The sequence below is a fragment of the Haliotis rufescens genome, unplaced genomic scaffold (assembly GCF_023055435.1).
Source record: "Haliotis rufescens isolate VD_foot unplaced genomic scaffold, xgHalRufe1.0.p SCAF_10, whole genome shotgun sequence".
Taxonomy (NCBI): domain Eukaryota; kingdom Metazoa; phylum Mollusca; class Gastropoda; order Lepetellida; family Haliotidae; genus Haliotis; species Haliotis rufescens.
In genome coordinates, this window is record NW_025963780.1 from 33622799 (window position 1) to 33738142 (window position 115344).

Here is a 115344-nt window from a genome sequence, read left to right on the forward strand (position 1 = left end):
GTCACGCCGAAGATCCAGGTTCGATTCCCGACATGGGTACAATGTGTGAAGCCCATTTCTGGTGTCCCCCGCCGTGATATTGCTGGAAAATTGCTAAAAGCGGCCGAAAACCACACTCACTCACTCACTCACTCACTCAATCACTCGTCATCAGGGAAAGCGATAGGGCGAGAAAGCGATATTTCCCATAATGCCGTACATTAAAACGGGTTTTGCTGATATTTAGTGATCCATTCCTGTAATTCTCATCGCTATTTTGCCTCTTATAATTAGATGTTTTTAACATCTTGTAGTAGATAAATATGTTACAACTACAATTCTCGTTTAGCTTGTATATACACACGTGTTTATTTTCCTGTAGTGTAGTAGTTAAGCAAGATTCACAGCCTACAACAGAAGAGACACTGTTCATATTTGCATTTTGTTCATAATACCCCTTGGACAATAGAAATGAAATGCGTTGTAAATATTATTTAAAAACAACTCGTTTCTTATAATTACTTTCGATCAAACTGTCTTCGGGAATTAGATTTAATGCTAAAGTGCTTGTAAAATAAAGTTTAACTTTCCCGCCAGGGGAGACTAGATATCCGATTATAGTATAGGCTCAGACAGGAATATACATATTTATGTAGCAATTCTCTATCCATTTAAACTGTATGGTTAACAATTGTGCGTTCTTATGTGAGTTATGTAGGTATGTACTACATTTTTACGCAGACAATGAGTCACACACACACACACACACACACACACACACACACACACACACACACACACACACACACACACACACACACACACAAACACACACACACACAAACACACACACACACATACATACATAATATTGACAAAACTGTACTTAAGATTTACATAAAACCTTACAATGATAGCTGATTTAACATATGTTATAGGGCGATCGGGTAGCCTAGTGGTTAAAGCGTTCGCTCGTACCGCCGAAAACATGGGTACAATGTGTGAAACCCATTTCTGGTGTCCCCCGCCGTGCTATTGCTGGAATATTGCTAAAAGCGGCGTAAAATCAAACTCACTCACTCACATATGTTATAGATAATCATAGTAATGCATTTCATATTGTTATCCCTTTAACTATGTGGCCACAAGAATTATTATGTATCTCCATATGTGTAACTTACACAAGTACACATATCAACTGTGGTAACGCCACAGCGATTAGGCGAGTCGGGTAGCCTAGTGGTTAAAGCGTTCGCTCGTCAAGCCGAAGACCCAGTACGATTCCCCACATGGGTACAATGTATGAAGCCCATTTCTAGTGTTCCCCGTGATAGTACTGGATTATTGTTAAAAGCGACGTGAAACCATTCTCACACACTCACAGTGGTGTTTATCAAATTATTATATGCAAGTACATATTGTAGATTTGCACAAGACAAGAGACACAAAGTTAAACATACATCAAATGCCAAAAAGAATATTTACGGACAACAGTATGACACACTGTAACATCATATACTACCGAAAACAAGTTATAGAACACCAACAATTATAAGATTGTATTTTTGCAAAACAATCAGCCATGACTAATTAACCATAGTCTTCTTAACTTCTTTTGAAAAGTATATATTTAGATTTTAACCTGATTTATTTAGAGCGTATTGCCATGGTCTGCCACGCGCTTTCGGCGTGATGGTCACATACAACTGAATAGGGCTGTAAATCAATCAATTACATTTTACGCAAAACTCTGTGGATTGTTATAAAATCACCTACGTCTGTACAGTTAAATTATGTTTTAAGTAAATAGAGAGGAAAGTTCAACATTCCCTCCCAATGCAGCAGATGTCACATGCGGCCCCTATAGTGGTCAAGAGGGGATATATTGCTTAACCGCGAGAAAGCGAAAAAGCGAGAAAGCGATAGAGAGAGAAAGCGAGAAAGCGGTAGAGCGATGTCCCCTCTCGGCCACCACAGGGTCCGCCTCACGTGGAATCACAACCAAGTGTCTTTTTCACAGCTATGGTGTAAGGGAGATTACTCCTTCATAACAGTGTCACCGCCTTTATGTTTGTTATATAACATTTCCGAATTAAATATCAACCATCATCGAATCTCAATCTTGTCCAAGACATGTGTCAATCAATATTTGGGTTTTTTTTATCGAATGAAAAAACTGTTGTTTTTGTCATTGAAGGGTTGTACTTGTACTGAAAAGGAAATATCGAAAGAAGCGCTGTAAAATCAAATTAGAAAGCCACTTAATATTTAAGATGTGGATGTGACCAAAGACGTCAACACGTCTTTCGTGTGACTATTTTCAAAAATAAAGCTTTTGTAGTCTGTAATAATTTCACATATTGGTGGTCAGTATATAAGATGACGATAATGCGATGAATTAAATTCAGCTTGTAGCAACCCACGGGGGGTCTGTGCGTGCGTGCGTGCGTGCGTGCGTTGTGGAGTGGGGTGGAGCGGGGGTGTCCTAGCTCATATATGACGCCTCGGGGTGTAAGAGAGATGGATGTGTCATTCTTTCTACACGTGTATTTTGTTAATCACTTGTCAACAAACGCGTGTTAAAATCAAACTGAATCGAACTGGATAGAAAAGGTTTAGAGTTATTTCACTTCCGTTGCTGACAAATGGGGAAAGAGGGTTGTTTGACGTATATTTCAACAGGTTGAAGTCATCTAAGGCCAGACCTCATGTTAGGTTTACGGATGTGTGGTCCCAAAATCAGATCAGTAGGTTGAAAATATAAATAAACAATATAAAATTTCAAAAAGTAAAATAACAGGGATTCAATGGCTTTTGAATGAAGTCTTTGATAGGAATTTAGAAGTTGGAAGAACATGTATACATGAAACTTTTCATGTAAAAAAAAGGTCATGTATTCATTGGGTTTTGAAGGGTTCAATATAAATTTTCAATAGGTTTTAATTATAGTATTTTGAATAATTTATTTATATTGATAGCGCCAGTAAATGAGTTTGTGTTCTTTAATACTTTTTTTTTACTTACTCGGCGGAATAAAAAAGCCGTTTTTCACTTTTTAAATTTGATTCACTTTCAATTCTTTTGCAAACGGCGGATTTGTAAGGACGTTTTAAAAATATATGGCGGCAGATTATTTTGGGAGAATTTTTTACAGCCATCCACACCAAAAACCTGTTCGCCATGGGATCGTTGGTGGGATGGTATCGCCAGACAACCCAAGGGCACATCTGTAATGTAGGATAGTATCAATACACGAGTGTCCTAAAACAAGATGACACCATGTGGTCCATATATAATCATTCGTCCGTAACGTTTGTTGGCATCAATAGAAAATTATTATTCATATTTTTACATTTCATAACTATCGATTTTGTCGCCCTCACCAGAAGTTTCTAATTCTTTTTACGGCACTTCCCTAAACTGGAAATAGGTTACGCTTCAAAATCACTTTTATATATATATATATTTATTTTTATCCTTCGGCGAATGAATTAATATCCTTTGTAAACAATGGATAAACCATTGCTTCTATTCTTGTAGAAGATTGTTTCGTTGTTTGAGACACAGTCTTATATTCACAACGATGTATCATAATGGTTTAGAGACTGGTAAAGTCTAGACAGCCTCCGCTGACGTGACCTTTTTTGGTGACCTGGTAAGGCGCCCGAACCCAACGACCCATTCTTTGAAGCCCTCGTAAAATCTCATCTTTTTCTTATTAAAACTTTAAGATTCGAAGAAACATTTGTCAAGGCAAAAATTCAGATGAACAGACTTATCAACTTCACTCATTTCTGTTGATATATTTACGAAAGATGCCACGCAACCCAGAATAACAACACTGGTGCCCCAAACAGTTTGACATGCGTCATATGACCGGCTAAAGTGTACTGCAAGGTCACATGATCACCGTACATGTTGAGGAAGTGTAGATGGCGGCGTAAGGTCCCTGCTCGTCTGCCTCAAGTTCGAGCTCAGGTAAATCCACTCTTTATCACCTGTTTGTTTGCTTTCTACAACCGCTAATCACCATGGTCACACATGCAAATATAGTAAAATCAGTTACTTGCGCTGTGAAGTGGCAGTGTTGCAGACCTTCGCATTTGTTAGAATCTCCATAATCAGCTCTTCTGCTAACCCAGCAGTGAATGAGATGGGTGTAGCGATGCATATCTTTCATCAAAACAAGTTGCGCTGTACTCTATACCGAGTGTGTATAAATAGACAGCCCGCAGCATCTCGCTCTTCTGGGCCGTGTTTGTTAGTTACCTTGAGAAATTGGGTGAAAACTACCTGGCCGACCGACCAGGTTATCCTGGTGGAAAATGTGCGGTATTTTTCACGTCAGGAGTTCTAGCAGTAGCAAGTGTTGCAATGCACCGGCTATAATTGATTCATGCATGTATATCTGGTCAGACCTAGTCTAGTGTTACCTGCCCCCGTCAATACAGATATAACACTCCAGCACCAAACAGTGGGCACATATACAAGAATGCTGTGAGGCCTTCCCCAGAGGCAAGCAGTCAGATACTGAGGTAGAATATATTCTTCTTTGATAGCCTTTTTTAGAAGTTGATGACGTACTAAGTAGACTCAATTTATTGACAGTAGACATGTAGACACAATTTATTGACAGTAGATATGTAACTTGTTTGATAGGCATTACTTAGAAGTTTGCGGATGACAAGATAGACACAATTTTATGGATAACAACTTCTTTAATACTGTAAAAAGCGACGTTTCGGTATAGATCCTTATACCGTTGTCAAGCAAGACTGAATGAGGGACATAGTGCAGAATATATATAGCAAGTGGAGGATTAACAGTAGGGGATTAACAGTAACACCAAGGGCATACATGAGTGGGATAACATAGGTAGGTGTGACAACAAGGATGATGCTATCACAACACGATGGACAGCTTCTAGCTATGTGGTTTCTGTCCATCGTGTTGTGATAGCATCATCCTTGTTGTCACACCTACCTATGTTATCCCACTCATGTATGCCCTTGGTGTTACTGTTAATCCCCTACTGTTAATCCTCTACTGTTAATCCTCCACTTGCTATATATATTCTGCACTATGTCCCTCATTCAGTCTTGCTTGACAACGGTATAAGGATCTATACCGAAACGTCGCTTTTTACAGTATTAAAGAAGTTGTTATCCATAAAATTGTGTCTATCTAGTAGATATGTAGACACAATTTATTGACAGTAGACATGTAGACTCAATTTATTGACAGTAGACATGTAGACTCAATTTATTGACAGTAGGCATGTCGACACAATTTATGGATAGCATCTTGAATAGTAACTTAAGACTTTTTACCTTATTTTACCTGCATTTTGAACATAACATGCCTCTCCACTCCTCTGTAACCACACCCCCATCCATTCAGCTGTGTAAACCCATCCATTCTCTGTACTTCACTTGCTGACCTGTGAAGATACGGGGTAGAATAGGTCTTCAGCAACCCATGCTTGCCGTAAAAGGCGACTAACAGGATCGGTGGTCAGGCTCGCTGACTTGCATATCATCGATCCCAATTGCGTGGATTGATGTTCATGATGTAAATCACTGGATTGTTTGGTCCAGATTCGATTATTTACAGACCGCCGTCATATAGACATGATAGATGATACTAAGTTTAATTATTTTATTTTTCTTTCCAGGTGAAAAACCAAGAGAGAGGCTATAACCCAGTAGGACAAGGAACATACAAAGATGGGTATGTAGTCATGGTAACGCAGTCTTCAAGTTGACCACTAGTAGTACATCACATGGTTCATAATTTCTTAATGTCACGTTCAGTGTTCACGGCACATGTGCACAGCGTCTATCCTATCTGATACTTGTGTGAAATACTGCATGCTCTGAACTAGCTGTAGGAATCCTGGGCCCACTTGCACAAAACGATCTTATCGCTAAGACTATTGTAAGTCTATGTTAAAGTATGGGAGTTAAGATCATCTTAGCGCTAAGATTGCTTTGAGCAAGTTGGCCCTGGATGCGAGTCCTTTCTGACGAATGTCTACAATGGGCACGCTGCGTCCTTGTAACAGATCGCGTCCAATGACTTCTTGATAACCTTGATCATTACTTGTGATCTGTGAGCTTTAGTATTGGGTAAAGTTAGGACAACTGCTTTGGGCATATCTATTTATTACCTACGGGTTTAAGAAACAGGTGGGGAGACGAGTGTCGTACAATGTTGACCTCATTTTATTTGTTTTGATTGGATAACTGTGACCTTGCTTAGGTCACACATGAAACATCACACTGGCACTATTTTCATTCTTAAAAACTAATGACGCCTTCAACATTAACAGGGGCGGTCTGAAAGCCTAGTTGTTAAAGCGTTCGCTCATCATCCCGAAAAACCGGGTTCGATTCCAGACATGGGTATAATGTGTGAAGCCCATTTCTGGTGTCCCCCGCCGTGATTTTGTTGGAATATTGCTAAAAGCAGCGTAAAACGATACTCACTCACTCATTCACTCAACATTAACAGGTTAGATGCTGCAACATTAAAGTGACTTCTTTGAGTGGCATTTAGAAGTTGGAATGGTAACTTAGACAAAATTGTTATGGATGAGCAACTTCTTTATTACAATTGGGCAACGTTTCGGTGTAGATCAAGCAAATGATGTACAAACTAGGTATGAGCATGATATATATACATAACAATAGATTGTTATTTCATTAACATTATTTCATTATTTCATATTTCATTATTTCATATTTCATTCAATAAACAGTGTTTTCTATTGTTATGTATATATATCATGCTCATACCTAGTTTGTACATCATTTGCTTGATAACGGTGTTAGAATCTACACCGAAACTTCGCCCAATTGTAATAAAGAAGTTACTCATCCATAACAATTTTGTCTTAGTTAACATTAAAGTGTGCTTGACATTTGAGTAGGACTAGTTTACATATACACATGCACAGAAGTGTCAACAATGCCCATGTTTTGGCACATATAAGTATTCATACTGAACCTGGTTTGCAACAGGTTTAGGTTTGGTCCGTTGAGTGGACATAGATTGTTATTTATTTACACATATTTAACATTGGTAATCAGAGCTTCTGATAACTTTTTGAGCAATTGAGTTTTTACTCTAGGGTTCTAATTTAATTGGGTTATTACATTTTTCATTGGGTAACCAATATTTTTTCACTCATCTATTCATAACTCTTTTGGGTTTTTCCCCAAAAGAGTGGACATTTTAAGACTTCAGAAAATGAAATAATGTTTTAGATGTATATAACCATGATAACTGTTCTAAATATATAGGCTTGACTCGGAAAGTAAATAAGCTGATAATTGTGCTTCAGAAATTAGCTCCTTTGTACGCATTCTGAAAAATCTACATTGGGTATTTACGCGTTCTGCTTTTATACATTTGAGTTTTCCATTTAATGCATGCAATTCTGTACGCAAATTAATTGAAAGTATTTGGGTTTTGAATATTTTGGGGGGTATTTTATGCAAATACGCTGCTTGTCCATAGCTCTGGGTAACGAATAAAATACCATGCAATTCTTGTCAGATACCACTTCTATGAAACTTGTGAACTTTCTAGGTATTTAATCCAGGTTTCACTTGGTCAGATACCAGGGATGTCAACTCATTTCATAAAAATGGTATCTAATGAGAATGAGTGTCATATTTTACATGTATATGATACTGTAAATCTGGAAAATAATGCGTCTCCAAATTAATACGACTGCTTACCCCTAGCCAAAAATGCGACATTTCCTTAATATTTCATATTACATGTGAAGATTCTGGGGTAGAATAGGTCTTCAGCAACCAATGCTTGCCGTAAAAGGCAAGTATGCTTGTCCTAAAAGGCGACTAACGGGATCGGGTGGTCAGGCTTGCTGACTTGGATGATGCATGTCATCAATCCCAATTGCGTGGATCGATGCTCATGACATAAATCACTGGATTGTCTGGTCCAGACTCGATGATTTACAGACTGCCGTCATATAGCTGGAATATTGCTGAGTGCGGCGTAAAACAACAAACCAACCAACCAACCAATCATATTACATACCTATCTCAGTGATGTATTATACATACATATGTGATATAATAAATAAATATGTGAAAATGCATGTAAGGATTTGACTTCAGCAACCCATGCTTGCCGTAAGAGCCGACTCTGCTTGTCGAAAGAGGTGACTAACAAGATCAGGTGGTCAGGCTCGCTGACTTGGTTCATGCATGTCATCGTATCCCAATTGTGCAGATACATCAATATGTAATTGTTTCTTTTTGATGTACTCTCTACACATCTGTGTGCAATATGGAGGTAGTCAACATATCCAGCCAAAATCAGTCATCCATGTCAACCCATGGTCGCTATACCTTAGCCAATATTCCCATCGATCACATCATTCCATCTGTCCGTAAATGTTCAGTAGTTGGTTCCATGAACTCATTCTTGCATGTTAAGTTGGAAGTCCCATTAATCACTCAATGGACTACTGGTAATTAATACCATCACTCCCTGGTCAACTGTTGGTACCATCCATCCACAGTCATTCATCCCATCCATCCATCACTCAGTGGTCAACTGCTAATCCCTTCCATCACTCTGAGGTCAACTGCTAATCCCTTCCATCACTCAGTGGTCAACAGCTAATTCCATCCATCACTCTGAGGTCAACTGCTAATCCCTTCCATCAACCAGTGGTCAATTGCTAGTCCCTTCCATCAATCAGTGGACAACTGCTAATTCCATCCATCACTCTGAGGTCAACTGCTAATCCCTTCCATCACTCTGAGGTCAACTGCTAATCCCTTCCATCACTCTGAGGTCAATTGCTAATCCCTTCCATCACTCTGAGGTCAATTGCTAAACCCTTCCATCACTCAGTGGTCAACTGCTAATCCCTTCCATCACTCTGAGGACAACTGCTAATCCCTTCCATTACTCAGTGGTCAACTGCTAATTCCATCTATTACTCAGTGGTCAACTGCTAATTCCATCCATCACTCAGTGGTCAACTGCTTATCCCTTCCATCACTCTGAGGTCAATTGCTAATTCCATCCATCACTCTGAGGTCAACTGCTAATCCCTTCCATCACTCTGAGGTCAACTGCTAATTCCATCCATTACTCAGTGGTCAACTGCTAATCCCTTCCATCACTCTGAGGTCAACTGCTAATCCCTTCCATCAACTGGAGGTCAACTGCTAATCCCTTCCATCAACTGGAGGTCAACTGCTAATCCCTTCCATCAACTGGAGGTCAACTGCTCATCCCTTCCATCACTCAAAGGTCAACTGCTAATACCATCCATCACTCCATTCTCCAGTATGCATCTTTCATTGCTAAGCTACCAGCATGTCCATAACCCATCCTCAGGTACATCTCTGATTCATATTTCCCCATCCATTGTGCCCATGGAGTTTCACAGGCCTTCATCACAACAGTCTTCCTTCCCTCAGACCCAAAGCCTTGGGAGTCAGATTTCAAATCACGATCAAGAACCGCTAGGCCGACATCCTCTGAGCAATCTTCCACCACACCAAAGTGGGGTGCTGGGTCAACAAGGTCAACAGGATCATCCTACCAGGACCCTGCTGCCACCCGCAGATGGGGTGCCCCGCCCACATCCACAAAGTCTGATGAACCCCCTAAGCGTCGATGGGGCCCAGGTTCTATGCCCACACAATCAGACGACTCTGGCTCAACTCCAAGATGGGGATCTGGCACATCATCAACATCCTCAGCCCCATCTGAGGAGACCCCAAGACGTAGGTGGGGATCAGGATCAACAAGGACATCTGACACAACATCAGCAACATCAACAACACCTACGGAGGAGACCCCACGGCGCCGTTGGGGGCCAGCATCAACACCTGCAGATGAACCTTCAACACCTGGTACAGAATCTAAAAGAGCATCTGACTTTAAACCAAGGAGATACAAATCCTGGCGGGACCCTTCTCCAGAACCATCTCCAGAACTGGAAGCCACTGAGGTGTCCTTGACCTTGCCGAGTGGAGAGTCAGAACCCATTGTGGAAGCATCAGAAGAGCCAGTAGAGGCTACCTTCACCTTGGAACCGGCTGTATCAACCCTGGAGGCAGCGTTCATTACTCCCAAACCAGAAGAGGAGGCACCCAAACTTGCTAGTTAGTGTTGAGCGTTCAGCAAGTGTTATGTCGTCTATGACCTGTGTACATGGTGTGTTTGTGCAGTGGCATGCTGAATACTGCTTGCTCCAAGAGAATCCTTATGTTTTTTGTATCACGAATCCCAGAAGATATATTCCTGTCCGAATGCATATGATGATGGTGTGAAGGGTTAATTTTTTTTATAACATTTATTATTTTCAGAGATATATCATTTTGCATGTTGTTTCCAGTAATCTTTGCCCAGCCAAGCTGATACATAGACTTCAGGAGTTATGTTTTTTGCATTTATATATATTACTGATATCCCAACATAACAGTGCTCTCTTAATCCCAAAGTGACAGTGCTTTGGTGCAGTAATTCCTTCCAATCCGAAAAAAAACCCAGAACTGTATCAATCAGTAAAGTCTGTTTTCTGGGGCAATATTAAAAAATCCATTTTGCCGTCATTACAATAATCCAAGCCATGTCATTATGTACTTCAAGCCATACCATCTTCATCACTATGATACATCATCGTTGGCACCAGTGCACTTGCACTTAGGATGTATACCATTCTCATCATTAACATGCTCGGACCAACCACTCTCTACTTGTATTGGCAGTAGAGTTTGATGAACTTCTAGTCTCTGAAGTGAACATAGTTGAACATTTGTTATGTTAAATTGTCTTTTAATATATATAATAGAAAGGAGGCCAGAGAGTCACTTCAGTTTCAGAAACTGAAGATTCCAGACTTTTCAGATATTTAGTTTCTCTGTCTGTGTGAGAGTAGTGGGTGGGTTTATGTGGGTGGTTTGGTGCTTGGGGGTCAGGTGGATTGTTTCATCGGTGGATTTAGGTGGATAGTTTTGTGCTTGGGGGTCAGGTGGATTGTTTCATGGGTGGATTTAGGTGGATAGTTTTGTGCTTGGGGGTCAGGTGGATAGTCTCATGGGTGGATTTAGGTGGGTAGTTTTGTGCCTTGGGGGTCAGGTGAATAGTTTCATGGGTGGATTTAGGTAGGTAGTTTGGTGCTTGGGGGTCAGGTGGATAGTCTCATGGGTGGATTTAGGTGGGTAGTTTTGTGTTTGGGGGTCAGGTGAATAGTCTCATGGGTGGATTTAGGTGGGTAGTTTTGTGCTTGGGGGTCAGGTGAATAGTTTCATGGGTGGATTTAGGTAGGTAGTTTTGTGCTTGGGGGTCAGGTGGATTGTTTCATGGGTGGATTTAGGTGGAGAGTTTTGTGCTTGAGGGTAAGGTGGATAGTTTCATGGGTGGATTTAGGTGGGTAGTTTTGTGCTTGGGGGTCAGGTGAATAGTTTCATGGGTGGATTTAGGTGGGTAGTTTTGTGCTTGGGGGTCTGGATGGCCTGGATGGTGAGGGGCAGGTGGGCCTGGATGGTGAGGGTCAGGTGGACCTGGATGGTGGGGGTCAGGTGGGCCTGGATGGTGAGGGACAAGTGGGCCAGGATGGTGAGGGTCAGTTGGGCCTGGATGGTGGGGCAGGTGGGCCTGGATGGTGAGGGTCAGGTGGGCCTGGATGGTGAGGGTCAAGTAGGCCTGGATGGTGGGGCAGGTGGGCCTGGATGGTGAGGGTCAGTTGGTCCTGGATGGTGGGGCAGGTGGGCCTGGATGGTGAGGGTCAGGTGGGCCTGGATGGTGAGGGTCAGGTGGGCCTGGATGGTGGGGCAGGTGGGCCTGGATGGTGGGGCAGGTGGGCCTGGATGGTGAGGGTCAAGTAGGCCTGGATGGTGGGGCAGGTGGGCCTGGATGGTGAGGGTCAAGTGGGCCTGGATGGTGAGGGTCAAGTGGGCCTGGATGGTGGGGGTCAGGTGGGCCTGGATGGTGGGTCAAGTGGGCCTGGATGGTGAGGGTCAGGTGGGCCTGGATGGTGAGGGTCAAGTGGGCCTGGATGGTGGGGGTCAGGTGGGCCTGGATGGTGGGTCAAGTGGGCCTGGATGGTGAGGGTCAGGTGGGCCTGGATGGTGGGGTTCAAGTGGGCTTGGATGGTCGGGGTCAGGTGGGCCTGGATGGTGAGGGTCAGGTGGGCCTGGATGGTGAGGGTCAAGTGGGCCTGGATGGTGAGGGTCAGGTGGGCCTGGATGGTGAGGGTCAGGTGGGCCTGGATGGTGAGGGTCAGGTGGGCCTGGATGGTGGGGCAGGTAGGCCTGGATGGTGAGGGTCAGGTGGGCCTGGATGGTGGGGTTCAAGTGGGCTTGGATGGTCGGGGTCAGGTGGGCCTGGATGGTGAGGGTCAAGTGGGCCTGGATGGTGAGGGTCAAGTGGGCCTGGATGGTGAGGGTCAGGTGGGCCTGGATGGTGAGGGTCAGGTGGGCCTGGATGGTGAGGGTCAGGTGGGCCTGGATGGTGGGGCAGGTAGGCCTGGATGGTGAGGGTCAGGTGGGCCTGGATGGTGGGGTTCAAGTTTTGGCTTGGATGGTGGGGGTCAGGTGGGCCTGGATGGTGGGGCAGGTGGGCCTGGATGGTGAGGGTCAAGTAGGCCTGGATGGTGGGGCAGGTGGGCCTGGATGGTGAGGGTCAAGTAGGCCTGGATGGTGAGGGTCAGGTGGGCCTGGATGGTGAGGGTTTAGTGGGCCTGGATGGTGGGTCAAGTGGGCCTGGATGGTGAGGGTCAGGTTGGCCTGGATGGTGGGGGTCAGGTGGGCCTGGATGGTGAGGGTCAGTTGGTCGTGGATGGTGGGGCAGGTGGGCCTGGATGGTGAGGGTCAAGTGGGCCTGGATGGTGGGGCAGGTGGGCCTGGATGGTGAGGGTCAAGTGGGCCAGGATGGTGAGGGTCAAGTGGGCCAGGATGGTGGGGCAGGTGGGCCTGGATGGTGGGGGTCAGGTGGGTCTGGATGGTGAGGGTCAAGTGGGCCTGGATGGTGAGGGTCAAGTGGGCCAGGATGGTGAGGGTTAAGTGGGCCTTGATGGTGGGGGTCAATTGGGCCTGGATGGTGGGGGTCAGGTGGGCCTGAATGGCTGGGGATGTCACTACCTAGTCACACAGGTCTATATAAATCCAACACTCTTAGTCTGTGACTTTAGCCACCTCTCAAATCCCAAGTCAATTTCACAATTTCTTTTACTTGGTGATTTATCTAGATTTCCAAACTCAATGACTTTGCAGGCAAATTGAAAAATATTATAATATTGTTTAAAATTGAATGTTTTTATTCTTCTTATATTTGTAAATTTGGAGGAATTTGGGGAATTTTTAATTCAAATTGGGATTATTTTCTTTTACATTTGCTGCAGACTTCAGTCCGAAAATCGGCCTCTGAGCAGGTTGAGATAAACTCCCGTTACTCTCATATGATAAGCTCACCAAAGGTTGAGATAGTAGAATCAAATGTTTGATTAAATATTAGTACATGGACAATGATCAATTAGTCAGTTAAGTGGATGGCTTTGTCTTGACCAGAGCTGAACAAAACATGGTTGGTCCTAGGTGAACTTTGACAATTTTTTAATTTGTTTAGTTTACATTTTATAATCCTATCATTACCCCACTGATTCATTCATGCTTTATATGGAAGCCCAGGTGTGTTTTGTATTAGGGGTAATAGGCATACAATGGTATTTACTCAGAAATGTTCCTCTTCAACCTTCAACCAATTAAATTCTAATGCTTCACTGTGGGGCATAGGTGGCCGAGTCATCGAGGACACCACAGCTCACTGTGCAGAGTGGTGTCCCTTGGGCATGCCAAACACCTATGATCAGGGGTTCAAATCCCGGTCCACCATGATTATGTTTCTAGGTTTGTCAGCACCATACCCATGCTCATGGGTTTCACCAAAGTGGTAAACATCTGAGACCTGCACAAGTTTGGCGTTCCTTACACATGAAACTGACACACCGTGATATAACTGAAATACTGTTCAAAGCAGAGTTGAACCCAAGTTACTCACTCACTCATGTTTAGCTGCTGAAAACATCACAGCCAATAACAGCATGCTGCACTCACAGTTCAAAATTGTGTGGTATTTTTAACAACTTGTATGTTTGAACTCCCCTGGTGCTTAGCTGTCAAAGTTGTTACAGTAAATATTTTGATGGAATGGAATAGCTCAGTGGCTATTACCAGTTATGTCCCTTCTAAGCCTCTCCTATGGACCAATCAGATTCCACCTCTCGTATCACTTGCGTTTGCTTTACACAAAATGGTGGCGCCCGGTCAATTCGATTTGATAGACAATCAAGATCTATATTGGGATAAAACGCGTCTTACATCGCGAAATGCATCAAATCACGTGAGCACCTTGATTAAAAACATGCAAAAAACATTTGGAAAATATCTGCTGACAACGAGTTGGCAGTGAACATGCTTTGCAAATCCTGCAATCGACCGAAATATGCATGACAGTCTACGAACCGGATTTCGATTTTGGTGTGCGATTTTGATTGGACTATGCATAGACTCGTTAGTCCAGCCAAAATGTAACTCCATAATACTAGCCTAGTTTGGCAAGGGTGGTAACTGGACTTTTATAGTCAGTTAACTCTCTTGCCTCAGGAAGATGAAGACAACTGACAATATGGAGGTCTACTGACCATCTGTTGTTTCACAGACCCATGAAGATCTAGGGTAGAATAGGCCTTCTGCAACCCATGCTTGACGTAAAAGGCAACTTTGCTTGTCTTAAGAGGCAACTAACAGGATCAGGTGGTCAGGCTCGCTGCCTAGGTGGATGCATGTCATTGCATCCCATTTGCGTAGATGGATGCTCATGATCACTGGATTGTCTGGTCCACACTTGATTATTTACTACTGCCGTCATATGGCTGAAATATTGATGAGTGCAGCGTTAAACAACAAACAAACAGTTGCTTCAGAGGCTCCTTACCTGTGATCAATCATCAAAGTCTACTTATATATTTGGGGTGGTCAGGTAGCCTAGTGGTTAAAGCATTCGCTCTTCACGCCGAAGACCCGGGTTCGATTCCCGACATGGGTACAATGTGTGAAGCCAAATTTTCAGGTGTCCCCTGTCGTGATATTGGTGGAATATTGCCAAAAGCAGCGTAAAACCATACTCACTCACTCACTCACTCACTACTTATATATTTAATATAAGATGATACTATTTTGGTAATTGGCACATCTGCCAATTAATATAATGCAAAGTGAAAAATAAATAATCTCAGAAAATAATATTCTCCCCAACAAAATGTGTTGACCTGCTTGACCCCTAGTAATACAATATCTGCAAGACAAAAATGTCCAGCATAAAAAACACAGCACACGCGGCATCATAGAAAACCTTTCCAAATCTTCATTGTCTACTTTCGTTTCATTTTCTTCCCATCTATCCACCAGGATCATTCGCAGGGTAATCTGTGAACAAAGAAATAACAGAAGTCTGGCCTTCATTGCATCAACATTCTGTAATCAAAATACTTGGTTTGACAAAAAACATTATGAAATGAATAATTATCACAATATAAGCCCAAATAATTTTAATCCTGATAAAGCCAGTGACATTATGCTGTGAATCTTGCATAACGATGTTCCCAAATGTCATTAACCCATTATTTATTAATTCTGCATTCTACTTGGTTGTAGTCCAGTTATTTATTTTGTTGGAAAAGATATATAATTATATGTGCAAATGATTTTAGTTCCAACTTACTGTAATATTTGGAGCATGGTACATTATCTGAGTCGGGGAATTTTATCAGCAGATGTTGAAGAACCTGATCTCAACTCTCTCTCTACTGATCATTAAGCAGACTTTTTATCATACCAAACTCACACATTCTGATTGGACGTAAGTTAAAGACGAAGTATAAAATCTATAGGGTTAATTGAAGGTTAAAATATTTTTTTACAATGTAACTCTTTAGTTTCAGTTAATTCCTCTTTACTGCCAAGCAGAATAAAACAGCTTAAGCATAAAATGATTATTTGTTTGTGTAGAATTACTTGACAGTGCTTATTACGGAGGTGTGAGTCATGCCATCATCTGACTCTGATTAACATTACAGAGTCAACTGATGAAGCATCAAAGTTGGCTGAATCAAAACCAGAGCAGGTACTGGTACCAGAACCCGCACCCACACCAGAGCCAACACCAGCACCGGTGCAAGCACCGAAACCAGAACCTGTGGTGGCGCCTGTGGTAGCGCCTGTGTCAGCACCTGTGCCCAAGCCTGTACCAGAACCTAAGCCGAAACCTGAACAAGAGCCGAAGCCAAAGCCGAAACCTGTGCCAGAATCTAAGCCGAAGTCAGTGCCAGAGCCGAAACCCAAATCTGTGCCAGAACTTAAGCCAAAGTCTGTGCCGGAACCAAAGTTTAAGCCTGTATCAGAACCGAAGCCGAAGTCGGTGCCGGAGCCCAAGCCAAAGCCTGCCGTGAAGACTGTGGCAGATCCTGTGCCACAGGCTGTGCACAAACCTGTGCCACAAGCAGAGAAGGAGGAGCCCCCAGTCAGTGAGTCTGTGTTCCTGTATATATCCAAGCTCGTTGTAAATATGTAGCGGCCATAAAATTTCAGAGTCCCGTGATGGGATTCGAACCACGGACCTTCTGAGCACAGGTCGGACGCCTTGTCCACATTACCAAAGAGGTTAACCCTGTCAGCAAGCTGAAAAGGTAAGGATGTCATCTGTGGGATGACTCCACGTCCTGCTACAAATAAACCATGCTTATCAGGCCAGTCTTCTGTCCTTGAGGACATGTGCAGGTGGGCGCTGTGGACATTATAGATCTGAAGTACTTGTCCTTGTGTACACGTCAGATATCTTTTACATAGCTGTGATATATGATTGTGATATTGCTGTGATATTGCTGTGATACATCTGTGATACATCTGTGACATAGCTGTGGACCCATGAAGATCCGGGGTAGAATAGGTCTTCAGCAACCCATGCTTGCCGTGAAAGGCGACTATGGCTGTCATACATCTGTGAGTGTGATATGTACCTGTGATATGGCTGTGTGATACATCTATGACACATAGTTGTGAGATATGGCCAGTGTCCGAAATAACTGCCTGTAAAGCTTGTAACTTTTCTGTCAGGCAGCATGAAATTTTCCTCCACCTGCCCGACTGTTTTAAGAAAACTTATGTATTCATCGTAGATTCTCAAGTAATTGTTTGCAATATTTCAATTGAATTAAGACATGATTTGTCTCTTAGTTCTTGTGCTTTTTCAATATTTATAATGCCTGAATGCAGGCAGGTAACTTTGAAGATGGGCAGGCAACACTTTTGGGTCACCTGCCCGACTGTCTTGTTGAGTTTTTAAATTATTTCGGACTCTGGATATGGCTGTGGTACCACTGATAGTCAGTGATGGCTGGGGTACATCACACAATATGTCCTGCCTCCTCACATGATGTCCCTACTCCGCAGATCCGGAGGTGATTCGGTCTTGGGAGTCTGACGCTAACAAGGGCTCCGAGGAGCATCAGCTGAAGCTGGGAAAACACTTCCTGTCTCTGGCCGACTCGGATATAGAGAGGGACCGCAATGCAGGCCTGGCTCTTGATTGGCTGCTTCGAGCCTCCAAACAGGGTAGTGAGGAGGCAACAGAACTGCTGCAGAGTTGTGTCAACAGGAGTCTGCCTGGTAAGATTTAATACTCTTATGTGGGTGTGCTACAATGAACATGATGAAATAATGTAAAGTACAAGAACTGATTTTCAATTTCTGTTTGAATTTGAATTTTGGGGGAGTGGTGATACCCAAATATGACATGTCAACATTTACTTCCCACTGTGGAAAACAATCTTGGATTAAGCAAAAGCGCACTGAACATTGGTATTAGCTATTAAAATAGATCAGATTATTCTTAGAATAAATGATCCTGTGGTATAAGTGTTCATCTTTTGTAAACTTGTTTGGGTGTTGTAAACACTGTTAGATATTTAAAATCGTTTGCTTGATGTGTAGGCACAAAATGTGTTGTCAGAATAAGAAAGAGATATAAGCCATGGAAAGAAAATAATTTGCAGTTTCAAGTGTAAAATGTGTACAATGTTGAGGCATAGTGTATTTCCACCTTTTCACATCCTGTCTCCCAGACCCTAGAGAATAAATTAAAAAGGAGCCAAATCAAGTCTAGAATGATTTGGCAAGTCTAGATTGCCACAGCTCTAAGCATCGCTCTGGGCTCCTTTTGGATGTTATTTTGTAGACATATATTTTTTGATAACATAATTTTATTTCTGGGACTAAATGTTAGTCTAACATACTGTTAACCTGTGTGGTATGGGTCCGAATAGGCCCTTAGTACCCCATGCAGAGTATACAAACCTTTCTTCAAATAAAGCCACTTACCTAAGGACACATAACATATAATATTTGTAACAGTGTGGACAGGACAGTAATTCTGGAAACCCGCATAAGATTCTGGTAGGTTTGACTGACAGCTACTTCTTTTAGCCCTTACAATTGTTAGACCTGGGAAGATCCGGGGTAAAAATAGGTCTTCAGCAACCCATGCTTGCTGTAAAAGGCGCTATGCTTGTCGTAAAAGGCGACTAACGGGATCAGGTGGTCAGGCTCGCTGACTTAGTTGATGCATGTCATCAATTCCAATTGCGTGGATCGATGCTCATGATATTAATCACTGGATTGTCTGGTCCAGACTCAATTATTTACAGACCGCCGTCATATAGCTGGAGTATTGCTGAGTGCGGCGTTAAACAACAAACCAACCAACCAACTTACAATTGTTCTAAGTTTGCTGATGACGTTGTGATTCTGCAGGCATCAATGAGAAGGATGCCAATGACATCACATGGTGCCTGAAGACGTCGTCCTATGAGAAGAAGATCCGCTACGCGGCTCGCAGCTTGTTCCAGAGAATCAACACGACACACAAGGAGGCTCTCTCGAAGGATGAGTACATGGACGCCATTAAAGGCGTCACTGGGAAGGTGAAGGAGCAGAGGCTGCTGATGGCTGCAGGTAGGGGGGACAGCAGGGCCAGATAACCTTTTGAGCAATTGAGTTTTTACTCTGGGGTTTCTATTTAAATTAATTGGCCTTTGTCAGCTGAAACTCAAATGTTTATATTCTTGGCCTACATCAGCTGAAACTCCAGTATTTATATTCTTGGCCTACATCAGCTAAAACTCCAGTGTTTATATTCTTGGCCTACATCAGCTAAAACTCCAGTGTTTATATTCTTGGCCTACATCAGCTGAAACTCCAGTATTTATATTCTTGGCCTACATCAGCTGAAACTCCAGTATTTATATTCTTGACCTACATCAGCTGAAACTCCAGTATTTATATTCTTGGCCTATATCAGCTGAAACTCCAGTATTTATATTCTTGGCCTATATCAGCTGAAACTCCAGTATTTATATTCTTGGCCTATATCAGCTGAAACTCAAGTATTTATATTCTTGGCCTATATCAGCTGAAACTCAAGTATTTGTATTCTTGGCCTACATCAGCGGAAACTCCAGTATTTATATTCTTGGCCTATATCAGCTGAAACTCCAGTATTTATATTCTTGGCCTACATCAGCGGAAACTCCAGTATTTATATTCTTGGCCTATATCAGCTGAAACTTGAGTATTTATATTCTTGGCCTATATCAGCTGAAACTCCAGTATTTATATTCTTGACCTACATCAGCTGAAACTCCAGTGTTTATATTTTTGGCCTACATCAGCTGAAACCCCAGTGTTTATATTCTTGGCCTACATCAGCTGAAACTCCAGTATTTATATTCTTGGCCTACATCAGCTGAATCCCCAGTATTTTATATTCTTGGCCTACATCAGCTGAAACTCCAGTATTTTATATTCTTGGCCTACATCAGCCGAAACCCCAGTATTTTATATTCTTGGCCTTCATCAGCCGAAACCCCAGTATTTTATATTCTTGGCCTACATCAGCTGAAACTCAAGTATTTATATTCTTGGCCTATATCAGCTGAAACTCAAGTATTTATATTCTTGGCCTACATCAGCTGAAACTCCAGTACATTAATTATCCCCTTGACCACAGTCATCAGAATCTCATTCTCTTTCTCATCCTGTGCCATTTTCACACCTCAGATGTTCACTTTATTCACTACACAGGTAGGAAAATCGGCAAAGAAATATCTGAGAATGAATTTGTGAAGATGCTTTCGAAGAAAATTCAAGGGACCGTGACCTTGACTACAGAGGAGCTAGCCGACACCAACGTGTCATACGAATCGGCCGGATATGTGACAAAGGTAAGACAATATGACAATAACTACCGGTACTATAAGTTGGACTTATGGTAGAAAAAGCCAAGGATGCACACAAAATGAAGGTTGTAGCGACCATTTATGGCACTAAGATGAGGTTAAAAATGGCCATATGTGACAGATAGATCTTAAACACAACAATACAGTCAAGTCCCGTTAATCCGACATTGTTGGTTGCATATAATTATGTCGGATTGATGAGTATGTCGGATAACGAAATTAGGTAGTCAAAAGATAAAAAATTGGACAACTACACGATAGATAACGATACGAACACGTAGGAAAATGAAAATTTTGAAACTGGTGCCGCAATGCTTAAGAAAGCTGCTTTCTTAGTGGCTAATGTCAACTTCCTGTTAATAATTTCATTAGTCGGTCCAAGTTCGCAAAAGGTCGTTTTGACGTGACCTGTAATGGGATGTCCTCAGCAGAAGCGAGATCTTGTATCCGAGTTTAGGTAATCTAGGCATGTGATTAATCCTGTTTTGTATATTTAAAGCAGTAACTGTTTATTGTTAAGCAAGTTTATCTCTGCAGCTGTTGAAATATGCAGCTACTCACCGACTCGTCTCGCATCAAAACACAGGGCTGTGTACTCGCGGGCAGATGACCACGGAGTACGCTGATCACTGTGTCGGATTAATGAGACTGATTAATGAGTGATTTCAGCATTTCGTTGCAAATTAGGTGTGTCGGAGTCAGAGTGCAAGACTATCAGATTAACGGGTCTAAATATCACTTATTTAATCGGTTCCCATCATTAGTGTCGGATAAAGCCGATTGTCAGATTAACGATTGTCGGATTAATGAGACTTAACTGTATAAGATAATTCGATGTGAAAAACAATCATATCTGACAATGCGAGGTTAACGACCATGCATGCTACGAAGTCATGTATATTAACACATGATTAAATGTCATTTAAGAATGAAGAGGGAAATACATGAATGACTTGGTGAACACATTTGTACTTGAAGGTCAAACATCAATTATTAAAAAGTAGTTTTGCCCAATATGATGGTGCCACCATCTCGGCCACTCAAGACATCTGGCATACCACTTACTTTGAGTTATTTCAGTGTACACAACTGGTACAAGTACATTAGACTGGGATCTTCACATCGAGTCTTACTTACTTACTTACCTAAATTAGGAATTTAACGTGCGCTTTCCGACATATGCGTATTTCGCGCACAGGCCCGCCAGGCCATTTGGTGTTTGGTCGAAAAAGGTATGTCCGAAAAGGTGAGGCAACCTAGGTGGGGCTGTTTAGGGTTGCTTACTTAATTTGGAGAACAATTTTGGAATTTTGGAATATGCCAAAAGGTGGAGAGGGGGGGAGACTAAAAGGAGTTTGTGTGTTTTTATAGGTTTAAAATTTTAGGGTTTATTGGCAGCTTGTCTGTTGTCCTTTTATTTTTAAATGCGGCCGAGTAGGCCTGTTTTGATTAGATATATGTCTAGTGTTTTAAAGGTTTTTAAGTCATTTAGGGGGTTCAGTACATTTGCTAGTGTCATTTGATTGTTGCAATTTAGTGTGGGTTGTAGTGTTGTTCTGTGTTGCACATCGAGTCTATGGCCATGCATGCTTATAAGCCTAGATATGAAAATATCTCGAGATGAGAGAAATATGATATTTTAGTGGAGGTAACTCTTGTATGACAATAGTTGCGTCAAAGTGTTATGTTCACTGCAGTGAAATATCAAGTGTTATGTTTACTGCAGTGAAATATCCCTTGGGCACGCCAGAAACCTATGATTGTGGGTTCGAATCCCGGTTCGCCCCGATCATGTTTCTAGGTTTGTCAGCACCATACCCGTGCTCATGGGTTTCACCGAAGTGGTAAACGTCTGAGACCTGCATCACTTCGGGCTTTCCTCCCACATTAAGCTGACACGCCGTGATATAACTGGAACACTGTTATAAGCGGCGTTAAACCCAACTCACTCACTCACTCATTCTTGCTAAGTTCCAGCTCTAAGGCCTTGCCATCTCAGAGGACATGTTGAAAATGCAAAATGCAATGACTATGGTAAATTGAACAGATTGACGACAGACAACATGCCATTGCATGTGCTCACAGTTTATTTGTACAACTAGTTGCGCAAGAGTATCGTCCAATGTGTATAATCCAAGTATTTTTATTGTTAAATTATGTTAAAGTTTTATATATACAGTCAAACCTCATTGTGCCAAACTCATGGGGACCAGAAAAACAGTTCCAGTTATCCGGGACTCAAGACATCGGGAACACTTTTTGTTAATTTGGATACTTGGGACTCCCAAATGAGTTCGAGACAACCAGGGGTTCGACATATCAAGTTCGACACAATGAGGTTTGACTGTACAGAAAAGCCGATCTCATAGGAAGGCCGAGGTATTAACTTGGTCCTTGAAATCTGTATCAGACTGTTATAAGTGGTAGATAAGCCCTACCCCAACCTTAAACTACGTCTCGTCATGGTCTGACATCGGAAATAGAATATCAACCGTCCGTATTGAATTACGCATGTTAATCCTGTCGTTGCACCATCTGTAATAAAAAGTGTTTAATTGTATATCTGGACTCATGTTTGTAATCTACGTAATCTACTTTCATCATGTTCATTCAATAATATTTACATTAATTTCGGTGTCCATCCGGTACTTACAACTTCAATTTGCCCCGTTCCATAAGGTCTGCTTTACCAACTCGCCGTTATTTACAGCAACCACGCTCATATAACCGCTATTGACAACTTGAAATGCTCCTTAGTTGACAGAAAATGGATACATATATCATAACTGCCATACTTTGACTTGTTAAAAGTAATATTTGTTGTAATTTGACAATTAAATGTCAACATATTGTTTCTGCAATGGAAATAACAGGTGTATATATTGTGTGTATCAGGCTATAGAAGTATGTTCAGGGGTAGAAACTAATATTTTTAGTCCAGAGATAACATATAGCAAAACCCTTATAAATGGCCTTTTTGTACTGGTCCTTATGATGCCTTAACTATTGGGCAGTTTGGCAAGGTCTGTAGGACAAGCGCCAATTTCTAATACTGAATTTTTTATACATGTACCTATCTTCAGGGATGAGTCAGAGTGTCATGGTGACACTGTTGCACACGAGGAGCAACGCTGAGTCAGCACACCTGTCAGTACTTCACTACATGTGTGCTAAGGAAATGACACAAAAATCAACTTGATAATACCGAGTTTCATATTTATGACAGTTTGATTGAATGTTTGTGGAGCGATCCTATTCAGGTGGCACCAGGTGGAATTCATGAACAGTTGACTAATATAATACTGCATCATCTCATTGACATTTATGGTGTCATGTATGGTCATATATGGTTGTTTTGACATCTTGGTGTAATACATGGTCATTTTAACCTCATCTTAGTGTCATATATGGTCGTTTTAACCTCATCTTAGTGTCATATATGGTTGTTTGAACCTCAGCTTAGTGTTGTCACAATGTTGTTTACATGTTAGTATTCATGTTTTACCCTCTTCATGGCCAATTATTTATCTATGAGTCGGGGGGCACTGGGTGGCCCAGTCGTCTAAGGCGCCACGATTCACTGTGCAGAGTTGCGTCCCTTGGGCACGTCAGAAACCTATGATTGTGGGTTTGAATCCCGGTTCGCCCCAATTATGTTTCTAGGTTTGTCAGCACCATACCCTTGCTCGTGGATTTCACCGAAGTGGTAAACGTCCGAGACCTGCATCACTTCGGGCTTTCCTCCCACATTAAGCTGACAAGCTGCAATATAACTGTAATACTGTTAAAAGCGGCGTTAAACCCAACTCACTAACTCACACTCATCTATGAGTGTGTAGTGTAAAGTCATTAAATCATGTGTTAATAGGTATCAATGACTGTTGCAAAGAAACTTTGTTTCTTTTTACATATTCTTTACTGTTGTTTCTTATAACCTTATTTATATGGTATTATGTTGAAAATAGTCCAGAAAATATTCAGGTGAGCTACAGAGCATATTTTGATGAGAGCAAAAACAAATCAAGGAATTCCGAAAACAGGGTTGAATCAGAAAATGCCAAAGTGTATATTATTTCAGGTGGAAAATTAAAAGGTTAATTTATGACATAGAAAAGGAGCATCTGATGAGATGATCATTGTTTATGTTGCAGATTTACCGCTACCCCCGACAGACCTTTTCTTCCGTGATGGACCAGGCATTGGAATACTCCTCCCAGGAGGGGCTGAACTGGGTTGTGTCCCTCATCCCCACCAATCAGCTGTACGTCCTCGGCCTGCTCTTTGTCTACAGCTTCATCACTCCTGACTTCATGTTTTTCTTCATCCCGCTCTTCATCTTCTACCTCTCCTTCGCTGCCATCATCGTCTGCACCTTGCAGATGTTCTACAAGAAGAAGAAGCAGAACGATGCTGCAACTCTGGCTGGTGTTCTCAAAGAACTCGACGTGACCATCGATCTCGACAAAACGGAGTCTCAGTTCACCTGGAACTCACTCACTCCTTACATCGTCTTCTTTTGCAACCTGCCGCTCGTTATCGCGAGTTTCTCGCTTTGCAACAAATCCTACGTTCCTTGTGCCGAGATTACAGTCATTTCCTTCGTCATGACCGGATTATGTTTCTTCAGCCTCAGCGACCACCATGACAAGCTGACCTTCTTCGCGCTGTTCGCCAACCTGCTGTCCTCACTCCCCGTGTTTCTACACAACTTCCCATCAGTGCCGTTACTTAAACAGATTATCGGGTTCCTCACAGATCCATTCATCGCTTTGGACACTGGTGTGGGTATTACCTTTAATGTCAGTATTCCTTCAGTAGCATATGCAATAATCCCCTTGTTCTTTGTTCGAATGGCCACTCGGAAGTCGTGGGAAGGAACATACCGAGTCCTAATCCCCCATCTTGTCTGTTATTTCTGGTTTAACATCCTGACCTCGACCTTCCCTTTCACCTCCTGGGTGGGGCTAGCTCGGGCCACCATTGGCTACATGCTTCTCCCTGTGCTAGTCCCACTCAGCCTCGTCGGAGTTGCTGTGATGTTCATCTTCGCCGTCTACAAAGCCTTCCAGACAGAGATGCTTGGGAAGATGGTTGTGACTGTTGTCCTTCTTGCTATACCGATTCTCATGACCCAGACCAAGAAAATCTTCGGAAAAAAATTTGATGCTAAGTTTGGAATTGCCAAAAAGGTCGTCATGGTTGTTTTCGCCATTCTAGCTTTGGTGCCACTGATTTTTGTCAGAATTCCTGCATGGAAGAAAGAGGTTCCTGTTGAACTGTCGTACGAAAATTACACTTCTTTATGTTTCCGAGAAAAAGTGGTAAATGATGTCCCGCAGCAAATTACTTGCAGCCATCTCATTGGTACAAAAATTACATGGACTGGAACGGTTGAAGGTGTGACCGTTGTAAAAATTGAGAATACAGCCGAAAGCGTCATTGGCACTCTTCCCTCTTTCGTAGCGAAGCCTTTATATTGCATGTATGGGCAGCCATTCCCGCAGTGTGACCGGAAACTGCTCAGTAAGAAGGGTTACAGTTTTTGCGTTATCATGCGTGGACTCGGACATTCATGCCATGTTAAGAACCACAATGTGTACACTTTCGAAATTCTCATGCTTACTGGGGATCAGAACATCAAAATAGAAGCTGGCGATAATTTCAAGGAAACGGTTCTTGCTCTGGAGATCGGGGACGTGGTGCAGTATAGAGGGGCACTGACAGATAACCTCGGAGGAACTGTCCCCAAATTAAAACTGTCTTCTTTGAAAGCAACCAATCGCACGCTGCCAATCATGATGCATGTTGACGAGGATGACGACAAGTACATGTCCGCTGTTCAGGAAGCAATTGCCGTTACTTTCAACTTCCTCTGGTTTCCGCTGCTGGAGTTTTCTACCAAGTAACCATGGCAATAAAATTTTATCAGTAATAAATGGATTGGATATGAACATTTAGTTTATGAGCTTGTAAATGATGTTTTCAATTCGATGCATAATTCTACAAGAATGGTTAGGGTTGTGAATAGAATTTGTTAGAATTATTCTAAAAATGTATTGCATGCATAAATCTTTATGATGTTTATGTGCATGTTTGCATATTTACTATGTTTGCTATATTGGTCGATTTGACAATTGTTTTGTCGTGGATGATATCAAAGTAAAAATTAAGAATATTTAAAAAATATTAACATATATAGGGAAAAGTCTTTTTATGATCATTTTCACAAGCTTTGAGATTTTTAAAAAAGTATGAATTTTGTTAAAATAAATAGTTATTACTTTGATGTTCAATCCCTATATTATAGCTCCAGGTAAGTTGTGTATTCGTATAAATACCGTAGTCGACATGATAAGCGCCCAGGGTGCTCTCAAAATTAGAAATAGAAGGCTCGTATTAGAATAAAATTTTGGTGAAAAAAAAACAGAGTTGAAAGATCGTAAATTTAGTGGTTTATGCTGACAGCCTGAAATGATACAATAGAAAAGTGCATATTAAGGGTGTATATAACACACAAGTGCGTATTATACACAAATAAATAAGTCTTGTGTATATTGATCAATCGGAAGGGTGTTAATTGGGGTTGTTCACTAGCCAATATATTTGCAAATATCGCTGTGCAAAATATATCACCACAACCCAATTAATTTTGAGTTGCCTGCATACAAATACTCATGAAAAATGTATAAAATTAGTATGGTATTATATTAGCAACACTGTGCGTATTATCCAGTGAGGCCTTTTCAGCTTGCCTACATGTGTTTCCAAAGGATTCTCATCTGTTGATCAATGCAAGCATCACATATACGTGAACTGACTGAAGTGATTGATGTACAATAGAGTGTTTTCTCGCTTACTATAGCTTAGACCTGCGTATCGCTGTTTATGAGAGGCTTGGGCCAGCTTTTCTACATATAACACTCAACTAGAACAGCTTTTTGAGCAGGATTTTTTTTAATAGTTCACTCATTGGTCTAGGATGCCCTACAGACTGGACCCAAGGCCGTAAATATATTATCCCCAACAAAAACTAAAAATAACCCAAATAAAGCCAATACTTAGTCACCTGTCTCCTCACAGCTGAGAGTGGGCTAGACAATCCTACTTGGCGGATTACTCAATTAGATATACTACATGAGATTACGTGGCAACATATCATGGATTGAACCCTATAACAATAGACAATTAGAATTTTCTGTGCTAGAAATTTGTATTTGTATGACCTTTTTTATTAAAAATAACAAAAATTAAGACTTTCTCTCCAATCAAGGATGTATTCTATGAAAAAATGGAAAAAAGAAATTGAGACATCCTCTCCAAGCAGTGATTTATTTAGGGGCAGTGGTGTAGCCTAGTGGTTAATGCGTTTGCTTGTCACACCAAAGACCCGGGTTCAATTCCCACATGGGTACAATGTGTGAAGACCATTTCTGGTGTCCCTAGCTGTGATATTGCTGGAATATTGGTAAAAGCGACGTAAAACCATACTGACTCACTCCCAGTGATGTATTCCATGCTAATGCCTCAAGAGTCTGCCAGTATGTGACTGGAATCCAGGGCCCACATGCACAAAACGATCTTAGCACAAAACGATCTTAGCACTACAGCTATCATAAACCTATGTAAAAGTGTGGGAGTTGCGATCATCTTTGTGCTAAGATCGTTTGTGCAAGTGGGCCTGACCAAATTGACTCCTAATTTGATAGTTCTAAATCAAAACAAGAGGCAAACAGCTTGTTTGATTTTATTTTCATATCCCCCTCAAAATATGACATATTTGCACATTTTCATAAAAACACTACATTATCACTTTTTTCTTCTTGTTCTGTATATGCAAATTGAATTCTAAATTTTGAAAACCCAAGAAATTGCTCTGTCGTAAAGAAAAGATGAAAAATATTGAAGACTCTCTATGCTGTAGTGTTCTACATGTTCAATAAAACACCCTACTGTAGTGTTAGAAGCGAGGAAATCAGTTAATATATTTTGTGTTGTGTGACTATTCCAAACATTCGGCGATCGATGTGAAAGCTCAAATCTTTTCTCACCGGACACAATGGTGTTTAATAGTAATCAAAACTTGGTGATTATGTTGTAAAGTCTTTTACTATTGTTCTGGTTCTGTGTTAAGAAGTTTTGATATTTTGTTACAGGTGGATGTGGAAAATACTTTCAGTTACTGGAATGCCATTAGAATGTTATGAATTGTTCATTGTTATGGAATTTTAACACTATTTACTAGCAAGTCTTTGAATGGCATTTAGAAGTGATACACATAAGAGAGAGAGAATTTATGGATGTCAACTTCTTTATTATGAGGAACACAACATTTCGGAGTACATACTTACTCCTTCATCAGGTGAATGAAGGAGTAAGCATACACTGATTTACCTGATGGAGGAGTATGCATACACTGATTAACCTGATGAAGGAGTAGGCATACACTGATTTACCTGATGAAGGAGTAAGCATACACTGTTTTACCTGATGAAGGAGTAGGCATACACTGATTTACCTGATGAAGGAGTAGGCATACACTGATTTACCTGATGAAGGAGTAGGCATACACTGATTTACCTGATGAAGGAGTAGCATACACTGATTTACCTGATGAAGGAGTAGGCATACACTGATTTACCTGATGAAGGAGTAGGCATACACTGATTTACTTGATGAAGGAGTAGGCATATACTGATTTACCTGATGGAAGGAGTAGGCATACACTGATTTACCTGATGGAAGGAGTAGGCATACACTGTTTTACCTGATGAAGGAGTAGGCATACACTGATTTACCTGATGAAGGAGTAGGCATACACTGATTTACTTGATGAAGGAGTAGATATATATACTGTTTTACCTGATGAAGGAGTAGGCATACACTGATTAACCTGATGAAGGAGTAGGCATACACTGATTTACTTGATGAAGGAGTAGATATATATACTGTTTTACCTGATGAAGGAGTAGTTATACACTGTTTTACCTGATGAAGCAGTAGGCATACACTGATTTACTTGATGAAGAAGTAGACATACACTGTTTTACCTAATGAAGGAGTAGGCATACACTGATTTACCTGATGAAGGAGTGAGCATAAATTGATTTACCTGATGAAGGAGTAGGCATACATTGATTTACCTGATGAAGGAGTAGGTAACACTGTTTTACCTGATGAAGGAGTAGGCATACACTGATTTACCTGATGAAGGAGTAAGTATATACTCTGAAACATTGTGTTCCTCATAATACAGATTTTGACATCCATAGATCCTCCTCTCTCCTACTATTTACTAGCATGCTGTTAATATGCTGTGATGCATTAGTGTATATTATGTTCTGATCTGTAATTGATTTGTAAACAAATATTAATATATTGTCAAAGACACATAGCAATATTTTCCTGTACAGTTGGTAAATTTGTGCTTTTGTTTATTTATTGTAATTTAAATATGATGAGAAGATATTTCTTAATATCAAAGATTTAGAATACAAATCAAATATGCATTTACCTTGCGCAGGTATATCTGATCTCTTTTGATGTCTGACATTAGTTAATTGTCACTAAATTCTGTGTGCCCCTCTGTGATATTTTTGTTCTATTACATGTCTGTGTATTTAATATATCATTTTTATAGTTATTATTTAATATTTCAGATTATCAGTTATTTGTCTTTTGGGATTGTGTCCTTTTATACATCTATTGCTCAGGTTGAACCACCTGCAGACAGCAGGGTTGTGTTAATTTCCATATTATCTGATGAGAACAATTCCTTGTTGCTATTGGATCTTGGTCAGAACAAGACGGTACATGAAAAAAAGTAGAAAAAGTTGAATGAAAGCTTTTAAAATAACAGATCAAACAAGAACTTTGTCATAATATTTTCAGTATATTACCGTAGACAAGAAAACATCTATTAAGTACAACCATTGTACAAAAATTGTACTACGAGCCTATGACAATAAATCATAGCAGTTCTATGGAGAAAGTTTTTTGTGTGAGTGAAATCTAAATAAAATTTCTGTCCACCCCTACAAGAAGCAGGTTCAGGCTGATAATCAGAGTAATATGGGTATAAATACACCCTGTGTGTCGAGGATGGTAGTTATGCTGCTTGTCATGATATTATATATTGATTTGATTTGACTGTTTAAAGTGTGCCAGTACATTTTACCTTGTTTCTTGAATGCCTTGGAGAAGAACTTCTTGAGCTCCTTGTTATGAGATTATGAAATAGCATTACTTTATGAAAACAGTGTATATGAGTGTTGATGTTCTACTTAACTTTTCAACATTATTTTTTATTGTCACATTAACAAATGATCAAATGACTGACAATGTGAAAAGAGTTACCAAAGTACAAAAGAAATATCGAATGGCACATTTCAAACAAGACTCCGAAGATGTATCAGTATCTATTTTGATAATTACAGATAACCTGTATCTCTAAACAATTTGATTAAATACAAACATTGTCAATCAATAGGCAATTCTTTCCAAAACGATGTAAATAATTTGATTTTTTATGTATATATACTACTCAAAAACAGTTAGGGATAACCCGATTCTTTCCTATTACTATAGTTTATTGTTTATGTAACTAGTTATAGGAATTGGGTGATCCACTGTTTGATTAGTGTAGAAAAATATGAAATCAAAATGTATTCTTGTTTCTAATTGAATTTTGAATGTAAGTTCCGTGTAAGTTTTGTCACTCGCTGTGCAGAGTTGCGTCCCTTGGGCATGTCAGAATTCTATGATTGTGGGTTTGAATCCCGGTTCGCCCTGATTATGTTTCTAGGTTTCTCAGCACCATACCCGTGCTCGTGGGTTTCACCGAAGTGGTAAATGTCTGAGACCTGTATCACTTTGGGCTTTCTTCCAACGCTAAGCTGACACGCCGCAATATAACTGGAATACTGTTAAATGCGGCGTTAAACTCAACTCACTCACTCACTCACTCACTCACTCACTCACTCACTCACTCTGTCACATAATTTCACTATGGCTTGAAGCATAGCTGTATTGCTTATTGGCAGCAGTACTTCTGTAATAAATACTTACATGTGAATGGAGGGTGCTACTGGCAGGACATGCTTACCCTTTTTGCAAACACCTGGTGTCATCACTGATTTTCAGTGGTCCATTCTTATATTTTTACAGCTATTTTGGCCTTTATGCCAAATGGAATCTGTTTTAGAAGAAAATCAAAACTTGTTATTCTCTTGTATTCATGTTTTATATTATGTTACATGTATGACAGTATCAACTATACAATGTGCTGATGGTTGTATACAGCCACAGTGCTACAAGTCTAAGTCTGTACGTGTACTTGAGGCCATGACAAATTGATTATTTGTTCACAGGGTTTTCTGGTTAAAGTACAAGAGCTTGGAGTCGGTTTTATTATTTGGTTGAAATGACAAACTGTTCCTGAAAATAGAGACAGAATGTCAATATCCCTCTGAGCTGTGAGGGGGGCTCGGGTGGCCCAGTCGTCTAAGGCGCTGTGATTCGCTGTGCAGAGTTTCCTCCCTTGGACACACCAGAAACCTATGATTGTGGGTTCGAATCCCGGTTCGCTCCAGTTATGTTTTTAGGTGTGTCAGCACCATACCTGTGCGCGTTGGTTTCACTGAAGTGGTAAATGTCTAAAACCTGCATCAATTTTCCTCCCACATTAAGCTGACATGCCATGATTTAACTGGAATACTGTTAAAAGCGTTGAACTCACTCACTCGCTCACTCACTGAGCTGTGGTACATACTTCGTATGCTTTCACTTAGGTAGTCGTAATGTGTATGTAGAGTTGCCATCTCTGATCAGAAGGTTGTGGGTGAGCTGAAATGGGGTTTAACATTGTTTTCAAGAATATTGCACTTACATAACGTGTAAGCTGTGTGTGTGTGTGTGTGTCTGCTTGTACTTGTCCGGACTAATGTCAGTTTTATAGTGCTATCCCACTGAGATACCATGCTGCATTTTAACATGGCTACCCCACTCAGACACAGTATACAGACTCCGAGCCGACCATTCCTTGTTTTAGCCCCATAAAGCTGAGCACCAGGTAGGGTAATAACAGGTACCACCTGAGGATTGAACCACAAACCTTCCCAGTGTAGGGGAAACCCTTTTTTCATATAATCCCTGGGAAATGATTAGAAGTATGACGGCTACTACTGCAACTGTCATTTTATTAGCACTTTTTAACTTGACCATTGATTGTTGCTTGGGATTTAATTAAGTTTTCATGACACTAGCTGTGATTGTGTTTTGTAATACACTAAAACCTTATGACCCACATCCCAAATTAACAGACACATTGTATTTTATTTAATTGATTCTGATGAACAAGTTATCAGTTAGTCATGGCCTGAGTCACATTTCTTTCACTAAATTTGATATAAAGTCTTTTATAGGCATTCACCTGATGAAGGAGCAACAAGTAGCTCTGAAACATAATGGCAGACAAAGAATAAAAGAAGTTGCTATCCATAAAAAGTATCATGTGTTCAAATATGTTATTGATCAACTGTCTTGTAGCTAATAGAGTTTTTGTATTCAAGTAATCATGGTAATGTTCCAGAGTGGAAAGAATTGTAAAAAGACTATTTGTTGAGAGTTGGTAGTTTTTTGTGATGAATCTATCGAGAGTGATGATTGTCAAAGCTTTTGGTAATTAGGCTGTCTACTGACAAGTATTCTACTCAAACGTGTACATGTGTATCTACTTAGGTATCGGCTTACAATGTTATACACTATGCAGCAGTAGCAGACATAGATGCAGTAGTTTTGTACAACTGGCTTCAAATAAAGGTAGAACCAAACTGACACTGGTTCCTGGATTTGTTTTGTTGGGAGATGCAATAGATGCCTGTAGTGGAACACTGTCCTGGGTGGAGGTTCTACAGATGCCTGTAGTGGAACACTGTCTTAGGTGGTGGTTCTACAGATGCCTGTAGTGGAACACTCTCCTGGGTGGTGATTCTACAGATGGCTGTAGTGGAACACTGTCCTGGGTGGTGGTTCTACAGATGCCTGTAGTGGAACACTGTCCTGGGTGGTGGTTCTACAGTTGCCTGTAGTGGAACACTGTCTTAGGTGGTGGTTCTACAGATGCCTGTAGTGGAACACTGTCCTGGGTGGTGGTTCTACAGTTGCCTGTAGTGGAACACTGTCCTAGGTGGTGGTTCTACAGATGCCTGTAGTGGAACACTCTCCTGGGTGGTGATTCTACAGATGCCTGTAGTGGAACACTCTCCTGGGTGGTGATTCTACAGATGCCTGTAGTGGAACACTGTTCTGGGTGGTGGTTCTACAGATGCCTGTAGTGGAACACTGTTCTGGGTGGTGGTTCTACAGATGCCTGTAGTGGAACACTCTCCTGGGTGGTGATTCTACAGATGCCTGTAGTGGAACACTGTCTTAGGTGGTGGTTCTACAGATGCCTGTAGTGGAACACTGTCTTAGGTGGTGGTTCTACAGATACCTGGAGTGGAACACTGTCCTGGGTGGTGGTTCTACAGATACCTGGAGTGGAACACTCTCCTGGGTGGTGATTCTACAGATGCCTGTAGTGGAACACTGTCTTAGGTGGTGGTTCTACAGATGCCTGTAGTGGAACACTGTCTTAGGTGGTGGTTCTACAGATGCCTGTAGTGGAACACTGTCCTGGGTGGTGGTTCTACAGATGCCTGTAGTGGAACACTCTCCTGGGTGGTGGTTCTACAGATGCCTGTAGTGGAACACTGTCCTGGGTGGTGGTTCCACAGATGCCTGTAGTGGAACACTGTCTTAGGTGGTGGTTCTACAGTTGCCTGTAGTGGAACACTGTCCTGGGTGGTGGTTCTACAGATGCCTGTAGTGGAACACTGTCCTGGGTGGTGGTTCTACAGATGCCTGTAGTGGAACACTGTCTTAGGTGGTGGTTCTACAGTTGCCTGTAGTGGAACACTGTCCTGGGTGGTGGTTCTACAGATGCCTGTAGTGGAACACTGTCTTAGGTGGTGGTTCTACAGTTGCCTGTAGTGGAACACTGTCTTAGGTGGTGGTTCTACAGTTGCCTGTAGTGGAACACTGTCCTGGGTGGTGGTTCTACAGATGCCTGTAGTGGAACACTGTCTTAGGTGGTGGTTCTACAGTTGCCTGTAGTGGAACACTGTCCTGGGTGGTGGTTCTACAGATGCCTGTAGTGGAACACTGTCTAAGGTGGTGGTTCTACAGATGCCTGCAGTGGAACACTGTCCTAGGTGGTGGTGATTCTACAGATGCCTGTAGTGGAACACTCTCCTGGGTGGTGGTTCTACAGATGCCTGTAGTGGAACACTGTCCTGGGTGGTGGTTCTACAGATGCCTGTAGTGGAACACTGTCCTAGGTGGTGGTTCTACAGATGCCTGTAGTGGAACACTCTCCTGGGTGGTGGTTCTACAGATGCCTGTAGTGGAACACTGTCCTGGGTGGAGGTTCTACAGATGCCTGTAGTGGAACACTGTCCTGGGTGGTGGTTCTACAGATGCCTGTAGTGGAACACTCTCCTGGGTGGTGGTTCTACAGATGCCTGTAGTGGAACACTGTCCTGGGTGGTGGTTCTACAGATACCTTTAGTGGAACACTCTCCTGGGTGGTGGTTCTACAGATGCCTGTAGTGGAACACTCTCCTGGGTGGTGGTTCTACAGATGCCTGTAGTGGAACACTCTCCTGGGTGGTGGTTCTACAGATGCCTGTAGTGGAACACTGTTCTGGGTGGTGGTTCTACAGATACCTTTAGTGGAACACTCTCCTGGGTGGTGGTTCTACAGATGCCTGTAGTGGAACACTGTCCTGGGTGGTGGTTCTACAAATGCCTGTAGTGGAACACTGTCCTAGGTGGTGGTTCTACAGATGCCTGTAGTGGAATACTGTCTTAGGTGGAGGTTCTACAGATGCCTGGAGTGGAACACTGTCCTGGGTGGTGGTTCTACAGATGCCTGTAGTGGAACACTCTCCTGGGTGGTGGTTCTACAGATGCCTGTAGTGGAACACTGTCCTGGGTGGTGGTTCTACAGATACCTTTAGTGGAACACTCTCCTGGGTGGTGGTTCTACAGATGCCTGTAGTGGAACACTCTCCTAGGTGGTGGTTCTACAGATGCCTGTAGTGGAACACTGTCCTGGGTGGTGGTTCTACAGATGCCTGTAGTGGAACACTCTCCTGGGTGGAGGTTCCACAGATGCCTGGAGTGGAACACTGTCCTGGGTGGTGATTCTACAGATGCCTGGAGTGGAACACTGTCCTAGGTGGTGGTTCTTCAGATGCCTGTAGTGGAACACTGTTCTGGGTGGTGGTTCCACAGATGGCTGTAGTGGAACACTGCCCAAGGTGGTGGTTCTACAGATGCCTGTAGTGGAACACTGTTCTTGGTGGTGATTCTACAGATACCTTTAGTGGAACACAGTCCTAGGTGGTGGTTGAATGGGTGGTGGAATGAAGACTGACCTGGGTTCAGGCTGCAGGTCAGATAAAGTTTGTCGTACATGCTGCAGATGAGACCCATTACCAGGAATCCTCGATTTTCAAGCAATATTCCAGCAATATTAACCTACCAAAGTGAGGAATTGAACCCGGTCTAAGGTGTGCAATTGTTTTATACTACCACACACTCTGCACTACATGGGAAGAGTAAGTGAGAAAACAGTACTTCAGTTATTTTTTAATAGGATTTCAATAATATTACAACGACAATGTGGGTTGGTGTAGGAGGAAGTGGTACAGGTCTTGGACATTTGTCACCCTGTTGAAACCCAGGAGCACAAGTGACAAACCTAAAAACATTTTCAGTACAAAGCGGGTTTCGAACATGTGATCACGGATCACACGACCTGTTGCACCTTGGACAACAGGGCCATATGTGTCCCCTACATTCACATAGGCAGCTTTAACTTAGATTGCAAGATCATATTTGAAACAGATCGGAGAAGGAGGTCTGTATAACATGTAATCCCGGGTCAGAGAAGGAGGTCTGTATAACGTGTAATCCCGGGTCCACGAAGGAGATCTGTATAACATGTAATCCCGGGTCAGAGAAGGAGGTCTGTGTAACATGTAATCCCGGGTCCACGAAGGAGGTCTGTGTAGCATGTAATAGCGGGTCAGAGAAGGAGGTCTATAAACCATGTAATCCCGGGTCAGAGAAGGGGGTCTGTGTAGCATGTAATCCCGGGTCCACGAAGGAGGTCTGTGTAGCATGTAATAGCGGGTCAGAGAAGGAGGTCTATAAACTATGTAATCCCGGGTCAGAGAAGGGGGTCTATGTAACATGTAATCCCGGGTCCACGAAGGAGGTCTGTGTAGCATGTAATCCCGGGTCCACGAAGGAGGTCTGTGTAGCATGTAATCCCGGGTCGGAGAAGGAGGTCTGTATAACATGTACTGCCCGGTTGGAGCGGGAGGTTAACATACGATATACACCTCCTTTGGAACAGTAGGTCAATGGTTGGCGCAGGAGGTCAATACACGGGATATTCCCAGGTCAAAACAGGTGTATAATGGATATGCACCTTGGTTTGAGCAGGAGGTCTATACAAGATACACTCGTGATAGGAGTTAGTAAGTTGAGTTTAATTTAACGCTGCTATTAGCAGTATTCCAGTTGTATCACGGCGCGTCAGCTTGATGTTTGAGGAAAGCCCGAAGTGATGCAGGATTCGGACGTTTACGACTTCGGTGACACCACGAGCACGGATATGGTGCTGACAAACCTAGAAACATAATCATGGCGAAGAGGGATTCGAACGCACGATTATAGGCTTCTGACCTGCCAAAGGGACGCAACTCTTCACAGCGTATTGCGGCGCCTTAGACGACTGGGCCACCTGGGCCCCCTTGTTTGGAAGAGGAGGAGGATATCTACGATATATAGGATATCTAATATATTCCCTAATAAATAAATGAAGTGTCACGACACATTTACTTATTTTGTGGCCAGAATATCGATATCAAAATACGAACTACATGATAACGAACACTCGTAGGAATCCGGGTTACAGAACTGGTTCCTAGCAACCTATTGTCGTACGAGCCAACTAACGGGATCGAGTTGTCAGACTCATTGCATGTCGCATCCCGACTGCGTAGATCGATGCTCATGATTCAATCACTGGATTTTTGGGTCGAGACTCGATTATTCGATAACCGTCGTATAGATGGAATGTTGTAGCTTTAAGCAACAAACAGAACAAAAGAGTCATGAAAAGACGGGCAATTGTCGAGTTTAAAATATGGACCGCCTCCATAGTCTAGTGGATAAAGCTTCCGCCCGGAGAGCGGAAGGTCGGTTGTTTGTTTGTTTGTTTGTTTGTTTGTTTGTTTGGTGTTTAACGCCGCACTCAGCAATATTCCAGCTATATGACGGCGGTCTGTAAATAATCGATCCACGCAATTGTGATCGATGACAAGCATCAACCGAGTCAGCGAGCCTGACCACCCGATCCCGTTATTCGCCTCTTTCGACTAGCATAGTCGCCTTTTATGGCAATCATGGTGTGCTGAAGACTTATTCTACCCCGGACCTTCACGGGTCAGGTCGGTGGTGCGATTCTTTACCGCGTCATACCAAAACACGTTAAAGGATGGTACTTGTTGTTGCTCTGCCCTGGTGCTCGGCATTATGTGGGATAAAACAAGGACTGGTACAAGAAGATACGCACGCATGCACGCACACACGCTATATAAGTGCCATAATCTTGAACTCGACGTTAAACTCCATTTAACCCCACCTTTAAAAAGTGGTATCTGTTTTGTGAGCTCGTTTTATACACTCATAAATAAGGTTCTTCTTCACATCCTACTCAAAATATTAAGCTTGCTTATAAGGAGACCGTAACAGGCATACCATTGTTATAGCTTCTTCGATCTGGTAACGTATGTCTCACATTATCGCTGATACATTGATACAGCGGAACAGCTGTTGGACACTACCGTACATAACAACACAACGGACCAAGTATTCCTTCTGTATGCCTAAAATATATTGTAAGACATATATCGAAAACCTTGAAAACATGAAAGCATATGACAAACAAACAGAAGCTGGCTTATTTTTTTAAACGCACGTGCGTGTAGTAATTACTTTTTAGCAGAAAAGTACAACCATTTTGTGAAAAAAGGGTATTTCACACGCTCGTGTTGTAAAATGTGTGAATCTCATTTTTGGTGTCCCACGCCGTGATATTGCTGGAATTTTGCTGAAAGTGGCTTAAACCTAACTCACTCACTCACTCACTCACTCACTCACTCATTATTATTTATGGATGCGTCCGCTCACTCACTCACTCATCAATATTTATGGATTCGTCCAATGGCTTAATGTGAAAATATCATTTGTACTGCAGACACTTCAAATATGGCTGAAATCAATACCGGGCACTTTTAAAAGCAGAAGAGTTGAACAGCTTTGCTGGTGGTCGATAGCCCGGCTGTGCAACGCACTCTGACCTAATTTGTTTACCTGTTTTGTTGTTACGTTCGACAGGCCAATACAGGTAATATAGTCTTCCATTGTCCAATCAAGGTAATATAGTCTTCCATGGGCCAATACAGGTAATATAGTCTTCCATGGGCCAATCCAGGTAATATAGTCTTCCATGGGCCAATACAGGTAATATAGTCTTCCATGGGCCAATACAGGTAATATAGTCTTCCATGGGCCAATACAGGTAATGTAGTCTTCCAAGGGCCAATACAGGTAATATAGCTTTCCACTGGCCAATACAGGTAATATAGTTTTCCACTGGCCAATACAGGTAATATGGTCTTTCACTGGCCAATACAGGTAATATAATCTTCCATGGGCCAATATAGATAATATAGTCTTCCACGGGCCAATACAGGTAATATAGTCTTCCACGGCCCATACAGGTAATATAGTCGTCCACTGGTGAATACAGGTAATATAGTCTTCCATGGGCCCATACATGTAATATAATCTTCCATGGGCCAATATAGATAATATAGTCTTCCACTGGTAAATACAGGTAATATAGTCTTCCACGGGCCCATACAGGTAATATAGTCTTCCACTGACCAATACAGGTAATATAGTCTTCCATGGGCCAATACAGGTAATATAGTCTTCCATGGGCCCATACATTGTCTTCCACGGGCCAATACAGGTAATATAGTTTTCCACTGGCCAATACAGGTAATATGGTCTTTCACTGGCCAATACAGGTAATATAATCTTCCATGGGCCAATATAGATAATATAGTCTTCCACGGGCCAATACAGGTAATATAGTCTTCCACGGCCCATACAGGTAATATAGTCGTCCACTGGTGAATACAGGTAATATAGTCTTCCATGGGCCCATACATGTAATATAATCTTCCATGGGCCAATATAGATAATATAGTCTTCCACTGGTAAATACAGGTAATATAGTCTTCCACGGCCCATACAGGTAATATAGTCTTCCACTGACCAATACAGGTAATATAGTCTTCCATGGGCCAATACAGGTAATATAGTCTTCCATTGGCCAATACATTGTCTTCCACGGGCCAATATAGGTAATATAGTTTTCTACGGCCCAACATAGGTAATGTAATCATCGGCGCCTCTTGTTTCTAAACATCAATAAGGGCGGGCGGGTAACCTAGTGGTTAAAGCGTTCGCTCGTCACGCCGAAGACCCGGGTTCGATTCCCGACATGGGTACAATGTGTGAAGCCCATTTCTGGTGTCCCCCGCCGTGATATTGCTGGAATATTGCTAAAAGCGGCGTAAAACCATACTCACTCACTAAACATCAATAAACTCAGAGTGTGTTATTCCTAGAATCGTGCACTTTTCGTGCTAATAAAATAAATTTTCAAAAGCAATCAATAATCGTACAAGTAACACGTGTTGGACACGCCCTTTATTGATGAGACTACGGCACAGCAACGCTTTTCTTAACCGTGGCTGCGTTGCTGTTCTCATAGACAAATTAGGTTAGTGACTTCTCCTGGTGAATTATAAGGTAATGTTTAGTCGACGCAGCATGGGCACCCTTGTTGATAGACAGTGTTAAGTTAACCTCAGTGAATCGTCCGTTTGTGGTACTGGGGTCGGAATGGCAACTTTGACGCCACTGTGACGCGAGGAGGACGCGTGTCCGGATGGACGTGTTTTAGGTATGTATTCCGAACAATTGTCTTATGATAATTCTATTAAAAATTTCATTACACCATGCCTTATTATTTTTCTAGTAGCACAACGGTGTTCGTTAAATCAGGTGAGAGATTGTATTCCTTTGTCATCAATATGTATCACAGCGGGCAATGGAGTCTTGATCAGTGAAACCGGTGATCGATAGTGGGTTTGTTTGTTTGTTGTTTAACGCCGCTATCAGCAATATTCCAGCTATTTGACGGCGGTCTGTAAATGATTGAGTCTGGACCAGACAATCCAGTGAGTGACTTCATGAGCATCGATCTACGATGGCATGCATCAACCAAGTCAGCGGGTCTTCACGGGTCGATCGATAGTGGGAGGTATCCTGACATTGTAGGTCAGGGTGACCCCGGACTGGTCACAGCTGTGTCTTCCGTCACCGTAGACCTGTCTACAGCATTCCTAGTTCGGTGCGTTTTCGTTACAGTGGTCCATGTATACGCCCTGCCCTCCACTGAGTGGGCCAGTGGTCTGACGGTCCGCAGTAGGCTAATCATGTGTTCGTATCCCTGATACGCCCTAATAATAGTCCTTTGTGTGTCATCACCACACCTACAACAGAACGGACCCGTGAAGATTCCGGGGTAGAATAGGTCTTCAGCAACCCATACTTGCTGTAAAAGGCGACTATGTTTGTCGCGACTAACGTGATCGGGTGGTCAGGCGTGGATCGATGCTCATGATGTCAATCACTGGATTGTCTGGTCCAGACTCGATTATTTTACAGACGGCCGTCATATAGCTGGAATATTGCTGAGTGCGGCGTTAAAAAACAAACAAACAAACAAATACAACAGAACGCATCAACAGTCGCTATTTCATGTCATCACTCTAAAAAGATTGAACTGCAGATTGTCTCCTGCATGCTAACGAAATGAATAGCTGATGGTGGTAAACATGCCTCCTAAATGATCTATAATTGTCCTCGCGAATAATTCCCCATCAAGTCGACAATGAACAGAAATACATAAAAATGAGTGTCATTTCTCCTAAAGTAGACAATAAAAAGAAATATAAGTCACATGTAATGTTTTGTTAATACTAATGCCAATATTTTTAAATACATGTATTCGCAGTGGAATAATTAATGTTCGAAAATAGGATATCCGAGGATATATCTATATAATCTGGTAATATTACTTGCAACATTTTTAGAGTCACAATTACCGAAAATCAAATACAGTTTCAAGTGTGAAGATGAAATGTCTCCGAAAGTAAGCAAAATCTCATCACACGCCAAAAAAATCTCTTTGCTTTCGGACCACGGGAGGTTTTCTCTCATAGGTAAAAATATTCAGGATAATCCGTGCACCTGTAATGACAAACCCCCGCACCTGTAATGACAAACCCCCACACTTGTAATGACAAACACCCACACCTGTAAAGACAAACACCCACACCTGTAATGACAAACCCCCACACCTGTAATAACAAAACACCCAGACCTGTAAAGACAAACCTTCATACCTGTAATGACTAACCCCCACACCTGCAATGACAAACCCCCACACCTGTAATGACAAACCCCCACACCTGTAATGACAAACCCCCACACCCGTAAAGACAAACCTTCATACCTGTAATGAAAACCCCAACACCTGCAATGACAAACAACCCCACCTGCAATGACTAACCCCCACACCTGTAATGACAAACACCCACATCTGTAATGACAAACCCCCACATCTGTAATAACAAAACACCCACACCTGTAAAGACAAACCTTCATACCTGTAATGACTAACCCCCACACCTGCAATTACAAACCCCCACACCTGTAATGACAAACCCCCACACCTGTAATGACAAACCCCCACACCCGTAAAGACAAACCTTCATACCTATAATGAAAACCCCAACACCTGCAATGACAAACACCCACACCTGCAATGACAAACACCCACACCTGCAATGACTAACCCCCACATCTGTAATGACAAACCCCCACACCTGTAATAACAAAACACCCACACCTGTAAAGACAAACCTTCATACCTGTAATGACTAACCCCCACACCTGCAATTACAAACCCCCACACCTGTAATGACAAACCCCCACACCTGTAATGACAAACCCCCACACCCGTAGGGACAAACCTTCATACCTATAATGAAAACCCCCACACCTGCAATGACAAACACCCACACCTGTAATGACTAACCCCCACACCTGCAATGACAAACCCCCACACCTGTAATGACAAACCCCCACACTTTTAATGACAAACCCCCACACCTGTAATGACAAACCCCCACACCTGTAAAGACAAACCTTCATACCTGTAATGAAAACCCCCACACCTGCAATGACAAACCCCCACACCTGCAATGACAAACCCCCACACCTGCAATGACAAACCTAAACCTGTATTGCGTAGACGTACCTCAGCAATGAAATTTCATTTGTTTTTTTTATTATTACACTCAGGTTTTTCCATCGTCGTCGTCAGGGCATTCATGTTCATCCTCAAAATGCTATCAAGTTTTCGACGCAGACGTGGCGTGTACTTTCTGACAGTTGTGTTGCTGTGGGTTGGAGTGACTTATCTGATGTGGACACACCTGGATGGTGAAGGATCGTCCTGGCCGAGGATCAGGGGAGACTTCTTTCCAAGGGAGGAATACAGAATAGCGACAGGAAGGGTGGGTCCCGCAAAGCGTCACGGGGACAACAAAGTGCACAAGGCGTATTCGTCCAAGAAAGCCGGAGTAGGCGACGTTGAGAGGAACGTTAAAGATGACGCCGGCAACGCTACGGTTGTGTTCAGAGGTGACTTGCCTCCTGAACCCATGCCTAATGAACCAGACTTTGATGTTGTGCGACAACTTTTCAATATTACAAATGCTGGTACGTCACAGTCTGTCAACACAAGATCACATCACCATTATTACTTGTTTTTCTTGTCTTCTTTCAATCCCAACTAAAGGCTAAGGATTGTCTGGTCAAGACATGATTATTTACAGACCGTCGTCATATAGCTTGAATAATGCTGCTGGAATAATGCAACAATAAACAGGCCACTACATCGCCCATCGTCCAGTTTCCACCCTTGCCGAACTAGGCTGGAATTTCCAGGCTCGATCGTAGCGCCACCAGTGGCTATTAAGAGTTATGTCCCCTCTATTGGCTTCAAACAAAATGGCGGCGCCCGGTCAAGACGATCTGAACGAAAATGTACATCGCCAAGGAAATTAAACTTGATGTTGCCGACAGATATTTCCATTTGGAGTATACATTCAACTATTTCATTATGGACATCATCATTAAAGATGACATATCAATCCTAATGAACATCTGGCGTCCCCCGTCGTCATATTGCAGCATTGCTAAAACCCGCGTAAAACCTCTGTCACTCACTCACTCACTCACCTACCCTCTGCACTTGGTTATATGAAAATCACTGTGTGTGAGATCAGCTGGAAAAAAAAGTTTTATCACCATTTCTACGAGCTAGAGGTAGGAGCTTGATTTTTTAATAACTTAGATTTAAATGGTCATTTAACGTTATACCATACCCCCGAGGCAAGGGAGTTAACTGACTTTAAAAGTCCAGTTTCCAGATGACGTTATACTTATGGAACATTTATATCTTGTAGGCGATGGCGGTAAAGCGTTTAAAATAGACCCTCAAAGGTTACCCCCAGAGGAGCAAATGAAGTATGAAACTGCCTTCAGAAAGAACGCCATGAATGAATACGTCAGCAACATCATCGGCGTGAGACGGAGACTGAGAGATCCAAGATTGGAGGGGTAAGGGGTCCAGATGATTGGTTTGGAAGGTTGATTTACGGATACGGGGTTCACAGAAGCACGGTTTACAAATGACTTTTTCACATACGGTGTTTCATATTACGTATCCATGGTTGTAGATAACATATTTACAAATAAATGTTTTAATGGATTCACGATTCGATTAATTTCCAGATAGATGGGTTTAGTATTTTTCCAGCCGCACAATATTCTTTTTATAAAATTACATCATCCAAAACCTAAGGTCAAATTAATTTGTGCTTGTCTTTGCCCGGGAACTCTTCATTTTATTGTCGCCATTACATACATGTAGTTGGAAGACGAATTACGGCGTTAAACACTCACTCACGAACGAACGAACGAACGAACGACCCGTGAAGATCCGAATTAGAATCAGCAACCCATGCTTGTCATAAGAGGCGACTATGCTTGTCGTAAGAGGCGACTATCGGGATCGTGTGGTAAGACTCGCTGACTTGGTTTATGCATGTCATCGTATCCCAATTGCGTGGATCGATGCTCATGATGTCAGTCCCTGGATTGTCTGGTTAACACTCTATTATTTACAGACCGCCGTCATATAGCTGGAGTATTGCCGAGTGCGGCGTTTACAACAAACAAACAAACAAACACTGTCATTCATTGCTTCAGAAATGTTCATGTATATACATGTCTTCGGTGCAATAATATATTTACTCACACAATGCAGCTGTGCCGAGCGTTACTCCTCCGCCGGTCTCCCCCAGACCAGCATCATCATCTGTTTCGTCAACGAGGCGTGGTCAACGTTGCTAAGGCTGGTTCACAGTATCCATGACAACACCACGCCGCACCTGGTGAAGGAGGTGATCCTCGTCGACGATGGCTCGTCATGGGGTAGGTGCGCTGTTCGTGACAGGCAATGGTGGTTATGTGTGTGCGTGTGTGTGTGCGTGCGTGCGTGCGTGCGTGCGTGCGTGCGTGCGTGCGTGCGTGCGTGCGTGCGTGCGTGCGTGCGTGCGGGCGTGCGTGTTTGTGTGTGTGTGTGTGTCTGTGTGTGTGAGAGAGAGAGAGAGAGAGAGAGAGAGAGACAGGGAGAGAGAGAGAGAGTTTGACTGAACCATGCAAGATTTATTTGTACACGGCAAAATGCTTCGGTGACGTCAGAACGTTCTTTAGGCAGAGGGTCTGAACATGGTGACCAAATCAGTCTGAAAAAGTGACACGTCGTGTCTCAAGAACTTTCGTATCTCTACAACTTGTGCTTTCGTTTTTCAAAGTGTTTCCTATTCAAATGCACCGCCACATATACTTTAATTATTCTAGGAACCATACTTTGGCATTTTTAACCTACATTATACAATTATTTAAAAATGCCAGTACCGATAATGTTTAAGAACAGACTCCTATAATAACATTCGGCCGTCAGATCGCCGTCAGCCGTCAGCTGTGTTAATCCGAGGTTGTAACTGCGGTTTGAAACCTCTGATTAACCAATAAGAATCGAGTACGTATACGGATTCTCCATTTCCAGATTTTCTGGGCAGGCCGCTGGACGTGTACATGGCTCGGTTCCCCAAGGTGCAGATAGTCCGAGCCACAAAGGGGCTGGGGCTGATGGTGGCGAGGACGCTGGGCTACAACTACACCACGGCGCCCGTCATCACATTCCTGGACTCACACTGTGAATGTTTCCCAGGTAATCTGGATGGCTGGGAGGACTTGTATTGTTCTAGAGTTACTGAAACTGTACACCGTCATGTTCATGACCCCTGTGTGTCCGTTTACATCATTGTCAGTTTATACCATTATGTGTCCGTTTACATCATGGTCAGTTTATACCACCGTGTGTCCGTTTACATCATTGTGTCAGTTTATACCATTGTGTCACTTTATACCATTGTGTGTCCGTTAACATCATTGTGTCAGTTTAAATCATTGTGTGTCAGTTTACATCAAGGTGTGTCAGTTTACATCAAGGTGTGTCAGTTTACATCAAGGTGTGTCCGTTAACATCATTGTGTCAGTTTAAATCATTGTGTGTCAGTTTACATCAAGGTGTGTCAGTTTACATCAAGGTGTGTCCGTTTACATCATTGTGTGTCAGTTTACATCATTGTGTGTCAGTTTACATCAAGGTGTGTCAGTTTACATCATTGTGTGTCAGTTTACATCAAGGTGTGTCCGTTAATACCATTGTGTGTCAGTTTACATCATTGTGTGCCTGTTTACATCAAGGTGTGTCAGTTTATATCATTGTGTGTCAGTTTACATCGTTGTGTGTCAGTTTACATCATTGTGTGTCAGTTTACATTAAGGTGTGTCAGTTAATACCATTGTGTGTCAGTTTACATCATTGTGTGCCTGTTTACATCAAGGTGTGTCAGTTTACACCATTGTGTGTCAGTTTACATCAAGGTGTGTTAGTTAATATCATTGTGTGTCAGTTTACATCATTGTGTGTCAGTTTACATCAAGGTGTTTCAGTTAATACCATTGTGTGTCAGTTTACATCATTGTGTGTCAGTTAACATCAAGGTGTGTCAGTTTACATCATTGTGTGCCTGTTTACATCGTTGTGTGTCAGTTTACACCATTGTGTGTCAGTTTACATCAAGGTGTGTCAGTTTACATCAAGGTGTGTCAGTTTACATCAAGGTGTGTCAGTTAATACTATTGTGTGTCAGTTTACATCATTGTGTGCCTGTTTACATCAAGGTGTGTCAGTTTACACCATTGTGTGTCAGTTTACATCAAGGTGTGTCAGTTTATATCGTTGTGTGTCAGTTTACATCAAGGTGTGTCAGTTTACATCATTGTGTGTCAGTTTACATCATTGTGTGTCAGTTTACATCATTGTATGTCAGTTTACATCAAGGTGTGTCAGTTAATACCATTGTGTGTCAGTTTACACCATTGTGTGTCAGTTTACATCAAGGTGTGTCAGTTTATATCGTTGTGTGTCAGTTTACATCAAGGTGTGTCAGTTTACATCATTGTGTGTCAGTTTACATCAAGGTGTGTCAGTTTACATCAAGGTGTGTCAGTTTACATCATTGTGTGTCAGTTTATATCGTTGTGTGTCAGTTTACATCAAGGTGTGTCAGTTTACATCGTTGTGTGTCAGTTTACATCATTGTGTGTCAGTTTACATCATTGTGTGTCAGTTTAGATCAAGGTGTGTCAGTTTACATCAAGGTGTACATCATTATGTATTGAGTAGAAATACAAACGTCGCCATAATGACTTCAGGGTGGCTTGAGCCCCTGCTGACCCCTCTAGCCACGGACCCCAAGGTGGTGACCACGCCCTGTATTGACAGCATCGACAGGAACGACTTCGGCATTGGTGTGGGGCCAGATGTGTTGGTAGGGGTGGTGGAGTTCCCGACACTGCAGTTTGGCTGGCGACTTCAGCCCCCAAGAGAGAAGAAACGGAGGAAGAGCAAGCTGGAGCCTGTCAGGTGATATATTTAGTTTTGTTATGTATCGATGTGTATTTGTACACACAAATTGAATCAATTGACAGCTTGTTTGAATCATAGGATCATAGGCGGCGGTTTATGTCAAGAGTTGCGTTCCTTGGTCGTTTCAAATCATGGGTTTGAATCCCCGACCCGTCCTGAGCATGAACCTTGGTTTGTCAGCGCTGTATTACCGTGTTACCGTGTTTCCTAAAGTGGAAACATTTACGACCTGTGTTACGTAGTATTGTCCTCCTAAATTAAGCTTATAATTAAATACGGTATACATGACATGTGTGTGACAATCAAATAGTGATGATACCAGATGTTCGCGAAAAGGTGAACGTATCCTGCCCCACCAGTCGCACCGTCACAAACACATGCAAAGGCATGTCAAGTGTTCATGCCTTGTCTCGAGTTCGTTCCTTGTTTGATCGGCCCTGATTCTCCAAACCGCCAGTGCTCATATTCGGTTTGGGCGTGTTCATCCTGTTACCTTCATGGATAAATACACTCAACGTAATAACACACGGTTCCATTACGTGTAGACCGCCTCCGTGGTCTAGTGGTAGAGCGTCCGCCCGGACAGCGGTAGGTCCGGAGTTCGATCCCCGGCCGCGTCATACCAAAAGACGTTAAAAGATGGTACTTGTTGTTACCCTGTCTGACGCTCGGCATTAAGGGGCTAAAACAAGGACTGATCGGCTCGGAGTCAGTATACTGTGTCTGAGTGGGGTATTTATGTTAAACTGCGGCATGGTATCTCAGTGAGCTAGCACTATAAATCGGCATCAGTCCGGTCAAGTACAAGCAGCCACACACACACGTGCATGCACGTCGCTATATAAGTGCAATAATCTTGAACGCGACGTTAAACCCCATTTCACCTCACCTCACCATTACGTGTGATGCATAATCGACTTGACATTCAACTTCTTACACATCACAGATCCCCAGCAATGGCGGGGGGCCTCTTCTCCATCACCCGGGAGTATTTCGATCTTCTGGGAGGATTTGACCCGGGGATGAAGATCTGGGGCGGGGAGAATATTGAGATGTCGTTTAAGGTGAGTCTATACTGTGTGACATCGTTTTGGGTGAAACATTCTCGTATTCTCAAAGTATTTTTTTCTAATGTTTGTTAAGAATTTCTAGTAAAGCAATTCACTTTTTGTACGTCTTTGAGCCATTTAGAAGTAATACACAGGAGGTAGAGAATTTATGGATGTCAAGTCCTTTATTATGAGGAACACACCGTTTCGGAGTATAAACGTTGTGTTCCTCATAATATAGAAGTTCAACTTCCTCATCCCTATATTTTATGCATTGATATTTTGTTTGTTTGTTGTTTAACACCGCCCTCAGCAATATTCAAGCTGTATGACGGTGGTATGTAGATAATCGAATCTGGACCAGACAATCCAGTGATTGATATCATGAGCATCGACCCACGCAATTGAGATACGATAACTTGCATCAACCAAATCAGTGAGCCTGACCACCCGATCCCGCTAGTCGCCTCTTACCACAAGCATACATTGCTGAAGACATATTCTAACCCGGATCTTCACGGGTCGATATTCAACTCTTCCGGGCTCGTCACGCCGAAGACCCAGGTTCGATTCCCGACATGGGTACAATGTATTTCTGGAATATTGCTAAAAGCGGCGTAAAACCATACTCACTCACTCACTCACTCCGGGCCAAGAGGAATTGTCATAGGAGTTGCCCCACCCTTATATCTAGCAAATGCCACCACAAGACAAGCAAATTGGAAATGCATTGTAAAATTCTAAAAACACTGCTGTCAAGTTGTTATTGCTGTTTTAAGTTAGTGTCATTGATTGATTATGTTCCCTACTAACATCAATGGGGAGCGGGAGGTGCTGTCTTCTAAGGCACCGTAATTTACTGTGGAGAGTTGCGTCCCTTGGGAGAACCAGATTTCGCAGATTTTAACACACAGCCGTCTATCCGATGACATCACAATGCATATGGTACAACGAGATATTTCTTAAACTTACCCTCAAGCGATATCTCAATTTGGAAGACTGTTTAGGTTTATGGTCAACGGTTGAAAATATACTGAAACAGCGTGAAATTACATGATGACCTCAGCTTATAATTATGTCGTAATAACCTCTCCTGTCGATAACGATACTACCATGAATACTTCATCAGATCTGGATGTGCGGCGGTCGGATTGAGACGCCAATGTCGTAATTACCTCTCCTGTCGATAACGATACTACCATGAATACTTCATTAGATCTGGATGTGCGGCGGGCGGATTGAGACGCCCATGTCGTAATTACCTCTCCTGTCGATAACGATACTACCATGAATACTTCATCAGATCTGGATGTGCGGCGGGCGGATTGAGACGCCCATCTGTTCACGTGTCGGTCACGTGTTTCACAGCCACAGCAGCTACCGGGGACTCCGTGAAGGGGCCTTCGTGGCCGGCGAGGCAAACAACGCCCGTGTTGTAGAGGTGTGGATGGATGACTACAAGAAGTACTACGGCCACTACAGGAGACCGATGAGTAAAAAACGCTACGTACGTCTTTATATAGAAATTTACTCTAATATATATAATAGGGTCACCTTAACCACTCATAGATAGTGTTAGGTGAGGTGAAATGGGGTTTAACGTCGCATCCAAGATTATTGCACTTATATAGCGACGTGCATGCACGTGTATGTGTGTGTGTGTGGCTGCTTGTACTAGTCCGGACTGATGCCGATTTATAGTGCTAGCACACTGAGATACCATGCCGCAGCTTAAAATGAATACCCCACTCAGACACAGTATACTGACTCTGAGCCGACCAGTCCTTGTTATAGCCCCTTAATGCCGAGCGCCAGACAGGGTAACAACAAGTACCATCTTTTAACGTCTTTTGGTATGACGCGACTTGGGATCGAACCCCGGACCTTCCGCTCTCCGGGCGGACGCTCTACCATTAGACCACGGAGGCGGTCAGATAGTGTTAGGGGCAAGGATGGCCCTCTCGTCTAAGGCGCCGCAATTAGCTGTTCAGAGTTGCGTCCCTCGGGCATGCAGGAAACTTATGATCGTAGGTTCGAATCCCGGTTTACCCCGATTATTTTTCGAGGTTTGTCAGCATATCCCTACCCATGCTAATGGGTTTCTCCAAAGTGGTAAACGTCTGAGAACTGTTTTACTTAGGGCTTTCCTCCCACTTCAAGCTGACACGCCGTGATGTAAATGGAATACTGTTTAGAGCGGCGTTACAACCCCAACGCATAGATATAGCATCTACTGTCCCCTTATCGTCCTTACCGTACAAAGGACCATTAGGGTAAGGGATATTTTGGCTCACAGGAAATGTCAATTTTAAGTTGCGGAAACTTTGAAATGTTGTTATGACAATTACAGACTAACGTTCAATCTCTAAAAAATATTTATTTTTGATACAAACAAAAAATAGTCCATTAAATATGTGTTTGTTTGTTTGTTTGTTGTCCACAACGCCGCACTCAGCAATATTCCAGCTATATGACGGCAGTCCGTAAATAATCGAATCTGGACCAGACAATCCAGTGGTTGACATCATGAGCATCGATCCACGCTATTGGGATACGATGACATGCATCAACCAAGTCAGCGAGTCTGACCACACGATCGTGTTAGTCGCTTTTTACGACAAGCATAGTCGCCTTTTACAGCAAGCTTGGGTTGCTGAAGACCTATTCTACCCCGGATCTTCACGGGTCCATTAAATATTTAAAAGAAGTCCACGTCAGATGAACATGAGGAAAATCTAAACATGTTCATATAGCATAGCAGTAAGGGATCATGGGTGGAAGGGGAAATAAAATGGTTCAGCGACTGCGAAACAGACTAACAGCTGACCTGTTTCCTATCTTACACTTTCAAGGTTTGAACTTTGGACATTATCAAATACTTATAAATTGCATTATGGCTAAATTGAGTAAGGATAGAAACGTGACATATATACGTGTATATGTGTATTGTCTTTATCTAACGCCGCACTCAGCAATATTCCAGCTGTATGACGGCAATCTGTAAATAATCGAGTCTGGACCAGACAATCCACTGATAGAGCATCGATCCACATTATTGGGATACGATGACATGCATCAACCTAGTCAGCGAGCCTGACCACCCGATCCCGTTAGTCGCCTCTTACGACAAGAATAGTCGCCGTTTACGGCAAGCATGGGTTGCTGAAGACCTATTCTACCCCGGACCTTCACGGGTCCAAGATGATTAGGGTCAAAAGTTACTCGTATTCAAATATTAGAAATAAACTTTCTGAAAACCTCTTTAATCAGCACATTTAACACATTTAAGGCGTAACTGTACATTTAGTATTTTTACCTTTTTTATAAGTCCAAAACATGCAAATAAGAAAATAAACAAATTTATATACGCATCAATACAAACGCATCTGATAACTATCATATTGATTCAACATTTGCTCATTTCTTAATTTATGTATACCCAAAATGGGTACCCTCATCACATCCTGTAATTTGTGAATCCAACTGGACTTTTTCATCACCCACGTTCCAACTACTTCTTCACAGCAACCAGGAGATGTCTCTGAACGCGTGATGCTGAGGGAGAGAATCAGATGTAAGCCTTTCTCCTGGTACATCCAAAACGTATACCCGGAAGTGGCCCTGCCTGGAGATGGCGTGTATTCAGGGGAGGTAAGTCAGTGACTAAAGGCGGCCGGAAGCTGTCTTTTCTCTCCGTTGAACATGACACAGTTAACTGCTGAAACAAACGACAGCATGGCTGGATTGGCTTACCCGCGAGTGATGTGTCTAGAATGTATTCACAGAACAGAATGTACATCCGATTATGAAAACATAATAAAATGCAAACTGGGCCATATTAATAATGATATGCCCTGAACTTTGATCTTTGGTCTGCAATACGAATATACAATGCATGAATCTTTCTATTTTGGTTTCTACTGTGGGATATGGCCTTTATACATGTACGGAAGCATAACAGTGCCACTTTGGTTGCACATTTTCGATTATTGTCTCTTTGAATGGCATTTGAAAGTGCTACACAGAAGAGGGAGATATCTTGATGCCAATTTATGAATGAGAATTCATTGATGTGTTCCTCATAACAACGAAGCTGACATCCATAAGTTCAGTATTTGACCTCATCAGTATTTTCCATTTTTCAGATACGTAACGAAGCCTTTCCGAAAAAGTGCCTTGACATGATGACGTCCAAAGAAGGGGGTCACCCCGCCATGTTTGACTGTCATGGGCAGGGGGGTACCCAGGTGAGCTAACTGAAGGCCCCTGAAGCCGAAGTTATTAAGGAAACAAAGAGTCAAAGAGACAAAAAGAGTCTCAGATTTATCAAAGTGTATTGACACATACATCTCTTACAGACCCGAGAAGATCCGGGTCAGAATAGGTCTTCAGCAACCCATGCTTGTCGTAAGAGTGAGTGAGTGAGTTTGGTTTTACGCCGCTTTTAGCAATAATCCAGCAATATCACGGCGGGGGACACCAGAAATGGGCTTCACACATTGTACCCATGTGGGGAATCGAACCAGGGTCTTCAGCTTGACGAGCGAACGCTTTAACCACTAGGCTACCCGATCGCCCATTGTCGTAAGAGGCGACTAACGGGACCGGGTGGTCATGTTTGCTGACTTGTTGATACATGTCCCGATTGTGTGGACAGATGCTCATGGTGTCAATCACTGGCATGTCTAATCCAGACTCGATTATTTACAGACCGCCGTCATATAGCCGGAATATTGCTGCGTTAAACAACAAACAAATAAACAAATAAACAAACAAACCTCTCTTACAACTTCACGTACTTGCAGTGAAAGCCAAAATTTTATTTCCTGTCTGCCTCGTTTCGCTTGTTGCTGGTTTTCCAACAATTTTCGAGGGCGGGGGGAAAGTATTGGTTTCATGTAGTGCTTGGTTGAAGAATAAATCCTGACTGTGTTAGAGTTACGTCCATTAACCGTGTCAGGATCCGCTACCCGTCGTAAATCCCACATAAGATTCACCATAATGTCATGCTTCTGCGTCACTATTGGACACACACATTTCATATTATTTTATTTGGTTTTCAGTTATTCGACATGACAGATCTTGACGAGATTGTGTCCTTGAACCGTTGTCTGGCCCGTGTGCATGGTGGTGTGTCTAACTACAAGAGCAACTGGGCGTCACGGGACCACATCTGGGAATACAAGGTAGCTCACTCACTCATTCATTCACTCACTCACTCACTCATCCCGTTTGTTTCTGTGTTCTGTGTTTCGGGACTTATTAATTAGGGCGACACAATACTTGTTTGACTTGGCGTGTTTGTTTCTTCTGTTTTCCAGGACAAGTTAATAAGAGGGACGTGGTGACTGTTTGACTGACAGTGTTTGTTTCTGTTTTCCAGGACAAGTTATTAAGGCGGCACAATAATTGTTTGACTTGGCGTGTTTGTTTATTAGGCGACATGGTGATTGATAAACTGATCGTGTTTGTTTCTGTGTTCCAGGACAAGTTAATACGCCGACACAATAATTGTTTGACTGTGAACGCGACGCAGCATGTCGTGATGGGGGAATGCTCTGGAAAGAAGTCCCAGCAGTGGACGTGGAACTATCACAGACCGCGGAGGAAGACTGTGCTAAGGATTGAAGAAATGTGAAAAATCTTGTGTCGGTTCATCGGCGGCGTATACTTAAGTCAGCAGAGTTGTGCCCCTTTGATATATATATTAAGTTATCGTATCCATATTGCCCGATCCGATGTTGCGTTGACGGGGACCCTAAACATGAATAGCAGATGATCGACAGTAAACGGATCGACCTGAACCAGCGTGTTTCACCGAGGAACCATTTGAGTGTTCGTGCATGACGTCACCGGAAGTGTTTCATTGTAAAAAGACATTTGTAAGCTTCATTTTTGGACTTGACATGGCCTAGGAGTGTCGCTCTTCAACACTTGACATGAGGTCAAGGACGCCAGTTCCGCCGTAGGGCATGTTTCACGCTAGACGTAACGTGACGTTTGCGAGGTGTCTGACGCTTCAGGGCGTGACAAGAGATCAATGATTCATGCCATGTTACGAGAGTGTGCGGGCGTGCTTGCGTGCGTGCGTGCGTGCTTGCGTGCGTGCCTGCATGTGTGTGTTGTTTGACGTTGTTATGTTCCAGCTATATGACGGCGATCTGTATTTAATCGAGCCTGGGCCAGACAATCCAGTGATTGATATTGTAACCAAAATTCCTGTTCCAGCAAGGTTAACACGTACTTAAAGGATCACACTTAATTACAACCCTTTATGACAGTGGAACAACTACCAGCCTTCAAACTAATTTGAACTGTGGTACCAGCATCATGTTGTATGTTATAAGGTTGACATACCTTTTAGCAGTGTTTTTCCCAGTTACAGAATCAAGTATAACAGTAAACTCGAGTCACGTCAGTCATGTTTACAGTCGCCATCTTTGATTTTCTGACCTCACGTTTGCGTGTCATGTGACCTTACGTCACCTATAAATAGACCTGTCAAGGTGAACTTCGGGGCTGCAATTTTGACTTTGACAAGCAAGGTAGGGTTCCACGGTTACGTCACAGCTAAATTATATCTTTCGCATTCTAAGAGATTTTTATTGTATAGCTTCTAATCTAAATGGCTATATCAATACTTGGTCTGCTCTCTAAGTATTTGATTGTGGATTAGTGATTATTTACCTTTGTGGACATCCGGATGACGTTTTTTTTAACGTCCGGATGACGTCTGACAGTTCCGAGATTCCGACAGCCATTCCGGATTCATTCCGACGGAATATTCCAAGATCGTAATTATTCAAGCATACAAGTTACAGTTACAGTTACAGATATCACAAGTCGCAAGTGATTTGTCATCCGTATAAAGTATTACAGTTTAAAGCCTATATTTAGATGTTTTGACAGTCGTCGATTGTCATCGCGATCCGGGGGGTCCGAGGTCATTCCGACCGGATTGTTTACATTATCAAGTCGCGTGATGATGCCATCATAGTCAATGGTTTTTATCTACATATGTTTATAGGGATCGTTCTAGAATCGATCCTATATATTTAATTCCAAGCTTTAATTAGGATATGACTTCATGCTGACTTAAATCGCAGTTTGACAGCTCTCGGAGGTGTGGCCTCATTGTCATCCATTCTGGGTCACATGACTTCCGGAATGTATTGTTTACATTACATGGATCCAGTTCCGGTTGCAGCCAAGTTCGGACACTTTCAAGTTTCAAAGTTTATTGTACAGTTTAATTGTTTTAACAGTTCACATATATTAATCGTGGGAGGGATACAGACAAGTACCGGATTCTAGAGCCACGATGTGACAGACAATGCCGAGCGACTGATGTTTCCAGTACAGTTCAAAGCCGGTATCGCGTCTCGCGATCTCGAGGCCATGTACAAGCTTTTTCAGTTCATTGAATAATTAATAAACTCGTTTTTGAACTTAACCTACTCCTTGTGTGATCCTTCTGCATTTCGCTAGTTTCGACATTCGTAACTTTGTAGATCCTTGTGATATATTTTCGCTAAACCTCGTCTCAAAGCTCTGGTATTTATTTTGTCACATTTTGTGACTGGTGGCAGCATCCATTTATTTTAGGAATTTGTCCACAAGTAATTAACGACCAGTCTTTGGCCGTTCCGTTACAATATTATGGGCAACGACCTACGCCGACGGGCCACAATGACACGCCATCAACGAAGTCACCGAGCCTGACCACCCAGTCCATTTAGTCGCCTCTTACGACCAGCACAGGTTGCTGGGGACCAATTCTAACCCGGACTCTCCACGTGTTTAGCCTCAAGACAACACAAGACATCATCGAAGGGTGTCACGCTGTGTTTCAAATGGTTAATGAATGTGTTAGCTGTTACATGTGTACCAATGGGATTTGAAAGGGTTTATTTTCGCATAATTGATGTTAATTCGACCAGAGAAACTATCTAGAAAAATATATATATTCCATTATTTCCTTCATTGCCAAAGAATGTCGTCAAAAATTGATGAGTGTACATAATTAATTCCATGTTGAGAATCAACGGATGTAGTGAGTGAGTGAGTTTGATTTTACGCCGCTTTTAGCAATATTCCAGAAATATCACGACGTGGGACACCAGAAATGGGCTTCACACAATGTACCCATGTCGGGAATCAAACCCGGGTCTTCGGCGTGACGAGCGAACGCTTTAACCACTAGGCTACCCGACCGCCCCTTCAACGGATGGAACAATGTAGATTCTTCTCTGACATTCTCTTTTAACATTATTCCAGTTATATCACGGCGTGTCAGCTTAATGTGGGAGGAAAGCCCAAAGTGATGCAGGCCTCAGAAGTTTACCACTTCGGTGAAACCCACAAACACAGGTATGGTGCTGAAAAAACCTAGAAACATAATCGGGGCCAACCGGGATTCGAACCTACGATCATAGGTTTCTTGCATGCCCAAGGGACGCAACTCTGAACACCAAATTGTGGTGCCTTAGACAAGAGGGACATCCTTGCCACTAACACTATCTATGAGTGGTTAAGGTAACCCTATTATATATATTAGAGTAAGTAATATTTTAATCCAGTTTGGGCCAGACAATCCAGTGATTGATATCAAGAGCATCGATCCACGCAACTGAGATACGATGACATGCATCAACAATTTATGTTTTACACACCATACCTTAAAAATAACTGATTTTCCATCATGTTTTACAAAAGGCCAGCTGTTTCCGATATGTCGCTACATCGGCTTCATTTCAAACCATCAGCAGTTCATGTTCGATCTCTGGCAGCATATGTGCACATTCCGGAGACAATGTCGTTGGCGATATATTGTTATGGCGGAGCAGCTGGTGAACGCTACCGTAAATACCACTTATACGCCCCAGGGACAAAGTTATGAACCAGATGTTGTGTGCGTGTGTGAGTTTGTGTGTGCGTGATTGTGCGGTTGTGTGTGCGTGCGTGCGTGCGTGCTTTCGTGTCTATGCGCGTGCTTTTGTGCGTGTTTGCGTGCGTGCGTGGTGGTGTTACTAGAATTTTTAGCAGTGACGCATATTTAATTAGCAACTGACCGAATATTTAAGTCTCATATTCATGGTCGATGGGCATTCTGGTTGTCCTGAACGAAACTGAGACTGGATATTGTTGATGTTTTCAGAGTTCAAATGTGCTTCACTGGAGGTGAGGTGAAATGGGGTTTAACGTCGCGTCCAAGATTATTGCACTTAAATAGCGACGTGTATGCACGTGTAAGTGTGTGTGTGTGTGTGTGTGTGTGTGTGTGGCTGCTTGTACTAGTCCGGACTGATGCCGATTTATAGTGCTAGCACACTGAGATACCATGCCGCAGTTTAACATGAATACCCCACTCAGACACAGTATACTGACTCCGAGCCGACCAGTCCTTGTTTTAGCCCCTTAATGCCGAGCGCCAGACAGGGTAACAACAAGTACCATCTTTTAACGTCTTTTGGTATGACGCGGCCGGGGATCGAACCCCGAACCTTCCGCTCTCCGGGCGGACGCTCTACCATTAGACCACGGAGGCGGTCGCTTCACTGGAGTCACGTTATGAAGTGTTAGGTTCATAAACTACACGCTCATCGCAACACTGTATGCATGCAACTGATGTCACCTCGGTGACACATCAATAATATACGTTCCTGCATGTGTAGAAATTATAAACCCATACACTAACATTGCATTTATATTGTGTTACTATTAATTTGGGACACGGGTGGCCCAGTCGTCTGAGGCGCCGTGATTCGCATGTGCAGAGTTGCGTCCCTTGGAAACCTATGATTGTGGGTTCGAATCCTAGTTCGCCCCGATTATGTTTCTAGGTTTATCAGCACCATACCCGTGCTCGTGGGTTTCACAGAAGTGGTAAACATCTGAAACCTGCATCTCTTCGGGCTTCGGGCTCCCAAATTAAGCTGACACGCCGTTATATAACTGGAACACTGTTAAAAGCGGCATTAAATCTAGCCCACTCACTCATTCACTCTAAAAATGTGTTTCGCTTTCAGGGACACAAACGTGTGTCTTGAAGCGATGGCATGTAAAAACACTGGCAATCGTAGCACTAATACATGAGAACATACTCAATGACCTTTATTGAAGACACTACGGTACAGTGCCTACGTCGCTCCGTCGCAGATGCATTTCATGGACACCTCCTCGTCACACATTCACGTGTAAACTACAGGAAGATCGCCTTCTCGAGAGGAATCGAAATGTGTCAAACTTCACTTTATAAACCATTATGTGAAGTGAACTTGTATCGACATCTCTGAACCAAAGGAATGTGTTCTGGGGGGATACACCGCCCATGCGCTTATGTGGACGGAATGGCGCCTTTAAACCTGTTGAGACCCTGCCCTCTCGCATAACGCCGTAGCGGATGGATCTAGTGTTTCAGGTTTGTATTCTGTGGTGTTACGATCTCTCTGAATAATTCGTCATTTCTTTTGAAAATTATCAAAACATTTGCTCCCGACTGACATCACTGGCTCAGTGAATTGTGTACATGATGTTTTGTTTTTGGCTTCTCTCAGTTACCCCTGAATATTAAATATTGTATCGTTATGTTTTCATATTTACAGCAGCAGTCATGGAATGTAGCGATGTTGTATGTATTAGGGTGAGTGAGTATGGTTTTACGCCGCTTTTAGCAATATTCCAGAAATATCACGACAGGGGACACCAGAAATGGGCTTCACACATTGTACCCATGTCGGGAATCGACCCCGGGTCTTCGGCGTGACGTTCGAACGCTTTAACCACTAAGGCTACCCGACCGCCCCTGTATGTATTTGAACTACATGATTAATCTTGTTTTGATGTTGTCCTATTGTAGTGAGTGAGATGGGTTTAACGCCGCTTTGATTTGTTTGTTTGTTATTTAACGCCACACAGAAATATTCCAGCTGTATGACAGCGGTCTGTAAATAATCCCGTCTGGACCAGACAATCCATTGATTGACATCATGAGCATCGATCTGCGCAATATTATATGATGTACATATATGAAATTAAAGAATTGAGGACATCAGGCATATTATTACTTATCGAATTTGGTAAATCGATTTAGAGCAATATATAATCACCTCGTTGCAAGTAAAGCAACACTGTCAAACAAATGGTAGAAGTTAGTAGTGCGTTCTTACTGCCACCCCGAATCTTCATAAACTCATATTTCACAAGTCAGTCAGTAAACTGTAGTTGTCAGGTGGGTGTGGAGTAATTTTGTAGGTTTATAGAACATTAACGCAAAATGAATTACTTAGTTAGCATAGTAAATGCAATGGAATGGCTTGCGATATATTTATTAACGCATTGGTGCGTTATCGAATATGCCACTTTGTGTTTAATACAATATAATTAAATTTTCGTTGTGTTCATTGAAATTCCTGCATTCTGATTAGCTGAATTGGTCACGTGTTATTGCATTCATTTCCCAATGAATGTAAAAAATTGAGCCATGCCCACCGAGGCGCACTACTTCACTCCGGAATGTCGGGGAATCCCAATATTACAGTCGAGGGAATTCCCTTTCTGCTCACGTGTATCGTCATGCACAGGACATTTGGCGACTTTCATAGTCATTGTCCAAACTACCCTTTGAAACCGAAGGCCGAGAATGAATGAAACAGCAAACGTGCAGGCTCGCTCGCCTGTTTTTTTCCCGCACGCCTCGGTTCAACTTTCATGTCTTCGGGTTTCATTTCTAACTAGCATTTTTCCAACTGTGTTTTACGGTAATCGGGGAAGTAATGTTTGAATTTGGCGGTAACTGGCCATGTTATTTGAAACAGCCGCCTTCTCCCGGACATATTTCTTCCGGTTCGTTACAGTCTGACTGTTGCAGTTCTTTTCGCCTCCTGTCGTAATTGACAGGTCCAATGAACATTATTTTGATCCCACTCTCCGTTTATTGGCTACTGAGTGTGTATGCGTGTCAAGTTATGTGCATAAATTAAACGATCACCTCATGTCACAACACAATATGTATTCCTACACCTGGAGTGTTTATCAATCTCGTCATTTTTGTCTGTTTTGATGTATAACTGTTTTTGGTTTAACTACTGTAGATAAAACATGTTTTACGTTGTCGAATTTAATTATAAGCATTGACGTGTTTTGGGCTTGTTTCAATAAGTCGAGAATGCGAGATCGCGAAAATGTCCCTTACAAGATTCCATAGGTAACCCATGACGAATAAGGTTTTAGCGTTCACAGAGTTATGTTTAAAGCGCCCGTAAAATATCCCCTAACGACCAGGAGCGGACGTGAGCGTGCAGTTACGTCGGTCATTAAATAATTGGCATATCGAAATATGACGCCTCAATCAACCAACCAATCCATCCATTTAGTCATCCATCCATCAATGGGGTTTAACGTCGTGTTCAAGATTATTACTCTTACATAGCGACGTATATGCACGTGTGTGTGCGTGCGTGCGTGCGCGTGCGCGCCTGTGTGTGTGAGTGCTTTCAAGTGTGCTTGTGCGTGTGTGTGTGTGTGTGTGTGTCTCTCTCTCTCTACTTGTACTAGTCCGGACTAATGCGGGTTGTATAGTGCTGAGCCCACTATGCCACTGTTTCACATGAATACCCCACTCATACACAATATACTGACTCCGAGACGACCAGTCCTTGTTTTATCCAAGCTTTATGACGGCGGTCTGTAAATAATCGAATCTGGACCAGACAATCCTGTGTTTGGCATCATGAGCATTGATCTACGAAACTGGGATACGATGACATGCATCAGCCGAGACAGCGAGCCTGACTACCCGATCCTGCTAGTCGCCTCCTACGATAGGCATTGTCGTCTTTTACAGCAAGCATGAGTTGCTGAAGACCTATTCTACACCGCATGATCACGGGTACTAATAACAATGCCGAAATATAGCCTTGAAATGGAAAACATACTGTCGAGATTAGATTTAAACTCCATTATTATAACAATTTTCTATATTTTAAGTTATGTAAGTCTCACTTTTCATCAGTTTAACCTTGTGTAATAATTAAGTTTACTTGCAATGTTTTGTGATTTAATAAAATATCAATAATTACGATAAAATCATGATTACTTTAACTGTATTATCATATTCATTATAGTGAGTGAGTGCGTATGGTTTTATGCCGCTTTTAGCAATATTCCAGAAATATCACGGCGGGGGACACCAGAAATGGGCTGCACACAATGTCCCCATGTCGGGAATCGAACCCGGGTCTTCGGCGTGACGAGCTAACGTTTTAACCACTAGGCTACCCGACCGACCCCATATTCATTATAAATGTGTTTAATTGTTTCGCATTTAGATAATCCTATGACGTCGTCCGGGTAATCCTGTTCATCCTCCACCATGGTGAAACGTAGACGTAACGTTGACTTGTGGTTATTGCTGGCTGTGATTCTCTGGGGAATGATGGCGTGGCTGCTCCTCAGCTGGACCCACAGCGGCGGGCGAGGATCCTTGCCGAGGATGCGGAGGCGTCACGTGGCGGACTATGTGCTGAATGAGGAATATAGGGTCGTGAAAGGAAGGGAGGACGACGCAAAGCATCATGGGAACGAGGTGAAAACGAGGCGTCTCCCAGGAGCCGTGATAACTCATAAGATGAATATAAATAAAAAAGCTGTTTATGAGAAGAAAGTCAAAGAGGACGTTCACAACGCCACTATTGTGTTAAGAGGTGATTGGCCACCTGATCCGCTTCCTTTTGAACCCGACTTTGACGTTGTGCGACGTTTTTTTAACATAACAAATGCGGGTATGTATCTCATTTTGTATCACAGTTGCAGTATATAGTTTTGCAGTTTTCTTCGAAACGGGACAAGAAATAAACCGTTGTTTGGTTACCAATGTTTGGTCGCTGAAATATCACAGAGTGCCACGTTAAACAGCAAACAAACAACAAATCGGAACGTTAAAACGCTGTAAATTGAATACGGGTCTTACGAGGACGCTGGCCTCGGTGTATGTGCCAGTCCAACTGGTCAGACTCAGATCATTCAAACAAGGTCTGCTTGGTCTGCAAAGACCACATCTCACTTTCACACTACGTATAACGTCTACACAGTCCAAAGATTAAAGCACCTCTTTAAGATGATCCCCGTTAGACTCCCTACAATAACACCTTATGTGATGGTGAGTGAGTATAGTTTTCAGCCACGTTTAGTAATACTCCAGCCAATGTCACGTCGGGGAAACCAGAAATGGGCTTCACACATTGTACCCATCTAGGACGAGCGAAGGCTTTAACCACTAGGCTTTAGTTCCGATCCTGGCCTCGTGTATCTTTTGTCCAAGATAGCGATTGCGTTAAAGTAATGCTTTAACGCAAAGATCGCTTTGTGATGGTTCATTTAACTACTGATCAAATAACCTTATATACGCTTAAAGTTACAGATTCCTAATGGTATCTATATGATATAAATGAATACTCAACGTTGTAGTGAGAGAAAATAACAGAAATAATTGTTCAAATAATTATACAAGCCAAGCTTTGGGGTAACTAAGAAAGATACCGACCAAACATCCAAGATGGCCGACATTTTGTCAAAATGGCCGACACGGTTCAATTTCCTTTTGTGCCTCCAATTTAAAAAGTTATTTTCTAGGGGCTGGAGGCAAAGGGTTCAGCTTAGACAAAAACAAATTGCCCCCTGAGGAGCTCAAGAAATTACAGAACGCCTACCGGAAGAACTCCATGAACGAATACGTCAGCAACATCATCGGCGTGAGACGGAAACTGAGAGATCCAAGGCTGGAGGGGTGAGTTATCGACAAATAAACAGAGGCAATTTCCATGCTCGCTGGTTGTACCACAGCGGTAAATGTTTTCGATCTACGTGTGCCTAAAGCTGACTTGCGGTAATACAACCTAAATACTTTAACTGTGTGAGGAAGTAGTATAGGTAATGATGGTTCTGGACCCAGTCAGTACTTCACGGGTTTGTGCACAATATCTGTGAATACACACGACCGCCTTACGGTGAACTCACTATTTTTAATAGACGAATCAAATAAGCCCCGATTTCAGAGCATGGGCAGCAGATCAATGAGCGCTCGACTCACATAGCGCATGTTTCTCACCAGACAGCGAAAGCTTTTGTTCTGTTCTCTTAGTTGGCGGGGGCACGGGTGGCCCAGTCGTCTAAGGCGCCGCGATTCGCTGCGCAGAGCTGCGTCCGTTTGGCACGCCAGAAACCTATGATTGTGGGTTCGAATCCCGGTTCGCCCCAATTATGTTTCTAGGTTTGTCAGCATCATACCCGTGCTCAAGGGTTTCACCAAAGTGGAAAACGTCTGAGACCTGCATCACTTCGGGCTTTCCACCCACATTAAGCTGACACGCCGTGATATAACTGGAATACTGTTAAAAGCGGCGTAAAACCAAACTCACTCACACTTTCACTCTTAAATGGCAGCATGAATTATTTTGGAAGATTCTCTCATGACACATGTTCATATCATGACATTTCAGCGATTATGTTTTTTGATTTTGTGTTTGATACTATTTTCCTTTTGCTGTACTCTTTAAAAAAAATAATTTTTGTCCACCCACTTTGTCGCACACCCTTCAAGGCATGATACATCATTTAGAAATCTGTTCCTCATCCGAAAGATGGTATAGTTTCACCAATAAAATTCCAACCGACTAGAAAGGTAATATATACGTATAATGTCCACGGGAGTGAGTTAAGTCTCCAAATGAGACATGTTTCGAAAACGACCCCAGCATCTTCCCATGTACAGTTGTGTTGGGATACAATGATACAACTGCTGCAAGCTGGTTCTAACCTTGTGTTTTCTCCACAGCTGTGCCGAGCGTTACTCCTCCGCCCGTCTCCCCCAGACCAGCATCATCATCTGTTTCGTCAACGAGGCGTGGTCAACGTTGCTAAGGCTTGTTCACAGTATCCATGACAACACCCCGCCGCACCTGGTGAAGGAGGTGATCCTCGTCGACGATGGCTCGTCATGGGGTAGGTGCGCTGTTTGAGGTAGACAATGATGGTTATGGTAGATAAACCTAACTTGTTTTCTTTTTTGAGGTTTCAAACGTAGATTTGAAACCTGTGAATTTTATTGTATCGAAAGCTTTAAAAAATTTGTTTGTATGTTGTTTAACGCCGCACTCAGCAATATTCCAGCCACAGGACAGCGGCCTGTACATAATCGAGTCTGGACCAGATAATCTAGTGATTGACCTCATGAGTATCGATCCACACAATTGGGATACGATGACATGGTTCAACCAAGTCAGCGAGCCTGACCACCTGATCCCGTTAGTCGCCAATTACGACAAGCACAGTCGCCTTTCGCGTCAAGCATGGGTTGCTGATGATATTTTCTAACCTGAATCTTTACGGGTCCTTGAATAAATACAGGTCCTATTTACCGCGGTACATCAAAATATAACTTCTTGAGCTCACTTACTGAACTCAACTAGTCATTTGATTAGAAAATTGTGATAATGACGAAATTTGAATATTTTGACGGGCATGTGCGGCCAAGTTGTAAGGCGAAGGAATTCCCTAAGGTCTGTCAACTCCACACCGTAAATACCAACCCCGTTCATTTCCCTAAATTACCCGGGTAGAACAAGTATGTCTGCAGGGATTCTATATTTCCAGCTGCTTGGTGTGTACATACATATGGCTGTTTCAATTAGGGGTTGTGACTGCGGTTTGAAACCTCTGATTAACCAATAAGAATCGAGTACGTATACGGATTCTCCATTTCCAGATTTTCTGGGCAGGCCGCTGGACGTGTACATGGCTCGGTTCCCCAAGGTGCAGATAGTCCGAGCCACAAAGGGGCTGGGGCTGATGGTGGCGAGGACGCTGGGCTACAACTACACCACGGCGCCCGTCATCACATTCCTGGACTCACACTGTGAATGTTTCCCAGGTAATCTGGATGGACTGGTGACCCCCAGAAGGGCATACACATGACATGCCGGTGACATACAATACATTCCTGTTAGAACTAATGCATCCCAGTAGTAACGTATGTCAGTTTATGATGCTGGATGTTAACAGTATTATATACCAGTTGACAACACTGTATGCCAGTTTACATTGCTGGATGTTAACAGTAATATATACCAGTTGACAACATTGTATGTCAGTTTATATTGCTGGATGTTAACAGTAATATATACCAGTTGACAACACTGTATGTCAGTTTACATTGCTGGATGTTAACAGTAATATATACCAGTCAACAACACTGTATCTCAGTTTATATTGCTGTATGTTAACAGTAATATATACCAGTTAACAACACTGTATGTCAGTTTATATTGCTGGATGTTAACAGTAATATATACCAGTTAACAACACTGTATGTCAGTTCAATTTGCTGGATGTTAACAGTAATATATACCAGTCAACAACACTGTATCTCAGTTTATATTGCTGTATGTTAACAGTAATATATACCAGTTAACAACACTGTATGTCAGTTCAATTTGCTGGATGTTAACAGTAATATATACCAGTTAACAACACTGTATGTCAGTTCACTTTGCTGGATGTTAACAGTAATATATAACAGTTCACACCATTATGCCAGTTCAGTTTGCTTGATTTTAACAGTAATATATACCAGCTAACAACACTGTATGTCAGTTTATATTACTGGATGTTAGCAGTAATATACAAGTTAACTACACTGTATGTCAGTTCACTTTGCTGGATGTTAGCAGTAATATATAACAGTTCACACCATTATGCCAGTTCAGTTTGCTTGATTTTAACAGTAATATATACCAGTTAACAACACTGTATGTCGGTTTATATTACTGGATGTTAGCAGTAATATATAACAGTTCACACCATTATGCCAGTTCAATTTGCTAGATTTTAACAGTAATATATACCAGTTAACAACACTGTATATCAGTTTATATTGCTGGATGTTAACAGTTATATACAAGTTAACAACACTGTATGTCAGTTCACTTTGCTGGATGTTAACAGTAATATATAACAGTTAACAACACTGTATGTCAGTTTATATTGCTGGATGTTAACAGTAATATATACCAGTTAACAACACTGTATGTCAGTTCAATTTGCTGGATGTTAACAGTAATATATACCAGTTGACAACACTGTATCTCAGTTTATATTGCTGTATGTTAACAGTAATATATACCAGTTAACAACACTGTATGTCAGTTCAATTTGCTGGATGTTAACAGTAATATATACCAGTTAACAACACTGTATGTCAGTTCACTTTGCTGGATGTTAACAGTAATATATAACAGTTCACACCATTATGCCAGTTCAGTTTGCTTGATTTTAACAGTAATATATACCAGCTAACAACACTGTATGTCAGTTTATATTACTGGATGTTAGCAGTAATATACAAGTTAACAACACTGTATGTCGGTTTATATTGCTGGATGTTAACAGTTATATACAAGTTAACAACACTGTATGTCAGTTCACTTTGCTGGATGTTAGCAGTAATATATAACAGTTCAAACCATTATGCCAGTTCAGTTTGCTTGATTTTAACAGTAATATATACCAGTTAACAACACTGTATGTCGGTTTATATTACTGGATGTTAGCAGTAATATATAACAGTTCACACCATTATGCCAGTTCAATTTGCTAGATTTTAACAGTAATATATACCAGTTAACAACACTGTATATCAGTTTATATTGCTGGATGTTAACAGTTATATACAAGTTAACAACACTGTATGTCAGTTCACTTTGCTGGATGTTAACAGTAATATATAACAGTTAACAACACTGTATGTCAGTTTATATTGTTGGATGTTAACAGTAATATATACCAGTTAACAACACTGTATGTCAGTTTATATTGCTGGATGTTAACAGTAATATATAACAGTTAACAACACTGTATGTCAGTTCAATTTGCTGGATGTTAACAGTAATATATAACAGTTAACAACACTGTATGTCAGTTCAATTTGCTGGATGTTAGCAGTAATATATAACAGTTCACACGATTATGCCAGTTCAATTTGCTGGATTTTAACAGTTATATGTAGCAGTTAACAACACTGTATGTCGGTTTATATTGCTGGATGTTAGCAGTAATATACAAGTTAACAACACTGTATGTCAGTTCACTTTGCTGGATGTTAGCAGTAATATATAACAGTTCACACCATTATGCCAGTTCAGTTTGCTTGATTTTAACAGTAATATATACCAGTTAACAACACTGTATGTCAGTTTATATTACTGGATGTTAACAGTAATATATAACAGTTTACACCATTATGCCAGTTCAATTTGCTAGATTTTAACAGTAATATATACCAGTTAATAACACTGTATATCAGTTTATATTGCTGGATGTTAACAGTTATATACAAGTTAACAACACTGTATGTCAGTTCACTTTGCTGGATGTTAACAGTAATATATACCAGTTAACAACACTGTATGTCAGTTTATATTGTTGGATGTTAACAGTAATATATACCAGTAAACAACACTGTATGTCAGTTTATATTGTTGGATGTTAACAGTAATATACAAGTTAACAACACTGTATGCCAGTTGACATTGCTGGATGTTAACAATAAGATATACCATTTTACATCACTATGCGAGTTCACATCGATGGATGTTAACAGTAATATACTCCAGTTCACATCACTATGCCACACGCCGCGATATAACTGGAATATTGTTAAAAGCGGCGTTAAACCCAACTCACTCACTCACTATGCCAGTTCACATTCGTGGATGTTAATGGTAATATACTTCAATCATTTTGCCAGTCATCAACACTGTATGACAGTTAACAACAATGAATGACAGTTAACAACACTGTATGACAGCTAACAACACTGTATGCCTGTTCACATTGGTGTATTGTAGGAATATGCCAGTTAGCACAATTATAGAGTTCACATTGGCACACACCATCGACACTACAGCTCTCAGACCTATTCCATATAATGGGAGTTTTACAAGCACCGGATTGTTACTTTAGGGTGGCTGGAGCCCCTTCTTACCCCTCTAGCCACGGACCCCAAGGTGGTGACCACGCCCTGTATTGACGTCATCGACAAGAACGACTATAGCATCTCGGTTGGTCCAGAGGTGATGGTCGGGGTGGTGGAATTCCCGACGCTGCAGTTCGGTTGGCGTTCACAGCCGCCCAGGGAGAAGAAACGGAGGAAAAGTAACCTGGAGCACGTCAGGTGAGGCAAATGAGTCTTACACTTGACTTGCCTTTTCATGTGTTTATGACAGTTAGGGTAGGTGGGTCAGGATAGGCTGACCTTTCAGCGGAACCAGGTATCATGACTATTTCATATTGATTCATTAACAGATGGTTATGACATCGGCATCGTACAATAGAGAGATGCCTTGTGATTAGGGAAAGCCGGCTTTGTCTCATTTATTTACATAATCAACACTCATTAAGTATCGTTGTATATCGTTGCTCGGTGTCAGTATACTGTGTCTGATTGGGATATTCATGTTAAACTGTGGTATGGTATCTCAGTCCGGACTAGTACAAGCAGTCACACACACACACACACACACACACACACACACACACACACACACACACGTTGCTACATAATCCCAATTTCACCTCACCTCCTCAGAAACGGTTGGCCAAGGCTTCTAAGGCGCCTACTCATTTCTTGCAGATCCCCAACAATGGCGGGAGGCCTCTTCTCCATCACCCGGGAGTACTTCGATTTCCTGGGAGGATTTGACCCTGGGATGAAGATCTGGGGTGGGGAGAATATCGAGATGTCGTTTAAGGTGAGTTCATTGTCTGTTGGGTGGGGGGTCATGTCTGGTGTCCCTTGCCAATATATTGCGGTGTACAACAATACTCACTCATCCTGATTCAATCACTTTACGTAGTAAATGTTCTAATAACGCCATAATTATCTCCCCTGTCTTGGTTGACCATAATGACACTACTATTAATTGACCGGTGAAGATCCGAGTAGAGAATAGGCCTTCAGCAACCCATGCTTGCCGTAAGACGCGACTATGCTTGTGGTTTAAGGCGACTAACGGGATCGTGTGGTCAGGCTCACTGACATGTCATCGTTTCCCAATCGCGTAAATGATGCTAATGATGTCAATCACTGGATTGTCTGGTCCAGACTCGATTATTTACAGACCGCCATCATATAGCTGGAATATTGCTGATAGCGGCGTTAAATAACACACAAACAAACAAAATAAAGAAACTACCATGAATACTTCATCAGATCTGGATGTGCGGCGGGCGGATTGAGACGCCCATCTGTTCACGTGTCGGTCACGTGTTTCACAGTCACTACAGTTACATGCAAATCCGCCCTGGGACGTACGCCGCCGGTGCCGCCAACAACGCACGCCTGGCGGAGGTGTGGATGGACGACTACAAGAAGTACTACCAGGGCTATGGAGGCGGGAGGAACAGCCAATACTACGTACGTATGATGCCATGGTAGAAACAGTAGTGGCTGAAATTGCATATGGATACTGTGGGGTTACCATTCCAGTTTCAATCCAAGGTTTGAACTCAGTATCTGAAGCAAACTGTATTAAGTAGGATACCTCAATATATATTGTACAGTATGGGAAGTACAATATGTGAAGCACGATATATGTGAAACACAATATGTGAAGCACAATATGTGATGCACGATATGTGAAGTACAATATGTGAAGCACAATATGTGAAGCACGATATGTGAAGCACGATATGTGATGCACGATATGTGAAGTACAATATGTGAAGCACGTTTTATGTGAAGCACAATATGTGAAGCACAATATGTGATGCACGATATGTGAAGTACAATATGTGAAGCACGATTTTTGTGAAGCACAATATGTGAAGCACAATATGTGAAGCACGATATGTTAAGAACATACACGTACATGAAATGTGAAGCACTATGTTTTTGATGTACAGTATTGGCCCAGTCGTCATAGGCGCCACAATTCGCTGTGCAGAATTGTGTCCCTTTGGCGTGCCAGGAACTTATCATCGAGGGTTTGAATCCCAGTCCGCCTTGATTGTGTGTATAGGTTTGCCAGCACCACACTATGCCCGTGGGTCTCACCAAAGTGGTAAACGTCTAAGACTTGCATTACTTGGGGCTTTCCTCCTACATTAAGCTGACACGCCATGATATAACTGAAATACCGTTTAAAGCGGCGTTAACTCCAATCCTCACACGCTCGACCGATAGAGAGTGAGCAATCCATTTGTTTGGATGACCTGTCAATTGACCCGTACGATGGCCCATAAGGGACATGGAGCCTGTTTTTCCATGTTTTGATATTTCACTTACTTTTATCGTAACCTTTTGCAAATTAACACGATTTGTCTTACAAATATGTGATAAATCATGTGTCAAGAAGATATTGAATCGCTGAAAAGTGAAACGAAAATGTCAAAAACTAAAATGAAAATGTCAAAAACAAAAACGAAAATGTCAAAAAATAAAATGAAAATGTTAAAAACTAAAATGAAAATACAGAAAACTATTTCCACCGCGGTGATAATATTTCCGCCGCGGTGATAATATTTACATCGCGTTGGAAATAGTTTTCTGTGGTTTCATTTTAGTTTTTGACATTTTCGCTTTTGTTTTTGACATTGTCGTTTTTGTTTTTGACATTTTCATTTTAGTTTTTGACATTTTCGCTTCACATTTCAGCGACTCAATAGCGACTTGAAACTACATTTTTCATGTTTCGGTTGTTTTTATACATGATTTATAACATATTTGTATGGAAAATTAAGTTAATTTGCTAAAGGTTACGATAAAAGTAAGTGAAACATCAAAATATTGAAAAACCTACTTCATGTCCCTTATGGGCCACCGTAGACCCGAGACTTGTTCATCATTAGATGGGTTTCTTTACAGAAACCAGGGGATGTCTATGAACGCCGCAAGTTGAGAGAAAGACTCAAATGTGAGCCCTTCTCCTGGTACATTGAAAACGTTATGCCGGAAGTAGCCCTTCCCGGGGACGGCCTTTACTCAGGGGAGGTAAGTCTCAACCTCAATCGCCCCGTTTCTGCGTCATAGCTCGGACATCAAAGGAGTTGTGATATTGCATGGATTCAGCCTGCCGCGTAACGCCAGTGTAGACCGTATATAGTTATATATAACATGACGGCTGTCATTGAATACAGGTTATTGTGCAGTTGCCACAAATTGAATACACGTTGATCTGGAGACGAAAGCTAAGAGAAGCAACTTGAACAGTTATATAATAGCTGCCACTGTATTGAATCTTGGTTCTGCTGGCCGATGTCCTGCTGGATTAAGGCGGGAGTACTCACATGACACCAGTACTCTGTTTCAAATTAAAGTAGACCACAAACCAGATTCTTACGTTTTCTGTAATGCCAAAATATCGCGATATTGATTTCGTAAAACCTTATCATTTCTAAAGATAAAAAGAGATTTATTGAAAATCACCAAAAGCCCTCCATTGTTTTCCAGAATAATAAACGTGTGTGTGCGTTTAACTGATGACATTGGGTGGGTCTATTTACCAACGAGGGAGTTCACTTGACATACAAACGCAATTGCTGCCACATTTAGTTTCATATTAATTTCCTCAAGAGAAGATCCAGAAAAAACACAAAGATGCTTAAAAATGACAAACAAACATTTTTATTACATTTCTTCTACTTTTGCAAAATAAGCTCAAGGAAAGGAATACAAATGGTCTGACAAAATTGTTTTTCCCAGTTGAAACCAAACAGGAAAATATAACGCAAGAAACCACTATTATCGTTCATTTCGCAGTTACGTAACGAGGCCGTCCCCAAGATGTGTCTTGACATGATGACATATAAAGAGTGGGGACAACCAAGCATGTACGGATGTCATGGACAGGGGAACGCCCAGGTGAGCTATGTAGGATTGCCAGGTGAGCTATTACCAGTCTCTCTTCTTCGACCACAACTGGTGAGCAATTTTATGGAGTATATTCCTCATTTCCTTGATAGAATAGTGAAACACATATATGTGTTAAGATATCATATCACTATCATACATTACACTGTAGCCCACCTGGAGTGAGTGAGATTTGGGTTTGATGCCCCTTTGAACAGTATTCAAGTTATATCACAGGGTGTCAGCTTATGTGGGAGGAAAGCCCGAAGTGATGCAGGTCTCAGACGTTTACCACTTTGGTGAAACCCATGATCACGGGTATGGTGCTGACAAACCTAGAAACATATTCGGAGAGAACCGGGAATCGAACCCACGATCATAGGTTTCTGGCAAGCCTAAGGGATGCAACTCTGCACAGAGTATTGTGTCGCCTTGAACGACTGGGCCATCCGTGCTCCCAGCTCACTTTGAGTTATGGCATAACTGTTGTTCAGACGTGTTATGGCCAATAACTATTTGTAAGATACAACAGACGCCTGTGACTTTGTTTATGATATTAATTTTGTTGTATTTCAGTTGTTCGACATGACAGATCTTGGAGAAATAGTGGCTAGTAATCGATGTTTAACCCATGCGCGTGGCGGGGTGTATATCAATAAATGCAACTGGTCGAGCAAGGAACATATATGGGAATACAAGGTAGAGTACTATATGATCATATATAACAACCGGTCAATACAAGGTAGAGTACTGTTATCATCATGTATGACAACCGGTCAATACAAGGTAGAGTACTATATGATCATATGTAACAACCGGGAAATACAAGGTAGAGTACTATATTATCATATATGACAACCGGTCAATACAAGGTAGAGTATTATATCATCATATATGACAACCGGGCAATACAAGGTAGAGTACTATATGATCATATGTAACAACCGGTCAATACATGGTAGAGTACTATATAATCATATATGACAACCCGGCAATACAAGGTAGAGTACTATATAATTATATATGACAACTGGTCAATACAAGGTAGAGTACTATATGATCATATGTAACAACCGGTCAATACAAGGTAGAGTACTATATGATCATAAATGACAACCCGGCAATACAAGGTAGAGTACTATATGATCATATATAACAACCGGTCAGTACCAGGTAGTGTGGTATATGCTGATTTATAACAACCCGTCAATATAAGGTAGTGTGGTATATGTTCATATTATAACAAACAGGATGTCAACAACTTAAACAATATCCTGTTCCGTCTGTGTAAGTTAATAAGGTGACACAAAAAATGTTTCGTATTTGTTTCTGTGTTCCAGGACAAGTTAATACGGCGACACAATAATTGTTTGACTGTGAACGCGACGCGGCATGTCGTGATGGAGGAATGCTCCGGAAAGAAGTCCCAGCAGTGGACGTGGAACTATCACAGACCGCGGAGGAAGACTGTGCTGAGGATTGAAGAAATGTGAAAAAGAAAGTGTGTTGATATTCCACCGCGTTTATTGCGGAGTTATACATCTTTACCGGAATATACCGGGATCCTGTTCCACAAAGCGATCTTAGTGCTACGTTGATCGTAAGCCTTTGATAAAGTATGTGAGTTACGACCAACTTAGTACTAAGATCGCTTTGTGGAACGGGGTCCAGATGGGTGAATAGAGAGAGCATGTTAAGAAATGCTAAATATAACGGGGAAATTGAACAGATGAGTTATCTCCCCTTTGTGTGAAACAATGGCCAGGTAGCGGAACTTGACCTTTACACAGGCTCTCATCACTGACAATTTTCCGGACGGGATGTTGCCTTTGTTATTTATCGAAGGCCTATGCTGCGCCACCCGTAAACACATTTGTCACTATTATTGATAGTTTAAGGGCATATCGTTTCTTTGAGAGTTTTGTCTTGGAAATAATAAGGAAATCAAGGAATTGTTGGGGGTCGCATCGGTAATTGTGACAAAGTTTTTGGTTAGGTCACTTGCTTGATATTCTGCGAATTTCGCCTACACTATTTTGACTTTGCTTATCATATCGTGGAAACGCCCAAATATATCAAATCCGCAACAGATTGACTCCGAGTTCTGATATATCGTGCTAAAACAAACTGTGTGATCTTTAATCAATTTTCAGGCCACTTAAGACCTGCAAAAATCATTTGATTCATCGGCAAAGTCTTCTCGTAATTCAAAGTGTAATTCAGATGGTATCGTGCATTGATTGTATGTCAACTAAGTCAGGCTGGCAGCATGTAATGTGACACGAGAGTCAGCACGTTTTGTCATGGTTTATCTTTTCGCAAACACATCTGACATGGGACACCCTGAAATGCCACGTCCCTTATGGAACTTCGTAAAGCGCTAGGACGTCAGCGCCTCTTACGTAACAATAGACGTCTGTTTGTGACGCCGTGCAAGACGTCGTGACAGATAATGTCATATTAAAAGGGCGCTTAGCGGCGAACGTTTCGGAAATAAAAGTCATGACTGCAAACATCTTGTTGGAAATGGTCTTGGCGACGCTTGAAAAAATGTCTTGATGGCGAACATAATGTATATAGAGGTCTTGACAACGAACGTCACGTTTAACGAGTCCATGACGTCGAACGTCAGTTTGAAAAAGGTTGCGACACAGAGCGTTACGACGAAATAGTTTTGACGTGTTATCTTTAGGTAACTCTGCTACGCTGGATAGTGGTCTTCGGGGATGTGTGATCATTGATCAAAACTGAGGAAATCGGGGTTCATAACCCGCCACAGACTATATCGCCACAATGCCGTCATGTTGGAGACACTGTGAGTGAGTGAGTGAGCTAGGTTGGACGCCGCTTTGAACAGTATTCCAGTTATATCACCCCTGTCAGCTAAATACGTGCGGAAAGCTCGAAGTGATGCAGGTCTCAGGTGTTTACCACTTTGGTGAAACCCATGAGCACGGATTACAAACCAAGAAACAGAATCAAGGCGAACAGGGATTCGAACCCACAATCATAGGTTTCTGTCTTGTCCAAGGGGCGCAACTCTGCACAGGGAATTGCGGTGCCTTAGACGATTGTGACAACCGTTCTCCCAGAAGAAATTGATTTCTGTGGGCACGTTTCGCTGGACTATAAAAATTAGTACCCTTGATTCCTCAGATGGGAAGTCTTCCCCCGTGTGTCCAACACAATGGCCAGGTATGGGTCACTTGACCAATCAGTATACAGATATATCTGTAACGGATTGACTTGTCTCCGGGAGTAGTTGTTTCTAGAATTATGTCATTATCGCCCTGTTGTTGACTCGTCATAATAAAGGAACTGGGAAATTCTTTAGTGGTTATTTTCTGATTTTCTGATTTTCTGAGTGAGTGAGTATGGTTTTGCGCTCTTTTTAGCAATATTCCAGCAATATCACGGCGGGGGGCACCGGAAATGGACTTCAGACATTGTAGCCATGTGGGGAATCGAACCCGGGTCTTCTCGTGACGAGCGAAGGCTTGAATTAGGCTACTTCATCGTCCTACCTGGCTGGTATAAAGATTACTGAAATACTGTTAAAGCGGCGTTCACTTCACTCTTGCCATTTAATTCACTCTTGAGTCGCTTGACACGGGTGGCCCACTCGTCTGACGCGCCGCGATTCGCTGTGCAGCGTTGCGTCCCTTGGATACGCCAGAAACCTATGATTGTTGGTTTGAATCCCGGTTCGCCCCGATTATGTTTCTAGGTTTGTCTGCACCATACATGTGCTCGTGTGTTTCACGTCTTAGACCTGCATCACTTCGGGCTTTCCTCCCACATTAAGCTGACACGCCGTGATATAACTGGAATACTGTTAAAAGCGACGTTAAACCCAACTCACTCACTCACTCACTTTCGTATGACACGTAAAGTTTTCATTATTGCAGGTATGCATGTTGAAATCACTCCGGTGCGATTTAGAACTGACTAATAACTACAATATGATCCGATATCACGACTTCAGCACCATCAGTCACGTGAGCATATATTGATTTATCATACAATGGGTAGGATTCTCGGCAGGATAAAGCCAACGGATAAACACGGTATCCGTCGGGGTCATATACGGATAAAGATGCAAATATTAAAGGTCAGGTAGGTACTACTTTCAGTGTTTAGAAACCAACATGGCGTCGCCCTTCAGTCAGTATAAACCATCGGGAATCTGGAGAAACTACTAGGATAATGGTTATCATTAATTTACAGTAAACTACGGTTATAACGAACTCAAAGGGACCACTAATTTTAGTTCGTTATAACCGTAGTTTGTTATAAGCAGATATATAGCATATATGCAACAAAAGGCCGGGACTAAAAAATAAGTTCGTCATATCGGTCAGTTCGTTATAAGAGTGTTCGTTATAACCGTAGTTTAAAACAAAAGATACTGAAAATCCGTGTCTAACTGGGACGTACCTGAGGCATTTCACAAGTTTGGGCAACGTTGGAGATATAAATTGCGAAACAATTTGACGACGATTCAGCCTTTGTATCTCTTTCCATATCTGTGCTTGTAGGCCTCTGCGGCTTGAGGCCCTTAAAACAGTCAGATCAGGCCGAAATGCGTTCTATTGTTTCATTTGTCGCTGTGTGTACACCCGACTCTGTTAGTCTCCAAGGCTCACTAAATACAACGTTTATTCCTAATACTGGATATTTGCCATCCCAAAACACACACGCGTGATAACCTCTATTTATACACACTTATTTGAATAAATCAGTCAAGTAGTTGGATGTCAGATTTCTACTGTTCAATGGGTAAACGCGGGACAAAAAATCGATTTCCTTCCATATCCAGTGGGCTGTACACGTTCTGTAAATATTTGTGGAAATTATTCTGATTAAATTCGCTCTCATGGAACAGATGCCTAATGACTTGGACGTCACGTATTTAGTGTGTTCTGACGGTAGGCGAGTTAGGTCGCCTCAATGCTGTGATTTGAAAGAAGGTACTGGAGTTGTTTGTTTGTTTGTCGGCAATATTCCAGCTTTATGACGGCGGTCTGTAAATAATCGAGTCTGGACCAGACAATCCAGTGACTGACATAATGAGCATCGATCCACGCATTTGGGATCGATGTCATGCATCAAGCAAGTCAGTGAGCCTGACCACCCGATCACGTTAGTCGCCTCCTACGACAAGCCAAGTCGCCTTTTACGGCAAGCATGGGTTGCTGAAGACCTATTCTACCCCGGATCTTCAAGGTACTGGAATAAAGGGTGGACCCAGCATTTTTAAACAAGGGTCCGACATATCAAAATACACTGACTACAACAAACTACATTTGTTTTTCGTAAAATTGGGGGGGGGGGGGGGGGGGGGGGGGGGGTCCAGACTACATGGACACACACACTCACTCACTCACTGCAATAGGACAACATCAAAACAAGATTAGTCATGATAGTTCAAATACATACAACGTCGCTACATTCCATGACTGCCGCTGTATTTATGAAAACAAAAACAAAAACAAAACGATACAATATTTCATATTCAGGGGTAACCTAGAGAAGCCATTCTTCACTGTACTCCACACTTTTCGTTCGAAATATACTTAGATTTTGGACATGTGGAATGTGGTACAATCATCGCCCATATCTTGTGTTATAGTTCACAACGTGTTAAAACATGCCAGACCATTGTTCCTTTCGGATCCAAGTAATCATATTTTTAATTAAAACAGGTTTAGAGCTAAATAGCCGAGCACTTCTTTTATATATGAATTTATTAAGACAGCTTTGGTGCAGTGATCAAATTACTGCCAGGCCTCGATATCGGGAATTAGCTATTGGGAGCAGATCTTATAACAAGAGAGAAGAGAGCTATGAGTTCCATGGGTTTATTCAAGCCAGTATGTGAGTGACCGAAAGACCTAGGACTTAAATACCGCACAGCCTTCAGTATAATAGTTCTCTGATGATGTGGGTTTGACACAATGCCGATAAAGTTTACAACACAAAGTATGTGGTAAGAACTTGTGTCAGTTTGCCTTATGAGAATTGATATTAAATTACTGTTTTACTGGTTTAACATATGTCTGCTGCAAAGGGAATAGGTTTTAACTCTTGATGATGGTATTCTCGACAGCAGAAGGAGCAGGTAAGATGGTCTTACTATTGCTGAACAAGGCTGATTTTCATTATAGTTTGGAGGATCGTTAAACATGCTCCGACTTGAGAGGGAATACTTTTCGACGCTTGACCAAGAGAAGAGAAGCCGTGTCGACATGGATGCATTTTATATATCTATACACATGCACAAAAGTTAAGCGCCACCCACCATATTTGTGAGCTGTTACTTTTGGCACTTAATGATGACTTTTATAACGAGATGTACAATTGTTATACGCCGTATATGTAAACCTCATGTGATGCAAAGTTGTCCAAAAGCAAGTTTATCTTGTGTTCCAAAAGTATATGAGCAGAATGGAATTTTACCGAAGACCAGAAATTGAAGGATTAGAAAACATTGAAAAACTTTTTTTGTCATGTAACTGTCATGATATCAGCAGACCATATCAGGTGTCACATAGACACCCTAGGGAGTGCAGAGTCTATTGCAAGACAGAAACGTCAGTAACGTATTTATGATCCACGGACATTGACCACAGCTTCAACCTTACGCCTCATACTCATTACAAGTCGTTAAATGCTTCTCTGAGGCAAACGGATCCATTCTTCATGAAGTGCGGCTTCAAGTCCAGCGAGATTTTGAACTGGGGGATCATGATGTCTGATTTTCCGGCAAAGAATGTCCCAGAGATGCTCAATCGGATTAAGATCCGGACTACAGGCCGGCCGAGGAAGAGTGGCAATAGCTTCTTGACGCAAATAAGCCAATACTGCCCGAGATCTGTATGGTCTAGCATTGTCGTCCATGTAAATAGGTCTTGTCTGAAGAGGATGGTTGTCTCAATGAGGGACTACCACTGGTCGAAGAACGGCATCTTGGTATTGTTGGCCATTCAGGTTTCCACGAATTGTCACCAGCGGAAGTTTGCAGCCGAAGGAAACACAACCCAATATCATGACAGACACCTCGCCACATGCTAAGGCCTTCTGGATGTTCATTGATGCAAAACGAGTGTTACGTTGCCTCCAAACGCGTATTCGACCATCAACAGTTCGTAGCAGCATTCGACACTCGTCAGACCAATGGATCCTTCTCCAGTTGGCTATGTTCGATCGACTACGGGCACGACACCATATCAGACGATTCCGCATGTGCCTCTCAGGCAGTTGAGGACGTTTTACTGGTCTTCTGGCGTTCTGAGGCGACGCCTTACGGTCATCGTCGAGAGTCTCTGATGGGTAATCCACTGCAGTCTTAAATCTGTTGAAGTGGCAAAAGGATTTCGTCTGACTATCCTGAAAAGACGTCTATCCTCTCTGTTAGAGGTCTTTCTTGGCCTACCAGACCTATGCCTGTCATTGACATCATTGGTTTGACCATGTTTGACAATCGAGTGATAACACTGTGGTGACTTCCCATTTGTCTTGCAATTGCCCTGCATGACATGCCAGCATTTTTCATGCCTATCACTTGCCATCTTTCAGCGTTTGTTAACTTTCTCCTCACCATGGCTGATTTTCAACCCCTAATGGAAGGGGAATCTCACACAGGAGCAAAATGCAACCACGTGTCTGAAATTTGAATTTCACTATTTATAGGGTAGGGGAACTGCAGCAACACGTAAAGCACGCTTTCCTTGTGGTATCTCGACAAATTTGCGTTCATGAAACTATGGAAGCCTAATTCAGTCATACATCATATTTCGTATTTCTGATTTCCACACGTGAAATCAAGAGATATATATGAATGTAATAGATTTGTTTGATATTTGATACCAATGCTGTACTTGGCTAAGTAAATAGAACCTACTCATGTGTTTATTATTTAGTCGATGTGTAAAGTAGTGGTGCAGGCTGTTGTTTATGGATAGTTATCGATAATCAAATCAGGTTCTGATATGTTGAAATCACAGGATAAAAACGGCAGCCACAACTGGGTAACGCATGTTCGTTTGCTGCTATTAGAAACTTAATTTTCACATTTTTTGGATCCCACACGGTTGCGGTAATATAACATTGCAGTGAACTATTAGCGAAATGAAACTCATAAAAAATATTGCCATATATTTGAAACAAAATCTGCTTGTTCAATGTAACATAAATATTTTATTTAGATAGGGTGGCATTTGTCCCATGAGTGAGTGAGTGAGTTGGGTTTAACGCCGCTTTTAACAGTATTCCAGTTATATCACGGCGTGTCAGCTTAATGTGGGAGGAAAGCCCGAAGTGATGCAGGTCTCAGACGTTTACCACTTCGGTGAAACCCAAGAGCACGGGTATGGTGCTGACAAACCTAGAAACATAATCGGGGCGAACCGGGATTCGAACCCACAATCATAGGTTTCTGGCGTGCCCAAGGGACGCAACTCTGCACAGCGAGTCGCGGCGCCTTAGACGACTGGGCCACCCGTGCCCCCTTGTCCCATGAGATCGACCCGTGAAGATTCCGGGGTAGAATAGGTCTTCAGCAACCCATGCTTGCCGTAAAAGGTGACTATGCTTGTCGTAAAAGGCGACTAACGGGATCGGGTGGTCAGGCTCGCTGACTTGGTTGATGCATGTCATCGATCCCATTTGAGTGGATCGATGCTCATGATATCAATCACTGGATTGTCTGGTCCAGACTCGATTATTTACAGACCGCCGTCATATAGCTGGAATATTGCTGAATGTGGCGTTAAACAACAAACCAACCAACCAAATCCCATGAGATCGGCACGTGTTTCCGATATCAACACTCTGTTACTGCTGTCTACATGTGTATACATGAACGGAATCTACAACTTGTACATAATGTCTTCAAATATCAGAGAAGGGGAAGAAAGAAAAGGAGAAGGAGAAGAAAAGAAGATGAGAACAAGGAAAAGAAGGAAATGATGAATGCGAAGACTAAGAGTGAGTGAGTGAGTTGAGTCTAACGCCGCTTTTAACAGTATTACAGTTATATCACGGCGTGTCAGCTTAATGTGGGAGGAAAGCCCGAAGTGATGCAGGTCTCAGATGTTTACCACTTCGGTGAAACCCACGAGCACGGGCATGGTGCTGAACAACATAGAAACATAATCGGGGAGAGCCGGGATTCGAACCCACAATCATAGGTTTCTGGCGTGTCCAAGGGACGCCACCCGTGCCCCCCAGAAGAAGAAGTTTATTCGGTACAATTTATGAGACAAAACTTTTACACATGGATATTTCCGGAGATGTCAGCCCAACATATTATTCACACACTCTTGTAAGGGTAATCTATATCATAAAGGTATGTCCGTCCTAGAAGAGGATAGCAAACACTAAAACTATGACATATGTCGCGATAATAAGATCTATAAATACTCAAGACATGTTTGTTTACTTTCTGTTCCGTTCATTATTTATGATCTGACATGCGTGTAAAGAAAAGTACACATGTGTGCCAGACTCTTTCAGACTATTTCACAAGTATACGACGGCTACATTCTTCTACCAAAGAAAAAATATTATTTAAATACCGGTAATATTTTTTCCACTTACTGAAATATGTTGTCCGGTCAATACAAAATAATATTATCCATATCAGACAAAAGCCAAACACTTCAGACATTATTTGGTATAATGTGACACCAGGTGTTAACAACTAAAAATTGTCGAAAACAATCATTGCTGTAGAACGTTACACAGATCAGACCTTGCCACGGATGACAATGCCATATTATGTCGAAACCGAGAGCTCTGACAATTCTTGTGGTCAAGCTGGGACCATGTCAATAGGCCATGTGTAAAGCTCTGCTCATTGGTGTACCGTAGAGAACGCATTAACAGAGAGTATTGATATCTGGAACGGTCGTGATAATAATATAGGTATATATGTTCACATTATATACTCAGCGTCTATATAAAATGGGGGCCACAATTCGCTGTGCAGAGTTGCGTCCCTTAGACATGCCAGAATCCTATGATCGTGGGTCCGAATCCCATAATTTTCACCACTATTTTGGATCGGTGGGGTAGCTCGTCACGCCGCCGTGAGACGGAATGTGTGAGACCTATTTCTGGTGTCCCCCGCCATGACATTGCCGGAACATGGCAAAAAGCAAAGTAAAACTATACTTACTCACTCACTCGCCGCTATTTTGCCTTTTACGAGCAGTGGAATCGGTTCCGTCGGATAATCGAGACTGGTTACTCTCTGTCATTGACGTTTTATATATGCTTGAACTGATCGATGTTTCTGATTGGAGACTTAAGTCCCTGAGTTTCATCATAAGATCAGTAGCATTTTTCAATTATGCTGAGTCAACTACAAAATGTTTGGGCCGAGACATTAAGATTTCGTCGTAGATTTACGTAAACGTACTTTACAATGTATGTGCAGGCGGTCATAAATAATGGATTCTGGACCAGACAGTTAAGTGGTTGACATTTAGAACATTGATCCACGCTTTTGGGATACGATGACAAGCAGCAACCAAGTTACAGAGTATGACCACCCGACCCATTTAAACGACTCTTATGATCCGCGAAGATCCGGGGTAGAACAGGTCTTCAGCAACCCATTCTTACCGTTAGAGGTGACCATGCTTAGCGTAAGAGGCGATTAACGGGATCGGTGGTCAGGCTCGCTGACTTGGTTGATCCATGTCATCGTATTCCAATTGCGTGGATCGATGCTATTGATGTCAATCACTGGACTGTCTGTCCGGACTCGATTATTTACAGACTATGGAATATTGCAACACATAAACAAAGAAACAAAACCGACTTTTACGACAAGCAATGGTTGCCGGGGATTATATATTTACCCGGAATCTCCAAGAGTTCCAACAATCTAATCAGTCAGAGAGGACTCGCTACCGATACACAATGATCTGGGGACATCCCATTACTGGTCACGTCAGACGGACCTTTCGATAACTAACCCCAGGTGACGTAGGTAGAGGAGATACAGGCACAATCAAAGAGCACAAAACCTCAACCATCAAATCAGACAGAACACCAGCCCTCTCGGACCACATCAGCAACGGCCCTGATCACAACATCAACTGGGACAACGTCCAAATCCTCTCCAACAACAACAGACCGCCTCCGTGGTCTTGTGGTAGAGTGTCCGCCCGGAGAGCGGAAGGTCCGGGGTTCGATCCCCGGCCGCGTCATACCAAAAGACGTTAAAAGATGGTACTTGTTGTTACCCTGTCTGGCGCTCGGCATTAAGGGGCTAAAACAAGGACTGGTCGGCTCGGAGTCAGTATACTGTGTCTGAGTGGGGTATTCATGTTAAACTGCAGCATGGTATCTCAGTGAGCTAGCACTATAAATCGGCATCAGTCCGGACTAGTACAAGCAGCCACACAAACACATACTCGTACATGCACGTCGCTATATAAGTGCAATAATCTTGGACGCGACGTTAAACCGAATTTCACCTCACCTCACCTCTCCAACAACACCCATGACGTCACTAACAGAAGCAGTCCACATTCGCCGCCACAAGCCATCAATCAACAGAGATCAAGGTTATGTCATCCCACCCGCCTACTATGAACTCATTAAGCAATAAGCACCAGACCTATGCAAACTTATCCTGTTTAATTGGCTTTATGTCCCATTGGCTTCCACCATTGTGTTCTCTGTCCATCGTGTTATGACAGTATTATCCTTCTGTTGTCATTACTTACTCATGTTATCCCACTCATGGATGCAATTGTGGGTACTGTTTGTCCTCTACTGTTAATCCCCCACCTACTATATATATTCGGTACAATGTTCCTCATTCGCCCACGTAGGAATATACGGTAATGAAAACGCCGATAAAGCAGCTAAACTATCCCTCAAAATCCCAGAAATAAGCTTAAACTTACCCACCTCAAAATCAGAAATTAAAAGTGTAAACAAGCAAAAAATCACCAAAAAATGGCATAACCTATATCTAAACTCAAATAGCCAAATCAAAAAAGTGCTCAGCAAACCACTAACCAAACCAAAAATTCTCCATCCATCCCAAAAAATCGACAGAGTAATCACTAAACTCCAAACAGGACACACCAACCTAAATAACCACCTAAAAAAATTGAAAAAAACACACTACAGGTAACTGCCCACACTGCAAACAACCAGAAACCCCAGAACACGCACTCATCCACTGCACACACTACCTAACACATCGAACCGCATTACAAACCACCCTCAATCTAAACAAGGCTCTAACTCTAGAAGCAATACTAAACCCACAAAATAAACTAGAAAACTTCAAGGCCTTAGGCATATTCTTAATCAAAACGGAACTAATAAAACGCATCTAAAAACACAATAACTCACCAAATCAAAATCACATAAACAAACAAACATCCACCATACCCAGCTCCCTTAGTTCTCCTCCCCAATCCCATCGGCATCTATTCCAAATCTCAAAATTCCCAAATTCTATATAAGCAACCCCTAAAACCCCCCTCTTGGGTTGCACAGACCACCTTCGCCCCTTTCGGAAACACATTAAATGGCCTGGCCGGGCCCGTGTGCGAAATACGCATCAGTCGGAAAGCGCACGTTAAATCTCCAAAGTAAGTAAGTAAGTAAGTCCTCATTCCTCGAAAAAATCCCTCACTAAAGCCATCTGGCATTAGTACGTGAACTCATTCGAAGTCACAATTGTGATGACATTCAGCCTCCAGAAAGTCACTACAAAGGGTTACACCCTCCCTGGACTTTAAAAACTCCCAAAGTTGACACTGCTTTAACATCAGAAGTCACTAAAAAAGAAAACCCAACCCTACTACGATCAGTAGCTATCACTAAAATTCAAACTACCTGGGACAGCTGGGCCCATATATACACTGATGGATCCAAGAATCCTATCAACAACAGTGCTGGTTACGGGATCCATATCCACAGCTCCAAACCCCAAGCACTTTCAGTTCGCTTGCCTGATGGTCAGTCAGTATTCACGGCTGAATTGGAGGCAATTCATCATGCACTCAAACTCATTCCGGAACTTCCGGAAGCAAAGGCAGTCGTCCTATCAGACTCGCTAAGTGCACTTCAGGCCATCAGTGGCAGAAACTCAAACTCCAGGCCAAACACAGTCAACACTATTCTATACGAATATACAAAACTATCGGACCAAGGGCAACAGGTGGAGCTGTGTTGGATCCCCTCTCACATAGATATTCATGGAAATGAAAAAGCAGATTCACTGGCGAAGCTAGCTCTAAACAAAGCGGATATACAGCCTACTCAAATGAAAGGAAAATTGAAATTGCTATCTCACGCCTCAAACTCGGTCACAAAAAGCACTATGACAAGGTTTGTTCATCTTGCAATCAGGCTGAAACCATTGATCACGTGTTACTAGAATGTCAAGACCATGCCCCACCCCGGGCTAGGTAAAAACAAGAATTGCAATTAGATCCGCTATCTGTCATAGATCTCCTAAAGCCAAGAGAGGCAATAGCGAAGGCCAAACTAACTCTATTTCTTTGAGATGGACAGCTACTCGAACGTATAAAAACAGAGCAGACAAGGATAGAAATGAAATCATATCAATATAAGAAAATAGAAATCATATCAATACAAAAACAGAAATTATGTGAACACCAAACTCACAATAGATAGGTGTACCCTGCTCACACACAGGAGTCCCAAAGAGGGACAGGTCAGCCGAAATTGCCTAGGCAGAAGGCGACCTCCTAAACACTTAATGCAACAACAACATCCTCATTCAGTGCGCGAAATACGTATATGTCGGAAAGAGCACGTTAAATTCCTAATTTAAGTAAGTAAGTCCTCATTCAGTCTTGCTCGACAACGGTATAACGAAACGTCGCCTCTACAGCATTAAAGAAGTTGTTATCCATAAATTGGGTCTACTTGGTCATCCGTCAACTTCTAAGTAATGCCTATCAAACAATTCAGCTTCATTTATTATTTGTTAAACTCTTAAAGCCTAGTTTGACTCAGCTGTAGGATGTCCTGCGCTCCATTTAGATTTTTTTACATTTCTTTTTTTTTAGACAGGACCCTGTCGAGCCGGCCGAAAAGAGAATCGACTGGTCACAATGGCCGTCCCAGCTGACAAGGTGTCCGGTGGTATAGATCGTGCTATGAAACATTTTTTCCTCGTCCATACAGATTTATTGAAACAGCTGTGACACAGCTGTAGTTTGTTGACTTTGTGTAAACTAACCCTGAAACTGGGACACGCAAGAGAGACCCGCGGTCTATACAATCCATACCTGTAATTAATGATATGAAATATGAAATATGTACTTTGATATAGCTTGGTAGGAGTGGGAATACGATCTCATTAACATCTCGTTGCTTGGATAATGAGGTAGTGGTATCGCCAGCAGGGATATTTTAATGTTATGATTGAGCTTTCTGTGGATTGTGTTTCTTCACACCAACTGATATACACGTTTGACGACTGTGTTTTTACTAACGGAATTGTAGGTATGTATTGTCGATCTCCTTCGGTGTATTGTGATATGAAATATTAAGTTATGATATGTAGGGGCTGAGAATGTAAATTGAACCTGTGAAGATCCGGGTTAGAACTGGACCCCGTTCGACAAAGCCATCTTAGCGCTAAGTTGGTCTTAACTCCCACACTTTAACACTGGCTTACGATAGTCGTAGTACTAAGATCTCTTTGTGGAACGATGCCCTGGTCTTCAGCAACCCATGATTGTCCAAAGAGGCGACTAACGGGATCGGGTGGTCAGGTTAGCTCTCGGTTGTTGCATGTCATCGTATCCACTTGCGTAGATCGATGCTCATGATGTCAATCACTCGATAGTCTGGTCCAGAGCCGATTATTTACAGACCGCCATCATATAGATGCAATATTACTGAGTGTAGCAAACAAGCCAACAAGATGCCAATGCCATGTGGAGTCTGTTTTGAGAAAAGTGATGAAAACCATAACCATATGCATGTAAATGAACTTTGTTTATGCCGATAAATTCCTGGACATTAATGCATTCTGACAGCAGAGATATAAATGTTGTTAGAAAAAAACATTCAAAAAAGGAATTAAACTTACGTTTTTAATTTGTGTTAGGGTGGAAAGGGCCAATGTCTGTATTTTGGCCCCTTTTGACCCTCAGGCATTTGTATGGGATTTAACATTTGGGATTGAGAAACTACTACTGAAAGTACAGACACATACTATTGAAGTACTTTAAATGATTTATAATAATGCCAACTTTGTTGAAATAGTTGAAACATAATAATAAGGTGTCCAAACTTTTAAAATCTCTCTCAGACAACCTGTCTCAACCAAACACGAAAATGAGAGCAAAAAGGGCCAAAATCTAGCAAAGTGACTTTGGCCTTTTTGGAACTTGACTTTGGCCCTTTTACAGAATGTTAAGTAGCTATATTTCAAAAACGCATCAATGAAAACATACAATATATTTTCTACAGGTAGACAAGAACTCATAGATGTTATTTATACAATAATATGCCAAAAGGGCCAAAGTGCATTTTGGCCCCTTTTAGCTCTACGCTATTCATATTAAAATGCAAATGGTCAAAAGTAAAACCTATAGCTAGGTCTTACAATTCAAATGCAAAACCTCAGAGCAAGTCTAACTTGAAAGCAAACCTTTCACAAGGTTACAAAGAGATAGCAAGATACCTGCGACACTATAGACAGAAGTGGACGGTGAGTTTATAAATAATTCATTTTTCTGCATGTTTCAGAAGGTTGCAGAGAGTGTCCATCATCATGCTGTTAAGGATGAGACACCTTTACGTGTTTTTCCTGTCCCTGGTGATTCTGTGGATGGGGCTGGTGTGTATATTCCTCTCCTGGCCAAACAGCGAGGGGCGACGGATTTGGCCTAGGATCACAACAGGACATACATTGAGAGAGGCACGTGCGGTAATACCGCCGGATATAACAAAGGATGACGGGAATGACATGAAAACGAGACAGCGATCGGATGAGAAGGATGTGTATTTTTTGCATCAACCCGATCGTCCTGACGAAGTCGTTTCAGTCAAGAAGGGGTTTGCCAGTGTAGCGTTGAGAGGTGATTGGCCACCCGAGCCCATTCCAAATGAACCCGACTTTGCTGTTGTGAGGAGTCTCTTCAACATCACAAATGCCGGTATGTCAGTTTCAAGCGTTTATTCCATTGGTTGGAGTCGTTGCGAGGGTTATTGTGTCATTGTGTGTTTCTATGAATAACACTCGAACTTGTTCTAAAGTTCTAACGCTGAGATGTGGTGCTTTGTTGCTACGGGAAAAACATTCCCGTGGCATATCAGACGCATATTCTTAAGACAGCCGGGGGTTACAACAAATAATTCTGGAGTTGGGGTCGTATCGGAAGTACCAAGATGAATCACTTGAAATAGGTTAAATTACTGCACTAGTTTCCAGTCATTTTCTCGAGGCAAGCGTGTCCACTACCCTATATCAAAGCCTAGTTTCTACCCTTATCACATCAAGGCCACTTTTCTTGGCTCGACCCTGGCACCACCTCGCGTAGATCACGAGTTGTGCCCCTTGTAATGAAAACGCGATATCCAATCAGATCGCTCTTCTTATCTCGTATAGCTTCACAAAGATAGCGACTACCATAGGCGACGACCTCGTTGATCAGATAACGAAAACATTCATTTCATCCCTGACAAAAAACATAGGCAATCGTTGGGAGGTTTAAAAGATGAAAAAAATATATTTGTGTCAACAAAGACAGGCAACGATAAACCACTTCCATACGAACGTGTACTAGTCGTGGATGTTGATTTTGGGGGGATGCTGCATGTTGCATGTTGACAGATGGCATGTACCGATGACACGTCAATATAGGTAGCCTAGAGTCAGCGCGTTCTCTTGTCACGCAGAAGGTTCTGCTTCGATTCCCAAAAAGGTAACGTGCGTGAAGGCCATTTCAGGTATGCCCCGCCCTGAATACGTGGAAAATTACAAACGCGGCACAAAGACTTACTCACTCACTCAATATTACTAACTATTAGATACCGCCATCGCAAATATTTATTTATTTTAGTTTAGTTTCAGGATGTGTTATAATAACATGTTTTGTCATGTCATATAGATTAATAGTAACAGGTTTTGTAGTAGTTCAATCAATTTGCAACATCTGGCAATCAGTTAGATCATTCATAAACTTGTCAGGCTCGTCACGATGTGTGATCCCTGCCGTGAAAAATGGTTGGAATATTGCTAAAAACTGCTCAATCACTCACTCTTTAATGTTTACATGAGTTTGTGAGTGAGTTGGGTTAACGCCGCTTTTAACATTATTCCAGTTATATCACAGCGTGTCAGGTTAACGTGAGAGTGAGTGAGTGAGTGAATATGCTTTTACGCCGCTTTATGCAATATTCAAGCAATATTACGGCGGAGGACACCAGAAATGGGCTTCACACATTGTACCCATGTCGGGAATCGAACCCGGGTCTTCGGCGTGACGAACGAACGCTTTAACCACCAGGCTACCCGACCGCCACTTGTTAATGTGAGAGGAAAGCCCGAAGTGATTCAGGACTCAAACGTTTACAACTTTCTTGAAATCCACGAGCACGGGTATGGTGCTGACAAACCTAGAACTATAATCGGGGCGAACCGGGATTCGAACCCACAATCATAAGTTTCTGGCGTGCCCAAGGGACGCAACTCTGCACAACGAATCGCGGCGCCACAGAAGACTGGGCCACCCGTGCCTCCACGTGAGTTTGTTCGTTAATCTAAGTAGGCTGCGACACCCAACTCTTAACCTCATTTTGAGCCCGATTAGTACGGCATGTCCAAATAGCCGTCCGATCAAATTACCCAATCAAATCACACGAGTGAGAAATTCTGTGCTTGGAGCGGGAAAAGAGGGATGGAGGAGGTGACATCATGCTTAGAACTACAGTTATAGTAATGCTGAATTCGAAGCTATGTTACGAAAAGATACCTTCAGTGTTGAGACCGAATTACATGTAAATAATAATAATAATAAGTCCATTTCTTCAGCGCCATTTCCGTCTACGTAGTCGCTCATAGCGCCTCACACAGGGTCAAAGACACATCTAAAGAGATAAGTCTTAAAGTTTAGTTTTGTCTAGAAAGTGTCCAGAGTTGGAGATTGCCTAATATCCACTGGAATGGGAATTCCAGAGCACAGATGCAGTGAGAGGATAAGTTATGTTGCCGGATGCTTTGAGTGAGACCATAGGGACACTAAACTGGAGTTTATGTGCTGATCTGAGATCTCGTGCTGGCTTGTGTAGGGTAAGAAGTTCACTCAGATAGGAAGGTGCTGTACTATAGTAGCACTGGTATGCAATGCACACGACTTTGTATTCAATCCTAGATCTTATTGGAAGCCAGTGTAATAATTTTATTAAAGGAGTGACATGTGCACGCTTATTTCGTCTACATATCAATCTGTCAGCAGCATTCTGGACACGTTGCAATTTGCTACATAGATCCTGTTTGGTATTAATAAGCAGACTGTTAGCATAGTCCAACCTGGATAGGATAAGTGATCTCACTGGAGTAAACTACTGGAGTTGCAATGCTGAGGTGCTCAGTCGGATAAAGTAAGTCTACTATCAGCCTGATCATGTTGATTATTGGTTTTATGTTTTGAAATCTTTGCTTGAATATAAAGAATGCAAAGTAAAGGTCACTATTGCCCTCGCCACATGAACTAGAATCACAAAATATCGCAATTATTAATTAGAGAAGATAGCTGCGTGTGTGCTATTACTTATAAAGAGACTTATAGGGACGCTCGCAGTCACTTGTCCTTGAGTGTAACCACGTGATCAAATCTCACCGATGATGTTTATCGCAAGCGAATAGATACTTCTTGAAAAGCGCACTTTGCAATTTTTGTCACTTCTGTAAATCATATCCCTTACCGTCGGAATGGCTTGTCTTCACTTCGTAAGGATTAGCACACATGCAGCTATCTCCGTTAATTAATCATCGCGATGTTCCGTGATCCCAGTTCAAGGGGCGAGGGCTGTGGTTATATATTTATTGTCATGTCACAGTCACCGTAAGAGTTACCTGACCTACTTGTACAAGTATTGAAAGCTAGTTGTAGTAATGATTTTACAGTGATTAAGGGTGTGTGTGTGCCTGCGTGCGTGCGTTCGTGCGTGCATCCGGAGTTATACATATTGGATACTTTCTCCTCTAGGGGATGGCGGCCTGGGTTTCGGCATAGACCCCCAAAAGTTGCCCCCGGAAGAACAGAAGAAATACAACAACGCTCTTGATGTCCATGCCATGAATGAATACGTCAGTAACCTGATCGGCGTCAGACGGAGACTAAGAGACGTGAGAATGGAGGGGTGAGTTTTTGTATTGATAGCAACATTCACTCAAACATTGATTATATCACATCTATATCTCCATTCTGTCATGATATGTTCCCTTGAACCGTTCGCCACCATGGCTTCGTTTCGGAAGTGACGTCACCATCTCTACGGTGTCTAGCTTAACACAGAATGAGAGCAATTTGATTGGACGGCTATTTCAGTCCTGTTCATTCGAACTTGAGTTATACCTTGGTCAAAACAGGTTCACTGGGTCCTGGGCGGTCATGTGGCTTTGTGGTTAAAGCGTTTGCTCGTCACGCCCCAGTCCCGGGATCGATTCCCCACATGGGTACTAGGTGTGAAACACATTTCCTATGTCCACCGGAATTGCTGGAATATTGCTAAAAGCCGCGTAAAACTATATTCGCTCACTCAATAGGGGTCCAAATGGACACAGAAAAAGGAAAAGAACGAGTACCGAGCAGTCATCAAGTTTTTGGCTTCAAAGAAATGTTCTCCCCAAGAAATTCATGACCGCATGTCACAAGTGTATGGGACATGTGCCCCAGCTATTCCACTGTTAAACGTTGGGCAGCTATGTTTAAGGCTGTGTGAACAAGCCTTCCATCAATGAAGTTTCAATCAAGGAGATAGAAAAAACTTGTAGATTTAATTAAATTATTGTTGACTCACTGCTTCTCTTTTGAAAGGCTGGCTTGACTGTGAGAAGATTCTGATTTTTCAAATATTTTTGGGTGATCGTTAATCTGATATACGGAATAGCTTTATCGTTCAGATATATTGGCAATCGATTATCTATTTCAATGTGTGTATATTAAACAGCTGTGCTGAGCGTTACTCCTCCGCCGGTCTCCCCCAGACCAGCATCATCATCTGTTTCGTCAATGAGGCGTGGTCAACGTTGCTAAGGCTGGTTCACAGTATCCATGACAACACGCCGCCGCACCTGGTGAAGGAGGTGATCCTCGTCGACGATGGCTCGTCATGGGGTAGGTGTGCTATTGGAGGCGTGTATTGTTTACATATTATGCAGATAATGTCTCGAGTGCGAGTGCGTTGGATTTAATGCGACTTAAGCAATATTTAAGTTATATGGCCTCAGACCTCAGTTTCTTTCCTTCGTTGCTGGGGCGGTCGGGTAGCCTAGTGGTTAAAGCGTTCGCTCGTCACGCCGAAGACCCGGGTTCGATTCCCGACATGGGTACAATGTATGAAGCCCATTTCTGGTGTCCCCCGCCGTGATATTGCTGGAATATTGCTTAAAAAAAGCGGCGTAAAACCTCACTCACTCCTTCGTTGCTATCTACAGTGACATGACAGCCCACCATAATTAATATCGGTCGTAGACAGTTCTCCTGTTGCATGCTGACCAACCTGCCACTTGCCACTCATACCGAAAAGTATCGGCCTGGATCCAACATCAAGATTTCGCAGTAACTACTGTCAAGAATGGTCAGAGGAAGTTTGGAGCCGAAACACACACAACGGCCTTGAACTTGGAGTCAGATCATCGGGTCTTGGAGTCAATACCATGTGTAGATTGTAGATAAAAAAAATTGCAACAAAATACAATGTCTAATTTTTCATTTCAACTATCATAAGGCCCTCTAAAAATTGGCACAGACTGAACAGCCCATTTAAACAGGGCACTATATTCTCCTATTTTCCTTTTCCGGTTCATGGGTAACTGTGGTCTGAGGCCATGTGTGCCAGAATAATGTCAGGAATGTTACAGTGGCTGTGGACGTTATCGATTTTGGTGAAACCCACGAGCACTGGTCTGTTACACAGATCAAGGCTCATGGTTGGGCGAAACTAGGATCCTGTCACAACTAAGGGACGCAACTCTTAACAAGGAATAGAGCGACTTGGTTTCTGTTTTATTTCAAAATCATATTGATCCCTACCTATATATTTAAGTTTTCGTTGTTCCTAATTAGCTGCAACGAGATTAACAACAATGTCTTTTATTTCCAGACTTTCTCGGCAGGCCGCTGGACGTGTACATGGCGCGCTTCCCTAAAGTGCGGATTGTTCGAGCCAAGTCTGGACTGGGCCTGATGGTAGCCCGGATGTATGGGTACAAATACACGACAGCGCCCACCATCACGTTCTTGGACTCGCACTGCGAATGTCTTCCAGGTATTGACTCAAGCTAGGGAGAGCTGGATGGGTGGATGGATCCATGGATGGGTGGAGAATGGATGACTGATGCATAAATCGGTGCATGAGGGATGAATGAATGGTGGAGGAATGAGTGGACGGGTGAGGGAAGGATAGATGAATGAATGTTTTATTCAGAATGTAGATTCTTGTATTAACAAAATGTGCATATGTATGTAAGTCAGAACTGTTTGTGCATTAAATATAAACACAACGTGCATTGAATGCTAAATGAACAAACTTAAATTATCAATGTAAATGCCAAAAATATAAACATCTTTAACACCAAAATAACAACATTAGTTACGTTCATTTTTGTATTGGAATCTGGTTTGTTTTTTTCCTGCATAGTTACGAATTTCATTGTATACACACCCTTCAAATACCTTCTCTGTTAGGGGACATTCATTAATTTCAAAGAGGGGGTGAATTGAATAGTTGAAGGGTTGCAAAGCATCTTTACAGGAGAGGCAAAAAGCGCTACTTTTTAAATTGTACAAGGAAATGAAAAAGTATTTCTGCTAACTTTTAGCAAAAAGGAACACAATTATAACCATGGCAGAGAATAGCAGAGTTACTTGTTCATATCGTGGAAAATGGAAAATATCGTATTTTGATGCAAAAAGATAAAGGCAAGATAGCCTAAGTCAAGGAATTTTTCAAATGCAAAAGAACCTTAGTCATTAAAATCCTGTAGGAAAACAACCTAAGTCAAAATTATTTCTTTTTAAAATTATATTTTAACTTTCGTCATATTTATACGAGAAAAATAATATTTGATAAACCACAATAGTTTCCATATACAATTTCTACATGATATTCTAGTATTCAATGAAGCATCACCAAACATCAATACGCTATCAATCGTAAGCGGAAAGATAAATGAGGCGCTGTTTCGGGTTAAAAATCATTTAAATCCGGGAAAAGTTACATTTTAGGTAATAGAGCTTAAAGAGTACTTTCTATTTTTGTAATTATACAAAAACAGCATAAGTAGGACATAGGCTGTTATGCTTTCCAACCCTTCAGTTTCAAAATATCCAAATGTATTGATCTACAAAAAGTAATGCCTTTTCGCGAACACCTGGTGTCCTCACTGATTTTCAGTGATCCATTCATACAAATTTCACTTCTGTTTTGCCCTTTGCGTCCAAAAGATGACAATTGTTCCACAGATAATTGACACAGATTGTTCTCTGGCGTTGACATTTTATATTGGGATATCACGAAACGGTAGAATTCGCACAAATTCATGCAAGTAGTTGAACTTATTTAACGTCCGTGAGTTATACACGCCCACGGTTCATTACAAGCCTTATACAGGGGCACGGGTGGCCCAGTCGTCTAAGGCGCCGCGATTCGCTGTGAAGAGTTGTGTCCCTTGGGCACGCCAGAAACCTATGATTGTGGGTTCGAATTCCGGTTCTCCCCAATTATGTTTCTAGGTTTGTCGGCACCATACCCGTGCTCGTGGGTTTCACCGAAGTGGTAAACGTCTGAGACCTGCATCACTTCGGGCTTTCCTCCCACATTAAGCTGACACGCCGTGATGTAACTGGAATACTGTTAAAAGCGGCGTTAAACCCAGACACTCACTCACACAAGCCTTATACATACATGCGTCACTGTTACTCTGCATCACGGCAGTATGTATTCACCTGGTGGACCTTTGAAGTCATGGCGATGATATATGTGTTGGAATATTAGTTACGTGTTGAAACCATAGACGCATATTCTGACCGTAGGTTGGCTAGAGCCTCTGTTGATGCCCCTGGTAGCCGACCCACGGGTGGTGACCACGCCCTCAATAGACGCTATAGACCAGAACAACTACGGGATCACTGCTGGGCCGGAGGTGATGGTTGGGGTGGTGGAGTTCCCGTCCCTGACGTTCAACTGGAGGAACCCTCCCCCCAGAGAGAGAAGACGGCGTACAAGCAATATTGAACCGATCAGGTGATGTGCAATCAATGAACTGACTCACTTGGGTCACTTAAATCGTGCACTGATCGACTTGGATCAGTTCCTGCTGACTCGGTTCATTGACTGACTCTGTTCAATTGCTGAGTAGGTTCACATACTCGTTCACTCGCTAATTCGATTCATTCACTGACGCGGATCACTCACTAGCTCGGTTCATTCACTGACGCGGTTCACTCACTAGCTCGGTTCATTCACTGACGCGGTTCACTCACTAGCTCGGTTCATTCACTGACTCGGTTCACTCACTAGCTCCGTTCATTCACTGACTCGGTTCACTCACTGCCTCGGTTCACTCACTAGCTCAGTTCATTCAATGACTCGGTTCACTCACTAGCTCGGTTCATTCAATGACTCGGTTCACTCACTAGCTCCGTTCATTCACTGACTCGGTTCACTCACTGCCTCGGTTCACTCACTAGCTCAGTTCATTCAATGACTCGGTTCACTCACTAGCTCGGTTCATTCAATGACTCGGTTCACTCACTAGCTCCGTTCATTCAATGACTTGGTTCATTCTCTGACTCGGTTAATTCACTGACGCGGTTCACTCACTAGCTCGGTTCATTCACTGACGCAGTTCACTCACTAGCCCGGTTCATTCACTGACTCGGTTCAATCCCTGGTTCGGGTCATTCACTGACGCGGTTCACTCACTAGCTCCGTTCATTCACTGACTCGATTCATTCACTGACGCGGTTCATACACTAGCTCGGTTCATTCACTGACTCTGTTCACACACTAGCTCGGTTCATTCACTGACTCGGTTCACTCACTAGCTCGGTTCATTCACTGACTCGGTTCATTCACTGACTCGGTTCATTCACTGAATCAGTTCATTCGCTGACTCGGTTCACTCACTAGCTCGGTTCATTCACTGACTCGATTCATTCACGGACTTCGTTCATTCACTGACTCGGTTCACTCACTGACTCGGTTCACTCACTAGCTCGGTTCACTCACTGACTTGGTTCATTCACTGATGCGGTTCATTCACTAGCTCGGTTCATTCACTGACTCGGTTCACTCACTAGCTCCGTTCATTCACTGACTCGGTTCATTCACTGACATGGTTCATTCAATTACTCGGTTTACTCACTGACTCGGTTCCCTCACTAGCTCGGTTCATTCACTGACTCAGTTCATTCACTGACTCGGTTCATTCACTGACTCGGTTCATTCACTGACGCGGTTCATTCACTGACTCGGTTCATTCAATGACTCGGTTCATTCACAGACGCGGTTCATTCACTGACGTGGTTCACTCACTGACTCGGTTCACTTACTAGCTCGGTTCATTCACTGACTCGGTTCATTCACTGACGCGGTTCACTCACTAGCTCGGTTCATTCACTGACTCGGTTCACTCACTAGCTCCGTTCATTCACTGACTCGGTTCACTCACTGCCTCGGTTCACTCACTAGCTCAGTTCATTCAATGACTCGGTTCACTCACTAGCTCGGTTCATTCAATGACTCGGTTCACTCACTAGCTCCGTTCATTCACTGACTCGGTTCACTCACTGCCTCGGTTCACTCACTAGCTCAGTTCATTCAATGACTCGGTTCACTCACTAGCTCGGTTCATTCAATGACTCGGTTCACTCACTAGCTCCGTTCATTCAATGACTTGGTTCATTCTCTGACTCGGTTAATTCACTGACGCGGTTCACTCACTAGCTCGGTTCATTCACTGACGCAGTTCACTCACTAGCCCGGTTCATTCACTGACTCGGTTCAATCCCTGGTTCGGGTCATTCACTGACGCGGTTCACTCACTAGCTCCGTTCATTCACTGACTCGATTCATTCACTGACGCGGTTCATACACTAGCTCGGTTCATTCACTGACTCTGTTCACACACTAGCTCGGTTCATTCACTGACTCGGTTCACTCACTAGCTCGGTTCATTCACTGACTCGGTTCATTCACTGACTCGGTTCATTCACTGAATCAGTTCATTCGCTGACTCGGTTCACTCACTAGCTCGGTTCATTCACTGACTCGATTCATTCACGGACTTCGTTCATTCACTGACTCGGTTCACTCACTGACTCGGTTCACTCACTAGCTCGGTTCACTCACTGACTTGGTTCATTCACTGATGCGGTTCATTCACTAGCTCGGTTCATTCACTGACTCGGTTCACTCACTAGCTCCGTTCATTCACTGACTCGGTTCATTCACTGACATGGTTCATTCAATTACTCGGTTTACTCACTGACTCGGTTCCCTCACTAGCTCGGTTCATTCACTGACTCAGTTCATTCACTGACTCGGTTCATTCACTGACTCGGTTCATTCACTGACGCGGTTCATTCACTGACTCGGTTCATTCAATGACTCGGTTCATTCACAGACGCGGTTCATTCACTGACGTGGTTCACTCACTGACTCGGTTCACTTACTAGCTCGGTTCATTCACTGACTCGGTTCATTCACTGACGCGGTTCACTCACTAGCTCGGTTCATTCACTGACGCAGTTCACTCCCTAGTTCTGGTCATTCACTGACTCGGTTCATTCACTGACTCAGTTCACTCCCTCGTTCGGTTCATTCACTGACGCAATTCACTCCCTAGTTCGGGTCATTCACTGACGCAGTTCACTCCCTAGTTCGGGTCATTCACTGATGCAGTTCACTCACTAGCTCGGTTCATTCACTGACGCGGTTCACTCACTAGCTCGGTTCATTCACTGACGCAGTTCACTCCCTAGTTCGGGTCATTCACTGACTCGGTTCACTCACTAGCTCGGTTCATTCACTGACTCGGTTCATTCACTGACTCGGTTCATTCACTGATTCGATTCACTCCCTAGCTCGGTTCATTCACTGACTCGGTTTATTTACTGACACGGTTCACTCACTTGCTCGGTTCATTCACTGACGCAGTTCACTCCCTAGTTCGGGTCATTCACTGACTCGGTTCATTTACTGACTCGGTTCACTCCCTGGTTCGGTTCATTTACTGACTCGGTTCATTCACTTGCTGAATAGGTTCGATGACAACTGGACACATACTGGATTTGGCTGTTTAACACATTGCCAGTTGTCAAGCGTGGATGAGAGAGTTTGCTTCATATGACGCGGGTAACTTGAAAACAATAGTTTGATTGTCAATAAAAGAGCAAGATTTTAATTGACGAGACGATGCCGAGAAACATGTCCACGGACTAATTGACTTGACATTCAACTTCTTACCCATCACAGAAACCCAGCAATGGCGGGGGGCCTCTTCTCCATCACCCGGGAGTACTTCGATCTTCTGGGAGGATTTGACCCTGGGATGAAGGTCTGGGGTGGGGAGAATATCGAGATGTCTTTTAAGGTGAGTTCATGTTTCATGTGTAAAGACCTCAAGTGAAGTCGTGGCAGCGTCTCTATGGTGTCAGTCGTGGAGTGATTGTGCAGGTCTGGCAGTGTATACAACAAGTGATCCAGCCCAAAGTATACACACATAATGTCTACTAGACAAATAAAGTCTCTAATGCTTTCCTCATTTGTAGTTGTATGCAGTTCCGGTTTTTGATAAGCCACGAAGTCTCCTTCAGAACAAGTTGGCCAGTGCTGTGGTGTAGTAATTGGTTCTAGTAGAATTAGGTCCGGGGTGGATATCTCACATTAAGTCCTCAAAACATCAACTGGGTGGTAAACTACAAATCTGTGCCAGTGTCCACTCTTCGTGAGAGTTAATCCAAGTTTCGCCCGAAATATGATCTTCGGTCAGTCTCATATCCGTTGTCGGGGGTTTCACTAAAGAGGTCTACGACCTGATCGACCAACTTCAGACCCTCCGCCAACATTAAGCTCACAAACCATGATATACAATGCTGGTAATCGAATCAATAATACTGTTTAATCGATACAAGCGCCTTCAGAATAGCATCAAATCCTCTGGATGCTGCAGCTCAGAAAATTTAGATCCTTGAACACGTGAAACGTTATATTTTTTTTCCAATTTGTGCGATTTTAACATCTTCGAATTGATAATGAAAGTCGCCATCCGATTTTACTCCACTTATGCCAAGGCCAAACTGAAAAACAAGAAATATAACCAAATGCATTTCTTCAGATCTGGATGTGCGGAGGTCGGATTGAAACGCCAGTCTGTTCACGAGTTGGTCACGTGTTTCACAAACACGCTAGTTATTCGAAGATCCGCCAGGGTGCGCAAGAGGCCGGAGAAGCGAATAACGCGCGTGTGGCGGAAGTGTGGATGGACGACTACAAGAAGTACTATTATGATGAAAAGAAGAATGGACAATTCTACGTATGTACCAAATATTCCAGAAATGTGTAACTGCATTCCTATGATTGGGTTACAAGGGGTAATACAATATAGTCCTATACAGACTCCCTGATACACATACTTGGAAATCTGCACAATTGAAACTGGTCAAGGAAAGTCTAGTCCTTGTGAGCACGAGACTCTTTTATATACGAGGAGCGTTTAATACGTTTTGCAGCTTCAATATAAGACCAAGTCGTAGTATATCTTTTGCACTGTTATTTTTCGCATAAAAAGACCACCGTACACTTCATCTTTACAGAAACCAGGGGATGTCTCTGAACGCCGCCGGTTGAGAGAAAGAATCGGATGTAAGCCCTTCTCCTGGTACATCGAGAACGTGTACCCTGAAGTGGCTATCCCAAGTGACGGTGTTTATTCAGGGGAGGTAAGTAGGTATTCAGGGGAGGTAAGTAGGTATTCAGGGGAGAAAGTACGTATGCTACTCAATTGAAGTTCCACTCTCCTGCCCAGAATTCCATGCGACCGGCAGCCAGCCAGCATAGTACCTCTGCCACAGGCCAGCGCCATTGACGATTCGTCAAATCTTTCACAGATTATGTCTTTGGGAATGCCAATACAGTTATTTTTTAAAAGGTTTACGACTGACCATATTTTCCATATGAATTTAACTTTTTGTTTGTTTGATCAGATTGGTTCGAGATTGCAGAAGAACGGAAAATCATCCAAATTCCCCCTTACATTCTTACTATACCAATGACATGATAGTTAAAATGAAATAGAAATTCAAATTGACAAACAAAGAAAATATCTTAGTTAGGGTAAGAGTTTTCGCCGTCACCGCAGTCATCACTTGTTTGTAAGCATAACGGTCCGTCGGTTGCGAGTTCAACTCCAAGCGTGGTTGTGGCCACCTTTCACAGTGGGAGATTTGACAGGTGGCAGCGATAGTATAGAGAGCTCCGCGAACGGGCAATCGCTGTTAGGAGTTTGCGTCATCCCCAAGCTCCTTCCCAGCGCGTGACACCTTCGTTACACTCTCGGTAACATCGCTGCCACCAGTGTGGGCGCTGCCATGACAAGAATCTTGAAATTTGCCCTCCAACCCCAAATGTAGTTACGTTTATACTTTTGTTTATGTCTTTGGGAATGCCATCATATTTCATTTCGATAAGGTTTACGACTGACCATGTTTTCCAGATGAATTTACTTTGTTTTTTTAATAATCAGATTGGTTCGAGATTGCAGACTAACGGAAAATCAACCAACTTCTCCCTTCCATTCGTACTATATCAATGACATGATAGATTTAATGAAATAGAAATTCAAATTGACAAACGAAGAAAGTAATTTAGCAGGGGTAAGTGTGTTCGGCGTCGCGACAGTCGTCACTTGTTTATAAACATAACGGTCCGTCGGTGGCGAGTTCAACTCCAAGCATGGTTGTGGCCACCTATTCACAGTGGGGAGTTTTGACTGGAGGCAGCGATAGTATAGAGAGCTCCGCGAACGGGCTATCGCTGTGGGGAGCTTGCGTCATCCCGAGGCAAGGGAGTTAACTGACATGGAAACTGGACCGTCAGTTAACTCCCTTGCCTCGGAAAGATGATAGATGTTGAGGACCACCCAATTCTTTAATTAATCTGTAATGCCATGACCGAGGAACTATAGTAATATAAGTGAATTGGTTGGTCCTTTACTTCTTTTAAGTGGTACGTGGGGTGTACGGTTGTCCGACAATAACTGACGTTAAACAACAAACAAAAGGGTTGCTACATTTTCATTGTACCAGGGCGGCGTGTATTGTTTCTCATAATATCAATCACTGGTTTGAAGCCGAGCACCTTCATATAGCTGATTGCAACAAACAACAAATAAACAAATTCAGTTGACACCCACAGCTGGAATAACTGGAAGCGCGCGTAAAATCTGACTCTCTCAAACGGGAAGAAACTATTTGTTTTATCATAAATAAATATGTATAATCATATTCTAGCAGTTTGCAGCTCACACTCGACCACCAGGAAGCCTGTTCCTGGATAGATAAACTTGACTTACCGTCTAAATGTTGTGAAAAACGCTGTCCACTCAATTGTGTTTTTGTTTCCTTGATCTCAGCTTCGAAATATGGCCACGCCCAACATGTGCCTGGACATGATGACCTCTGAGGAAGGGAAGCAACCCGCTATGTATTTGTGCCACGGTCAAGGTCATGCTCAGGTAGACAGACTTGGGCGGATGAATCTGTGCGTGCGTGCATGTATAAATTTTAAGGTGCTCGACGGAATGTATCCCCCGTGGTGACATTGCTGGAATATAAAAGCAGCTTAAAACAATACTGACTCTTTTCTTCACCACCCTGATTCGGAATATTCTATTTCTGCTAAAGAAATGCGCTACAGAACACAAATATACTCTCGATAGTTATCCTTTTGTGTGTGTGTGTGTGTGTGTGTGTGTGTTTGGTTTTACGCCGCTTTTAACAGTATTCCGGTTTTATCACGGCGTGTCAGCTTAATGTTGGAGGAAAGCCCGAAGTGATGCAGGTCTCAGACGTTTAACACTTCGGTGAAACCCACGAGCACGGGTATGGTGCTGACAAACCTAGAAATATAATCGGGGCGAACCGGGATGCGAACCCACAATCATAGGTTTCTGGCGTGCCCAAGGGACGCAACTCTGCACAGCGAATCGCGGCGCCTTAGACGACTGGGCCACCCGTGCCCCCCTTTTGGGTGTAGATGCCATGTATAGAATATGGGCAGCAGTGTAATGGCGCTGCATTATTCTTTTTTACACACGGACGCCCTCGATTACTATTCGTTTTTCGAGATACAGAAATCAGATATGCTTGTCTGAAAGCTTATGGCCCTGTCACACTACAACGTATAGCAGTAACGTATGGCGACGTATGAAAATTTTTGCCAAAACGCCGGCAACGCTGAAACACGCTATGGATAAATTAGGTGTAAGTTGTATACGTTAAAAGCACGCTGGTATACGTTGTAGTACGCCGAGCTTTAAAAACATTTTTGTGCATGCACAAAATTTTCGGCGTATGAGAACGTATGAAGGTATGAATTATACAGTAGGCGTACGTTAGAGGTACGCTCTACATACGTTAACCTACGCCAGATATACCTTACCCGTACGGCCCGTTTTAGGCACCTTTCCCCAACGCTGAGCGCGCTTGTCATGTATATCCGTTCGACGCGCACTTATGTAATAGATATCATGTATATCCGTATGACACGCACTTATGAAATAGATATCATGTATATCCGTTCGACGCACACTCATGAGATAGATATCATGTATATCCGTATGACAGGCAATAATGTAATAGATATCATGTATATCCGTTCGACGCTCACTCATGAGATAGATATCATGTATATCCGTATGACACGCACTTAGGTAATAGATATTATGTATATCCGTTCGACGTGCACTCATGATATAGATATCATGGATATCCGTACGACACGCACTCATGTAATAGATATCATGTACATCCGTATGACCCGTACTTATGTAAAAGATATCATGTATATCCGTATGACACGCACTCATGAGATAGATATCATGTATATCCGTATGACACGCACTTATGAGATATATATCATGTATATCCTTATGACACGCACTTATGTAATAGATATCATGTATATCCGTTCGACGCGCACTCATGAGATAGATATCATGTATATCCGTATGACACGCACTTATGTAATAGATATCATGTATATCCGTATGACCCGTATTTATGTAATAGATATCTTGTATATCCGTTCGACGCACACTCATGAGATAGATATCATGTATATCCTTATGACACGCACTTATGTAATAGATATCATGTATATCCGTATGACACGCACTTATGTAATAGATATCATGTATATCCGTATGACCCGTATTTATGTAATAGATATCTTGTATATCCGTTCGACGCGCACTTATGTAATAGATATCATGTATATCCTTATGACGCGCACTTATGTAATAGATATCATGTATATCCGTATGACACGCACTTATGTAATAGATATCTTGTATATCCGTATGACCCGTATTTATGTAATAGATATCTTGTATATCCGTTCGACGCGCACTTATGTAATAGATATCATGTATATCCGTATGACCCGTATTTATGTAATAGATATCTTGTATATCCGTTCGACGCGCACTTATGTAATAGATATCATGTATATCCGTATGAAACGCACTTATGTAATAGATATCATGTATATCCGTATGACCCGTATTTATGTAATAGATATCTTGTATATCCGTTCGACGCACACTCATGAGATAGATATCATGTATATCCTTATGACACGCACTTATGTAATAGATATCATGTATATCCGTATGACACGCACTTATGTAATAGATATCATGTATATCCGTATGACCCGTATTTATGTAATAGATATCTTGTATATCCGTTCGACGCACACTCATGAGATAGATATCATGTATATCCGTATGACACGCACTTAGGTAATAGATATTATGTATATCCGTTCGACGTGCACTCATGATATAGATATCATGGATATCCGTACGACACGCACTCATGTAATAGATATCATGTACATCCGTATGACCCGTACTTATGTAAAAGATATCATGTATATCCGTATGACACGCACTCATGAGATAGATATCATGTATATCCGTATGACACGCACTTATGAGATATATATCATGTATATCCTTATGACACGCACTTATGTAATAGATATCATGTATATCCGTTCGACGCGCACTCATGAGATAGATATCATGTATATCCGTATGACACGCACTTATGTAATAGATATCATGTATATCCGTATGACCCGTATTTATGTAATAGATATCTTGTATATCCGTTCGACGCGCACTTATGTAATAGATATCATGTATATCCTTATGACGCGCACTTATGTAATAGATATCATGTATATCCGTATGACACGCACTTATGTAATAGATATCTTGTATATCCGTATGACCCGTATTTATGTAATAGATATCTTGTATATCCGTTCGACGCGCACTTATGTAATAGATATCATGTATATCCGTATGACCCGTATTTATGTAATAGATATCATGTATATCCGTTCGACGCGCACTTATGTAATAGATATCATGTATATCCGTATGACACGCACTTATGTAATAGATATCATGTATATCCGTATGACCCGTATTTATGTAATAGATATCTTGTATATCCGTTCGACGCGCACTTATGTAATAGATATCATGTATATCCTTATGACGCGCACTTATGTAATAGATATCATGTATATCCGTATGACACGCACTTATGTAATAGATATCTTGTATATCCGTATGACCCGTATTTATGTAATAGATATCTTGTATATCCGTTCGACGCGCACTTATGTAATAGATATCATGTATATCCGTATGACCCGTATTTATGTAATAGATATCTTGTATATCCGTTCGACGCGCACTTATGTAATAGATATCATGTATATCCGTATGAAACGCACTTATGTAATAGATATCATGTATATCCGTATGACCCGTATTTATGTAATAGATATCTTGTATATCCGTTCGACGCACACTCATGAGATAGATATCATGTATATCCTTATGACACGCACTTATGTAATAGATATCATGTATATCCGTATGACACGCACTTATGTAATAGATATCATGTATATCCGTATGACCCGTATTTATGTAATAGATATCTTGTATATCCGTTCGACGCACACTCATGAGATAGATATCATGTATATCCTTATGACACGCACTTAGGTAATAGATATTATGTATATCCGTTCGACGTGCACTCATGATATAGATATCATGGATATCCGTACGACACGCACTCATGTAATAGATATCATGTACATCCGTATGACCCGTACTCATGTAAAAGATATCATGTATATCCGTATGACACGCACTCATGAGATAGATATCATGTATATCCGTATGACACGCACTTATGAGATATATATCATGTATATCCTTATGACACGCACTTATGTAATAGATATCATGTATATCCGTTCGACGCGCACTCATGAGATAGATATCATGTATATCCGTATGACACGCACTTATGTAATAGATATCATGTATATCCGTATGACCCGTATTTATGTAATAGATATCTTGTATATCCGTTCGACGCACACTCATGAGATAGATATCATGTATATCCTTATGACACGCACTTATGTAATAGATATCATGTATATCCGTATGACACGCACTTATGTAATAGATATCATGTATATCCGTATGACCCGTATTTATGTAATAGATATCTTGTATATCCGTTCGACGCGCACTTATGTAATAGATATCATGTATATCCTTATGACGCGCACTTATGTAATAGATATCATGTATATCCGTATGACACGCACTTATGTAATAGATATCTTGTATATCCGTATGACCCGTATTTATGTAATAGATATCTTGTATATCCGTTCGACGCGCACTTATGTAATAGATATCATGTATATCCGTATGACCCGTATTTATGTAATAGATATCTTGTATATCCGTTCGACGCGCACTTATGTAATAGATATCATGTATATCCGTATGAAACGCACTTATGTAATAGATATCATGTATATCCGTATGACCCGTATTTATGTAATAGATATCTTGTATATCAGGTCGACGCACACTCATGAGATAGATATCATGTATATCCTTATGACACGCACTTATGTAATAGATATCATGTATATCCGTATGACACGCACTTATGTAATAGATATCATGTATATCCGTATGACCCGTATTTATGTAATAGATATCTTGTATATCCGTTCGACGCACACTCATGAGATAGATATCATGTATATCCTTATGACGCGCACTTATGTAATAGATATCATGTATATCCGTATGACACGCACTTATGTAATAGATATCTTGTATATCCGTTCGACGCGCACTTATGTAATAGATATCATGTATATCCGTATGACACGCACTTATGTAATAGATATCATGTATATCCGTTCGACGCGCACTTATGTAATAGATATCATGTATATCCGTATGACACGCACTTAGGTAATAGATGTCATGTATATCCGTATGACACGCACTTATGTAATAGATATCAGGTATATCCGTTCGACGCGCACTTATGTAATAGATATCAGGTATATCCGTATGACACGCACTTATGAGATAGATATCATGTATATCCGTATGACCCGTACTTATGTAATAGATATTATGTATATCCGTTCGACGCGCACTCATGATATAGATATCATGTATATCCGTATGACACGCACTTATGTAATTGATATCATGTATATCCGTATGACACGCACGTATGTAATAGATATCATGTATATCCGTATGACACGCACCTATGTAATAGATGTCATGTATATCCGTTCGACGCGCACTCATGAGATAGATATCATGTATATCCGTTCGACACGCACTCATGTAATAGATATCATGTATATCCGTATGACACGCACTTATGTAATAGATATCATGTATATCCGTATGACACACACTTACGTAAGATATTTCATGTATATTTGTGTGACACGCACTTATCTCTTGATATTTCATTTTTCATTTCATATATTGCAGATGTTTGACATGACTGATCTGGGTGAAATCGTGTCGTTAGGTTGCTGTCTGAGACACCGTGGCGGGAATGTGTACGTAGCCAAGTGCACCTGGTCGTCGGAGTCCCATATATGGGAGTACAAGGTAGAGTATGCCACCCGATTCTCGAAATGACATGACGAAAATAGTTTACCAACAAGTCCAGTCCTTGGAATGGTATCGGAGTTCGGATTGTGATAACATTGCCATAACATCTCGCTGTCGCCAAGCAAATAAAGTCTATATCGACCCGTAGAGAGTATGTGGTTAACAGGATAAAACAACGTTTCTGCGTCAGGTCGGTCATACTGATGTATAATATTTAGATGTACTCGTAAGATAATTTATTAAGGGAACATGGTGACTGTTTGACGGACCGTGTTTGTTTCTGTGTTCCAGGATAAGTTGATAAGGGACATGGTGACTGTTTGACTGACCGTGTTTGTTTCTGTGTTCCAGGACAAGTTGATAAAGGGACATGGTGACTGTTTGACTGACCGTGTTTGTTTCTGTGTTCCAGGATAAGTTGATAAAGGGACATGGTGACTGTTTGACTGACCGTGTTTGTTTCTGTGTTCCAGGATAAGTTGATAAAGGGACATGGTGACTGTTTGACGGACCGTGTTTGTTTCTGTGTTCCAGGATAAGTAGATAAGGGAACATGGTAACTGTTTGACTGACCGTGTTTGTTTCTGTGTTCCAGGATAAGTTGATAAGGGACATGGTGACTGTTTGACTGACCGTGTTTGTTTCTGTGTTCCAGGATAAGTTGATAAAGGGACATGGTGACTGTTTGACTAGTCGTGTTTGTTTCTCTGTTCCAGGACAAGTTGATAAGGCGATACAATCTTTTTTTGACTGACCATGATTGTTAATTAGGCGACATGGTGATTGTTTGACCGACCGTGTTTGTTTCTGTGTTCCAGGACAAGTTAATAAGCCGACACAATAATTGTTTGACCGTGAATGCGACGCAGCATGTCGTGATGGAGGAATGCTCTGGAAAGAAGTCCCAGCAGTGGACGTGGAACTATCACAGACCGCGGAGGAAGAATGTGCTGAGGATTGAAGAAATGTGAATAAGACATGATGTATACAGAATCAATCCGCCGCGCATTCGTGACCACTCGCCCCTTTCCGTAACCTGCTTGTCACGGAATGACACGAGTTTGTCACCATTGCCCTCTATGGTGCATACTTCAGTTGCCAGAGTTTATTACAAAGCACCCATCAACGTGAATCCTGTCTCACACTCGTATACCTGCCCTGCTTCTCATAGTATCAGTATATAACGAATAGTAGAATAGTGTCATCACACGTGTCTCTTTTTGTTGTTGTTTAACGCCACACTCAATGGCGGCGATCTGTAAATAATCAAGTCTTGACCTGACAATCCAGTCATTGACTTCATGAGCATCGATCCACGCAATTTGGATGCGATGACATGCATCAACCAAGTCAGCGTGTCTGACCACCCGATCCCGTTAGTCGCCTCTTAATCAATACGTGATAAAGCGCCCGGTTCCAACTTAAAATAAGAGGTATCTAATCTACAGTTTTTCTTAATTTCATAACACGGTAGGTTTATCACCTAATTCATTCACGGCATTACCCATTGTATTTTTAGAAATAAAAAGTTAACTTTGAAAAGTCAACCTGACGCAGACGCCTGACTGAAGTCAGTTCAAATGGCAAAATCAATCCGTTACGTCATTTACACTGGGTTACGTGATATCATGTTGTTTTCTGCAATCTGGTTTGAGAGTTGCTAAACTGCACGTGCGTAAATGTGAATATCAGAGATGTCTGACATTCGCCGGGACATGTATCTCTCTTCATGAAATAATGTTCATCTTACTGAATGGCCTCACAAAGTTGATATTTTGAGTGGCGCATAGATTGTTGCAGGAGGCAAGGAATCAACAATGTACTGGTTATGTTTGCACACGCACGCACGCACGCACGCACGCACGCACACACGCACGCACAAATATATCGTTTATCTCATCGAGTTAACTGATAAAGTGTGTCAAATTGTTGTCTTATTGTGCATTTTTTCTGCTGTACATGATAGCACATACAAAAAATTTGCAAGAATTCCAAGTAAACATTTATTGTGTGAATGTGTTTGAGTCTCTGTTTAGGTATACAATGTCAGGTAAAAGAGCACAAGAAATTCAGCTTGAGGTAAAATATTGCGGCGTTGGTCAAGAAAATATTGAATTTGTGAAATAATGTGATTGAAACGTCACCGAATTATGACTTAATATATTGTTGTCGACTCTCATCTATTTTAGCAACTTTGCTTGTTTGTTGTTTAACGCCGCACTCGGCAATATTCCAGCTATATGACGGCGGTCTGTAAATAATCGAGTTTGGACCAGACAATCCAGTGATTGACACCATGAGCATCGATCCATGCAATTTTGATCGATGACATGCATCAGCCAAGTGAGCGAGCCTGACCACCCGATCCCTTTAGCCGAATTTTACCACAAGCATAGTTGCCTTTTACGGCAAACATGGGTTGCTGAAGACCTAGTTTATGAATATCGCGATATTAACAATACGTGGTTCTGAACCTAACTATAGTGGAATTGGTTGCTATTAGTTTTCAACATAATCCCCTCCGAACTCCACACTCGTCAGCTAACGATGCTGCAGTGCCCTAATCCCACTAGTGTAGAAAGGTCCTCCTGGTGGTGTAAATAGCACCCTTCATCAGAAATGGCGCCATTGTCATAAACATAATGCTTGTCAGACGGTTCCTTCTTAAGGTTTGGAAAGAGGTGGAAATCTGACGGTGCCAAATCTGGTGAATACGAAGGATGTTCAATGAGTTCAAAGCCTAAGTCATGCATTGCAAACAGGTACATTGTCCCGGTGGAACAACACACCTTTAAGTGAGTTTTCCACGACGTTTAGCCTTGATATTCTCAAAGGGTTGCCTCAGCAGATTAGCATAATACTGGCCAATACCATTGGTCTGACCTTTCGGGATGTATAGTCCACCATTGCGAGTCCTTGAAATCGCAGCCACCATCTTGCCAGCTGATGAAACGGAGATGTTTCCCCCTGCATCTTGCCTAGTTTCTGACTGACAGTAGTAAACCCAAGACTCATCCATGGTTACAAATCACGTCAAAACCTCGCGAGTTCTCACGAGACACGATGAACCTGGAACCCAGCGCGCCGAGACGTTTGACCTGCCCGGAATTTTCTGGATAGCTGTTGTCAGCACCATACCGACACAATGGCAATGCTTCTGCCTCTTTTCTGCCTCCTTTGAGCTACCTGTAGTGCCTCCTCAGCCTGCCTATAAATAGAGGGCTTGTACCTGCATTGTTTCACTCGCGACCTCGCGACCTTTGTGCCACCTTTGAGCGATCAAAAACAGGCCAGGACGCTCAATGATCGCCTAAACCCAGAAAATCATGTATCCATGTAACTGCTCCAGCAGTTGTTCAGCAGTAACTGCTCGAGTTGTTCAGCGTCTGCAACCACAGTGAAACACTGCAGGTACAAACCCTCTATTTATAGGCAGACTGTGGAGGCACTACAGGTAGCTCACAGGAGGCAGAAGCATTGCCATGTTGTCTCAAGGGTTGCCGTGGTCGCTAATGGAAGCACAGCGGTCGCCACAGTCATCTTTCAATGCACGCTGTTGGTCGCCCAAAGGAGGCACAAGGGGGGCAAAAGCATCGCCCAGATTGACGGGGAAAAATTGCAACAGAACGCATCTTTAACCTGGCTAGGTAACATACCTCAGTTTAACATGAATACCACCTCACATAATATTTAGTTGTGATGGCAATGTATTTTAATATTTATGTTGTCATGACAGAATAGTGAGTGGGTGAGTGAGTGTCTATACACCGCTTTTAGCACTATCACAGCGGGGAACACCTGAAATGGGCTTCATACACTTTGTACTCATGTGGGGGATCGAACCCGGGTGTTCGGCGTGACGAGAGAACTCTTTAACCACTAGGCTACCCCGCCGCCCCATGACAGAATAAATCACATGTACAATGTTTCATATACAAATAACACTCAAGAATTGTTATCTTCAGGGAGAAGAGAGGATACAACTGAAACATGTAGGAGAGCTATTCGTGTCGTGTTATTATTTTGTGAATTTATATATACTTTTTTATTTCCCAAAGGTGACATGTTACATCAAATATACAATGGATGATACATATCCGGTTTTGAAAATTGAAAAAAAATCTGAGGTTACCTTGTGCTGTGCCAAGTGACGTTGATTGACTCGTAAATAACGTGCAGCGTTTTGCTTCGTAGAGGGGTAGAAGGGATTTATTCTGCCGCTCAGAAAGTTATTTCCCTCTCAGGTGGGACACGTAGAACTTTATCAAGATCACGTGATCAGATCTCAACATTCTCACTTAGAGGTAAGATAATCACTTTCACATACATATGTCAGTAAGCTAAAAGTTCTTTCAGACATGGGGCGGTCGGGTGGCCTAGTGGTTAAAGCGTTCGCTCGTCTGGCCGGAGATCCGGGTTCGATTCCCGACATTGGTACAATGTCTGAAGCCCATTTCTGGTGTCCCCCGCCGTTATATTGCTGTAATATTGCTAAAAGCGGCGTAAAACCAAACTCACTTACTCGTTCTTTCAGACGTTAATCAATATCTCACGCAGTTCATAGCAATACATAGTTATAATGGTTACATAGTGAAAATAGTATTTTAATATTCATGCCTCCGTGTTATAGGTATTTGTATATATAGCCTGGGGATATGAATGAACGCCATGCTTCAGCAAGGAATTCATACCGGATGTTCAGAGACACATCACCACTGTATCCACACATTATTCAATCACGGGGCACGGGTGACCCAGTCGTCTAAGGCGCCTCAATTCGCTGTGCAGAGTTGCGTCCCGTGGACACGCCAGAAACCTATGATTGTGGGTTCGAATGCCGGTTCGCCCCTATTATGTTTCTAGGTTTGTCAGCACCATACCCGTGCTCGTTGGTTTCACCGAAGTGATAAACGTCTGAGACCTGCATCACTTCGGGCTTTCCTCCCACATTAAGCAGACACGCCGCGATATAACTGGAATACTGTTAAAAGCGGCGTTAAAAACAAATCACTCACTCACATTATTCAATCGGCTGATTTGCACAGCTGATAGCTGTGCTTAGATATGGAAAAAGAATTTACAAAATGTCACCACTCAATGTGTACCCGCAGTTAAAAAATTTAGCGATAGTTTAAACAACCAGCATCACTATAATTCATAAGAATGTCCTCATGAAGTTTTACATATCGTCCCCAAAATAAAGATAGATAAACTGCCTGGAAAATAAAGTATACATTTGGGAATTGGATTGGACCCAAACATCACAAACGTTATCATAATGAAACTAGGCTATTATACCCGTATCAAGGGGCGGTCGGGTAGCCTAGTGGTTAAAGTGTTCGCTCGTCACGCCGAGGACCTGGGTTCGATTCCCGACATGGGTACAATGTGTGAAGCCCATTTCTGGTGTCCCCCGCCGTGATATTGCTGGAATATTGCTAAAAGCGGCGTAAACCCATACTCATTCACTCACTACCCTTATCAAATACATCACCATCGAATAACCATTTCTTGTTTGTTTCCTTTTTAACCATCATCAAACATGGGTGTATACTTTCTATAAGGTGAAACAAAAAAAGTTATTTAGTATTCCTGAATTCTTTAAGGGTTCAGTCACACATTCAGGATTTTTACTGCCGTCCTTGATGAGACCATTCCCGATTAAAATTTGTCAAAAGTCTGATCAAAATCATGTGATTCGTGGCGGGAAATTCACAAACCAATCAATTATTGTTGAGGAAGCGTCCCGCGATTCAGCCGTTTCCAGCCGAATTCGTCCCGTTCTCCCGTTCTCAATCCGAATCGGATCTGATTTGTATCTTCCGCATGGTGAAAAAAACGATCAGATCTGTCCCGACAGCGTCCCGATTCTCCCGAATGCGATCCGACAGAGATCAGACAGCGACCGGACAGTGAACAGACAAAGACGTTTCGCATTCGGCAAGATCTGGACGCAATTTGGACTCAATCGACAAGAAACGGCAAGAACAATTTATGCCCGTTCATCACGACAGTGTCCTGATCCACAGGACACCATCTAAATAAAACACAGAACATTGTTACGATTTTGATCCGATACAGAAGAATCTGTCACGACATTGTCACGATTGTAATCCGACTAGACAAATTCGGCTGAATTTCTCGAATATATCATGACGCACCCTACTGTCGGTAGTGCTTGGCCGACCTCTCTGGACCTTTCCCGATCCGTAGGACTCTGTTACGAACAAAAACGACTGCGTTCAGATCATTGAGGATAGTAATACGACTTTTCACTTTTCTTGTCGTAGCGCGGTCTCATCTCAAACGGGAGCCATAATCGGCACTGTGTGAACCTGGCCTAAGGGGCGCTAGAGCTAAGAAAAGTGATGAGCGTTGAATAGGGGTGATTCGGATCTATTATTTTCCCTTCGTGGCTCGTGAGTTATGTAGATTCAAAGTTGATCTGTCAGTGATACACTTCTACTCGACAACTTGCTGCAGGCACTTTAATCCGCCCATAATATATTATGCACTTTCCCTGCAATGTGCAGTTACATCTGCGCAACACCTTGTCCGGGAGCTATTCCCCACTATATACAGTAAGTACATGTATAAACGTGGAAATACATACATCATAACATGAAGCCTTTTCGATACTATGACATTCGGAACTGCTTCTAGCTATACACGTTTATCCAAAATAGATCTTGAATTTTATAACTCACGAAGTGACCTCTACAATTACCATAAATAAGAGTAAATAGGACAAATGACACATTTCTCTGGCGAAAGGAGTAGTTAAAACATTGCAAACCTACAGATAGTTCTTTTCTTTCGTTTCTAATTTTCTGAGTGGTCAAAAAATTGAATTCGCGAATATTGACTAGAAACATTTCGAAGTAAGTTCTGATTGAATTTCAAAAGAACCAAACTCAACTTGAATATTGCCTCGGATTTAAATATAAAGCGGTTTGTCAAAAGTTACCGTAATTGCACTCGATGGATACCTTCAGATCGTTTCTGTGGGAAATCAGGTGTTGTCTTTAAACATTTTTATTGACATTGAAATGTCAAATGGATGAGGCAAAAGCCGTCTCACAACGCCCTTTCCATAAACATTAATACAGACAGATGACAACAGTGTAAATAATGAACATTGAAATAAATAACGTGCAGCAAAGT

The 115344-nt window shown here is 42.2% G+C and overlaps 4 protein-coding genes across 7 annotated transcripts; all 4 read left to right on the forward strand.

Moving 5' to 3' along the window:
- The first annotated feature begins 3876 nt into the window (after positions 1-3876).
- LOC124130987 (wolframin-like) lies at positions 3877-26790 on the forward strand. 4 transcript variants are annotated; one of them, XM_046494042.2, is made up of 8 exons: positions 3877-3957; positions 5654-5709; positions 9450-10139; positions 16112-16558; positions 17484-17699; positions 18843-19043; positions 20172-20311; positions 24478-26790. In XM_046494042.2, the coding sequence occupies exons 2-8, from the start codon at positions 5706-5708 to the stop codon at positions 26230-26232; spliced, it is 3453 nt and encodes a 1150-aa protein (XP_046349998.2). In that variant the 5' UTR covers positions 3877-3957; positions 5654-5705; the 3' UTR covers positions 26233-26790. The 4 variants fall into 4 exon arrangements, with proteins under 4 accessions (XP_046349998.2, XP_046349999.2, XP_046349997.2 ...); XM_046494041.2 differs by lacking the exon at positions 3877-3957 and adding an exon at positions 4224-4514; XM_046494043.2 differs by lacking the exon at positions 9450-10139.
- Positions 26791-40234: 13444 nt separating this feature from the next.
- Positions 40235-56172, forward strand: LOC124130989 (polypeptide N-acetylgalactosaminyltransferase 1-like). The gene is made up of 12 exons (XM_046494046.2): positions 40235-40478; positions 42947-43366; positions 44116-44269; positions 44979-45145; positions 45783-45947; positions 47501-47711; positions 48661-48778; positions 50067-50270; positions 52289-52414; positions 52909-53010; positions 53827-53949; positions 54249-56172. The coding sequence occupies exons 2-12, from the start codon at positions 42976-42978 to the stop codon at positions 54399-54401; spliced, it is 1914 nt and encodes a 637-aa protein (XP_046350002.2). The 5' UTR covers positions 40235-40478; positions 42947-42975; the 3' UTR covers positions 54402-56172.
- Positions 56173-58910: 2738 nt separating this feature from the next.
- LOC124130988 (polypeptide N-acetylgalactosaminyltransferase 13-like) lies at positions 58911-75994 on the forward strand. The gene is made up of 13 exons (XM_046494045.2): positions 58911-59183; positions 62092-62544; positions 63395-63548; positions 64596-64762; positions 65526-65690; positions 68780-68990; positions 69450-69567; positions 70029-70232; positions 71682-71807; positions 72576-72677; positions 73242-73364; positions 74006-74222; positions 74333-75994. Exons 2-12 carry the CDS (start codon positions 62136-62138, stop codon positions 74156-74158), a joined length of 1932 nt encoding a protein of 643 aa, XP_046350001.2. The 5' UTR covers positions 58911-59183; positions 62092-62135; the 3' UTR covers positions 74159-74222; positions 74333-75994.
- Positions 75995-87028: 11034 nt separating this feature from the next.
- Positions 87029-110110, forward strand: LOC124130990 (polypeptide N-acetylgalactosaminyltransferase 1-like). Its single transcript, XM_046494047.2, has 12 exons — positions 87029-87176; positions 88431-88840; positions 91895-92048; positions 92859-93025; positions 94014-94178; positions 95945-96155; positions 99390-99507; positions 100252-100449; positions 100730-100855; positions 102547-102648; positions 108055-108177; positions 108999-110110. The coding sequence occupies exons 2-12, from the start codon at positions 88456-88458 to the stop codon at positions 109149-109151; spliced, it is 1902 nt and encodes a 633-aa protein (XP_046350003.2). The 5' UTR covers positions 87029-87176; positions 88431-88455; the 3' UTR covers positions 109152-110110.
- The last annotated feature ends 5234 nt before the right edge of the window (positions 110111-115344 follow it).

Bases quoted from the DNA above. Each gene is read 5' to 3' on its own strand.
- LOC124130987 (XM_046494042.2), top strand. The intron at 19,044-20,171 runs GTAGGGGGGACA...TTCACTACACAG, and splicing joins GAGGCTGCTGATGGCTGCAG to GTAGGAAAATCGGCAAAGAA. The intron at 20,312-24,477 runs GTAAGACAATAT...TTTATGTTGCAG, and splicing joins CGGCCGGATATGTGACAAAG to ATTTACCGCTACCCCCGACA.
- LOC124130989 (XM_046494046.2), top strand. From the start codon at position 42,976: ATGTTCATCCTCAAAATGCTATCAAGTTTTCGACGCAGACGTGGCGTG. The intron at 43,367-44,115 runs GTACGTCACAGT...TATATCTTGTAG, and splicing joins TTTCAATATTACAAATGCTG to GCGATGGCGGTAAAGCGTTT. The intron at 50,271-52,288 runs GTACGTCTTTAT...ACTTCTTCACAG, and splicing joins CGATGAGTAAAAAACGCTAC to CAACCAGGAGATGTCTCTGA.
- LOC124130988 (XM_046494045.2), top strand. From the start codon at position 62,136: ATGGTGAAACGTAGACGTAACGTTGACTTGTGGTTATTGCTGGCTGTG. The intron at 64,763-65,525 runs GTAGGTGCGCTG...CTCCATTTCCAG, and splicing joins CGACGATGGCTCGTCATGGG to ATTTTCTGGGCAGGCCGCTG. The intron at 68,991-69,449 runs GTGAGGCAAATG...CATTTCTTGCAG, and splicing joins AGTAACCTGGAGCACGTCAG to ATCCCCAACAATGGCGGGAG.
- LOC124130990 (XM_046494047.2), top strand. From the start codon at position 88,456: ATGCTGTTAAGGATGAGACACCTTTACGTGTTTTTCCTGTCCCTGGTG. The intron at 92,049-92,858 runs GTGAGTTTTTGT...TATATTAAACAG, and splicing joins AGAGACGTGAGAATGGAGGG to CTGTGCTGAGCGTTACTCCT. The intron at 93,026-94,013 runs GTAGGTGTGCTA...TTTTATTTCCAG, and splicing joins CGACGATGGCTCGTCATGGG to ACTTTCTCGGCAGGCCGCTG.